Source organism: Rhinolophus sinicus, chromosome 1 (assembly GCF_057876585.1).
Source record: "Rhinolophus sinicus isolate RSI-liver-muscle chromosome 1, RSI-T2T, whole genome shotgun sequence".
Classification (NCBI taxonomy): Eukaryota; Metazoa; Chordata; class Mammalia; order Chiroptera; family Rhinolophidae; genus Rhinolophus; species Rhinolophus sinicus.
The window spans coordinates 206,207,290-206,317,684 of record NC_142501.1 but is presented as its reverse complement, the minus strand read 5'-3'; the positions used below and the strand labels follow the sequence as shown (position 1 = coordinate 206,317,684).

The 110,395-nt window shown below is 41.0% G+C and overlaps 1 protein-coding gene across 5 annotated transcripts; it reads left to right on the top strand.

Moving 5' to 3' along the window:
• The first annotated feature begins 428 nt into the window (after positions 1–428).
• C1QTNF7 (C1q and TNF related 7) lies at positions 429–93,209 on the top strand. Of its 5 annotated transcripts, none has more exons than XM_019740850.3 (3): positions 429–708; positions 86,277–86,522; positions 92,221–93,209. In XM_019740850.3, the coding sequence occupies exons 1-3, from the start codon at positions 696–698 to the stop codon at positions 92,850–92,852; spliced, it is 891 nt and encodes a 296-aa protein (XP_019596409.1). In that variant the 5' UTR covers positions 429–695; the 3' UTR covers positions 92,853–93,209. The 5 variants fall into 5 exon arrangements, with proteins under 5 accessions (XP_019596409.1, XP_074177621.1, XP_019596410.1 ...); XM_074321520.2 differs by lacking the exon at positions 429–708 and adding an exon at positions 32,871–33,243; XM_019740851.3 differs by lacking the exon at positions 429–708 and adding an exon at positions 32,873–33,323.
• The last annotated feature ends 17,186 nt before the right edge of the window (positions 93,210–110,395 follow it).

Sequence of the window (110,395 nt, the reverse complement as noted above, 5' to 3'; positions counted from 1 at the left end):
CCTTTTATGAAAACATAACGTACACTAAATTTAAATTTCCAGCTAAGTTAGGGTAGAATTGCATGGAAATAACGGTGTTAGCAAAAGTGATGTTTAAACACAATTGTCACTAATATCACTGTTCCATAAAATGGGACACAGACTTTCCTATGTGCTCTTTTAGCTTCCAGTGAAGCAATGACATTTGGTCTCAAGGCATCACTTGAAAAGGCAGAAGCAACTTGAAGTAACCCGGTGAGAAGGTCAATGGATAAAAGAGAGAAATAGAAGAGTTTAGATACCTGAAACCTTTGCTTCTCAATCGCCTCAGTCTGGGGTTTGCAGAAGAACGTCATCCATTCCTACTCACTCCTAACGAGAGTATATATTAAGCTCTTTGAAATGTGAGTATTATGGGAAGGATCGCAGTTGCTTTAAATTATAGGAGTTGGCAAGTGTCTGGGAGGAGCGGAAGGTTGTTTAAACTGAAAAAGACAGTTGCAAAACTTTGTACCACAGCATGAGCTCCAAGCTTCAAACGTGTTCTCATGTTCAGACGAGACTTTTATTTTTCATCAAGTTAATTTTTATATTGTTTTGAAGCAGCTTTGAATAACAAACAAGTATTCTGCTTTACATTTTTTAATGGTTTCTAAATTCATGGGACAACCAAAGCAAGCCAGCCTCATGTTTTGGGGGAAAGTCTGATACCAGCAATGCCTAGCAAAGGTAAGCTACCATTTTCACTGCAGTTTTTCTCTTTTTCCCTCTTCTTTGGCCTTCATCAAAAATATTTACTAATGGAACTTAAGGCAGTTACTTGTAAAGAAATAAGGAACTTGTAGAAAGTATATCAACAAATGATAAATCAGAGGTTGGAAAACCTCAGCAGTGGTGCTTTCTCTACTTTCTATTCCGCGCGTCGCACAAACCTCTGTAAAATATCTTTGACTGTATGAAAAATGCCATTTGTTTCAGAAAATGTGTGTGAGTCTTCAAAATCTCCATTCTGATGCGCCTGGCATCCACTCGTGTGGTGATGGGCTAATCCATTGCCAAAGTCAGAGTATCTATGTTTTCCTATCTGTTATATGCAACTCAACTTCCGGAGTTATGAGCCTCCTACTAAGTCAGAAATTTTTCCCATGGAAGATTTTAATAACATTCCAAAAATTCTCTTAAATATGGTTGCTATGACTTCTTGTAAACTTGTTTTGCAGAATATGTTTTCAAAAGTTAAGTAAATCATTTGACTTTTCCTTTGTAACCACAGAGAGAGGATGTTATAGTTATTATGCCTGGCGGGGGTGGGGGTTGGGGGGGAGTTCAACTTGAAGTTTGTTAATTCAAGTTGTAATTGACGGACAATGCTAGTAAATACATGGGATGGTTGTGCCTTCTTGATTGTGTCTCAGAAACAGGTAGGGAGCAGAGAGGCTAGAATATCCTTGTTTTTCTATGCATTGGTCTTTTGAGAAGCATCTTGTGGTTTTTAGGTGGAGGGGCATGTAGATGTGCATTGTGTTGTTCCAATTTCCCTGAAAATGTCTGTTATCAGTGTTCCCATCTTTCAAGGCAGACTTCCAGGTGCAAAAAAAGCTAGATATTTGCAGAGGTCTGCAAATTCTTCCAGCAGGCTGCGATTTAGCACAACCCCACATTCATTCCTCCACGCACACATCTGTGCTCACAGGCAGAAATTAAAAAGCCCTGCAGATTTGACCGAGTTTGAGGGGTTTGGGACATCTAAGCAACCTCAAGCTGCAAAACCCACTGGTACAGAAACACTAGCAAACATACGCGTTAGGCCTGAGAACGTGAGATGCTGACCGGGAGGCACCGCGCTTGGGTTGAGAAGGACTCTACCTCTTGCTTTGTGTCTAGGATATTTTTTTTCCTTCTGTGTCAAATTCTGATTCCATAGATGGATTACAGTGACTTTCCCTGTCTTTTGTGGTCTCAGTGAAAGGAAAGAGATTAAGGTCAGAGGAGGGATATTATTATAGAAAAGAGAGAAGGCAGTTCCATCAGCTCATTGCAAGGTGTTCAAGAGAAACTGTTAGTTCCTTTCTCCATCCGCAGTTGTAGTAGAAGAAGCGAGGGACTTGTGCCTGCCCATCCGTCGTCCTTTCCCCACCACGTACCTTCTCTTCATCCCTTTCTCTTTCCATTTCTATCCACTCCGGCCACATAACATCGAGAGTGGGTTGGACATACAGGATTATCATCATCTCCTCCGTCTCATCCCCTTGGCCATTCCCAGGCCCGTTAAGGAAGCACCCCCCATTTGGAGGGGGTCTCTAGGACCCCACCCCATGACCTCATTGCAGGCAGCTGGGAAGCTGGGATGGCCAGCGTTTACATGGCGCCTGAGTGCACCCTGGGGATGGGTGCGGCCGAGAAAAGCGAGAAAAGCGCCGTGTGGCATGACGTGACTGCTGGGGAGTGGAGCGTGGACTTCTCCACATGGACTTCTATGGTGGCTGGCAGCATCTCTGGAAGCCAGACCGCTCCCCCACCCCCACCCCAGGCACCACCTCTGGGCCGGAGAAGGCCCCAAAGAGGACAAAAACAAAACGGCGATTAGACTTGCTAATGAAGCCCCAAGCCAGCTGACTCATTTGAGGCGCAGCCCCTGGTTGGGGGGGAAGGCCTTTGCAATGAAACCTGGACAGTGCCCTGGAAAGGACAGGTCAGGGTTGTCCCAAAAAGGACGCTGATGAGTGGCCCAATGTGACCTATTCACGTCTGTTCACCTCAAAGAGGCTGGGGAGGAGGCAACATCTGTGGGGGACAGAGGCAGGAGAGTGTTAACTACTGAACTGCCAGGGAGTATGGGAGCCTCGCTGTCTCAACGTGAAAAGGACGTGAACCAGACTCAGCCCAGGTTGCCAGCTACTGTCGCACACCCCACGTCTGTGCACCAAGACCTGAAATGCCCCAGGCCCAGGAATCAAACCCCAGAGGGACTAGGAAAGGGACACCCTTCACTGAGCATCCAGTCTGTGTCAAAAACTTTACCACGGCTCTTTAAACATGATCTTTGACAGAGAGACCAAACATGAAAGTGTAGAAAGTATGTGGAGAACCACATGAGAGGGGCTTTGCAAAATCAGGCCGATGAAGTCAAAGAAAGCTCCTCACAGAATTGCACTTGAACTAGACCTTGGAGAAGGAGTAACATGTCATGACAGAAGCAAGAGGGGCAAGGCAGAGGCCAATGAGCAAAGGCACAGCGGTGGAAAGATACCGGCTGCTCCTGTGAACCAAGTAGATTGGGGGTGGTGAGGCTCTGTTCCCCAAAGTGCATCCGAAGCCACACCGTTTCATGAGCTACTGGTAAGAGAATAACCAAAAGTATTTCCTGGTCAGGCACATTTGGGAATGTGGAAAGCTGTGCAGCACGGTGGGACAGAACTCAGGTTCTAGGATCACAAAACATCTCACTTCAAATTTAGCTCCACCCGTTAGCAGCCCTGTGAAATTAGGCCCATGGAAGCCTCGGTTTCTTCACCTGTTAAATGAGGATATCTATCCTTACAGGGGCATTCTGAGGATTCAATTAGAGAATTCATGTGAAGTGTCTATAATCAGACTACACGGCATATAAAAGCTCAGTGAATGTGAGCTTTTCTGATTAGCTATTAAATTCTGGTTTCTTTGCTGCAGGACTTCTCACACACACAGTTTTGCTTTTTTTTAAATACTCCACTTACATTATTTCTACTAATAAAAACATATTAATTTATAACATTTTATTGACCATTATTTTGTGCCAAGCACTATTCTAGGTTTTTTCATTTGAATAGTCTCATTTAAAATTCACAATCTATTGGGGATATTATTAGTGGGATTCTACTATAAACTTTACAATTTGAGAAAACCATAGGCCAGAAAGGCTAAGTCACTTGCTCAAATTTATCTCAGTTAGTTACTTCATGGGCGCCACTAATCAAAACTTTTTGATCATGCCACATGCTAGAAAGTTATTTATTTTCACATGTTTTTGTTTCTTACTGTGTACTCTGTCTCTCCGTGAGTTGGTCATTCGAATCTAATGTTTTCCAAACTCTTTAGAACATGACACCACTTTTTCCCCCAAGGCCTATCACACAAACCATAAAATGTGGAATGCATGCTGGAAATGGTGAGGTTGAGTTGGCCCCGTAAGTTCAGGCCACAGGAACTTCATGAAGTTTCTCAAGATTTCATTGAAATTTATCAATCTCCACCAGCCATTTCATGAATCGTCTTTCATACTTCTGTGAAACAGAAGCCCAACAATTGGGATTGTCATACCTAAGGAAACTGACCTTTTAAAAAACTATTGTCAATTTTTAAACGGAAGAGAAAAGTGACAGAAAAGGGAAATTTCACAGTAGGAAGGTCAGCCTTTCCCTATGGTTTGAGGGCCTACTGTATAGGAGGTACTGCCAAGGACCCAAGATAGGATAACGCATGATTCCACCTTCAAAGAGTTATCAATTGAATGGGGAAAATAAAATGTGTATTTCAACACTTAAAATTACATTTACAGGGAAGAATATGAGAGACTCAAAGGGAATGGGGATTCAGAGAAAAGGAGACCTCAGGTCCCTCGAAAAATCAGTGTAATGTGTAACATTCTTTGACAATTACATGTACCAGGAACTGTGCTAAGTACTTTACAATATGACTAATCCATGTGTACTTTATAAGGCTACAAGGTGGGTGTTAACTTGCCCATTTCACAGATGAGAAAACTGAGCCCTAGAAAATTTAGAAACCTGTCTGAGGTCTTCCGGGAAGGGGCAGAATACGTCCTCAAACTCAGGTTCATCTGATGCTCAAGGAAGAGGAGGTAACATGTAACTTGGCCTTGAAAAATGGATAAGGATTGGTGGGAGGGGCATTCCAGGCAGCAAGAAGAGTATTTTTAAAAGCCTGAAGGAGAACAGCGTGGGGAGTAGCAGGAGAGCTGCCCTGGCAAAAACAAAGTGCAATCATACTGTGTTTTCCAGAAAATAAGACCTAGCCGGACCATCAACTCTAATGCATCTTTTGGAGCAAAAATTCATATAAGACCCAGTCTTATTTTACTATAAGACCAGATCTTATCTAACATAATATAAGACCGGGTCTTATATGAATTTTTGCTCCAAAAGACGCATTAGAACTGATTGTCCAGCTAGATGTTATTTTCCGGGGAAACAGGGTAGAAAGCAAGGGGAAATGAGCTTAAAAGACTTGGTAGGGGGGAGAAGACTTGACTGGAATCAGGTCACGGAAAGCCTTGAATGCCAAATGATAAAGTCTGGATTTTTCAAATGTAGCGATCGTTTAAAGTTTGTAAAGAAGAAAGTAACGCCCTGACAGTTTCTTAGAACAATAATTGAAGATGATTAATCAGTGTGCAGGAGGGGCAGAGACTAAACCTCCAGTTAGGAAGTGATATTTATCCAGGCAAGAGATAACAACAGCCATTGTTCACATAACAGTTGAGGGGTAGAGATGGACATGGGCCAGTTTCCTAAACCTGCTACACCAAGGCCTTTGCCATCATGGTAGTCTTTCAAACAACAACCTTGAGACCTCACTAAATCAAGATTAAACCCAGCGAAATTGGAGGGGGTAGGGAATGGAAAGGACAGGAGGAGCTAGTTGACCTCTGAGCTCAGCTCTCAAACTCCATGAAGAGAAACCTCTGAGCACTTCTATGGAAATCATTAACTATAAGTTCCTTACTCCATCACTTGTTTCTGGACTTGTCCTTCATATCAAGTAGGCGTATTTCCAAAAGAACATTATCGTCTAGAAAATTTTATGAGTTTACAGCTAGAGCAACTACATAATGTGATATTGACATGCAATGATTGGGAGGGTATATTTTAATATATCTTTTCAGGAAAAACTCGTATCCATAATCCTGGCTGTCTGTCTTTTGGAAAATTCTACCTTTTGAGACTGAGAAATCTTCATGCAGTTCATACCACATCAGGATCTTACAATGCTCTGAAAGAGGTATCATGTGGGTGTCCTAACCTCCTCCAGCTCCCAAATAGGTGGTAAGCCTCTAAAGATTAGGAATTACTTTGTTTTGGGATTTTCCAAAGCCTTATCACTACAGCAGCTCTCAATCAGTCGACAAACATGGGTCTGCAAGAAATGTCACCTTTACTTCCTTGAATTCAACTTGAATCTGATTCCAGGAACTTTGGTTTTAGAAATTAATAGGCTCCTACTCTCACCACCTTCAAATAACTTAGAGGTCTTCCTTCACACCAGTTATGCCAGTTCTTATACATTGCCTGTCCCTGCGATGTCTATGGATTCTGCTTTCAACCCCCTGCTTGGGACTCGAGAATCACTGTCCAGACCAGGAACCTGGTTTCAGAGCAGTTCTAGACAGCCCTTCCTGTGTGAGGCCTGGCCACAGAGGGAGTGTTTCCACTTCTCACAGATGCACTGATGCCCAACCCCCGGTATCCCCTGGTTTAGGGCAATCTCCCATCAAAGATCTCTTATTCTGCCACTGCTATCACATATTCTTGGACTTGGACTTTCAGAAAAAAAAGAAAGACAGGTTTTCAAGAAACTTCTGCTTCCTGTTCTGCACAACCTTGAAACAAGGGCACACAAAGGACCAAGAAACATTCTTACAATAGGTTGGGGGTGAAGAACACACAAAGTTACCCTGTCACACACACAATAGGTATTCAGTAATTGTCAGTGAAATGTGGGCCCCAATAACTGACAAAATGACTCCTCCAAAGTTGCTCAGTTTACCTACCACCAGAAGAGGTATTATTATGATCAGCTTAATAGAGTCTTTTGATTAAGCATCTACCAGGTGCCAATATTTTACATGTACTGTCTCCATATCAGATGAGCGGTGAGCAGCTTACCTAAGATCCTATAAGTGCTAAGAGACAGGGCATGTATTTAGACTCAAGGTGTGCCCGTCTCCATAACCTACACCCTTTCCATCCTGCCACATGGACTCTGGAAAGGATTCCTTATTTTCTATTTAGCAGTCCAGAGGTCTGATAGTTCTCCAGTTGCCACTTCTAATTAAAATTTGTTTTAAATGGAGATTTTATTTTCACCATGATCACAGTGTGACTCCGCTTGATATGGTAATAACGCCATAAGATGGTTTATTACCCCATCTCATCATTCATCTGGGAGGCAGTAGGGAAGGAGATTTACTTCTATTTGAAAGATGAGAGTGAAGTAAAGTGACTTGTCCAAGATCACAGAGCTAGACGAGAGCTCAAATACCGACACACGTCTGTCTTTGCTCCAAGTCAAGGGGAGGGAGTTAGTCCTCATGAATAAAAGGCTAATTATAGAATCATTAAATATTTGCACTTTCAGGGACTTCTCTACCAATAACAGAAAAGCATAGCTTAGGTGGTTGCCTTAAAACGCATCCTACCAGATGTACTCCAACAATATTTGAGAACTATCATAAATACATTAGTTGGTGACCTTGCCAATTGCTAACATCCCCAAAGCAGCTTACTCTTTTAAATTGGTACGTAATTTTTTTTTCTCAGTTTTTTTCTGGCATCATTAACTTTTTTTTTTTTTTTTTAGAAAATACTTTCTCTGAAGTAATTTTTATCCCATTCCACTCTAAAATTTAATTTGACAACAATGACATCTTATTTAAGCGAGTCTTTGAATTTATTGGAATTACCAATCCATTTTATCACAGGTGTATATATCAGTTTCTCAGATCATTAGCATCCATCTCTTCTTTTCCTTCACAATAAAGACCATTTTCCTTGGCATGGTCTTCAGGGGACTTTGAAAATCTATCTCTTAGTGGCCCTCTCTGCCCACCTTCACCCGTATGGTTCTCCTCCATATAACCATATACCATGTATGCCAAATATCACAGACTGGGTGGCTTAAATAACATAAACTAATTTTCTCACAGTTCTGGAAGCTAGAACTCCAAGACCAAGATGTCGGCAGGGCTGCTTCCTTCTGAGGCCTCTCTCCTTGGCTCACAGATGCCCACTTCTCCCTGTGTCCTCACACGGTCTTTTCTCTGTGCAGAGCACCCCTGGTTTCTCTCCGTGTGTCCAAATTTCCTCTTCTAAAAGGACACTGGTCCAATTGTATTAGGATTTACCTTTAGTGCCCCATTTTAACTTCATCACCATTTTAAAGGCCTTATCTTCAAATATAGTCACATTCTGAGGTATTCAAATTATGAATTTGGGGGACACAGTTCAACCCAGAACAACCCAATACCTGTGCACAGTGAACTCTTCACAGTTTCTTGGGCAACCCTTTTCTCTATGTGACATAGGTCTAAAGAATCAAGTCTATTTCTTTGCCTATGTACGAATTACTTTGAACATATAAAACTTCTGACCTTCAACTACTTTATTACCTACAAAAATGGCAATTTTTGTGATCCCAATATAGTGTAAAGATTTAAGAAAACTATCACTTCTTGAAGACAATTTATGTACCGGACCCTTAAAATACCACAGAAATTGTTTATTACCTTCCTGTTTGTCTCTAAGGTCAAGATGGAATTGTATCCAAGCAGACTTTTATCATTTATCTGCACAACAGATATGACCTTCAGCCTCAATGCCAACAGTACCGAAAAGCTCATGCTTATTAAGGCAGCCCCTCCCATTAAAACACCACTAGTAACCATAAAGTTCTTTATTATGCAGAATCTGGCCCTTTTTAATCTCTCAGTCGTCTTTGTTCTGCTTTTAGAAGTAGCAAGGAGAAGTGCACCTCTTCCCTCCTGCATTTTAAATACTTGAAGACTGTCACCATCTGCCTTCCCAAGGCTCTTCTGCACTTACAGGGAGGAATTTTCTCTGGATACCATGTGGTTCACCAAGGATATCCATACCCCTCCTTATTGGGCGTCCAGACTGGACACTAGATTCCAGATGCGTTCCTCCGCTAGTGTTTGTTCCATATGAACTTCCTGGTATGTATAGTGGCTCCTTGAAGCTGTATTGAGAAAGACTCTGAACCCAGTCTAGGGTTAGCAGGAAGGAACGAAGAGTTCAATTAGTGCTGTCTAAGGGAGAACCAGATACTTCCCAGAGCTCCTCTTCCTATTCATCTGGATATTGTCTGACACCCAGAGTACAGGGGAACTATTACCCTCTCTGATTTAAACACTCTGTTTTCCTGAATGCTAAATTTGCATCAGCTTTGCTAGTAAGCTCATTTCATAAAAAGACCAGCTAAGACACTCAGATTTTTTTTTTAACTTGTTGTAACAAAGCCTATTTCCCCCCATGTTATGGTACTGTTTTTCTTCATAGTTAACTAAAAAGAATGAAGAATCTGGAACTATGATCTCTTTGTGTGCTGCTTCTTTCAGCTCTAACCCTTCCTGGTTGTATGATTGTGGGCAAGTTATTTGAACTCTCTGAGCCTCTGTCTGTTCATCACTGGAAATGGGAATATATGTATCTACTCCAGAGAACCTTTTGGCAGTATTAAATGAGATACTATACAAGAAAAAGTACACAAGCTGGAAGGCGAAATACAAAGGCTACTTGTTAGGAGCCTGATATTACAGTTTTGGCCAGCCAGCTAATAGTTCCCTCAACCTGTTTGTTTTAGGGGATTTCTTCTCACTGGACAAACTGACATCTAGTAGAGGATTGAAAACAAAAGTACAAGCAAGAGAAATGAACGCCCACTAAATACTCACATGCAGAGCCAACTTGCATGTGAACACACACACATCAAGGTCAAAGACTTCAGCTGAGAGGAAAGTGTTTCCATGATGCCTCAAAGCAGAGTGACAAACAAAATCCAGAGTGGCTCTTCCAGAATGGTTATTTTGATTATTCATGGCCTCCCACGCTTGATTTGAGATATTTGTGCTGGCCATTTGCTCACATAAATCTGCATTGCTATCCTAAATGTTTTGCCTGCAAAAGAAAATACACCCTTTTCTCAGGTACGTTATCAGCCCCACGTCACCATAGCTCTAGCCAGTAGACTAATTGGGGGCAACAACCCTCAATCCACAGGACCAAGCAGGAACAGTGCATGAGTAAACGAGCACGTGACAAAGACCTGGGGGCGGAGGGGCAGCTGGGACATCATGCTCTACCTAACATGGGCAGTCACCACTCACTCCAATGGGTGATGTCCAGGGCAATGTGGCCCGATGGTGCCAGGTCTTCAGATTTTTCAAGGAAAATCCATGTATCTGGATTTTCATGTGAAATATTCCTATTTTAAACACACTTGCTGTGTTTTTGACCTAGAGAGATGGCAATTTCATATGGTTCAACCCAATATAATCTAAAGACATAAAGAGTTCAGATTTTCTTGCTGTGCAGGAAATCTCAAGAGGCCTTGCCCCTCCAATAAATTTCCTAAATAAACATGCGCATATATGCACACACACTACTAACAGCAATAGCTAACAGACCATCGTTCCTACACAGAAGGTATGCATGTAGATAAACCCTCATTTAATCCTCCCAACACCCTATAAGGTTGATACTCTGTTTATCCTTACTTTATAAATGAGACCCAATGCCTCACCTTCAGTTAGTAGTGACACATATGTACATGAATATATGATCCCCTTGCCAAGAGAGCCAGTGTCCTATGTCTCTTGGATTGGAGGAAGAAATGTAAAATGTATGTTACTGCCCAGTCCCCCACAGATGGCAAGTTGGGGTGAACAATGATCCTCCTAGCCTCTTTTGGTAATTTTAAATCTCCTTACCACTCGTGCTAGTTCACTCGGGCTGCCAGAACAGAATAATCCCACAGACTGGGCGACTTAAACAACAGAAATTAATTTTCTCATGGTTCTGAGGGTGGAAGTCCAAGATCAAGGTTCTGACAGGGTCGGTTCCTAATGAAAACCGTTTTCCTGGCTTGCAAATGGCCGCCTTCTTGCTATGTCTTGATATGGCGCTGAGGGGAGAGACAAATGGGGGGGGGGGGGCAGTGAGGGGAGTGACAGGGGGAGAGAGAGAGAGAACTTGTGTTGTCTCTCTTCTTATAAGGACTCCAGGATTAATGGATCAGGGTCCCACCCTCATGACCTCATTTAACCTTAAGTACCTCCTTCAAGGTCCTAGCTCCAAATATAGTCACATTGAGGGTGAGAGCTTCAGCATATTAACTGGGCAGGGAGGGAACACAATTAAGTCCAAAACACCCCAGCTCACTTATATGGAGAATCAGCCTCCCCAGTCTTTTTCTCCTTTTCCCACAGTCCTCTTCCCACCCGGCCACTTTATTCAACCACTTCTCTCTTTCTACCCCATTCTTTGTGCCATGCAGTTCTTTCATTCTACACAATCTCTCTTTTCTCACATGCTGTAAACCCCTCCCTTTCAGACATTCTCCTATTTCTCTCTTCTTCTGCTTTCTCTTCCCTTCTCTTTCATTCCCATCACCATCTTCGCCAAAGTCCTTTCCTCTCTCGTCCTTTTCTTCTTGCCCTCTTCTCCACAACAACCCCTCAAGTCTAAATTCTTTCTTTGCTTGTATTTACACTTTATACCTGCAGTGTATACGCCCCATAAGGGGAGTGCCTAGCACAGTGCCTGGTCCACAGTAGGAACCCTATAAATGTCAGTGTGCCCCGTCAACACAGGATTCCAGGCAAATTCAAAGAAATGTGCAAGATGAAGCAGTTGAAGTGGAAGTTAAAAATCAAAGCCAAGAGATGGAGGACGAACAAAATATGTGAACCATAAGGCCCAGTCTAGTTACGGGGATTGAGCGTGAAATTTCATTTCCTCGCAGCTGAACCTAGAGCCTTTTCGTACTTAAAGTGACCCGTGTATTCTCTGGTGTGCTCAGGGTGCTGGGCTGGAGGAGGTGAAATTAATTCCTTTTCTTTTGCTGTGACCTGCATCCTGTTTTGAACAATTGTTTTTTCCCCCATCTAACAGCTTTCTCTTCAGCATCCCATTGATCTCCCACTGGCAGCCAAGGCTGTATTGTGCTAAAATCTCACTCTGATCCTATTTAGAGTGTGGTTTTGTGTAGTAAAGAATGCAAATCTTATAATTAAGGCAATTTGCTAGGATGTTGCTAAAGGAAATCTGCAATTTCTTATTAATCAGAAAACTTACTGAATGCAAGTTCAAGTGACAGCTGGGTGAAAAGTATAAGACACGGGAGGGAAAGAAGGGAGGAAGGGAGGAAGGAAGGAAGGGAGGAAAGGGGGGAGGCAGGAAAGGTTTTCTGAATCCTTTTCTACTTTCCCCCAAAGTTGCTCATTTTCCTCATCTTCGCTTACACTGTGCTCTTTCCTCTTTTCTGTCACCCTCACCTTCCCTCTGAGGCCTAGAGGGAAATCCGTATCTTCATTCCTAGCCGCTCCTTTTCAGTGAAAACCGAATGCTTTAATTCCAACACTTTCTCCTGAACATAGAAATCTAACTATCATCACAAATTTTCTGTTTTGTTCTTGACCAGCCATTCTCCCAGAATGCACTTCATCAGTGCTCAGTGCCTAAGACTGCCGCTGTTATACTACTCGACACCACACAGCCTAGATGTGGCCGGGTAACCAAGGGATGAGAATTATTAAAACCAAAGCATAGTGGCTGCACCAATCTGCAATCCCACCAAAAGTGCACAAGGGTTCCCTTTTCTCCACATCCTCGCCAGCACTTGTTGTTTGTTGATTTATTGTTAATAGCCATTTTGACTGGGGTGAGGTGGTGTCTCATTGTGATTTCTATTTGCATTTCTCTAATGATTAGTGAGGTTGAGCATTTTTTCAAATGTCTGTTTGCCATCTGTATGTCCTCTTTAGAAAAATGTCTCTTCATGTCCTCTGCCCATAATGGCTGCATGAGATGTCAGAGGGGTAGTAGATGGGGTAAAGGGAGTTATCACTGTGTGAGGGATATAAATGATAAATGTCTATTACATTGTTTTGTACACCTGAAACTAATAAAAATTAAAAAAAAAAAAAAAAAAAAAAAAAACACATGGAAAAGGATTGCAGGATCCTGCCCCAGAGAGGGAAAAACTAATGGGAGATATGAGACTGAATTCAGGGTTTTGAAATTCTGCTTCATATAGGACTCCTGAAGCAATCTACAATATTTGGCATCAATTACTTAAGATTCTAATCCAGACAGGATTTGCCCTGAGTTAAAATCTCAGCTCTGTTATTTTATAGTCTTGTGTACATTGGGGAACTAACTCTCCCCATCTCCATTTCCTTGCTGTAGAAAATGAGGACAATAGTATCCATCTCGTCAAGGTTATAATATGGACATGTTATAGATGCAGGTGAGGATATAACATAGTGCTGAATCAATCATAGCTAAGGTTAATATTCCTGATACTTCTGCTGAAATTCAATACAGGAGAAAGCATTAGATATACCGGGTTATTAAGTTATTTGGATCATAAAACATAAAACCTTCCTTCCTGCCTGCCTTCCTTCCCCCCCTCCTTCCTCCCTCCCTCCCTCCCTCCCTCCTTCCTTCCTTCCTTCCTTCCCTCCCTCCCTCCCTCCCTCCCTCCCTCCCTCCCTCCCTCCTTCCTTCCTTCCTTCCTCCCTTCCTTCTCTCTTTCTCCATAGCCATCCAGCTGTACCTTGAACCTGCATTCAGTAAGCTTTCTGATTAACCAAAAATTTCAGGATTCTTTTAACGACACCATAGCTACAACTCCCACTATAAACTGCCTTAATTACAACCCTTGCACCCAAACCACACTTAAACAGGATTTGAGTGAGACCCCAAAAGAGATTCAGTAGAAGTGTCTGGAGGATGGGAGAAATGGAGCTTTGCAATATTATGTACATAAAGGGGAGAAGGAGTCTCAGCTGTGGGTCTCAACCTGAGCTGCACTTTAATTAGCAATGAGGGAACTTTGACAAATCAGAGCCCAGACTGAGCCCCAGACATCAGAATCTCTGGTTGGGGGATCCAGACAGAAATAATTTTTTAAAACCATGAGGAGATTCTAATATATAGCCAAGACTGAGAAGCTCTATTTTAGAGAACAGGGTGGAAAGCCACAGAGCTGACCCGGCTGTATGCTGCACGCACGGTGTGAGTGCATCGGTAAATTTCTAGACTCTAGAGGGATTCTGAGGAGACTTGTGGAAGCAGAAATGAGGCTGTGAAAGGAAGCAGTGAGTGGCTAGGAAGACTCTATAGCAGGTAAATCTCAATCCTTCAATAACTGCGGTAGAACCCACAAGGGAAGAGTGAGGAAGACAGCTTGAGAAGACAGCAAAAGCAAAATGATTTATTTTTAGAATATGAGAGACCTAAACAGCTTTGAACCAAAGATGAGTGTCCTACACCTTATATGCTTACAATTCAAATTTTGAAAAATAGGAAAACACTGTTTGCATTGCTCCAGTAGATGTCACCTTTATGATTTAAGATTCATCAAAGGATCTTGATCAGATATGCCCTCTGCTTTATACCCCAGTACTTGCTTTGATTTTAACTGCCATATGTTAAATTTTCTGCTGTGTGTCAAATATGTCACTTGACAACCTCTCTTAATCCCCACAAAATCCTGTAAAGTGGCTGCCTCCCATTGTACAGACGAGGACATTTTTCAGATGAGGAAATGAGATTCATAGAGTTTCAGTGGTTTGCCCAGAGTCAGTAAGTGGCAACACCAGGACTCAAACCTGGATCTGTATGACCCCAACGCCCACGGTCTTTTCGCCCTGCCCCTGTATGTCCAGATAAAGCACAAATTCAGACCTCGGAGAGCAGCATACTTCCATCCAACCTGCAAAATGACTAAAACAATGGCCTGAAAGGTCATGTCGCAGCGCGAGGGCCTCTGAATGAAAAGAATGAAAAGTGTACCAGGGGCTGCATCTCCTACTTTGGGTTGCAGAAGGGCTTAAGCAAGACACAAAGCATGTTAGAGAGGAGTAGGCAGGAGGCTTTGTTTGTCATCATTGACACCGAGGCCCAGGATGGTAGTGGAGCAGCAACGAGAATTGGGATTGCCCACAATCTGAAAACTAATCTGAAAACACAGCATCCTGAGCTGCATGCCCAGGTGCAGGGGTGTTTGGGCAGGAACCGTCACAGTTTGTCCCCGCCATCTTCCTGTTCCTTCCTCCTTTCTGCACATGTAACCCTTGCTGATTTCTGCCTGCCCAATCATGTGACATGCGCCAGTACAGCTAGCTGTCTTCTATTCCTGAAATTGATTCTCCACATCCTGTGATTATCCCTGAAAACTGAGTAGTATCCATTTGCAAGCAATATTTTCCTCCTAATACATCCAGGTATGTATAGTCCAGAGGACTGCTTTGATTTCTGGAATATTGGCTCTGAGGAGAATGAAATCTAATAATAAAATGTATTATTAGTTCCAAATAGCTCCATATTCTGTGCCAAAGTGATGATTTCCATTTGGGCTGCCATCTGTAAATATTATTACTAGTTATCCTTTGCACTCAGATAAAGGAGTGAGCAAAACAATGCCTTCCCTTCCAATGAAAAGACCTAGAAATTGCTGATGCAATGTCCGCATGAAAGAGCCAGTGACATTTTGTGTTGCCTTTTGAAAAAATATTTTAGTAATGTATTTTAAAAGAAACTTGCCAGCAAGTTCATTCCAGGACGTTTTAGATGCTTTGAGAATAAAGTTGGGTAAGACCATAACAGAGACTGTTTAGTTTGGACACACAAATTGCCAACATACCCAAAAAAAAGGGGATCAGCTGAGCATTTTTCTTCTGCCTCTTATTTTCAGATATTCTTTAAAAGTTAGTGTAACAAAAATGTGAGAGAAGCCATGTGATACACTCATCATACAGAAACACCTCAAATAAAGTTTGTGTCTCAGACCAAAATGGTCCTGGGAATGTGTGGTGACTCGGATGACATTCCTGTTCATGGTGGCCATAATTGATTACAAAGTCATCAGAAGAAAGGGAAGGTGAGGCTTTTCTTGAGTGCCTACTGGGTCTGGTGTGTACCATACGTCCTACCTAGGGGCTGGACCGACATGAGCTCATTCTGTCCTCCCAGCCACCCCGTGAGGTTGGTGTTATTCCTATTCACCAAGGAAAGAAAAGAAGTTGAGGACAATGAAAGAACCGGACAAACAACAATGGTAAAGGCGAGACACGAGTTGGAGAATAAGGCTGAAACTACTCAGTCCAAAATGCGTTTGAATCAATGAATCTTACAAAATAACAAAAGAAGAAATATATTATACAAGGAGTCTATTTGGCCCTGTATCCACTCTAACCCTTGGAAATTGGAAGGTGATGTTTCTTGTGAGTCTACAGCTTCAGGCAAGGTATACCCCAATATTTATGGATCTTCACGAAGAGACACTACCATCTCCTCCTCCTCCACAGCTGTTTTTGTGAAAGGCTCGTCCTTTCGGTGCTCTATCCTCATCAAAATCCCTTTTCCAACTAGGGAAAATGAGGTTCAGAAATCTCATACTTCACAGGAGAGAAGCTTGGCCAGAGTCTCGAAGGAAGGAGAGGACACCCATACCTAGCGGAGAGCAGGGGGAAAAATACTGGCCTATGGAGTCCTTGGTGAAAGCCAAGTAGCCCTGTTTGATCAGAGAAGAATATTTTGGAAGGAAAGCAGTGAGCTAAAAGTTAGATGAGGGTTGGATAAGGGTCCAAACTGCGAAGGACTCAGAATACAGGAGAGGTCATTTTGACTTTTTTTCTCCAGGAATGGGGAACCCACCAAAGGCTTTTGAGTAAGAGAGACATGTGGGAAGCAGAATTTTAGAAAGATTAAGCCTGCTTCAATGTGGGGGAGGGACTGGAAGTGAGGGGGCCAGATGGGGACTTTCCTCAGAGGAATTCCATGACATCTGAAGGTCATGGCTGTTTGGAGGCTCTGCGTGCCATTTGGGCTCTGCTCTGTCCTTTTGGATGAAACAGGCATCTTTAGGCTGCTTGTACTCTGCCTAATGGATTCACTTTGAATGGTCTAAATCCTGTGGCCTTGGATGTGGAAATGTCATCCTGACAGTGAGTGAATTCCAGGCACTCCTTCAGCAAAGAAACTTCCCCCAAAGAAGGAGGCCCTATCCTACAAACATGCTGTTGAATTTAGGAAGCAGGGAAACTGCTGTGAAAGGAAAGTCACCAGGGTGGGGGAAATTTGCTTGCCTCCTAAAGAACTGTTCCTAGTGGGACACAAATTTAAATTATGATTGCCAAGCAGAAGCGTCAGAATGTGAAGGGCTCCCCTGAACTCGATTTCCCATAGATGTGCTGTTGTGTTACACGGCCCCTGCTCGTGTACACACATGCTGCACCACTGGATTCTTGCTTTTCCTGGAGCAATCTCCAGAGATCAGTGCCTGAGGGATCTCCTAATCAGGACTTGCTTTGGCAGGGGAGAGGCGGGGGTATTGGGTCCGTGCTATTTCCAGGTTCTAAAAATTCAAGAAGACTCTGTGGGAAAAGGAGCTGGAGAACTAAGATTGACTCTCAGCTCACTTCGTCTTATGATCTTGGGTAAATTCACTCAGCTGCAGGATAGTAGCAAAAACTTCAGCATTAGATGAAATGATATAGATGACACAACATGATCAAAGTCAGGAGCTGCCACGGTGGTGAAGGAGGTCATAAATCAGTGCCAGTGCAGCCAAGCAAGAGATGCAAATGAATGCAGCAGGGGTGACGACCTGAGAAACTAGAGTGGACATGTTCCACCCAGAGAGGGCACCAGCTACTCAGTTGATCTCCCAGTTTTTAAATAATAGCAACTCATTTAGATCATTGGTCAAAGCCCCAAACAAAGCAATAGATCAAGTTTGACAACCAGTTTGCAAACAAACACTGGCCACACACAAATTTGTATGCTCACGCCCCACTTCTAGTGGTGTGTAGTTTAAACGAGGTCCACACCTCTAAATTTCATTTTCCTCATCAAAGAAATACGGAGAATGAGGGCAATGCCGAGAGCAGTGGTGAAGAGAAACTGAGATCAAGTGCACGGGGGCTCCTTGAAGGAGGATGGAGCAGGTGATGGCAGCGCCACCCCCCAACACACACACACACACACACACACACACACACACACACACACAATGCCAAACATTAACCCTTTAGTTTCTGGTCTGCAGGGAGGTCTGGTGGGTAGGAGGTTGGCACAACAGCTTTTACCAAAGCCCTTCATCCAGTTCCCAGTCCCCCATAATGTTAAATAAAATGACAAGTTATTTTTAGGGCTCAATTAAGGTTTCTCTCTTGTGCCTGCTCTTCACCATGCAAAATGGTTTTCATGTCACTTGAAACTATGCTCTGTGTTAAGGGGAATAAAATATAAGAGGCAGGCTCTGACTGTTAGAGGATATATGACATTGAAATGACGCATCACAGGACAGGGCAGTGTGGTTAGACATGCCTGGTTTCTGCAGCCCCTGGAACCCTGACATGCTTGGGTTTGGCCTTGTCTAGCAAGGGTCTGGCAGGTCATAGCAATGGTCTGGACCACTGAAAAGGCCAGCAGGGCCCCCACTCGGACAACCTGCCATCCTCTGAAGAGTCAGTGCTGGGATCAAGGCAGGTGATCAGACATTGAGAGCTGGGTTCCACGGGCAAAAGTAATCCATCCATCAGTTGTTTAAAAACACACATAGTCAATTCTTGCGATTCACAGTAGTTATGTTCTACTTAAAGTCATTCCAAAGACTGAGTTAGCAAATACTGAACGGTTGTTCCTAGGAAAATACAAGATGAGTGTCCTGCAAGACACTGGTGACAGCATTTTCAACGATTGATCAGTACATAACCTCGTTTTACATGTGTTTCTGTTTAAAGACACTTTATTTAATGCATACTGTTGACTCATTAACATTGAACTCATGGCCAATATCACTATAACTCATGCCTGAACACGCTTATCTAACACATATTTTCTCCATAAGGCACATCACAGCCTCCTTAAACTTAGGGACACCAGAGAGCACCTCGATGCTTAGGGGGCGTCTTAAAGAGCAAGATCACCAACAAAACCAAAGAATCTAAAACACATGGCACTAAGTAGACTATGAAAAGGATACTTGTCTGAACTCTGAGAGCTGAAAGAAGGCAAAATGTTGCCTTGTTTGACTTCAGCTTGGATTGTGCTCATTGCCAGCAACTCAAATTTTTTGCACTTCTGTGCATATCCGCAAATGGCTGGGAAAGTACCCTGAGGATTGATTTGGGGGTTGAAAACAAATTTCGGAAAGTGGGTGACTTTGCAAATACAGATTCTGCAAATAATCGGCATTGATTATATCTAAAAGTCATTCACACATTTATGTATCAGACATAACATTTGAATTTAAACTCAGGCTGGCAGGGCTGCAGTCATTTCATATCAGCTCTATTTACGTCTAGTTAATTAAGTATTAACTAGCCCAAAGGACACCATGGTTCTCAAAAGAAAAGAAAATATTCCATTGTAGAGTTGCAGTTTATTTTCTCAAAAGGACACAGACCCCAAACAGAGACATCTTTCTAAGATCAGTCACTTGCATATTTTAGCATGAAATTGATTTAAAAAAAGAAAATCTTCTTCCTATTAAGGCAGACTCTCTTTCTGGAACTTCTATTAATTGATCCTAGTTCTGTCTGAACTACACAGAACAAAGTCAGCCCTCCTTCCATATCGCGGTCTATGGCTATTTGAAGACACTACCCAGTCCCCGCTTCCAACATGGCAATTGCCCGTGTGGGACTTCCCTGTCCCATGTAATTTCACCATCTTTTGTCAGTTTCTTGGACCAATGTTCTAATCTGTCAGAAATTAACGGTTATCTCCTGCTTAGGCTCTAGAATAAAATGAGCAGCTTCAAACTCAGATGATAGGACAATTAATTTACACAACTTTACTGGGGAGTAATTTGACAATGTATATAAAATTCTTTACAATAAGCATATCCTTCCAGTTCTTAAAATTTATTCTAAGGAAATAACCATGAACATGTGCTAAAATTTAGTTACGAGGATGTCCATTACAGGGTTCTTTATTGTTCCCGCATGTGGAATCAATCAAAATTCTCAAGGATAAAACAATATTAAAGAAATTATGGCACATCCATACAGCCATTAAATACTATGTAGCCATTAAAATGACAATGTGTGTGTCATTTTACATTGACTTACATAGGTGTTTATACAATCATAATAGAGAAGATTATAAAAGAGTTGGTACAGTCGGATTCCATTTTTATTAAAACATCCATCTACAATAAAGAACATTCCCAAGAGGTTAGCAAAGCTCTTAAAGGATGATTCAATTTCAAGTGTTTCCCTTTCTTTATCTATTTTTTTCCTATAAAAAGCCATTACGTGAGTACTAAGGAAAAACAATTCTGTTTAGTGCTTTAAAAGATTAAAATTCAGACAACTCGGGTAGTTCCCTGTTGCTTTCCGGAGAGTCTAAACACCCTGGCTTGGGTCACAAGGCGTTTCATGATCTTACCTCTTAGGTTTCATCTCTAACAGTCCTCACAAGCGCATTCCCCTTTGGCCATAATGAACCATGGAAAATTCCCCAGATTTGGGTTACTGCTTTACACCCCTGCCGCATGAGATAATCCTCTCGGTTTAGAAACTGGTGTGAGGAGATTGTCCAAAATTACACAACTAATAAAACGGCAAACTCAGGCTGCCTGTCCCTGAAGTCCATGCTATCTCCCCAGGATCAGAATGACAAACGGCGACTGTCACCATAATATTTTTGCACCATATTTAATCTCAGGACAGGCAAGTTAATCACTTACACTATTTACAACCTTATCTGGGGGAGAACAAAACCCTGAAATACCGTCGTTTCCTTTGTCATACACACAGAGGGTCAAAATAATTCCAGAAATGTGTTTTCCCCTTTTGAGAGGAATGACCCAGGGTGTTTGGAGCAGTATTTTAACCAGACATTAAAACCCAGTTTGCAAACATATGCCCTGGGTAGTCAGATTTCACTAATACGATCTACTCTGACTTCTTTGTCTCTTTCATTATAAAAATTTAATATTGAATTTTAAAACCCAAATGGCATAAATAAATTCCAGATGTCTTCCCAAATCCTTAAATCTTCCATTACGATAAGGAGAGATATTGCTATGTGTGAGTAGATGGTTACGTTTTAACTCACTGAAAACCCAAAAGGATGTCCAGGCAGTGCTTCAGTCTTTCCTCCATGAAGAAAACACATACATGCTTTAGAATTTCTTAGGAAGCTGAGTCAAGATTCACAGACCAGCTGTCTGATATATGTGCTGATTTATTTATCCCCTCAAAGGGTATAATAGTAGCATTGTGAATGCAGGGCCCAAGGCCAGGCTGCCTTGATTCCAATCCAACCAACTGCATGACTTTAGACATGTCACGTAACCTCTCTAGTCCTCAGTTTTCTCATCTGTAAAATCGGGATAATCATAGCACCTGCTGAGTAGGGTTGTTGGGGGATGAATGAGTTAATAATTTGAAGTATTTAGGTGTGTGTCTGGAGAGTTGATGTAGGAGGTCTCAATGGCCAGAAATTTTTTTTCCCTTTTTTCCTTCCAGATAAACAGAGCTAAGTCTTCTTAACCTTGGAGTAAGAAGACTCTCATCCTTCTGAGAGTGACTAATAAGCTAACTTCAAACCCCAGATCCCTCCCCTAAGCCTGGCCCAGGCCTAGACTTTCCCTGCCTGCACCAGCATTTCTGATCCTTCTGCCTAAACCATGCCATCCCACAAGGGTTAACCCACTTAGAAAATGTAAAAGCTCTGTCCGCAGAGGATTTGTGGGTGGAGACTCACGTCTCCAATTAATTAGAGGAGATCAGATATGCAAAACACCAAAGTGTCATTGTAAGTACTCGAAATATGATAGTTTTCTTTCTTCTTTCCCTCACCACCATTAGGGATCGATACCTATGTTTGAAAGAAACACTGAATTATAACCTTGAAGAGCCCTCACTGCTAACCTTCAACAGATAATTTACAGTCCGTATATCCTTCAGCATCTCAGTTTCACACCTCTAGACCATGCATCCGCGCCAGATGGCAACTAGACAAACTTGGCACTATTTCACACTTGATGGGTCTTTTCATTTCTTGATAGCTTGTATAATATTTTAATATTAACAGATCTCATTTACATACCTCATCTTACTTACTCTTCATATCAACTCTGTAAGTAGTTATTGTCGTTATTATTGTTGTTATCAGCATAATTTTGCAGGGTAGAAAATTAAAGACTTACCCAAAATTAAGCAGCTGGTAAGTGACTCAGTGGGGATTTGAATGTGGATTCTCTGTCTTCAAATTCTGTGTTTTTTCTACTCAACTTCACAGCTAAAGCTATAGGATTAAATGGCAACTCTTAAAAGAAGCCTCATTATTTCTTAGCTTGCATCACTTCCACTGGATGCTTTTTTTTATTTTAAGCTGTGATTTTTCTGTTTTCTGTGATGTTGCCATGGTTGGTAAGATGGAGCCCAGCACAGTTGTGCAGCCAGCTTGGAGCTATTTCTGCAGGCTCTAATGATTGGGTATTGGATCGCTGGTTTTAAAATAAAAAGATATGTTTAATTGGTGTTGTCTTTCAAGCAGGATTTTGTTATATCATCGCCAAATAACCTCTCATCTAGTAAGTAAAACGTACTATTTTAGAAAGTTTGCTCAGAAAGAAGCAAATCTTTTGCAACAATTAAGTATTATATACAAATCTGAAAGTCTTCCATATTGAGAATAGGATGGAAATGTGGAGTAGAGCTGTGTTAGGGAATGTGTTTGACTTCATGTAACAGAAACACAACTTCAGAGACCTGGCCAAATCAGGGTTTATGTTTCTCATCTAAAAAGAAGTTAGTTTGGAGACAGGCATCAAGGGTTGGTTAGACAGCTTCACCAATGTCATCGAGACCCAGGTATCCTTCTACGTTTCTGCTCTTTCATCTTGGTAGGTGGCTGTCTTTATTGTGATCGCAAGATGTCTACTCTACATTAACGTCAGGACTGTATTCTAAGTGAATGGCAAAAGACAAAGAACAAAATCTGAACAGGTGATAACAGCTGTCTTTCCCACTTAGGAAGTTCTCCCAGCAACCTCTTCCATCAATCTCTGCTTATACATCATTGTCAGAACTGGTTGGGTCACATGGCCTTCCCTGGCCACAGGGGGTATAGGAAGGTGGGTATTTACCTGGTCACATTGCCTCCCAAAACAAATGGGTCTTCTGTTAGTAAGAAAGAAGGGCAAAATGGACATTGGAGAGCAACTAACAGAGTCTGCCAAGAGAACTACTATTCATTGAGGGCCTGAAACATATCAGGCACAAACTAAGACAAATCTGAGAAAGAAATAACACAATCCTTGAGAGATATAAAGTATGAAATGAGATGTAGTTTTCTCAGAAGATCGCTATGTGAAAGTTTCTCATGGGACAATGCCTGGCACAGAGTAGACACCCCAAAATGGTTTCAAATGTTCCCCCTCTCTTTCTCCTCTCTCTCAAATGAAATTAGAGATGCAACACCAGCTCCCACTTAAATTCTCTATTTACATTGTCTAGTTAATCTTGTTATGACCTAATTATGGCCACTGCTCTGGTCAGTGTATCCATACCCCCGACCCACGGCAAACTCAGTGCTGGCTGACTTTCTTAGATTCTGTCAAGTCTTTCCTGCTTGAACTGTTTTCTCTCCAGAGCTGTAATGATATTGCTTTCACTTTTAACTCCATCAGCTAAGACATAAATAGTCTTTGGTTTGGTGTTTTATCAGCCTCTTCATAATTCTTGGCACTTATTAGGAGCTCAATGATATCTGTTGAATGAATGAATCTTGGCTTTATCATTTTCCAGCTGTGTGACCTAGGGCAAGTTTCATAACCTGCCCTGAGTGGAAAAAAAAAAAAAAAAACTTTGTTTTTACAAGGCACTGAGATTTGGGAGTTGCTTATTATTACGGAGCAGTAATTATAGCTACAATAGCTAATGCTACAGCCTTGCAACCATGTAGCGGAGGAGAGAAATTCATGGAAAAAAGATGCCCAACAGATAATACCAAAAGCATTGACTATAGAAAAGTATCCATGCTGTAACAAGACACATTGCTTCTCTACCATCCTTCAAAATTAACAACCTTAAATTTTAATAACCTTACATATAATAGATACTAAAAAACTGACAAACTTTCCCAAATAATACTCAAAGGTTTTTAGAGCATGTGTAGAACACCACCATGGAAAAGAAATGTTTTCTGGGCAAGCGTCATTCTGTTGCATCTGTGGGCAGGCACGTGGGGTGGCGATGATAACAGAAAATACCCGAATGCTCATCTCACTGGCACAGCTGTGTTATAAATGTGTGAGGTTTGAGGTACAGGAAACAAATAATCTGTTTTGAGAGTAGAATGGGTAAAGAATCTCTTCTTTGTGAGGCAATAATCACATCTCTTGATTGTCAGTCAAAACCAAAGCTGGAGTAAATTTGGAAATCTGACATGATCACCTGGAGCTTTATTCCCACTAAAATGGAAATACTCAGCGGAGTAGAGTGAGGTTTTCTATCTTGCTTGACCTACTCACGTGTCTGACTTCTTTTCATGAAACATCCGGTGAGACAGGAGGTATAGAAGCAAAAAGCAGGTGTTTGGCACCATATATAAGTTCATACATAGGCTGTGAGTCACTGCCTAGTGTCTTTCCAAGGCATTTGTCAGACAGCAAAAGATTCTCAAGAGATTTCTGTTTTCAGGCAGCATAAATAATTGGAAATGTGTTTGTGTACCTTAGAATCAAACAGACCGGGATTTGAGTCCCAGGTCTGCTATATGATAAATGTACAACATTAGATATACTACTTATCACCACTGACTTCTCTCCTCATCTGTAAAACAATACTTAAGTAGAACCAAGTGAATTTGCTGTGTTTAAAGTCTAAAGAAGCCTAAGATTGGTGCTATCATACAGTTCAACCTATATTTGTTTCACAAGACTGAGTGCAGAATAGAAGGTTAAGTCCTGTATGTCTACCAGTCACAACTCTTTTGTTGTTTACAACAAACACCCAACTCAAGACAGCTTTAAAAAAGGGAATGCATTAGTTCATGTAACTGGTTAGTCCAGCAATGGCGTTAGCTTCACACACGGCAGAATCAGGGGTTCAAACGATGTTTTGGATTCTCTCTCTCTCTCTCTCTCTCTCTCTCTCTCTCTCTCTCTCTCTCTCTCTCTTTTTCTCTCTCTCCGCTTCCCTCCTTTCCTCCCTCCCTCCTTCCCGTACTTCTTTCTGTTTCTTTTGACTTTGTCATACATGATGGACAGGATAACCAATGATAGTTTTCACTAGAAGCAAAACAGACTTTTCTCTCCCAAAGGCTGTCTTTCTTGGGTTGCATGCTCATCCCTCAATTAATTACTGTTTCCAGATATGTCAGATGGCCCGCTATGCTTGGCCCAGCATGGCTGAGTTGCTCACCTCAGAGGAGATGGCATGAATGAAGATGTGATAGACCAATTAGAACCACATAAGACAGGGAAGGAGTTACGCAAAGAATATTAAGGAATTAGGCAGGCAGAAAAGAAAGATGTGCACCACAGGGGGTGTAACACTTAACACCAATGCTGACACACAGAGATGTGCTAAAATTAGCTAGTTTCATACACAATACTCAAAGGGCATAAGTCAGATTTACTGTTTCACCCAAAGATAAGATAACCACCTTTTCTCAGTTTGCCCAGGACTTTCCTGATATTAGCACTGTAAGTCCTATGTCCTGGAAAATGTGTAAGTCCCAAGCAAACCATCTTGGTTTGCCTGAAATATCCCAGTGTTAAAAGTGAAAGTCCCACATCTGGGGAATGCCCTCACTCCCAGACAAACCAGGACAGCTGGTCACCCTGCCCAGAGATGGTACTTATAAGTGTAAACCTTAGCTATAGCTGAGATCCTGTTAAGTCAGTTTATTAGTTGCCACACCAACAGAAGAATGATGTGGTACGGTACATCCAAAACCACAGAGAGGCCCATGGGAAAAGGCACAGACCGTGTCTTTTTTTATTTGGGGTTACAGGATTGTCCCTTTGCTTTGCCTTCCCCTCTGCTTTCATTGTTTTTAATTCACTGTGTCTTCTTTCTCCTTTTTTCTTTTTCCCTTCCTTCCTTCCCTCCTTCCTTCCTTCCTTCCTTCCTTCCTTCCTTCCTTCCTTCCTTCCTTCCTTCCTTCTTTCCCTCCCTCCCTCCCTCCCTCCCTCCCTCCTTCCTTCCTTCCTTCCTATCTTCCTTCTCTCTTTTATTTTCTTCTTTCTTTTCCACTTTCTTTTTTGGCAACATATTTGCCTTTCAAATAGCGTGTGACTTAGATTTTATGATCTTCAAAGGAATTGTTATGTTGTTTGACTAAAACAAGCCAGCTTCAGTAAATACATTTATCTTGGATAATTCACCAAGTAAGTGGAAACTTCACTGCTGATTAAGACAAGAAGTGTATATGTAATTATTGTGGTGTTACTAAGACAACATGGTCACGCTGCTGAGCATAAAGAATGAAAAAATGGGGGGAGGGAAGCAAAAATGATAGTGATTGCGAAATAAGGAGATTGGAGATTGGAAGGGCTTGAGATGGAATTCTTTCAAGGCACATTTTGGTTTAACTGTTTACACTGAGGTTGCATCTACTAACAATGGAAATCCTGAGATTTGGAAACTCTTTTTCCTTTTGAATCATCATCATCATTAACTAAGCAATGTAAACAAGGAAATCCTTTTTGGTTACAAACTATGCTTTGAAGCCAGGCCTGCATTTGAATGTTTTCAATCAAAATTTTAAAATAAAAGTTGAAAGAAAACAATTTCTAGTCTTCCAAGGAGTGCCACCATTGGAGAAAGCAGTCTTCTGCATTATATTTTGAGAGCAACATGAATTTTATTACCTTTATTAAGGTGCTAAAGTGCTAAAGAATTAACTCCACTTTGGAGGCAAATCAAGATCCTCCCTCATGACAAGGTTACCATCTACAAGTCAAGGTCACATACCTGTGACTTCCTCTACCCTTGTGTTTTCCAAATATCAACATTCACATCACCTTCACTTTTTTTTTTATCATTACACAGTACCACCTGTGCCATTTATTTACCTAATATTTTCCTACAGATTTACTTTTTTAATTAAATAGTCTAAGCTTATGCAGCCAATGAGGTTCACTAGGGATCATGCATAGCAATGGCCAGGGACCCAGGCTGACTCTCAGACTCTCATGCTTTTTAAACCATCGTAGAAAGAAAAGTTATTGTCACCAATAAGAAAAGCAGTATACTGTGGTGGCATTAAGGAAAGTCTTAGAGTTTTGTCACCTGTGTTTTACCTTGGTTCTACAGTTTGGTAGTCTTGAGATTTTTGGATAAGTGACTTCAATTTTCTACCCATATGGTTGTGAGGATTAAGATAATACTTAGAAAGAATCAATGAACAGTGCCAGTGCATAATAAATGTTAGTCAGGATTCTCTTTTTAGTTTATTAGGGAGTTTGGGGGGGGGGGGAGAGAGAGAGAGAGAGAGAGAGAGAGAGATTTTCATAGTCCTTTAAGGCAGACAGTTCATTTATTCTGGGAAAGTCAACTATGTGGGGATGCAACGCAAAATCACCTTCTGAAATATGTGGTTTCAAGTTGTTACAATGTCTTAAGGGAAAATAATATTAAAAAACAAAAAATTGAGTTGGAGCCAGAGGCATCTCTGCAGAGTAGGGCACTTTGGGAGGAATTATGTCTTAGAAAAGGACAAACTGGCTTTCCCCAGACCAGATTTTTATATCACTTGTGGTTAGTGAGTCAGAGGTAAGAATCTGAAAGGGGAAAGAAATATGTTTTACCATGATTTTGTGAGTCTCTCCACACAAATTGAGCTGATTAAGGGCCCAAATGAGAAAACACAGCCCAGAGTTAGGGAGAGGTTCGTCTCCCATTCCTCTCCAGAAAAGTCAACATCGTTTTGCTATCACAAGAATTTTAAATGATTTTTAAACATTCTATTCTCTAGCTGATTATTTTCGGTATATAAGAAAGCTATTTTAGTGTTTATTTTTTATCTGGAAACCATATTGAACAAATATTTCTAATAGCCTTTTAAAATGTGCATTGTTTAAGTGTGCAGTTGTGTTAATTGTCAATAATGATAACTGTGCCCTTCCAATCTAATTTCTGTATCTCTTATTTTTCATTTCCCATCCTATCACATGTAAATTATTTTATCATTATTTAGGAAAGATTAAAATAGTATTACATTTTTTACCCACTATGGTAAGGATGACTCTGAGACTGTAACAAGTAAAAGCCCAATAACAGTTAAAAATCTGTTGCAGTAATTAATATGTAATGTGACAATGCCCCAGATAAAGACAATGGGTAAAAAGAGCAGATTGAAAAAAATATATATATATCAATGAGCAATATTTTAATTGAATAAATTAATGGACGCAATGGAATATAAGAAACAAAACTCGACCACAAGCCTTCAAATGTGAGATAACACCAGAAAATTATCAATCATACCAGTCAGGATTTAGTTAGAAAAATATAAATCACTGTAGGTAGGGATTTAAGTCAAGGAATCAAAGCCTTAAACAACCATTGAAAGAACTGTAAAGAAACTGTATATACATAGGATCAAATTGCATTGAACTATACAACATGCAAATGAATCCATGCAAAAATTGGTGAAATCTGAATAAGTTCTGTAATCTAGTTAATACTATTGTACAGGTGCCAGTTTCTAGTTTTGATATCATATTACAGTGATATAACATGTTATCATTAAGGGAATCCAGTTTTTTGTTTTATTTGGTTTTTATGCCACTTTATTTTTGCAACTTCCTATGAGTATATACTTATTTCTAAATAAAAAGTTTATTTTTAAGGGGGGGTGGGGGGGGCTAAGGAACCAACAATTGGAGAAAAATGGAGAAAAACTGTGCTGTTTTCCTGGGAATCCAGAAGTGCAGGATTGCTCAGAACACACTCTAGAGTGTAGTGTGTGACTCCAGGATCCTTTGTCAATTGATTATCCTCCGCTGACTGCAATTGCCATTGCGGGGGAAGAACGTCCTCATTCTTTTCTCCCTTTCACATTCCTATAAGTACCCTCTTTAGCTGGTTCTAACTGGTGACTGTGACTGCAAGAGACTCTGGGAAATGTAATTCCAGGCTTCCAATCCTCAATCTATGAGTAGAAAGGTCTGGGGACAATGCTGAGTTGAAAACTTATGTCCGAGCTAATTATAAACAGATATTTAACAGATACTAAAAATCTAGTCTTTGAAAAGGATGTTAGAAGATGGAAATTAATAACAAAATTCAGTTTATAATTAACATAAATTTATAAGTAATTCCATTTCCCAGGATAGTTCCTTGGTTTAACTAGCTATCTTTACCCAAAGGAATTTATAATAAGCAACTTTTCATAGGATTTTTCCAGTTTATAAAACAATTCCACATGAACTCTCTCATTGGACAGCCAAACAAAGCTGAGAAATAGACAATAATGAAAACACCAAATACTTATCTAGCAGTTTCATTTATGTTATCACATTTCCTTGCACCACACCAATAAAACTGTTCCTTGTAGTTCTGTGAACACAACATGCTGTCTTTTCCTGTCTTTGTGCATGTGGTTCCTTTTGCTGAGAATGTCTTTCCCTGGTAGGAATTCCTCCCGGCAGGCCCTATGCCTCTTTACATCCTCTTCCATCACAGTCTTGCTTCGTCTCTTCCCTGAACAAGACTGAGGCTTACGAGATATGAACAGGCAGCCCCATCGTGCCGAGTGCAGGCTGCACAGCCCACGCAGGAGTCCATGAGTTTACCAGGAGGCCAGCAGGTGTGACCCAAGATCTGTGCCTCAGCTAACTCTGTCCCTCTCCTAACTCCAAGAACCTCACTTTGATTAGCTTAACTAGATTTTCATTCCTCCACAGAAAACAGAAAAGAGACTCCATTTGGTGGTACACAGAGGACTTAGTAAAGGGGCTCCAGTAAGTGTGTGCTCTAGGGCATACGTTTGCCAGTAATAATACTGCAAATGAGTCTTGTAGCTTCTTTCCATTACTGTTTATTTTCCCTGATTCACCTGGCCCTACTTCTCCCTTTCTTTCCCCCAATAGGATCTCCTGTTTTGTGGTCTGATGGCTGTTGATACCTCAGAGAGCAAAAAGTCCCTACCCTCAGAGAGCTTACAAATCAGTGAGGAAGACAAACATTGTGCAAATTAGCTTAGAAATATTACTGTAATAACTACTACAGCGATGAAACAAGTTCTAGGAAAGGAAATAAATTATGAAAGGCAAGCATGGAATAGTATACAAAAGAACAAGGGAGAGCTGGGGCAGGGGAGGGCAGGTAAAGAAAGCTTTCCTGACGAAAGAACACCTGAGTTCAAACTGGCGAGGAGGATTTATCAACATAAAGGCGGCTGGGAGCAGAATGGGGCGAGAACATTCTGGGCAGACTCCCCACAGCTGTCAGCCTAAACTCAGTGGGGACTAAGAGAAACCACACAGCTTCCCTCTCCTCCCTCTCCCTGGGTGAGCATGTGCTGACTCCAGGCAACTGAACAGGCAGGAAGACAAAATAGAGTTTCATGGCTCAGAATCTGGGAGAGAAGACGGGGTGGAGGCAGCCTGTGTCATGGAAAGAGCGTAGCTCTAGCCATCATAGTTCACACTGGGACACTGCCACTTAGTAGTTCTGTGACCTTGGGAAAGTCGCTACCAACCTCTCAAAGGTGTTATGAGGATTCAATGAGAAAAGAAATGAGTAGGGCCTTGTACTAATAAGTGCTCAACAAATGTTAGTTCCCTTTTCTTACTTTCTCGAGGCTCACTATGACCTAATTGTGTCCCCCCAAAATTCATATATGGAAGCCTAATCCCCAGTGTGACCATATCTGGAAATAGGGTCAGGTAATTAAGGTTAATGAGGTCATAAGATTGAGGCCCTAATGTGAAAACAAACACTGTGACCCTATAAGGAGAGTGAAAGCTCTCCTTTTCTCTGTCACGTGTTGGGGGTGGGCGGGAGGACACAGCCAGAGGCAGCCGTCTGTAAGCCAGGGAAACGGCTCTCACCAGAATATTACCTCGATCTCAGACTTCTAGTCCCCAGAACTGTGGAAAAATAAATTTCTGTTGTTTAAGCCACCCATCTATGATACTGAGTGTAAGACGAGGCTCAATTAGAAAATTCCTCTTATAGATGATAGAGTGCCAGTCTTAACTGCAGCGACATTTAAAGAATGAATTTATAAAAGGGCAAAGGAAGTGAAGGGAATAATTAAATGTGAGCTGGGTTGGGGATTTGAGCATTTTCAAAAGCAAGGAGGCTGATCTCAATTCATTTGGTGTTGGATTGCGGCTACTTCCAGGATAAAAACAGCCCATCTGTGTCAAAGCTTTCTGGATGCTTGTGTACATGGTTGAGCAAATGTTTTCTCCCTGCTTTCACTCTTACTATTGCATGGGAAATTGGAGGACACTTAAACTCTAAGAAAGAAACCAATGGTGGCCAATATGGGAGACAAGTGCCAAGAGAGATGGGAGGAAGGGAAGAAAGTGAAGTATACTCCTTAAAAGGAGAAAATAAAGGCCCAGAACCGAGGCGCTCTGGCACTAAGGGGTGTGATGTCATGAATGAAATGGGAAGTGGCAGTGGCACATCCCATCAACAATGTTTTCCATGTGAAATGCTGTGCCGAGTTCTGGGAAATACTACCTTGCAGTTTGAATATTTGCCAGTATTGATAATCACTACCTCAGTGAAGACCCCACTGGAATCTCACCCCAGTGAACTGAGGTAAGCACAGCAAGCAAGGGATTATGTCCCCAGGGAGGAAAGTGGTTTGGAAGGTTTACATGGGGCTCCCTGAGCTGGTGTTAGAGGCGGTGGTAAGTCTTGCTTTTCTGACTCCAAATCCAGGGTCTTTTCCATGGCAAATGTCAAAACATGTCTTTTCATCTGATCCTGACCTAGTTTTCCAAGGTCAAAGTTTTGTCCATGTCCTACCCCATTCCTTGATCAATATTCTCCTTGTCCCCCAAAAGTCACTTGATGGCTTCTTGCAGCAGAGGAAATAACATTAAATGGAATATGAGAATCAAAAGGAGAAGAGAAGCATGTAAAATGGAATGTGTTGGAAAAATTCCTTTACATGACATGATTCCGTCGTTGAGGAAGATCTTTCAACATGGTCACCACACTGTATGACCAAGCAAGGGTAACTACTATTCTGATCCCCATTTGGCTGCTGTGAGAACTGACATATTAAGGACCTCATCTAGTGACATATATCCTATAGGTCAAGAGCCAGATCTCAAGTCTTTGCGACTATGTCCACCTCCCTGTCGGGGACAGAATCCGGGTTTGACAGCCAGGAGGCTCTTTGGTTGTCATCCTTCCACTCACTTCTCGAATGATGCTGCTCAAGGCTTGTGACCCTGGGCTTCATCTCCCTCCACTGTAAACTGAAGGGGCGGAACTGCTCTGAGAACATCCTCTAACCCTTTTGCCGCAACGGTCTGATATATCCGAATGAATATTTCTATCCGCTCATAGTGGCTGAAAACTTCCAGAAAGGATGTTTAGGAAAGCAGATGTACATTTTCCTACATTTTTGTTTTTTTCAAGAATGAATAACGATAGGAAATTTTTATATACAAAAATAATATTCTTTATATACAAAGCAGCTCAAATTGTTATTATTAAATGCGTAAAACAGTCAAAATATCAACTTTTTGGTTTTTGTGGATTTCTGATACATTTAAAAAAAAAAAAAAAAAAAAACACTTGAAATCAATTAACAAAGTGAAAGTGCTAAAGTGGCTGGTATGAAAGCCATCTTGACATGCCCTGAAGACCAACGGTGTTCTGACTTTCCCCAGCAAGAAACAGGAGAAGGTGTTCAACTTGAATTTTACACTTTTACGACAAATATTGTCCAGATTCTTTGTGCTCTTTCCCAAATATGAGTCAGGAGCGAGCCAACAGACAGAGGAAGGTATTTGTTTTTGTTCGTGAGGTCGAAAACACGTCTCTGGGACTCCATCAAACCAGTGGGATGTCTGTGTAGGCCCCAGCATCGTTGCACGGCCTGGGGACCTGCGTGCTCCATTATCCCCACTACTGCTTGAAGCCTGGGAGAACGCTTCTGACACAAATCAGGAAATTACTTATTAATCTGAAGCCCCAAAGAGTTACGAGCACGCCTCACTGCCAAAGAGAAGGGGATTTCAAGAGAAAGCTCCACAGCTGTTCAAAGACTCCAGCTGTTGGAAGGTCTTGAGAGCAATGTAAGTAAACAGCCTGCTGTCCCGATTGAAGTGAATTTCTTCAGGCGTTTTTCCTCCCAGAGATGAGTCTTTTGGCTCAGGTTAGTGTTACTCTTTCTCTGTTCTTCTCTGAGGTTTGGGGGTGTTTACTGACTGGGGCTGACTCAATGAAACATCTCCTCTGGGGAAGTGTCCGCTGAACAGAAGAGAGAAAGCGAAAGTCGGCAGAATCGGCTTTCCTGGGGAAAGAAGGGCTCATTTTGAAAACAACACTTGACTTGGCAATTAGGCTCCTTAATGGTTATAAATCCATATTCAAGAGAGTGTGAGGCTGACAGGGACACTTGTGGGAGCAAACAGAAGTGGCTCCGTAGGCTCACCCAGAAAAACACAATTGGCATCAAGTCTGCGCCTACACAATTCAAGTTTAGGTGTCTTCTTCATTTTGATATACTGTAGGATTTTCATAGAGAAAAGAAAACATTAAAGGTAATAGTGTTCTGTGGAGATTTCCTTGTAGTAGTGTAGATCTTGCGCTCAATTTATTTTTGGTGAAGGGTGCTGATTTATTTCCTGCTTGTTGTTATTAAACAAATGTGCTCACCACTCCACATGGCTGCTGGGGTGATAATACATGCACTGCGATGTAGAAACGCAAACATCTAGACTGTGTTAGCGCAACTGTGGGTTTGTATTAACAGTGGGTATATGAATGGATTGCATAATTTCATAAATAATGCATTGTACTAGAGTACATTTCTGTCACAGATATTTTAAATCAGACTGTAGTTAAGAACTGGGAAGTAATTCTGGGACTATAGCTAATTCAAAGGAAATTATTTTGTTTCAAGCAACCTTTGTTCCCTGAGACCCTAAAGCTTCCCTGGGAACTTGAGTGTCCTTTTCCAGGGTTGTTCATCAAGAACTCGTGGTTGCGGGCAACTCGTGTCTCCAGAGCTCACACTCTGCCCATCGTCAGACTGTGACTCGCCTGTGTCCGGTTCCTGGTTTGAATAAGGAGGCCTCGTCTCCTCAGCCTGGGTGGTATTCTTCTGACTCCCAAGAAAACCCCCACAATGATGAGAATATTCGCTTTTAACTCTAGTCAAAATTTGACTTCTTTTCTTCTCTTCGAATAATTTTGGTTCACACTTTGATGTCCTGTGAGGATTAGATTGGTCTTTTTCCTGAGATGGTAGTGAGGGTCGGCCCATGTGTAAGGCGCTTCTGCGGGCCAGGAGGCTCCAGGCAGAAAGGGATGTAAGTGACTAGGAGTTCCTCACAGCCTGCTTTCTATGGAGGCCTCCAGTAAGCAACTCATCTCAACTTCTGGTCTCAGGAGATGTCTAACTTTTTGCCTTTACTTACCAAATATATGTCATATGCCTAACGTGCTGAAAGCAATAAAAAACAAACGTGAGACGATGCTCCCCTTCCAGTATAAATATGTTTGTAGTTTGTAGCGAGCTTTCCCTTTCATGGGCAATAATTAAACAAGCGTGGGCACTGGCCATTGGACATGTGTGGTACAATGGATCATAAAATGGAGGGATGCATGTTTGGAATGTGAAAGGAAGTTATGCAAATATTAGGAAACATCGCCGAGCATTGGCCATGTGTGTGGCCCTCTACTCACCGTGTCTCACAGGGTCTTCAGAGCAGGCGATGTGCTTGTTAGGAGTAGTGGCTCTGCACCAGGAGCCCCTGGGAACATGTCCCAGATGGGCCCCCATGTGGTCGAGGGTTGGTGACTTAGCTCCTCTGTGCCTTGGTTTCCTTACGATGTTATAAAGGCAGTGACTTCAGGATTCATGTGAAACTTGAGTGCTAACATAGGTAAAGGGTTGTTTTTGTCTCTCTCATATAGGAGAAACTGAGGCTGGCGATAACTGGGTAACTCCCCCCATGGCCACACGGAGGGTGATGGCAGGCAGGGTGGGATTTGGAAGTAAAAGTTCTGGCTTCATCATAATGGAGGAAGTCCCTGTTTTTAACCGTGGCCTCTTTCCTTTGTGCTCCCACCATGGCCATCTGGGAAATGCAATTGACCAGTGACCACGAAGATTTCAGACAAGGAAACTGAAGCTCAAAGTCATGAAGTAACTCACCCCAAGTCACACTCCTAGGAATTAGCAGTGCTGGGAGCTAAGCACAGGTTTTCAAGACCCAAGTCCTGTGTTCTTTCCCCAGGCTCTTAAAGGGTCAGGCCCTCACAGGCCCCTGCAGGACAAGCGAGCTAGCAAAGTCTGGTGTGTGTTCACCATCAGTTAGGCCCTCGCTCTGAGCCTGGCACCGTTGATTAAAGCAGGTACATGGGCCCTGTGTTACTTACTCTCCAGAGGATTTGGATGTGCATCAAAGTTTAACAATCATTCTCCTTGGCCTGTTGTACAATCTGAGAAAAAGTGGATTGCTGTATCCCATACGACCTTTACCTGACAAGAGATGGGGCCTTTCCCCCAATTCAAATTCTTGAAATTCCCTGTGGTCAGAATCAACACTATTTCAGAGTTATTTGCGATCTTGTTTATATCCCAGTGCTTTCCTCATCTTTTGGCACATGTCACTTTCTAAGCTCTGTGACCATCTGAACTTTTTGTCATCAACCACTTTGATTGCATCAGGCTTCAATGATCAGCAGATGGGTAGATTTCTTTCCCTTTGTAGGCTTTTTATTATAAATCAGTACAACTCCATGGAATTCATCACCATATTAGTGTAACATGAGCGATATCTATAAATGAGAAATTTACTCAAAAAACCATTCACAGGGAAACCAGCAACACAGAGTATTTACTGTGCTGCATAAAGTATAATCAGATTGATTTCTCTGAAGACTAGTACAACACAGATAGATACGAGCATTGGGGGATGCCAAAACATGTACTGGGAACTTTAGATGCCCTTGGAAAGAGGTCATGGAGGGCGTGGTGGAATAGGAACCATAGAACATTAGAAATATTTTTCTTGGTGTCAAATGTCAGGATTTGAAGTGAACTATCCCTGGCTTGGAATTCTGGCTTCACCACTTCCCAACTGCAAGACTCCAAGTATGTGGCTTAGGTCTCAAGAGTATACAACAGACATAAACAGCTCAGCATTCAATCCACAAATGTCTATTGAGCACCTACTGTGTGCCAAGCATTATTCTAAATATAGCAGTGAACAAGAGCCAAAGTCTGTGCCTTCAGGCCTTTACGGGGTCGGGGTAGATAACAGAATCACAACCCAGAATGTAACTTTGGAGACTGACAAGTGCCTGAAGAAAATAAAACACAGTAATGAGACAGAGTGACTGGTAGGTGTGGGGGAGGGGACACTTCTGTAGCTAAGGTGGTCAGGGACCACCTCATTGAGAAAGTAGTATATAGCACACATTTGACATAAGAAAACCACAAAAGCCATGGTTACGCCACTAACTAATCATGTGATGCTAGACAAGCCGTTGAAACCCTTTAGGCCTCGGTTTCATCACCTCAAAACTACAGAGCTGGACTAACTCTACAGAGATTCTTTTATACCTGAAACTGTCATCTTCTTTCCTTGGCTGAGCATCACATGCCATGAGTAATTGTATGAAAAGAAAAAAAAAATCTCTGAACCAATCTATACTAAAATTATTTCCATTTTCAAATGGGAACATTTTCAAAATGCTCTTCCTCATCAAAGATAAATTAGTAGGTCCTAAGTAAATGAAGATTAATTAAGAATTATTTCCTTCACGCTCCAATCATCACGATTCCTGGGGATTACACTGTTGGACAGGAAAAGAACCACCTCATGACAGATGTTTAAGGATGAAATGTACAGCTTCACAATGACTTCATGTGTGGCTTTGAGTCTGAAATTGTACATACGTTAGTGGAGCCAACAGGGGAAGCTGCCAGAAGTCAGCCGGTCCAACATTCTATTAGCCAAGAGTCATGTGTATGGCCTTAAAAAACAATCCTTGGTCTGAAGTGGTCCCTTTCTTAAGGCAGACCTCACTTGGATGTCAGACAGCACACATCCAATGCGAAGGTCGGAAGGCAGATAACTTGTGCGAGAGGAGTCTTTGTCTTTCAAACAGCCAAATATTTGTGGTCAGTATATTACTGGCTGTATAGCAATCCAAATAATTGTCTTGTTCCTCCATTTTACCTTTCTCACCATAGTGCAAACCTCAGTTATGGATGCACAACCTAGAATGAGAATTCTGTGTGCCCTGCAACATAAAAGGTATAGGTCAATGCTTTTGCTTTCCAAATACTGCTACGTTTTGCTCAGTTTTTCAAAATGTGATCTCTTCAAATTGCTAACACGTTTTTAAAAATTGTTTTGAAAATGAGGTCCAAAGCTGAGATCCAAGGACTGAAAAATCAGAGCAAAGAGAATGAGATTAGAACTTTGGCGTTAACTAATCCACAGTAGAGAATGTTGTGGGGCGATTCAATGATGCTGCTTGGGGCTCTAAAGCAATTTCACCCAGAGAATGGTGGTGGGCTGCTGTCCAGTGGGGAATGTAGGGGGAAGGGAACTACTATTGTGCACTTACTTTTATGGCAAATAACATTCCCAGCATTTTACAGACATCAGCTCCTCACCACAGCAGTAGTGGAGTGTGGCTATTACTCTGCTTGTGTTACAGATGAGCCGCTGAAGCTCAATGCAGCTAAGTGACAATGAAGCTCTCCAGCTAGGAAGTAGCACAACTAGAACTTGAATCCAGGATTGCCCTACTGCACTATCCACTAACGTTCCTCTCGGCCTTAGAAAGACGATGGCTATTTTTCTTTTTTCACATGCAATAAACATTCTATTGAACTTGTAAAAAAGAGTCTACTGCAAGTTTTAGATGTTGAAATAGCCTCCTGAGGGAAGAGGCTCCTTCTTTGGAGGTCTATTAGAACCAGATTGGTTACTACATACATCGAGTATGATTTCACTGTGGTCCTTCCCCAAAGCGAAAAAATAGACAGAATGATTCCTTAAGTCCCTTTCTAGTTTTTCCAACCAAAGGCCAAGTCTACATCTAGGCAAACAGGTGGTGATGTGTTGAGCCTGGCCGTCCTACTCTCCCTCCCCAACTCCATGCTGGTCACTTTTGCTAATGTGATGTCCAGACTTTCTGGAAGAACCACAGTCACTCACATCACAAGTTTGCTGGCCTATTTTTCCACAACCAGGAAGATCTAACTCTGTTCCAGTTTGTACCCAACCAAATGAACACCATTCCAATGAACATATTATCTAATTTGATGGCTGTACTTCCAATGTTTCAGAACTAAAATTGGGACCAAAATAGCATAAAAAATGGAGGACTGTTAGAAAATAGAAATGTCTTTTAAAATTCTGGCTATTGTGTGTATCAGTTAGAGTTGCATTTGTGTGTATCAGAACGGCTAGTTCCTTTCAAAGGTAGGGAGTGTTTTTTTCACACATAACAAGAAGCCGAGAGGTAGGTGATCCAAAAACAGTGTAGCTAGTCAAAGATGTCACCTGGAAACCAGGTTCCTTCTATCTTCCTGCTTCACCAGCTTTGGCATGTGGCTTTCACCCTAATGATGAGGAGACAGCTGCTGCACTTCCTTGAGTTCCTATTTCAGGCAGGAAGGCAAAGGCCTTCTACTTGTCAAACTTTGCCCTTTTTATTTGAAAAGGGAAGCCCTTTCCTTGGATTTTCCATGTGCATCTTATTGGCCAAACTGTGTCATATGCTCACCCCGAGCTGCAAGGGAATCTGGAAGTCTGCATATTCTGCTTTCCAGACTTTAACATAGAAAGTGGATTAGGATGGGTTTTGAGTGAGTCAGCCTATAGTGCTTGTCAAAATATGCCATAAATTCCAATCTGAAAGCAATAAATTGGGAATTTGATACATACATAAGACTATTTCATACGAACATTTGCTAGCTGCATCTATTTTCATACTTAATTGTCAGCATAAAAATGTTTTTAAAACAAGTAACAAGGGGTAGATGTGAACAGCATTCTACCTGAAGTACCATAGAGTTATGGAAAGAAATAGATCTGATCAAGGTCTGAATCCCAGGTCTTCACCTAATTAGGTGTGGGATGTCTCTGGACCTCAGTTTATTTATACTTAAAATAGGGGTGATAAGAGCGACCCATAGAATTGCTTTAGAATTAAACACCATATAAAGAGTCAGACACATAATAGGTATTCAAGAACTAGTAGTTCTTTTCTCTCTTGCTTTGCACCTTTTATTTAGCAAGTGCAGAAGCCTTTGTGAAATCCATCTCAGCCAGAGCTGACAGATGAAGAATCAACTTTTTGATTGCAAAAAAAAAATTAGAACAAATCCTCTGAATGGTGTAGAGCCTTTCTTTATCAGGGAATGCCAAGAACCTTTCATTTTGGGCTTCAGCACATTATCTTAGCAAACCAGACAAAAATGTCTGAGCGATTTTGTTTTCCAAACTGCATTGTGTGCTTCAAAGTGCCATCTGCTTGTGACTTGTTACAAAACAGAGTCAACAGAGCCATTTGATGACATTTTATCAAGTGACTTCAGTGTTCGTTACCAAGGGATGTAATTCCCAGAATTTGTGCAATTTGTTCTGTGTTGTTGAGCTGTGAAATAAAGCCTACACAGAGACTTTCGGCTGTTTCAATGCATTATCCTCATCTTAACCCGTGAAGCCAGGTTTTAAATTGGGTTTCTTTCCATTTTAATTATCTCCCCATGTCACTCTGACCTTTCCAGTCAAAGATGGATGTTTAAAGCTTATCACCTCATAGCCACCATTGCAAAACTTAAAAGAAACAAAACAAACCAAAAAGAGTCACAGATTTGCAGAGTCCAAATCTATCCATCAGCCAAAATCTCATTTCTGCACAATGGTAAGGTGGAAAAAAATGATAGAATGCAATGCAAAGCGCTGAGTGTTTGTTTACATATGAGTTCTGTGACCTTTAGCAAGCTATTGAACCTCATTCTCTCTATCCTTACCTGAAAAAGGGAACGAACGCCTACCCCTCCCCTCTCATCTGATTGATATGAAGACCGTTAAGACAATGTACTAAATGCACCATCCAAAATACTGCACAATGTACTCAAGCCTATTTTGGTATTTCCCATTGACTGTAGTATAGCCTGTGCCACGTCACAGCATATAATGAGTCCCATAACCCTGTCAGACTTCCATCTGAATTCTCACCCTATTTTTATAGCCAAACTTTCTTGACAAGAAGCAATTTCTCTTCCTTCACTCTCTCTTCCATACCCTTCGTCTGAATGTAGCCAATTCTTCCTGGGCTCTATCCAATTCTAGCTGTTGAGACTAAATATTCAGCTCTCTGCCGGCTGACCACCTTTTCCAAATGCAGCCAAATTCATCTCATCCTCATTGAATATATATTTCTTTATTGTCTCAAGAGTGATCCAAACAGACAAAAATTCCTGCCCTCCTGGAGATTACATTTCAGCCCCCTGGCCTCACCAGCCTGGGCATACTGATAAGGATACCCAAAAGTCCATAATCCAATGTCATGTTCTCTCCTCTCACTGAGATCCCCCAAGTGTTTCTACATTGTGCCCACATGTGTTCATGAATTTCTATGCCATAGTCACTACGCAAATAATGGACCTTAATGATGTCCATCTCGAAAAATGGTAACATTTATATGAAGGATATAATCGCCTTTCTCCTCCAAAGTTGATCAACATTTAGCAGCCAGAGTGTTGCTACGTTCTGGGCAGAGGGAGAGAGAAAGCCACCTCCCCAAATTGAGTGACCTGGCCTCAAAGTAGTTGTGCTGTTCCCAGAGACTCAAGTCTTTCCTGGAAATGTCTTCCCGAAAAGTGTTCTTGGAAAAATTCCTTATAGCATCTGACATTAACAACTCCCTTTAAAAAGCCTTAAAACCAGTCACAGGCCAGAGAACAGAAATAATCTATGCCCTCCACCATCTTAATATAGCTCCAGCCCCATTCAGATACTTATGCACACACATCCCCCACACCTCACACCTTTAATGGTCAATCTCCAACTTCTAGTTGGCTTTAGATGGCACACTGTAGAAACCAAAGAAATTTAGTCAATCTATCTAAAGTTTCGTCCCTTCAAATTCATCTACTGTGGAAATAGTCATGACCCCCTCCTCCCAAGCATAGAATGGCCAGGCACACCTGAACGCTTTCAGGTAATGGCTTCTGAAGCATCCTTGCAAAGAGCTGATTTGCTTTCTTCACCCCTTATTGATTACGCAAGATGCGTTTAACCTATCAGTTGCACTTTCTTTGGAAGGACAGAGATGCATGGTGGTTAGAGGCAGGTCAAAGGAGCCAAGTCAAGGTTATTCCAGGATGGAAAAGACATGAATATTTGTACAGGGTGAGAGTCAGGTCATCTAGGAGAGGCAAGGGGCAGGTCGAAATGATCACCCACGGGTAGGGCTGGGTTTTGAACAAGCATGTGCTCTGACGGCACATGTGTTCATTGAGACAGGAAGGAAGCAAATGAGGATGGATGGGAATGCGAGTAAATTAGGGATGATAGGGAAGTCGAGGGGGTCATGATGATGTTCTCTGTTCTTCTCTAGGAAGTTGCAACTGGGATCATTGCTTAACATCAGAACAGTAAGCTGATTAAATGTGTGTGCAAGCACCCAGCCCAGTTTTGTCATAGAGTAAGCATTAGAAAAAAATTATATTCACTTGTTTCCCCTTGACAGATTGAAATTTATAGCAAATGTTTCTCTCCAAAAGACCTCATATAAAATTAGCCACCATGATACCACCCATATATTTTGTTTTAAGTGAAACACATGAGACTTCCTAAAAGTTTTATTTTAAACCTTGAACTATAATGACCTCTCTAAACTCATCTCATATTTGAAAATAACTTGACCCAAGTGCAGACTTTCAGAAAAGCCCTCTGACCACACATATTCTCTTTCCGTGACCCACGAGCCTGGAGAATGTTTCAGAACCTTGCCAGTAAAGAGGTGTGTACAGGAAGAACACTGAACTCTCTGAGCTTTTGATTTCAATGTTATAAAAATGGTTCCAGACATGACAAATTTTTGGGAGATAATCTAAAACATGGACCGTTTGCATGTTTGGCCTTTGAAGATTTTAATAACCATCAGCTTTCCTGGGCTAAATCAGGATCTTAGCTTCCAAATGTTTCATATTTACACTATCTTCCTTCGATTATTTGAAATCATAAGGGTCTGTTTGGGGAAGTTTTATGCGCAAACTTTAGGGCCACAGGTAGTGGCCTCTGGGGAAGCTCAGGCGCTCCTTCCCCTTGCCCCTCCCCCGTGCCATGATGGGGAGGACAAACTGATGGGCCAGGCCCAGGTACAGCCAGTGCTTTGGGCTCCCAAGAGAGTTCTCTTGCAAGAGTAAAGGTCAGGAGTTTGAAATTTCATGAACATTGGTTCTCTCTCTATCTCTCTCTCTCTCTCTCTCTCTCTCTCTCTCTCTCTCTCTCTCTCTATATATATATATATATATATATATATATATATATATATATATATATCACACACACACACACACACACTCCCCTCATGTAAGTAAGTACTGGTCTCTTTAGCTTGTCTCTTAGGCATTCCAGTCACCCACAAGACCAGTACAAGTACAGGCATAAGGAACCAGGACTAAGTACCCACAAAATACCCACTATTCTAGGCACTTGGGACAGATTTGTGATCACAACAGGCAAACTCTCTCCTCCAGGGCCTTACCGTCCAACTGAGAAGTAGACAGACAAACAAAGACCACATAAAGATGTGCATGTCAGGTGGTGATGAGAACCATGGAAAAGGAAGTGGGGTAAGCGAGAGGCAGGTGCTGCTTTGGACAGGTAGCCAGAGAAGGCTGGGGACACAGAAAGCCAAGAGGAAAGCCGGCATTTGAAGGTGGAGAGGAATGAGCCACACCAGCATCTGGGAGAAGAGTGTTCTGGGCTGAGGAATCATAAGCAGGAGAGAAGGTAGGGTTGGTGGTGCTCGGCTGGTTGCAGGAACAGGAGGCCACCAGGTGGCTGGAGTGAACGCACGAGGCAGACACGTGGTGTCAGAAGGGAGTAGAGATCGAGCCCAGCTCAGGCCTTGCAAGGACTCTGAGTTTTATCCCGACGGATGCGGGAAGTTAAGTAGGGTTTTGAGCAAGAGAGTGACTGACAGGTTCTGACTTTAATTCTGAAAGACCACTCTGACCTCGGTTTGGTAAACGGGCTGTGGAAGGCTGTGTAGGTGGATTATGTCATCCCTGCTTGGGTCTCAGTAGCCTCGCCAGGCCTGTTACTTTTTCAGCAACAATAGCAGGCTCACATAATAAAGAATCCACAAGCCAGAGTAAAATGGACTTACCTGAAATGTATGACAAAACCCACCTACAACTTATATTTTACCTGACACCGCTCAGCTGGAGGACAAACTCCATCACAGCACAGTAATAAAATGTAATCAATTTGACTAACATTTCTATTTGTGGCATTTTATTTCACCAACCAGAAAGCTCAAATACCAGACTACTGTGCTCCAAACCAGACCTGGAAGCCAAGGAAAAATGCTGTCTGTTTGTCCTTTTTTTCTCTGGACCTGCCTTTCCTGGCAACCAGAGTGCTACAGCCCAGAAAGTGAGAAGAACCACCCCTTGCGAGGGTTGCACAGACAGGAAGGTCCTCAGGGAAGAGCTGGGCTGTAGTCAGAGCAAGAAAGTAAAAAACATCGGAAAAGAGGATGAGGATACGAAATCATTGAGATAATGTACTAAGTGCTGATGAGTGACCTTGAGTTCTAAGAGACACCAGGGAAGGACTTCTGGAATCGTGAAGGGGTGGTAGACGGGTCAGGAAAAGGGCCCATGGAGATGAGAGTCCACAAGTGAGCGATGACCTGGGAGCTTGAAGGACAGGAACAGAGAGCGGTGGTGAGGTTGTAGTGGGCAGGAGGAGCGAGGTGGGGCTATGAGAACCATCATAGGTGCTTGGAGGCCGGGAGGTGGAGGAGTGAGCAAGCGTATCTGGAGCACCCAGAAAACTCTGGGGTGTCTTCCTTGTTCCCCATAAAGATTTCCATGAACTTCCCTTGAGAGCCAGGTACACTGGTAGTCCTGGATTATACAATGTGAGAAGGACGAGGAGGCAGGAAAGGCGGCTGAGCGGTCAGTAGGGGCAGTTTATGGAGAGCTGTGCATCGTGTGAAGGACTTCGGCCTTTGTCCAACAGACCAGGCTTCCTAGCCTTTGTGCTGTGACAGGGGCCGTTGGGAACTCTGAAGATATGGTCTTACTTCCACTGCCACATTATATGGAACCCTATATCCATTCTGCCTATAATTTCAGGGAGTTGGGGAGCTGTCAGTTGCACATATCAGTGTTCAATCAGACAAACAGTAGCAGTAGGTGATAATACATATTAAGAGATGTATTGTAAGGAACTGGATTATGCAATTGTGAAGATTGTCTAGAGTCCAAAATCTGTAGGGGAGACCTCCGGGAAGGGCTAATTAGAACTCTTAGGCACAGGCTAAAGCTGACGTACACAGGTGGAATTTCTTCTTCGCTAGGAAAGCCTCAACTCTGCTAAGACATTTAAACTGATTTAAATCATATCCACCCAGATTATCTAGGAAAAACCTCCCTTACTTAAAAGTCAAGTAGTAATAGATTGTAATCACATCTACAAAATATCTTAGCAAAACCTAGGTGAGTGTTTGGTGGAAAACTGGGGACTGAATTCTGGCAAATTTGATACATAAAACTGACTGCGACATCAGGCTATTTCCTAACACCTACAGACCCGTGGCTCGGAGCTCTTCCTATGAACAGGGAGGAATCCCTGAAGCGTTACAGGGAGAGGAAGAAGATAGTCCACCTTGCACTTCAGAAAGATCAGACGTTCATGCATAAGTAGTCACAATTCTTCATAGAGAATTTCAGCAAACAGTATAAAAATAAAATATGACTTTCCCCAGTGCAAATCCATGTGAATTATAGTTGGTCTCAGTGGGAAATAAACTAAGTTGGAAAAAAACCCAAAGAAAAGCTATTCCAAATTTCCCTGAATGTTTTAAGAAAGGAAATACTTGTCCAATGTGCAAGGATTTTTAAGCAACAGTTCAAAATTCCCAGTAACTATCCCATCTTCCAGTGAATTCATGATTAATAAATTGGCCAATATTTATGGGCACCTAATTAGTACCCAGAATTCCAATGAAAATAAGAAAAAAAATAAATAACCACATGTCGTGCGCGGAGGCCTTCTCGCCGCGCCATCTTTCAGGCGGGGCGGCCTGCGGGGTCTCTGCTCCCGCTCCCCACACAAGAACGCAGGATATGGTGAGGCCGAAAAGGAACACCCATGGAGCCATAGGTAGGGGAGTCATACCACTATGGTCTCACTGGAGGCTGGGCCCACCGGACGCGTGACCTGCCGTCCGCCTTTCCGCCAACCGACCGACCGACGACTCTCCTCCCCTCTCTCCTCTGTTCCTCTCTCTCGGCTCTCCTCTTCCGCTCTCCTCGGCTCTCCTCTTCCGCTCTCCTCGGGCCCTCCGTAGTTGCAGCAGTTATACCAGCGGCCAATCAACTAACCGGCCACAGCCGACAGCCAATCAGCCACAGCCGACGGCCATTCACCACCCGAGCCAGTACCCCTTCACGTGAGGCCGAGAGCCTGTAAACTACTCTCTGGGGCTCTGTCCCCACACCACAGTTTCTGCCTCCTCCCCCAGGAGGCAGTCCATTTGGGGAGTCCACCAGTTAGCATTCTTTCAAGTGAAAGTGGTGTAACACCCAACCCAAGGTGCTTCAAAGCAAAACCAGGGTGGCTTTGGTTTTCCAAAAAACAAAACAAAAAATTGGTTTTAAAGGGAATTCATTAAAGCATAGACCTAAGGTCTGGGTAGACCTCTCACTTCAGGTGCTGTTGGCTCCACATACTCTAAGAATATAGTCTGAAATCTGTCTTTTCACATCTCTTGGTTCTGCTTTTCTCTAAGGTGGCTTCACTGTGCGTCCCGTACCACCTTGCATTGGCAGAGAGGGTCACCAATAGCTTCAGGCCTACATCCTGGAGCAGGATCACAGCAGAAAGGTCCCAGGGTTAAGTTTCACTGGACCCATGTAAGTCACTAGCCCTCCCATGAATGACCTGTTGTGACCAGAGCAATGTAATAACCTGGAGACACTGGAGCATGGGTGGGAAACCCTCCCCCCCAACCACAAGTTCTAAGGGGAGGAGAGGAAAGGTCCCCAAGGGAAAATCAAGAGGCTGTTCCAGAAGCAGGAACAGCTATTAGGTAGACAACAAAAGTCAGGGGCCTCTCCAGGAACATAACACCTCAAGGTCCAAAACCCAGCACAGGTCAGAACCGAGCTGAGGCTTTCATCCAATATCCTGTCCTAACTTCAAGGCTCATTTCCTCATCTCTAAAGAGGGGCTCATAACAACACTATGTCTCCCAGCTACAACGAGTCTTATTAAAAATCGACTGAGGTATATGCAAATGTGCCTTATAAATAAACATTATATGTAAATAAGACATGGTGATAGTTTTATTATTGGGGGGCAGCTTGCATTTGTGCTGCAGAGGGGAAGCAAGGAGAAAGAACATGGACAGGGAGAAGTACCACTATTTCGGCCAAGTTACGCACACTGAAAGAGAGATTGGTTCTGTTCTGTCAACATAGTTGGTGCAAGCGATCGTTTGTATATTCCAAATTCCCATCTTTTAAGAATGAATTGAAATAATAGTAGTAAGAGTTATAGGTTTGTTCCTTACTCACTGTGTGATTTGGGGAAAGTTACTTAATCTCTCATGGTCTCATTTCCCTCATCTGTAAAATGGGAAAATAGTAGTACCTATCTCATAGAATAATTGTGAGAATTAAATGAGTTAATATCGGTAAAGCACTGGGCATATACTAAGTGTTCTATAAATATTAACTATTGTGATTGGGCCTCAAAATCATCTGGATTTGTAGGTATACTTATCCCCATTTTTTTCTGGATTAAAATTGATGCCTGAAGGAATTAAGTAGATAAGGTAAAATTTGATCCCAGGTCTGACTCCAAATGTCATGTTCTTTCTCTTGCAACAAGGACCTCATAAATATAGGCAAGCAGGGAGGGAGCTGTCTCTTTAGACAGAGAAGGAAGGAGGGAGGGAAGAAGCATTCATGAGTATCCAGGTGCTTAACCTGGATTTACTTTAAACAGGAGTTAACCAGGTCTTCTAGAATATTTCTTTAGCGTTAGATCCAGTGATAGTAATGTAAATGGCTTTGTTAGAGGTTTTAGCCAGCACAGAAAGAACGGAAAATTTTAGGAATGTTCCGCAGACACCAGGCTGAATTTAAGCACTCTTCTCTTGAAATCCTTAAACTTTCCACTCCTCCTGACATCAAGAAACTTGATTCCTTTTTTTTTTTGCTAGGAGATAGATATGGCACATTCCTTTCGTGCGTGGTCCATACCTGTGTGCATCTAGAGGGGCTTACCTCATATCACCTCGTTTGCTCCTCGCCCCAGCCCCAGAGTGGGTGCAGCCTTTCTCGCAGCCACACGGAACAAGCAAGGACAGAGTAGCAGAGCCCGTGTGTGAACCACCTGTCCTCAGCCCAAGCCCCGTGCCCCTTTAGCTCCATCTCAGGCATCTGTGCAGCAGAGACGTGGTCCAAGGGCGTTAGCCCTGCCTTCCACACGCCATAGAACCTGAGGAACAGCCGTGTGCATCGGCCCCCAGCTCAGCCTCTCTGGGGACGCCCAGGGGTAGCCCTCCTTCTCAAGCGTGGGGTAATGCCACGAGGCGCCCAGGCACCCACAGGGAGAGGAGGTGTAATAAAAGAGGCGATTGAGCCACGACTTCCTAGTGAAATTGCTTTGCCTTTCTGTGGGCCTATTTCCTTTCTCTATCTCCAGGCAATGAACAGCAATAATTACCTTGTAAAAAAAAAAAAAAAGAAAAGAAAAAAGAAAAAAAGAAAGAAAAACACCAAGGAAGTTTTCAAGAGGGATTTGAGTGAAACGAAAGTGTAGGCATGAGAGTAATCAGGAAAACAGGTGAGTGCCAAAGCCTGGGAGTTTGCTGTCCTCCAACAAGGACGTAATCATAACAATTGCAATAAAAGCCCAGAAATAGACTGTGAGCTTGCGTGGGAGACAGCCCCCTAACTGCATCCAACACTCCTCCCCTGGGGGCCATTCTTCAGGACTCTCCCACTGCATCTGGGCTGTTAAAGCTTAGAGGGAGGGAGGGAGCAGACCCCCCTGGAGATGTGAGAGGTAAAATACATCTGAGGCCAAGGGTTCCCAGCCCTGGCCTTTCTCAGAATCACCTGGGAGCTCGTTAAAATGCAGACTCCCAAGCCGTACACCTAAAGATCCTGATTCTGAACATATGGGGTAAGACCTGGGCATCTGTGGTTTTAAGCGAGTTCCCTGGAAATTCTGAGGACTAGATGGGCTCAAAAACCACCACTCCAGGTAACTTTCTTGCTGTGTGACCTGATGCAAGGGAGACCACCTCTCTGAACCTGATTCCTCAACTTTAACATGAGGACTACCTACCTATGTCACAGGGTGGTTGTGATGACCAGACGATGTGAGAGCACTAGTAACAAGGAAGGGTTTCACAGTCCACCCAGGCTTATTGAAGGCCTACTATGTGCCAGGCCCTGTTCTAGATGTAGGGGACACAGCACTGAATAAGACAGAAACTCTGTACCCACTTGGACCTTCCAAACAATAATACAGTAACCATTTCCTAACTCAGGTGATGGCAGCACCTAGGGAAAATACAGGGTAGGGTGAGCAGGGCCAAGTTGGGAAGGGCTCTATTTCACACAGGGAGAGCGGGGAAAAGGCCTCAGAGATATGTAACTTGAGCAGAGCCCTGAAGGAGGTGAGGTAACGGAGCGAGCCTGGGAACATCTAGAATATAAGCATTCCAGGAGGAGGAAAAGTCCTGTGCAAAGGCCCTGAGGTTAGAATGTGTTTGGAACATTTGAGGAAAGTAAGTAAAATAGCATGACTGGGGCAAAGGAAGACAAGAGATAATGACAGGAGCTGAAGTCAGAGAGAAACCCAAGGATGGATTGTGGAGAGCGTCGCCAGCCACTGTAGTCACAGAGAAATAGCAGCTGAATCAACACGAAACTAACAGCAGCCTAAATGCACCTCAGTAGGGGACACCTAAGGAAGCCATATCCACTCACACCACAGAAAGAACCCTGGGCAGAGGCAGAAACTCACCAAATATTATTGACTGAAAGAAGTAGGCTGCAGAAAGTAGACATACTTGGGTCCCATTTTTTTTTAAAGCAATTTATCTCAATATGTGTACATCTTTGTGCAGAGCCAAAAAAAAGGAAAAAAATATGGCAGGAGGGTGAGTGGGAATCTTTAAGGATTAGGATTCAAAGAAGGACATTTGTGGAGAGGGACTCCCCTTTTACTTTATGGACTTCTATATTGTTTTACTTTTTTACAACAAATATGTTTATTTTATAATTTTCAAAAATTACGAAATATGTGTTGGATCCAAAATGACTTGGAATCTGCTCTTCAAATTTTAGGGATGATGGGTTAGATTATGAGGAGTCTCATGAATCATGAACCATAAAACCTGACTCGGGTACTTTCTTACCCAAGGTACTTCCAAAGTGCCCTAGGTAAGAAAGCCGCACCCAATCGTATCAGAAACATGCTTAGCATCTCTCACTGGTTTCTCATCACTGTCCAAGCCCCTTTATTTGACATCTGAGCATCTTGATCCGATTCAAGCCTTGTTCTCCAACACTGACCCGCACAGACTCTGGGCTGCCGGTATTTTTCTTCTGTGACGACCTTTGCTCATCCTCGGGTCTCTTCTGAGTGAGCAGCCCCTACTCAGACTTCAGGGCTGAGCTCAGGCATGCTTTTCTCCCAGAGGCCTTTTGCGAGCATCTGTCCTGAGGTAGCAGCCTGCTTCCGGCTTCTATGAGTAGCTCTCGAGTGTCTACACAGTGGTTAGTCACATGACTCAGAGTCACGCTGCCTGCGGTGCTTGTTCCAACGTGGCTGCTCTATTCCTTCATCTCTCTAAGCCTCGGTTTCCTTTTCTCTGGAATGAGGATAATTCTAGTGATACACATGGAGTTGCTGCATGGAGTGAATGAGATGGCCTGAGTGAACACTTCACCCAGGGCTTGGGCACCTAGTAAGCGCTCAAATGTTAGCTACTATACTCTCAGACTATGTCTGACACTTGATGACAAGTGTTACCTTCATTTGACTGTCACCTCCGTATGTGTGTCTTGCATAACTCTCAGCAACTCTATGTGCATTAAGTACAGGAATGAATGTACTGATACGTCCCTAGCAAAACTCACAAGGTGCTTTCATGTAATATGTTCCGAGTGCTCATTTAGGAGCAGGCACCACTCCAGAGACATTCCCACGTATTAGCTCATCTGCTCGTCCCAATATTCCTGTGGGATTGAAACGTCTACTGCTATTATCACATGTTTGTCAGATGACAAAGTGAGCTCAGAACACTGATGCAATTTTTCCAGGGCCATTGCCATTACAGAATGGCAAGGCTGGGATTTCAGCCTGGACTGTCAGGTTCTGGGGAAGTGATGTCATCGTGCTGCTAATATGCGTGCTGGGTTTGAGGGAAACGAGGCTGGAGCTAAGACATCTCCAGCTGTCTCTAGGCCCAGGGGTAGTTCAAAGATGCAAGGTTTTATTCTTAGAAAACATCCAGGGTGGTACACACATTTTTTTTTTTTTTTTTAATTATAGAAAGGAGGAGTAACTTGATTGAAGTAAAAAAAAGAGAGAGAGGGAAAACATTTACGGACTGTAAATTGTTAGAAGACCTGAAGGCAGCAGCTCTCCTGGCTCTTTGAGGGGTAGACGATCAGTGAATCCCCCCCCCCCAGAAATCAGCCGAGCTGATCACAGGTAGTATATGACGCTGTCAACAGCACTGAATTTGGTGCAAAAGAGGATATATGAAAGGAAGCAGAAAGAAACAGAAAAGGACTGAGTTCCGTTGTTTTGTTTCCTGGTGAACACAGGAAATCAGAAACCCTTTCCAGCCAGAGACCTTACATTTGCAGATTCTACAAAATTTCCCCTCCATCATTCAAGGAAGCCATTGAAGCCAGCCAGTCTTCCAGATGGGCATTGAATGGTCTGTTCTGCTGTACACCTTCCAGCCAGCCCTCCGAGCCTCCCTGATAGCCAGGCTTCCTCCTGTTTGAGACAGAAATAGTTGGCTCTTCCTGCCCTCTACTAGCCAAAGAGGCAAGGCTATGCAGGCGTAACCAACAAATCACAAATCTCCATGGCTTAAAACAGCAAAGGTTTATGCACTGTTGATTGCTACTATTATTGCTACATATTGTTGTTGCTGCAATATTGTCATTGCTACACATTCAATGTGGGGCAACAGAACAGGCACTCAGGGACCTGGCCAACGTTACCACCTTCCTATACCACCGTGTAGCATGAGGCTTCATCATTCACTGCGGAAAAAGAAGAAAGCATGTAAGTGATTCATGATGCTTCCACTCACATGTTGCTGCCCAAGCAATTCACAATTCATCTGGCCATGCCTAGCTTTGAGGGGGTGGGAGGGGGTGTTTCAAAAGAGGATAGAACCGGAAATACTGGTAGGTACCCGTGCTGTGTACCTCCCATAGGATAAGTCAGAATATCCCTATTTTCACATTGCGGAAAGCCGAGTCAGGGGTGGAGGGGACAGAATGGGAGCGGCCAATAGATGAGGAGGAAACAGGAAGACTCACGTTTGTTTAGGAAGAGTCTCTAGTTAGGAGAGCCCATCTGGAGTGAAAAGGGTTAAGTAGTGCTGGGGAGGGACAGACAACCCATAACTTTATGGGTCTGAGCCACACTGACCTTGGAGACCAAAGTGTGAGGCAGACATTCCATGGCTGAGTAGGAGGGCAGAGTCATAACCTAATTTGGAGCTCATTAACCGTACCCCTCAGGCCCCCTCTGCAGTACTGTTCAAACAGCTGGATGCACCCATTTATATTTGAATAAAATATACCAAAGAAACCAGGCTATGAGGGCCCCAGCAGGGTTATTGCCAAGAGGGGGAAAAGAGGGAGAAAAACAAATGCCTAAGGCAGATTTTTAAAAATATTGATCATAAATGATCTATTCATGAGAACAAAGAGACTAGTCTCCAATCTTAAATGAATCAACAACGTAGTTTTTCAGAAAAGTTCAAAGGAGAAATATGTGATCAAAAAAGAAATAAGAGGAAAACTCATTGAAAAGTAAACTGGCAGAGCTCAGCAAACAAATGAAAGATAAAAATAAAGCAATTGTACAGATGAAAGTCAACTCAGAAGCAACAGAAAGTAGATAAATACTGTTGAAAGTGCAGCCCAAGCTTAAGAAATCACATGAAATGAAATAGAAAGGAACAATGAGATAAAAGTGATTACAGACAAGACACTACAAACTGAAGAAACGGAGGCCGACATACACAAATTGGTATCCTGAACAGAAGAACAAAAGGGCACAGGAAAAATCTTAAAGAAAATCAAAAAAACTCTCTCAAAGTAAAGAAAGCTAGGTATCTCTAGATTTAAAGGACACGCGGTATCCCAGGAAAAATAAGCAATATTAACAACATCAGGATACTATTGTGAAGATACTGAAATTCAAGGGGAAATGTCCTGTCCATATAAACAGCACAAATCACTACAACATTAGAAAACAACAGAATAACATCAATCAAGTTCTAAGGGAGAAAAGGGTGGCCCAAGAATTTTTCAGTCCGCCAAATTGTGCTGCAACTATAAAAGAAACAGCCAAATGTTCTTAAACATACAAGAATTCAAGGACTATAGTAACAAAGCCCTTCTTGAAAAATATTTGATGATGAAATCTCGGCATAACAAGATATGAATCAAAACTAAACACCTAGCAATGGAGAAGTCACCAATAAGCTTTCAATCCATTTAAACATAGGACTGAGGCTAAGTAAGAACCGTTGAATGAGTTGACAGAACAGATATAAATGTTATTATTCCAGGCGACCCAACAATAATAATGTAATAGCAAAAATTGGAAGACTGGGGGGTGGAAGGGAAAAGCAAGTGCATAAAATCCTTCTCTTTCACAACAGAAAGTAAATTCATATTGTATCGAGTGGAAGCATACAGTTTTTAAAAAGTGAAATATTTCCAAACTCTGAGTATTTTTTTCATAATTGTCTTTTAACCTTAGGAACTATTAGGAACTATTAGTTCTCTTAGGAACTATTATCTCTTGTTATGAACAAATACTTATCTGAAATTCAACAATTCCTTCAGTTTGATTCTAGTTTCTCTTACGTCTAGTAAATTCAAGTAGATTTATGTTTAAGAATTTTTATAAAATTAGCATGCATAGTATAAATCTATTTTTGAAAAATTATATCTACCAAGGCTTCTGGCTAAATTTGTACCTAGAGAGACGTCTGGGACGATTATCAATCTTGGCGAAATGGTTTCTGAGAAATGGAGGTTTTGTTTTGCTTTGCTTTTTTCCATTGCTCTTTTCTGAAATTCTTTGAATTTTTTTGTATAAGCAGCCACGTTGCCATAATGTCACCACAATCTCATCCAAGTAAGCATGTCTCTCTAGATAATGTCATCTGCCTAGCCAATCCCTGAGCTCCACATGTCCCCAAAACCCTATACAAGACTAGCTCAGGGACAGTATGCCACGGCAGCATATTGCTTCCTCACTGAGGTAAGCAATAAGTTTAGCTCTGTGTTTCTCATTTCCAACATTGAGTGTTGGCCTCATCCTTTCTCATCCTCCTATATGAGTCATGTTGTATTCGTTTTCTGGGGTTGCCATAACAATTAGCACAAACTTGGTGCTTAAAACAACAGAAATTTAATCTCACACTTCTGGAGACTGGAAGTCCAACATTAAGGGTTTGGCTTGATTTGGTTCCTCCTAGAGGCTTTGAGGGAGAATCCATTCTATGTCTCTCTCCTCGCTTCTGGTGGCCGTCAGTAATCCTCGGCTTGTAGACGCACCCCTCCAACCTCTGCCTCCGTCTTCAAGTCGTCTTCTCTGTGTTTGTGTCTTCACGTTCTCATCTCTGTAATTATACTTCTCCCTTTCTCTTCTAAGGACACACTGGATTTGGGAACCACCTTAATCCAGGACAACCTCATCTAAAGATCCTGACCTTAATCACGTCTGCAAAATCCCTCTTTCCAAATATAAGTTCACAGTCACAGGTGTTGGGTAGACATGTCTTTGGGGAACCCCCATTCAACCCACCATAAAAGCTTTCTGAATGGTGCAAAAACCAAAACTATGTGCCACTGCTTCTAGGTGGTTCATGGAAGCAACGAGCAACCCTCTAGATGAGGGTTTCACACAACACACAGGGCCCGAGGCTGCCTAGAGAGCACAGGTGTGGGAACCGGGCATATCCGAGTACAAGTTCTTTTGCTCCACTTACTTAGCCGCATGAGTTTGGGCAAATGACTTAACTTTTCTGAGGCTTGATTTTTACCAGGAAAATCAACTCTAGTGGGCAAATCACAGTGAAAATTAAATAAGGATTAGAGATAATGTTTATAAAGTGCTTCAGAAAGTGCCTGGACTAGTTTCTTATTATGCTCATGTTCTAAGCGATACTTCAGAGGGATTGTGCTAGGGAGACCCACCTCGGATATTTCACGATGGAAGCGGGAATGGCTCAAACTCAAAGGTATTTGCATGAATCAGTGACCAGGATCTCTTAAACAGTGTGTTCTCTGATCTCAGATATGCACTTGGGGCTTTATAATGGCATTGTCAGAGCAGGCCTGCCTGGAGTAGGGCTGTCATTTCATCCTTAATGGGAACCAAGATAATGGGAACCAATCAGTCTGAGAGAGAAAGAAAGTCCAATCATCTTTGCACCAAAGCCATTGGAAGGACTCACCTCTCTGGTAAATGATATCTGCAGAGCACTATAGAAATCCTTACCTTGGGTGGCAATTTAATAGCACACCCCCGTGAGCCCTAATCCACAGCACACAGGCTCCCCAAGTTGCGTTCAGTAATCGCTTCAATTTAAATACACACTGAGATTTTCATAGCTTTTATGATTTTCATACTATTCTGTGGAATTACTGATGGAGTCAGTTCCCACTTTTCCTCAGTGATAATCATATCCATCAGGAACGCTTTGGCTGCACTCAACAGAATGCTTGAGTAACAGCAGCTTAAACTAGTAGGGGTTTTATTTCTTCACATGACAGAAACTCAGGGGTTCAGACACACATTAAAAGCCAGCAGAGACCCAGGCTGCTTCTCTCTTCCCACTATTTCATCCCTAACGTGTTATCTTCCATCCTCACACTTGTCATCAAAGGACAGCAAAACGGCTCCGTGCTTTGAGACGTCACCTTTGTGTAGTCACAGGCAGAGGAGGAGTTAGTGTTGTACCAATTGTATCTGTGTCCTTTTGTCGGGAAAGCAAAACTGTCCAGAATTCTCCATACGATGTTTTCTTATACCTGATTGGCTAGAATTGTGTCACATGCCTTCCAAGGCCGCCTGCAAAGGAGGCTGGGAAGTGGGCATATATTGCCACCTGACACAATTGGAATTCTGGTAGCAAAGGAAAGGGAGAATGGATATCGATTTGATAATAGTATCTGCCACCAAAAGAAACCTGGAAAGCTCAGCAAACTAAAATTCAGAAAACCCTGTTCCTTCCTCCTAGCCAATATCTGTTGATAAGTTCTCACTCCCTGCTGAGTGTTTATCATCTGCATAATCTGGGTTTAGGATAAAATTTGAGCAGAGTGATTTTTTAAAAATGAAAACCAAAAATCATGTTCCTTTCCTGCTTCCTTCAAGAGCTACCCATTGAACGTCAAATAAAATTTAAATTCCTCCCCATGGCTTCTGAGACCCTGGCATGACAGCCCCACCACCACCACCCTTTCATGCCAAACCTCCCCCCCAGGCCTTTGGGGCTCATTTCTAACACCCTCCCCCTCCCTCTCTCCTGGCCATCACGTCTCCTTCCTGCTGCCCATGAGCAGCCCAGGTTGTTCCTGCTGCAGTGTCCTTACAGAGACTACTTCTCTGCAGGGACCACACATACACACACACACACGCCATATTCCTGGCCACACTTTGCGTCATGTAGATCTCCACCCAAAGGTTGCCTTCTCAGAGAAACCTCCTTTGGTTTCCTCCAAGATTTGCCATCGTCCTAACTGCTTTCCAGTCGTCCTAGCACTTATTGCCATTTGAAATTGTCACTGCATGTGTTGTGTTGATTGACGTCTGCCTCCCACTCTACAATGCCACGCCCTGAGGGCAGGGCTGCTTTCTGTGTTATTTGCCTTCTGTGCCCCAGTGCCCGGATCCGTGCTTTGCACCACAGAGGCGCTCTGTAGATCTCTGTTGGATAACTGAGGGTATGCACTAGAGTTAAGAACCCAGATGTCAAATATCCAAGCAGAACCAGCAACAGAGGTGCAAGTCCAGGGTAACAGGCTGACACCATAAGAACACAGACGGCCCCCTACAGTACTACATATTAGAGAGGAGAAGATGAAGACGAACAAGGTGCTCACTGCCTGCAAAGGAGCACACAGGCCACCTGGGAACACACGCATACACACACAGTGCAGAGTTTCTATTGGGGAAGTAAGAGCAAAGGAGGGGTGGGTGGGCCATGACAGCTGCCAGCTTCAGACTTCCAAATTGGAGAATGGTGCATGAAGATTTCACTAGAGGGATGTGTACTACAATGTTATTGGCAAAAGCGAAAATTCAAAACAACCAAACCATCCAACAATAGGGAATTGTGCTAAGATAAAGTCAATATATCCATACAATTTAAAAAGTACATTGCTGAATTATATTTTATTATATGGAAATATGATCATATACAGTGATGACAATGAGATTCAAAAAATAATGCATACAATAGTGCAATATAAAAAAGAAAAGAGGGAGAGAATATGTACATTTCCAGATGTAGGTCCCAAAATGATAACAAGGTTATTTCTGGGTGGTCTAATCACAGCTGATTTTTATTTTCTTCCTTTTGTTATCCATATAGTCTAACTTTTCTCTGACTAGCATGTATGAATAGTGTAATCTTTTTCCGGTTTGGAACAACTGAATTATGATGCATGTCTTAAATCCTCTCTCAAGAGTATGATCAAAACACTAGATACCAGAGGGCCTTTCCTTGGAACAGAAGAGCAGGCTGCTATTAAATATTATTCCAGGCACATGGAAATGTTTAAAAGGCTCAACTGGGCATGGGACAAGTGTATCACAAGGACAACACTAAAGGTACAGCCATGGGGTGGCCCTTCATTTCAGGTTCAGTAGTGCCATAGGGACCTGGAAAACAGCCACCAGAACCAAATGCAAAATTTTTCTTCTGCCAAACACACTATATTTTCAGAATGTGCAAATTAGGTATTAATCTCCCATTTTACAGATGAGAATCCTGAAGTCCAGGGAGGCTCTGTGACTTGTCTAATAAAAGTTAGACCAGCCCTGTCTAAATCTAAAGACCTTGCTTGTTGCCCTACATCACAGTTTATCCTCATACGTAAGGTCAACCTCAACGTCAAACAAGTAGAAGACACCTGGCAAGCAGTTAATGCAGGGGATGTCAAATGTTTCTTGTTGGTGTTATTCTGGAACCACTGGTTTGAACAAAATTTTAATCAGAGGCAAAATCAAATAAGACACTAAATGCAATGTGCTATCCTGGAAATGGCAAAGGGAGTCAGTGGGGAAGCTGGTGAGATTTGAACAGTCTAGGGTTAAATACTAAGAAGATGATGATGATAGATAGATAGATAGATAGATAGATAGATAGATAGATAGATAGATAGATAGATAGACAGAGCTGCTGTTGTGGGATGATGGTGATGAGGAGGGGACTGGCCTATTGAGGTAGAAACCTGCTTGCTCCATCGCCAACACTTCACTCCATCTCTGACCCAAAGAGTTCTCCTGGGGAACTTGAGATAGCTTTGAGCTGGCCCAATCAGCTTACCTGATAGATGAGGAGATTAAAGCCCAACCATTGAAGTAACTTACCCAAGAGCACTCAGCTGGACATTGGCAGAGTGGATGAGAAGCCCAGTGTTATGGACTGAATGTGTTCCCCTCAAATTCATATGCTAAGCCTTAATCCCCAACGTGATGGTATTTGAAGGTGGGGCCTTTAGGAGGTAATGAGGCTTCGATGAAGCCATGAGGGTGGAGCCTCCATGATGAGGTTAGCGGCTTATGTTTAAAAAGAGCAACAGAGTCCAGAGCTCTCTCTCTCTCCACCATATAACAAGAAGGATATATAGAACAAGAAGGATAGAACAAGAAGGCGGCCATCTGTAAGCCAAGACGAGCACTCTCACCAGGATCCGAATTGTCTGGCGCCTTGATCTTAGACTGTGAGAAATAAATGAGTGCTGTTTCCACCACCCAGTCTATGGCATCTTGTTACAGCTAAGACACCCCGTCTCCCCAGGCTTGTGTGTCTCCCAGTCCACCGGTTGGCGCCCAACGACACATGGAATTTTCAGATCAATTTTCAATTCCACATCTGTTCAGAAACATTTCTAACTGAAATGTATCACTCTCCAAAATTGTTGGATTTTGCAAAACCAAGAAAGGTGAACTCATTTCATTAAACAACTATGAGTATATTCCAGAAAGGCTGCATGCAACTGAAATACTGTTGACATAAACAGCACGAATTTGCATTTTTAAAATTCGGTCGAGCATCACTGTATTCACTTGCGCAATGGTCCTCGGCCCCAGGCCCTGCCTCCAAATAATCTGGGAAGCTTGTTAAAGGTCCAGGTTTCCTGGGCAAACCGAGGAGATTCTAAGACATTAAATCTTGAAAATGGATCCCCATTTACAATGGATTTCTCGAGGAACGCAAATGGGGAATGCGGGATGGATGTAAAAGGATTTATTTTCACTCTATATGCTTTTTGTTATATGAATTTTTCAAACACCACTGTGTGCTGCCTATGTAAAACTAAACTGGACTTAAAAATTCCCCATGTACCGCCATGGTAGGGAGCTACAAATCTGGTGAGACACTGTTGGATCTCTTAAAAATAGAGCATTTTACAGAATCGACTGAGACAGCCTAGTGAGCTAGAGACATTGAGCTGTTAGGTTGAGGCACTGAGCTGTGGAGTCCGACAGCCCAGGGTCTGAAGCTGCCTCTGCCCCAATTAGTGTTCACTTCTCTGAGCATCTCTGGTCTGTAAGATTCACGCAATAGGACCTACCTAACAGAACTGAGAGGATGAATAAAGACAATAAATGTAAAGCAGTCAGCACAGAGCTTGGCATATAGCAAGGCCTCAATAAATAATAAATATTCTTCTTTTTTTTCCCTCCATAGCCACCTCCCCACCCCCACCAGATACATACACATACACACACACACACACACACACACACACACACACACACGTTGGAATGGAGGTTACTGATACCATCAGAACTGAATTATTTTGGAAAGCAAAACTGTTCTTTGTTTCATGAAACCAAATCAGTTAATTTAAAGCAAGAAAGTTTATGTGCTAAAAGTCTACACATTCCCTGCTGTGTGCTAATGGCCAAGATTTCTCATCCAGGTTTTTCTGTCTTTAGCACTGATCTAGGAAATTAAAACCCCTTGGGCATTTGTATTTGGTTGTAAATGTGTGCATTCATAATTTTCTTGGACCTCTTCCACACTATTTAGAAACTTTGGCTTATTGCTTTATGTTTTTTTAAACTAATTTTTCCTTAGCTATATAAATATCTATAGCATATTACTAAATATTTGGAAAATAGAGAGGGAAAAAATTCATAACTCCACCACGTTAATACTGGATGTCAGTATTTTGGTATGTTTTCTGCTGGGCTGTTAACATGTGAATTATAATCATTATAAATATTATATTTACACTAAACACAATTTTGTCTCTCAAGTTTTCTCTTAAAAGTATATTACAAATATTTTCCCTATTTTCCTACAATCTATTTAACAATTCCCCAATTCTCTAACATTTCAGTTTATCCCAATTTTTCTTTTTTTGCTGTTCTTAAAAATACTGCAATGAACATCTTTGTATGTAGATATTTTTATTGAACTTCCAGTCCAGCTGAGGAAATAAAAATTATTTCCTTAGGCCAAATTCACACAAATGGCAGGTCTTCTAGTTTTCAAATATAAAATTACATTAGAGGACAATATTTCCCTAACTAGATGAACTTAGAAAAGTCACAATGCTTTCACGTGAATGTGCTTTTCCCTGGTTTTCAGAAATATTAGGGGAATAACTTTTAGCAAAGCAGAAACAAGGCAGCTTGTGATCTACCAGAGGCAAACAGAATTGTAAAAATTTCAAAGGATACCATTTTATTTGGCTGCTACAGCTCCAACAGCAATTTTGAGTTATAACTAAGAGACAAAACAGAGTTTTGAGAAGCATCAGTGCCTGTTATCCAATTTGCGTCTCTTTTTCCACATGTGACCAGGAAGAGAAAGAAACTGCCATTGGCCCCCACTGAAAGAAATGCCCTATGGAAAAGAACATGTATACTAAGTAAAACAATCCTTCGATACCATTCAACAACTATCTAGCAAATTTCTACTAGCACCTTGATGGCAACAATTCATTCATCTTCCATCATTCCAGGGAGACAGTGATTCATTTCAGTAAGAACTCATTTATATTAATAACAATTTATATTTATTTCTTGAGCACTTGCCACATGCCAATATCCTAAGATAGAGAGAGACATAGATCTATAAGATATATACAGAGGGTGCCAAAAACATGTATACATATTTTAAGAAAGGCAAAAACTGTATTAAAATTGCAATACTCAATATATACCGATAACAAAAGATGAATACAAGTCACATTCGACTTCTGCAATTACAAGACGTGCTAAAAAGTGGTTACCATCAGCGTAATTTTAATACAGTTTTTTCCTTTCTTAAAATGAGTATACATTTTTTTGGCACCCTCTTTATATATCCTAAACATATGCAAACTTTCATACTATTTTATAGCAGACACCTTGAGGTACAGACCAACTGTCATTTTCTGAAGTTCAACAGTTAGTGGGTGGTAGAGTTGGGCTTCAAACCCAGGCATGCTGGCTTCAGAAATCATTGTTAACCAGCCCCAGAGACACCCCCACACACACATTCTCATTATTGCCTGGGGCTCAGGCAGGGTCTCCTGGTTCACTTGTATTGGTTTCTACGGCTGCTGTAACAAATTACCACAAACTTAGCGACTTAAGACGACACAGTTCCTATCCCACAGTTCTGGAAGTCAGAAGTCTAAAATGCGGTCACAGGGAGAACATTCAAACGGAGATTATTCAGCCAGCCATGCCTGGATAGTAAAAAAAAACGAAAAGACAACTTCAAAAGATACAGTGTACCTGCATAGATACTTCTATGCACATAATACAGAAGGGGAAAGCTGTTCCATTTAGAATGCCAGCAATTCCACAGAGCCAGCAAGAGGACCCAGAGATAGCATTTAAAAATACATGTACCAAGACCTCTCTGTTTTGAGCATCTAATATATTCTTCATACTTCACCCACCTTAACTTATTGCATGATCGCAACACACCTGGCAAGGGCATGCTTGCCCCAAAACAGAGACTTGAAAACTGAGGCTCAGATGAGTTATGTAACTCTCCTGACATCATACGGCAACACTGGTGGGCAGGAGCCCTGTGATTAGAGCCCAAGTGGCTGTGACCCCAAAGCCCAGGTGGCACCCTCACCGGGACAATGGACACCGGAATTGGTCCTGAAGAAAAGCACCAGCAATGGCGGTTTACAGTAATAGGAGGCAGCCCTCCGCATGCAACCTGCCATCACCATTCCCAGCACAGCTCCACGGCATTTCACCACCCGTCTCCTTACTTATTTGTTTGTCTACATATTTGTTACCTATCCCTCCACGATGGTAAGGATCTTCTCTGCTGCTGACTGCTGTCCCTTCAGCTGTAAGAATGGGCCAGGCACATAGTAGGAACTAAATACTTGTTTTTGTAATAAATAACATTCCTTTGACCAGAGATAACCAATATGAGCAAACTCAACCACTTACAACATGGATGGAACACTGAAAATTAACAAACACCCCAAAAAGATTGCTCAACAGTCGAAATAAACAACTCCGGGTCCAAGTGAAAGCACTATTTAGAAAAACCCCTGGAGCCCTAATCCAGGGCCTGCCTTCTCTTTTCTAATCAATGTGTGCAGCTCTTGATCACTCTACTTCCTGCTCAAAGGAATATGCTTCAGTTATATTTGCAATTTAAAAGGAAGATTATGTAAAACACACGTTCCACAGGAGGAGGTACATCAATATTATAGAATTCAAGGGATGCATCAGTAAAGGTACATCCTCTGTAGTGGAGACAAGAATTCAGAGAGACTGATTACATTTCTCAAACTGACAAGCTGCAAAGCCCTAACACTCACTCATGTGCTCCTCTCCCAGCGCCTACAAATGGGTGGTCTCAGTCTTAGGCCCCATGCTCTGAAGCACACATCACTAGACAGGACAGCCTAGACTCCAAGAGACAACATTCTTTAATGCATGCAGGACTTTGTCATTATGGTTGTGTGCACGTAATTATTTTTAAATTTTGACGTAAGTATAATGACCACTGCTTTTTTGACTCACACTTTGACCTCAAATATACCTCCCACAGGGCAACCATTCACTTTTTAACTATTTCTCTCTCTCCCCTTGAGTGCTAAAAGCTTCTTGATGGCAGATAAGTGGCTTAATCACCTTTGATCTTTAATCTTAGTGATTGGCACCTGTGTGTTGGATGAATGAATAAGTCTTATTATAAAAATAATGCAGGCTCATTAAGAATTTTGGAAAATAAAGAAAAGTAGAGAGCAACACACATTGATCTATGATCATTAAAAAAAAATGCACTATATTTCTCTCCAGTCTTTTTTTTTTTTTTTAATGTAGAGTGTTTTTCTTTCTTTTTATTTTTCTCCTTGTAAAATCCTAGGCACACATTTGTGTGTTGGGACTTTTTCACTAAATCATTATAAGTATTGCCCCATGTCACCTCCTAGTTCTGAAAATTGATTGAAGATAAAGAATGTTCTAACATGGCTCTTGAAGGTGCAAACAAATTTTAGGCCCTTAGACACATTATAACCTCAACTCTGGTGTGATCCAAAGAGAATTCCGGCTGCATCCCAGCTATTATAAATCAGGCTCCAGTTCCCTGACTCTACTAGAAAATTCCTTCATTTTCCTTCGTTTCCTTTTAGAATCTGTGGCCTCCACGGAGATGCCTCCATCTCTTCTCAGTACGCAACAACAGGCATCTAAATTTATCCTTAAAACCCTCCTGCAGAAGTCTTCTGGCAAAATATGGTCTCAAGGATTCTGGTTCTAGTGCTGTTCTGTTGTGGGTTTTTTTTGTTTTGTTTTGTTTTGTCAAAATAAATGTTTTCATGAACTCACAAAATGTGTTAGTCATAATCATCAGTTGATTAAAAGACAAACTAGGTTTGGGAAAAAAATTCAAAGGCCTTCCATCCTCCAAATTTGTTCCCCATCCACAGAGAACGGGGGGCCAATGCCTTGAAACCAAACATATTTTCATGAAACCAAACATCATAAAACATGAGTGAGCCTACGCTTACATCACTCAGGTCACTAAGATTAATAGACACGCTGAAAGCATTTGCTTCACACTTGCTCAACTGAACAAATACATCTTTTCACAAAACAAATCCAAAATCTTGGCCATTGCCAGATGTCTGAAATCCAAGACTGTTTGCTTTCAAATTCCTCAATGGGAAAGTGGGGAAGAAGAGAATTTGGGACTCTAACCAAATGTTTAAATCTGGCACCAGGAAGAGAAGGAGATAAAATTATACATTAAAGAACCAAAAAAAAGAAAAAAGAAAAAAAAATGAGGAGGAGGAAGAGAAAATACACAGATAAATATTGACAAATCTTTTGTATTATTAATGTTTTATTTCTGTGAGAAAAAGGACATTCTTTTCATTTACACAGGATATTGTATGTGTAGAGTGAATTTGTTCTGTTTTTATGTAGCATTTATGAACTTTTTGAAACCAAAAGGAATGTGCTTATTGATGCTTGCAGAAAATTGGAATACACAATAGAAACGAAAGTAGAAAACACAAATGACCCGTAACATGGCAATATGGCCACATTAATATTTTGGTATTGAGGCTTCTCATCTTTTTGATACACACATTATTTTGTAAGCCAAAATGAATGTTCCAATACTACAGACACTATTTGGTAGCCCACTTTTTTTCCTAATATACACAATTGCCTTTGTCATTAAATGTTCTTACAGAACATAGATTTTAATGGTTGCAAGGGTCCTTTTGTTGATGTGCCTTTGACTTAACCAATCTATAACTGTACAACAAATAACTTATAATGGCCCCAAAAAAGGTATATTATGCCGTGATCATCACCACTGCACATATAGCTTTGCCTACATCTTTTTTCTTTAAATTAAATCCCAAGAGTGGAAGCGTTAAGACAAAGGGTTGCACAATTTTCAGACTCTTTATATATACTTGTAAATGTAAATTTTGCATTCTTGAAAGAGTAAACCATTTTATATTTGCACAACCTATAAACACGGCTGCCCTCTAGCTGGTTTGAATTCTGTGCATCGTTACCCAACTACTAAGCCATTAAAACACTAATTTAATTCTGCTACCATTCGTTTATTCATTGGACAAGTGCTTCTCTAGCCCGTTTTGTGTGCCAGCGTCTATTCTCAGGCTGGAGGCTCTGAACACAGGCGCTGGCACCAGGCACACAAGGTTGGAATCCCAGCTCTGTGTTGGTCCCTGTGTGACCTTCAGTAGGTTCCTCACCTGAGACTCCATTTTCTCAGCTATGGAACACCCACCCCAGAGGCGATTCTGAAAGTCATCCACGTTGACATGTGCACTGTGGTGGGGCCCAGGGAGGGCCCAGGAGGCATTGGTGCCTGAGCTCCACTTTCCTGTAGGCCTGGGCAACTACTCAGTCAATGTACCAGCTCTTTCCATGACAGTTTTCTATCGGAGGGAACAGAGACGAATCATGGAGAGCTGATTTCTGCAGTTTGTTAGGTCTCACATGGACATGGCATTCATTACAAGATAAGAATGGTGGCCATAACACAACGCATCTGGTCTCATAACTTTGAAATCCCTCCTTTTAAAGTCAGAGGCTTGAGTGGAGAAAAAAAAGAGGCTGAAATCTGACCAATGCGGGCTTCACACTCAGCTGTTGTGTTCTGTTCTGTCTTAGCTCCATTTCTCTATATGAAAAACTTTCCAGCGATAACTTAAGTAATGGTAGGTTTGTTTGTTGTTTGTTTGTTTGGTGTTTGCTTCAGATCTTTTATAAAGAAATAAAAAATTATAGGTTTAGCTAAAGCTCCATTTTGATCTTTTCCTTGCTCCTCAATTAACCACTAGTCTGAAGCTAGTGCATTTCATTCCCGCGCATTATTTTTTATTGAGGTGAAACTTACGTGACATAAAATTCACCATCTTAAAGTAAACAATTCAGTGGGACTTAGTACATTAACAAAGTTGAATAGCCACCACCTCTATCAATTTCCAAAACATTTTCTTCACCCTAAAAGGAAATCCCTGACCCACTAAGCAGTCACTCCCATGCCTCATTCCTACCTCCAAGCTTTGACAACCACCCATCTGCTTCTTGTCTCTATGAATTCACCTGTTCTGGAGATTTCATAGAACTGGACTCACACTATGTAGCCTTCTGTTTCGGGCTTCTTTCACATAGAATAATATTTTTGAGGTCCTTCCATGTTGTAGCATGTGTCAGTACCCTGTTCCTTTTCGTGGCTGTCTAATATTCCACTGTGTGTCTATACTGCCTGATTCAGTTTGGTTGAGTTCCATGCACACCGACTTGCTGCCTTCTGCATCGTGCCTCAATGTTTAATTCAGTGATGATCTGATCAAAGACCCCACTCACCTAATGTGCAAGCCGGGTGAGAAGTGTAGGCAGGTCGTAGCTGGGTGTTCTCACACACGGTCTTTGTCACCAACAGGCCTGGATTCAAGCCACAGCTCTAACATTTCATAGTTACATGAGTGTACTAAAGGCAACTGGCCCTCTACGTCTTTGTTTCCTTGTCTATAATGGGGATGAAAGAGTAACCACCTCATGTGGGGTTGCTGAGCGTAGAACACAAACCAGTGCACATAAAACTTTGTGCAGTGATTAGCACACAGTAAGTGACCAATTCAACAAATTGTAAAAACATTTTTCAAGCACCTACCAGAGGCAGACACTGTCCTAGTGGCAGAGGTACAGCAGTGAGCAAAACAATAACCATTGGACAGCTCGCAGTCGGAGAGGAAGCAGACAAGATACAGTGGAGATTGTCCCCCATGTGATACTAGGGTGAGGTGCCAGAGGGACAGAAAGAAGGCGCTTCAGAGCTGGCTGGTGTTGACCAGTGCAGGAGGGGAATCCCATCAGGACTTAAGCAAAAATGTTCCAAATGTCTCCATTTCTCTTTTTATCTCCTGCCGCGACGATAACCAGTCATGATCGTGTCAAGCCTACTTGCCTGCATCAACCTCCCAACGGGTCATCCATGTCCTGTCCCCAGCCCTCTGTAACCCATTCTCCACACAGCAGCCGGAGTCCTACTTTAAGCATGACAAAGATGACCGTTTCCTTTGTTTGGGGGCTCCCATTGCTCTTAAGGTAAAATACAAACTCTTCAAAGCCCTGCAATGATTTGACCTCGCCTATTTCTCTGACCACTTCTACTGTAGGTCCCCTTGTGCTATAAACACAAACCCACTGTTCTTTCATTTTCTAGAATTCCCAAAGCCCTCTCCTGCCCCAGCACCTTCACACACGCTGTTGTCCCTTCCCGGAGAGCATCTCTCCTGTCTTTACCTGGCTAAGTCATCCTCAGGAATCCTTAAATGTGCCTTCCCTACAGGGGCCTTCCTTGATCCCTCAGATTAACCTACGTCCCCCTTTTTAGTCTCTTCTTTTTATTTGTAGCACTTGCTGTCTTTCATGTGTATAAAATTACTTACTCAAAAGACATAGTAGAATATAGTGGTTAAGAGTCGAAGACCGTGTGGTCTCAGGCAAGGTACTCTTTGTGCTTCAGGTTTTCCATGTATAAAATGAGAATAATAATAGTGACAGTCCCGACAGCTTTCTAACTCCATGACCCACTGCAGACTCAGAGGTCTCGTCCAGGCTGCTCAACAGTGTTGACCAACACCTGGGCACAGAGTCGAAGACTAATGAGTTTTTGAATGAGTGTGGGGTCAAACCAGGTGAAGAAAGAGAAAGAGCAGGCAGGTTGAAAGAGAGCAGCAACACGCAAAGTCACAGAGCTACTAGAAAACAAAGTGTATATAAAAACTAGAATGGTCTTGTCTAACTGAGGACCTCAGCCGATGGTCAGCAGCTGGTCCAGTGGGAGGCTGGATAAATTTGTGTGGAATGAATAAACTTTCTGGAGTTAGCAGAGCCGGCTTTCAACTGGACCTGGAAAAGTGGTAGGTTCTGGATAGCCCAAGGGGCAAAGGAAGGCCGGAGGATAACTAATGACCAGGGCAAAGGTCACCCGTAGGTCTGGGTCAGTGCAGAGCCTTGAGGGGAGAGCCAGGAGGGCTACACCTTGGGTGCGGAAGAGACGGAAATGGGTTCTACTGCCTTCCTAGTCATGTGACTCTTTGCTCTTTGAGCAAGGGCTCCCGGAAGTCTTTCTAAGAGTTCAAAGACCCCATAGAAGCTGAGCCCTGGGGACTGAGAGCCTCTGGTGCCCTGGAGCCCCAGCGACACCAGGGGCTGCATTCTCTGTCCCACCACAAAGCTGTCTCTGGTATCCTGCCTGAGCTATCTACCCAGGCACACAACTGTTCCAGGGAGAAAATGAGATCCTTTCGACTCAGGCAGTGTATCTCATCACCTGTATTCAATCTGCCAGGTAGCTTGGGCACCTACTATGCCCAGCACGGTACTAGTTCTGTGGAATTACTAATGAGTAACTCTTAACCCCTGGCTGAGGGTATGTGGGAAATTTGGAGCTACCTGACCCAGAGATGGTACAATTGTCAAAACCACTGTGGAACAAGTTTTGATGTACTCTCCACAACACACACCTCTGTGGGCAACCATCAGCTTTGCTGACCTCTAAAGTCACTTCCAAATCGGGCACCCGCGGCTCTGCCTGTGTTCCAGGGACTAATGGTACCTGACTGGTGAGGAGCAGACATTCTCCTGAATTTTGTTTTTATTCGGGGATGGGGCAGTGTAAATGCAGCCTTTTGGAAAGCAGTTTGGCAGCACGTACCAAGAGACATAAAACACCCAAATCTCTTGACCCAGTAATTCCATTTCTGGGAATTTATCCGAAGCAAATAATCCTTAATAGGGATAAAGGCTTATGCACATAAATTTTCAATGTAATCTCATTTATAATAGGAAAAATGAAACCAACTTAATTGCCTAGTAATGGGGGGAGGAGATTAAATAAATTATGGTACAACTACTTGATGGATATTGTTTGGCCATTAATGATTCCAAAAACTAACAGAGGAAAAATGATTATGATATAATATTAAGTTAAAGAAAAAGCAAGCAGATGATCCAACAACAATCCTACTTCAGTGTATATCCAAAGGAAATGAAAATGGGATATTCAAAAGCTATCTGCACCCTCATGTTTACTGCAGCATTTTTTTTCAATTGCAGTTGACATACAATATTATACTAGTTTCAGTTATACAACATAGTGATTAGATATTTATATAACTTATGAAGTAATCACCCTGATAAATCTTGTACCCATCTGACACCATACATCGGTATTACCATATTATTGACTATATTCCCTATGCTATACTTTGCATCCTCATGACTATTTTGTAACTACCCACTTATATTTGTTAAGCCCTTCACCAGTTGCAGCATTATTTACAATAACCAAGATATGGAAACAACATAAGTGCCCATCAACAGTTGAATGGACAAAGAAGGTGTGAATAATGGAATAGTATACAGCCATGAGACAGAAGGACATCTTGCCATTTGTGATGACATGAAATTACCTTGAGGACATTATGCTAAGTGAGATAAGTCAGAGAAAGACAAACACTGGATGATCTCACTTATATGTGGAATCTAAAAAAGCCAAACAAATAAAAAGAGAGAGTAGAATGCTGGTTACCAGGGACTGGGGTAGGGGAAAAGGAGAGCTGTTTAAGGATACAGACTTGCAACTAGTAGACAAGTAAGTCGGGGAAATCTAATGCACAGTCTACTGAAGATAGACATCAGCGCTATTATAAACACCACACTTGCTAAGAGACTAGATCTTAATTATTCCCACTACAAAAAGAAGTGATAATTATGTGACATGATAGAGTGCTATCACTGCAATGCAATATATTATAACACATAAATGTAGCAAATCAACATGGTATACACCTTAAATTATACAGTTATATGTCAAATATATTTCAATTTTATAAAAGAAAGAAAGAAAAAGCAAGCGGCAACAGTATATGGGAAATATTACAAATCTTTGAACAAACTATCTATGTATGTATATATACACAGAAACAAACAAAAAAAATAATAACAGAAGAAAATAAAATAAACTGGTAACGGTGGTTATCTGAGAGAACTATAAAATGTTTCACTTTTACTTTTCTATCTTTTTATCCTCTACAAATTTTCTTTAATGGTCACATATTTAAGATAAAGTATGAATAAGTCTATGTGACAATTATGCATATATTCCGCATATAGAGCATAGAAAATAAATTTTGAGGTAAACAAGAACAGATGTATTTTGATGAAAAAAATTGCAAACTATAAATAGAAAAAATATTAGAAAGAAATCACACACAAGAATGAACACACACACACACACACACACACACACACACACACACACACACACAGAGCCAAATAAAAAACAAACAAAATCTGTTACTCATTTCTATTAGAATCACTGTCAGTGGTTGGGTGTTTTTCTTACCTCTCCTTGCTCACGGGTGCCATCTACCATAGCCCTTCATTCTTGCCTCCCTCCAGTGCTTCTCATCGTGTCCGTCTAAGAGAACTTTTCAGAATGGATGCATGCTCTTATCACTCCCACACTTCCCCTTCACTTGCCTCTTACTGCCTTTCAGATCAAGTCCAAGATTCACAACGGACTTTCACCTTCGCTATAGGCAGCTTCCGCCTCAGCCTTCTTCCTCCTCTCTTACTATTCCTCCCACATTCTTCTCCTCCAGCCTCCTCACCAGCTTTCTCTCACTTTCTCCTGCTCTGTCTTAATGCCAGGCTTTTACTCAAGCCATCATCTCTGCCCCTGGAAAGCCTATGCTACCCCACTCTCACACCTGTTTTCCAAGATAGTACTTCAAGTCTTAAAAAATTGCTCAGAAGTTACTTCCTCAGGGAGAGATTCTCTAATCATGTAGATAAGATTATTCTGAGAATGCAGATCAAGAACCCAGTAAGAGTGTCACCAAAGACAGGCATTTCCCAGGCCCAGCAAGAAAGAACTCTAAACTCTATTTAAAAAATAAAGAAATGAATGCTGTCTCTTACTCTGACTTACAGTTGTTTCTCCCTCCACCAACAGAAACCACATTTCTTCAGTGGCCATATATGCAAAGAAAAACAAATCTCACTTCTTACCTCACCCCATATACAAAAATTGAAAGGGGTCATAGACTTTACTGTAATGCCTAAAGCTATAAAACTTCTAGGAGAAAATATCTGTGACCTTGGGTTTGGCTAAGATTTCTTAGATAAAACACAAAACTGCTAACTATAAAAGAAAACAGTTGATAAATTAAACTTAAATACTTCTCTTCAAAAGACCGTTAATAAAAAAACAAGTCAACTCATAGACTGGAGAAAATATTTGTAAAATGTACATCTCATATGTATGTAGAATATATAAAGAATTCTTACAACCAATAACAAGCAAGTAAATAACCCCAAATGAGAAGATTTGCACTAATTCTTCACCAGAGAAGATATATGGACGGCAAATAAGCACATGAAGAGATGCTCAACAGCATTAGGGAAAAGCAAATTGAAACCACAATGTAATACCAACACACACCTTAAAATGGCTAAAATTTGAAAGCAAAACCAATAATAGAATGTGCCAGCAAGAATATGGAGCATACATTGCTGCTGAAAATACAAAATGGCACAGCCTCTTTGGAAAACAGTTTGGCAGTTTCCTGTGAAATTCAATGCACTCTTAACACATTACGTAGCAGTCCCTCTCCTAGGTATTTACCTACAAGAACTAGAAACATATGTCTACACAAAGACCTGTGCATGAATGTTTATTGCAACGTTAATTCAGAATAGCCAATCATGAGAAACCAACCGAATACCCACAGCTGGTACATGTAGAAACGAATAATAGTGCACCCACACAATGGAAGAAACATGAATTACTCTCAAAAGCATTATGCTCGGTGGAAGAAGACACACTCTAAACTCACATACTGTACAATTCCATCCATATGACATTCTGGAATAGACAAAATTATTGGGACGGAAATAAGATCAGTGGTTGCCAGTGGCTGGGGTGGGAGCAAGTTCTGACTACCAAGGGGCGGGAGGCAACATTTTGGAGGGAATGGAAAAGGCCTATGTCTCTAGTCTGTGATGGTTGCACGGCTGTATACATTGGTCAAAATTCATCAGATTGTACTCATACAAAGGTGAATATTACTCTTTATAAATTACAGCTTTAACAAAATAAGAATGGTTCTTAGGTGTGATGGTAAAGGGTCTTCCTAATCCAGGTTCTGTGAAATTGGGCAGATTTTTGTCCCCAGTCAACTGAGCTGAAAACACCTAGTTTTCTTCCTAAATGTCTCAAATTCATCCATCCCACCTTCCCTGGGGTAAAATAAACAGAGGTGGTGTATTTCTCCTGCAGACCAAAGGAGCAGGGACAAGGCACTCTCCTCTAATGTTATTCCTTGTCCATTTAACGTTAAACTTCCAAATTAAGTTTTTCATTCCCATTGCTATTGAATGTCATGAAGAGAGACTCGTAAGCCAAACTTGGAAATAATCCTTGGATTCTAGGCAACCCTCACGTGACAACATGATCACTTGTAAAGAGGAGTGTTTTGGACTCTAGCTCTGCCCTTACCAGTGATGTCAGTCTGTCCCCTCAATTGTCAGGGAGAAGTCATAGCAGCGACCTCATGGGCTTATGGTAAAGAATAGACAAGAAATGCATATAAAGCACTTAGGACAGTGTTTTGAGATAATAAACTCTTGATAAATTTTATTTTATTTTCATCTTTCAAAGATACAGCATTTCAGAAATAACTTAAAGTGTCCATCAATGGATATATGGATAAAGAAAACATGAGATTATATAATATATATACATATATATTGTATATATGAATATTACTCAGCCATAAAAAGAATAAAATTTTGCCATTTGTGACAACATGGATGGACCTTGAGGACATTATGCTAAATGAAATGTCAAAGGCAAGTACCATGTGATCTCACTTATATGAGGAATCTTTAAAAAAATATATCAAAAACAGAACTCAAAGAGATGAGACTGGTGGTCACCAGAGGCAGGGTTGGGGAGTGGGATGAAATTGGCAAAGGGAGTCAAAAGGAACAAACTTACAGTTATAAAATAACTAAGTACTTGGGATGCAACGTACAGCACGGTGATGACAGCTAACAACGCTGTATTGTATCTTTGAAAGTTGCTATGAGAGTAAATCTTAAAAGTCTTCATCACAAGAAAACAACAATTGGTAACCATCTGTGTTGCTGGACGTAAATTAAATATTGTGGTGATCATTTCGCAATACATGCTTTATATTGACACAATAGGTTGTACACCTGCAACTAATAAGTTATATATGAATTCTATCTCAATTTTTTACAAAAAGAACACACACACACACACACACACGCACACACACACACACACACACACACCCCAAAGATATGGCATCTCTGATACGCCAAACATTTCTCAGGAAAGTGTCACTGTTAGCTTTCCCATTCCAAAACTCTATCTAGGGTTACCTAACATTTTAAAGACAGCTCAGGTTCTCTAGTGTTTCCTAAAGAGTCTTAGGACAGTCTGACAGGTTTTGTTAGTGAAAGCCAAAGATTGGAACACCTCACACCAGCACCACCCGTCCTCTACGTGTGGCGAACTGCAGACCAGCTCTGCACCGTCTGCTTTCCCACCACACAGGCCTACAGACAGGCTTTAATGAACCTAAGTCCTGGAATTTCTGTACCAAATCATCAGAGAGCTCCCCCGGCCCTCTGAAAACATCACTGAAAAACGCTGAGGCCATATAAAATTACATTTTGGAGGTTTTAGTACCTAATGTAGCAGTTTGCGTTAAAGTGCTTGTAAGACATTTTGTGCTGATCTAAAGTATGCTCATTTTCGGTTCAAAGGCCTCAAGGGCCAATGAAGATGCTTGGTGTCACTCTGTTATGATCCAAGATGATAAAAATTCCTAGGTTTTCCTAGAATAATTATGGAATAAATGATGTGATGGGCGGAATTTGCTTCAAAACATACAAAATGCAGGGGTGGGGGAAAAGAGAAAACAAGTGAATAGGGGTATCCATGGAACAATATTCCCCGTGGGTACCTGTTAAGCTAGGTGGTAGATGCATCAGAACTTGTTTCATCTCTACTTGAATGTGTTTGAAATTTTCCATAATTTTTACATTTTTTTCTTATGATTAAAATATGAGAAGTGATGTCTGGGGCATAAAGGCAAGTGTCAAGTATTATGATGTGGGATAACACTACATTGTTCATTTTCACTTGTCCACAGTAATAGATATTTATGTCTCTAAAAAATACTGCAGTGTCTTCTCCATGAATCAGGTCTTGGTGAGAGGCTCTGCTATGCAGACGAGAGAATCTTGGAAATGATACAGGGATCCCGAGATCAAATATGGTGTTGTATATAAAAGTCAACTTTAGGGAAGTCACTTCTCACTGAATGTGTTTTCTCATCTATAAAGTGGGGAAATCAGGCTGACGATCCCCGAGGCTTTTTTATCCTTAATGACATGAAATTCCCACCAGAAGGTGAGCTCAGTGGCAAGTGTTTCTGTCTTCCTCTTTAAACTCCTTATCTTCAGGGCCTGGGGCAGCGACTGGAACATGGTAGGGACCAATGACATTTGTTCATTCAATGAATGGGTGAATTGCCTCTTTTTAAATATGCTAACTTCTTTTCTCACAAGGATGCTCATCTTCCCCTACAACGAAAGCAGATTCCGTTCAGAAACCAAACTGAGTCTTCATAGCTTGTTGAACTACATTGAAAAGCCAAGAAACTGTCAATAGACATCATTTCTACTTATTGTAACTGCTCTCGGCTTGAGGGAGAGTTGACAGCCTGATCCATAAAACCCTGCTCACAGCCCTTTGGGGGCTCCTGCCACCCTCTGGATCCAGAACAGAACTCCCCATGGCCAGCAGAACCCTGCCTGGTCCAGGCACATTCTCCCTCCAGGCACATGCTCTCTTTTACTCCTTTCAATGGCCTTTCAAAATCACCCTTTTCTACCTCAGGGCCTTTGCACATGGCATTCCGTCAGCCTGGAAGTGTTTTCCCACCCCTCTTCCTGGTTACTGCCTACTGCTGTTTCTTATTTCAGGGCAGATGTCATTTCTTTAGGCAAGTCATGACTAGGTCGTCCTGCTAAATGCTCTCACAACATCTTTACTTTTCCTTCAGAACTCTCTCCAGAGTGCACTGAATTTATCAAATGGTCTTATCCGTCCTGAATATGATGTAAATAAGAAACAATATAAATTTTTTCCTATCATTTTTTCTAGTCAAATTCTGTTGGATCTTTCTTCCCTGTCCTTTCATACGTACCATCTCGGGGAAATTCCTTATCTTTATGGTCACTTTCAGTTACATGAACAATCTCATTAGTCAATTGTGACTCATTTTCAGACATTAAAGAAGATAAAACTAAATCAAAACTTCATGATAGTTGCAAGGCTTTCAGTTTCACAGCTCAGTTTACACCCCACCAGAGAACAACACTGTTTGTTTCTTGCAGGCATCTCTAATACAATCAGAGAACTGTTGGGGTCTTGGGCACTTGGCTAAGGGGAGGGTGTCATTCCCCTCTTCTGTCCCTCATAGGGAGACAGGGGAGAGATACTCAGCACTCCATCACCAGCTAATAGCCTTCTACCTCAATGGGTCTCTTTAACCATTAATGTTTTTGAACTTCTAGTCTCTCTTATGTGGATTGAAAGTGAATGGTGGTCAGTGTCAGATGCAGCTGATTTTTGGCAAGTCTTAAATGAATGGGCACTGATTGCCTACTATTCTCTGCATTGGGTCCTCAACTTAAACTCCAAGGTGGTGGGAAGTCCCAGTTAACTTCCTGTTAAACAGAGTTTTGTGATGATTTGATGAAAGTCATCTTCTCCACTAGACTTTTCCTCTCTAAGGGCTCTGTGTTTTGCTCTCCATTGAATACAAAGACCAAGCATTCAGAATCTGGCATATAGCAGCAACTCAGTAAGTATGTGATCAGGCAATGAATAAAAGAACAAGATGAAAGAGGGAGAAACCGTTTGTTTCTGAAACTCCCTGGTGTAGACGGTTTACCATAGGAGGTATGACTTGAGCCAGAGTAGATAAGGCAAAGATCCCCATCCGAATTCCCCATAGAGCTTTTGGAAACTGTAAACGCTTAGACCTGCACACTGGGATGCTGATTCAATAGATCTAGCTGAGAATCAGTGAGCTAAAGTGCATGAGAATGTCCAAATAATGTGCCAGGAAGGCTAAGGGAAGGCAAGACTGTACATGGTTGACAGTAACAGGGAGACTTTCTGGGAAAAGCAATGCATAAGGACAAACATGAACAGGTGAAGAAAAGGGCATGGGACGGCCATGGTGAGCAGAGACTTGCAAGCCAGAGGAGGTGACATAATTACCAGGGAACGAGGAGGGGAGAATGAGAGTGGTGGTGTTTAGGGTACAAACTTGTAAGGAGTGGTAAATAAGCCATAGATATCTAATGCACACTATAATGAATATAGACAATATTATTGTACTATAAGTAATATGATAAATATAGCTAATGGCAATCATATTATAATATATAAATGTATCAAAGTGAGACACCATACATCTTAAACTTGTACAATGTTAAATACAAATTTATTTAATAAAAATATCCTACTCTAATTTAGCAAAAACTGTGCCTCACTTCTGTGTTCAAGGCAGTGTTTTTACCACCCTCTGATGGCACTCAGATCTTGGCCAGCCAACAAATTCAAAAGATTATTCTCTCTAGATGGGAGGGAGACAGCTAAGGCAAAATGAAACTTAGTAGAATGGGCAGCCCACCAATCCTCTTGGCAAATTTGTGGTCAGCGTCCACTTCCTGCATTTTGGAAATCTGTCTTCCAATTAGCATCTCAATTGCTTGGGAAGAATAGTGGGGAAAACAAGAAAAAAAATTATTTCAGTCACTTAATTTCCACAAATGACATCATGAATTATATACGGCTGTTGCTAAGGAGATATAAGAAGTAGGTATCAGAAGGAAACAAAGAAATTGATTGCATTGAAGATGAGTTGTCATAGGCTTTGGAGAACTATTCTGCCTTTTGAGTTGTTATGATCAGTTCTCTATAGCAACAAAGACATATTAGTCTTCTAAGAATACCCAATCATTTATCCATTCAGCGGAGAACAAAGAAAACATCAGTACAGTACTCATAACCTTCTTTCATTTTGCAGCACATAGAGTGAGAGGCCCTTTTCCTGCCATATTTATCAGAACAGGGACATCCCTCCTTGTTTTTCCATGAGATACCACCCATTGTCCAGAACCTGAAGACTCTACCATGAAAATTCTCAAGTAAGGAATGACTGTTTTCTCTTAATAACTCATTTCCAGTCAGTGAGTAATTTTTCTCCTGAAACATCCACTCAGTGAAAAATAAAGAGGAGAAAAAAAAAATAAGTAAACAATCTGGAAAAGAGGTCACAACACACAGAGATGGAGGAGTCTCTAAACTTAACAGTCGACAAAGGCAGGCGATTAGGGTTTATCCCAAACAAAATCGTAATTTTAACGTCCCCTAATTGCATCTCACCCAATGAATGACTTCCAGGGCCTCTGGCTCTTGGGACTAAAGGAGAAAATTATTTTTAGTACAAGTATTTGGAAACCCCTGAGAACTTGGATTTGTTTTTCTGTCTGGTACCAAAGCAAGTTTCACGCTGAGCTCTCATGAAAGATCCTCGGTTTCTTGTGGATTTAGAATGCTGGAGCAACCCACCATCTCAGAGCAAGGTATGGTGTTTACTCTTTTTGTAGAATTTTTGGCAAATGTAGACACAATGCCCATATCATTATGGTAGCTTTGGAGGGCATTAAATAGACAGCTGTATAGGAAGAATCCATGAAAATGAAGACCTGGGTTGAAATCTCTGGTCTGACACTAGACTGTGACCATAAACAAGTTACCTGACTTCTGTGGACACTGGCTCCCTGTCCTATCTAGCACACTAAAGGGTCTTTGGGAAGATGATATGCACTTGACATTGCTCTGTTGACTACAAAATGTTCGATAAATGACAATATTTATTGCTCTTGTGACATCATAACATTTTACATAAAGCAGCCAAAGCTTTGTATATCATGAACTGTTGATAAAAATAAATATTGATATATAAATAGTTTTCTTCCTTCAACCTTCGTTGAGTCTCTACTGTAGACCCATCTTTGTCCTAAATATTGATGATACAGTGTTTATATTTTAGTGAAAAAAACTAAATAACTAGTCCTAACACAGTGTAGTGTGTGGATTTGTAGGTTGAGTAGCGACAGGAGAAAGGAATTCATGGCCAACGGGAGGAGCAGTTCTGAGAAGGGAAATTGGAGCCCCAAAGGCAGAGCTGAGGAACCACAAAGCAGAAGGACCTGGGGTGTGAACACCAAGGTCTGTCCCCATTCTGTCTCGCTCACAGTGCCACACCTAGTGCAGCCAGAGAGGGAAAAGCCTGCTATTGTGAAATCTCTTCTTCCGCACGCCAAGGATATGTCTCATTTTGGCCGCCCCTGGTTACCTATCCTCTTCCTAATGATTTCCAGGCAAAAACACATTTTCAACTTGAATTAATAATCAAGTCCAGCCCTTTGTCATGAAGTAATGTTAGTTTCCCTCAAATGATATAGAGGAAAATTCAAAAGTTTGGAGACCCAAAAAAAAGTTCAGTTCAAATCCTTCTTGAGCCACTTTTATGGCTGTGAGGACTTGAGCCCTGAGTCTCAGTTTTCTTATTTAAAATCAAAGTGGTGCGGAGAGCAGTTGTCGTTAAAACACCGAGCACAGTAGTAAGAATACTAATATGCTTCCTCCATCTCAATATTTTCTATTTTGTATTTTTTTACTGTGGTTAAATATACATAATATAAAATTTACCATTTTTAAGTGTACAGTTCAGTGAGATTAAGTACATTCACATTGTTGTATGACCATCACACCATCATCCATCTTCAGAACTTTTGTATCTTCCCTAACCGAAACACTGACTCCTCTTTCCCTCTGTCCCCTAGCTCCTGGCAATTATTATTCTATCTCTATAATTTTGACTGTTCTCATTACATGAGGTCTGCCAATTAAGTTTGCGAACTTGTTTACAACAATCCCTTTTTTGATATCAGAGGGATTATTCATTATGAATTTGTACCATCTGGACAAACAGTGAACCAAGTTTACTATTTGAAAGTGCTGAAAAGGCTGTGTGAAAAAGTTAGATGACCTGAACTTTTTGCCAACAATTCATGGCTCTTGCATCACAACAATGCACCAGCTCCCACAGCACTGTCTGTGAGGGAGTTTTTAGCCAGTAAACAAATAACTGCATTGGAACACCCTCCCTACTCACCTGATCTGCCCCCAATGACTTCTTTCTCTACCTGAAGATAAAGGAAATATTGAAAGAAAGGCATTTTGATGACATTTAGGATATCAAGGGTAATGTGACAGCTCTGATGGCCATTCCAGGAGAAGTTCCAAAATTGCTTTGAAGAGTGGACTAGGTGCTGGTGTCGGTGCATAGCTTCCCGAGGGGAGTACTTCTAAGGTGACCATAGTGATATTCAGCAATGAGGTATGTAGCACTTTTTCTAGGATGAGTTCATGAACTTAATTGTCCGACCTTGTATTATGTAGATAGAATCATACAATATTTGTCTTAGCGCAAAGTCTTCAAGATTCCTGCATATCAAAATTTTCTTCCTTTTAAAGGTTGAAAAATATTCCATTGTATGCCTGTGCCACATTTTGTTTATTAATCTGTCGATGGACACTTTGGGTTGCTTCCACCTTTTGGCTACTGTGAACAATGCTGCTATGAACACGGCTGTACAAATATCTTTTTGAGCCCATTTTCACTTCTTTGGGGTATATATCCACAAGTGGAATTGCTGGATGACATGGTAATTCTGTATTAAATTTTTGGAGGAATCACGAGATTGTCTTGCCTAGCAGCTATACCATTTTACATTGCCACCAACTACAGTTTTTATGTTTTTCAGCTTTACTGAGATATAATTGACATATAACATGGTGTAAGTTTAAAGGGGGTGATGTGAAGATTTGACACACATGTATTATGAAATATTTACTACAATTAGGTTAAAACATTCATCACCTCACATAATTGTTTTATGTTTAGTGAGAACATTTGAGATTTACTCTTAGCAACTTTCAAGTATATGATACAGCACTATTAATTATAGACACTATGCTGTATATTAGATCCCCAAAATGTACTCATCTTATAGCTGGAAGTTTGATTATTTAACCAACATCTTCCCAGTTCTCTCACCCTCCAGCCCCTGACAACCACTATTTTACTCTGTTCCTATGAATTCAGCCTTTTAGATTCCTGATATAAGTGAGATCATACAGTATAGTGTTTGCATTTGTATTTGTATTTATATTTGTATTTCTGCCGGACTTATTTCACTTAGTATAATGCCTTCAAGTTTCATCTATTTTGTGGCAAATGGCAAGATTTCCTTCTTTTGGTGGCTGAATATATATATACATATATACATATATGTATATATATAATATATGAGATTATGTATTATATATTATACATATATAATATATAATTATATAATATATATGTGTATATATTTTATATAAAAATATTTTTTATATAAAACATTTTCTGTATCCATTCATCTGTCAATAGACACTTAGGTTGTTTCCATATCTTGGCTACTATAAATCAACTTGCTATGAATATGGCAGATACCTGTTTTTCGTCTGGTACCAAAGCAAGTTTCTCACTGAGCTCTCATGAAAGATCAGATATCTATATCTTTGATATTCTGTTTTCACTTCCTTTGGCTATATACCCAGTAGTAGGATTACTAGTAGTTCTATTTTTAATTTTTTGAGGAACCTCCATACTGTTTTCCATAGTGATTGTACCAATTTACATTCTTAAGAACAGGGCACAGGGATTTCCTCTTCTTCACATCCTGGGCAATGATTTGTTATCTCTTCTTTTTCTGATAATAGCCATTCTGACAGGTGAGAGGTGGTAACTCATTGAGGTTTTAATTTGCGTTTCCTTGATGATTACTGATATCGAGCTTCATATACTAGTTGGCCATTTGCATGTCTTCTTTGGAAAAATGTCTATTCAGATTCTTTGCCCATTTTCAATCAGATTATTTGGTTTTTGCTATTGAGTTTTATGAGTTCTTTATGTATTTTGGGTATTAACCCCCATCTGATATATGGTTTGCATTTATTCTCTCCCATTCTGTAGACTGCTTTTTCATTTTGTTGATCATTTCTTTTGCTGTGCAGAAGCTTTTTAACTTGATGTAGTTCCACTTGTTTATTTTTGCTTTTGGTGTTTATGCTTTTAATGTCATATCCAAAAAATTGTTGCCAAAAACAATGTCGAGATTTTTTTCCTATGTTTTCTTCTAGAGGTTTTACAATTTCAGGTCTTACATTTAAGTCTTTAATCCACTTCAAGTTAAAATTTTGAGTGGTGTAAATTAGGGGTCCAATTTCATTCTTTTGCACGTGAATATCCAGTTTTCCCAACACTATTCACTGAAGAGACTATTCTTTTCCCATTGAGTATTCTTTTCTCCCTTGTCAAATGTTAGTTCTGTCTATGTATGGGTTTATTTTATTTTAAAAATAAAGGAAAGATGCTATTTACAAAGGGGTCTTAATCTGTGGACACATTTTCTAGAAGTTCAATTTTTGCACTGATTTGTTCAGTATTACTTTAAGTGTTTTCCATAGCTAGTTTAGCAAGAACATAGGGTATTATCCCTGAAAAAAAAAACACTTACAAAATGCTGTACAGTACATTCCTGTCTACAGATTCAAAACACTCACTAACAGGAAGGCTCTGAAATCTACAATACCACAAAGTGAATTTTTTAAGTATGTGTTTCAACAACTAAGAACTTATTACTTTGTAATCCCTACAGAAAAATAGGATGAAAGTTCATTTACAATTAACATAGAGGACAGATCTGTTTAAGATTAACAATATTTCCAGAACTCTGATTTTTCTAACTCCAATGAAGCATAATGGTGGAAATATACATTTTACCATATATTCTATATAAATTTACATAACTCAATGCACTCCTTCAGAGCATTTTATATGAGAAGTGACTGCTAAGGTTCATAAGGTTTCTTTCTGAAGTTTTGAAAATGTTCTAAAATTAGATTATAGTATACTTTGAGTTGTAAACTTTAATTGGTCGATTTTATGCTGTGTAAATTAAATCTCAATAAAGCTGCTTTAAAAACATTATAAATTTTTATGAACCCATGACAAACATAGGTCAGTCCCAGCCAAAATAACCAAACTCATTGCCAACCAATGGGGCAGTGTGTGAAAGATGAATCATTCAATATAAGGTGTTGAAATATAAAGTTGGATTCCTATCTCACACTTTTTATCAGAAAAATTCTAATGGGTCAAATTTTAAATGTGAACAAACGAAACAACAAAGGAACTGAAAGAAACGTGGGAGGATTCTCTTTTTTATCTTGAAGTAACGAAGACCTTTTCAACACAATAAATTGAACCTCAAATATGTTTTCATGATAAAAATATTTTTAAAAATACATGAACAAAGTGAAAAGGCAAACTAGGAAAACGTTTTCGCTGATCATGTCATAAATCACATGCATAGAATATGTGTATGGAGATATTCATTACACTAGATGGAGATGTTCATTGCACTATTGTTTATAGTAACACAAGAATGAAAATATCGCCAATATGCATCAGTAGGAGACTGGTTAAATACAGCACATACATATGATGGCTATTCTATAGCCACTAAAAAAGGAATGAGGCAACTCTACGTATACTGATAATAAAAGGATCTCCAAGCTATGTGAAAAAGCAAGGTACAGAAAGTTGCATACCATGTTCCAACATGGAGAAGGAGGACACACAAAAACCTAGCAACAGTGATTGCCTCTCAAAAAGGAAATTGCATGTGTGGAAGGCTGGGAAGGAGAAGAAATTTACCTTTCATTGAAAATTCTTTTCAAAAAAAATAATTTATAAATGTGCATGTTTCCTCTTTACAAAAAAAAATAAATGTTTAAAATATTTTTTTTAAGTATACTACATCATGTAAAATTAAAACAACTCAAGTCTTTTATTTGTATTTCTCAAACACTGAGAAAGGGACCCACAGACTCCAGAAATATTTCCTTGAATTCTCTATTTTATCTGTGTTTGGTAATACTGTCATATTCCATTCTCCCCATGTTTTTGACAAAACTCACAACTTCCCTCCACCCCAAATCTTCTCTGCCCCCAGCCTGAGTTCTTGCAGGTGGTTGGAGACATCAATCCATGACTCAAAGAATGTAGAGCTTACATTCTATTGGATGGAGATACATCAAATTAAAAAAGAATACTAAAGATTAGAATAATCTAGTGAGTTAGAGGGTGATGACTACAATGGAAAATAGAAAAAATCGAGCAGAATGAGGGAGGGTCCGGAGGGAGGAGAGGTGGCTTGCAGTATTAAATAAGGTGGTAAGAGTTGGCTTTATGACATTTAAGCAAAGACTTGAAGAAGGAGATGAGAGAGTGAGATGTGTAACCATCTTGGGGAACAGAATTTTGGACAGAGGGAAAAGACAGTGTGAAGACCCTGAGGCCAAGCATCCCTAGTGTTTTTGTGGTACACCAAGAAAGTCAGTGTGACTAGAGCTGAGGAAGTAGAAAGGAGGGTAGTAGATGAAGGCAGGGAAGGCGCGTAGGTGCTCAGTGAAGTAGGACCTTATTGACCATCGACTATGAGACTTTTGACTTTTAAGGAAAATAAACCACCATTACAGAGTGATGCCACCATCGTTTTACCTTATAATCCACACCCCGTTATCTTCCTGATAAACTGAGTGCCAAGATTCGACTAGCCACTCACCACCACACCATCACCAAGCATCAGGCACCACAGCGCCCCCCAACCCCTCAGTTCTGATGAGAATTGTTAGTGCATAATCATTTTGTGTACCTTTCAAAAGATTTTTAACTGGAGACGCTTCCAGCATTTAGATTACTGTGCAGACAATAGTCTACAGTACTTGTCAATGCAAGGCAAACCATTTGCTCAATCAATGTATTTGTTTCAGTTTGAATTTATTCCTTCTTTGAGCACCTTGTGGCCTGGCTATTGGAAACGTTAATGTCCTTCCTTCCAAGTATATCTTTTAAATTCAGCCTCCACCATCCAAAATAACCTGGACCCTTACCACACCTTCTTCATAGACTGACTCCTAATTATTAGTCTGCTCATGTCTTCAGAATCTCCATCACAGAGTCTGCGATGCCACTGCCCAAGGTGACTTTTTTCCAGATAATTTCAAGTCCCTCTTAGAACCAACTCCTGGCCTCAGATACAGCATCCCATCCTATGTCTGGTAAAAAGCCTTTTGATGAGTATCTTCTATGCTCATCTTTTCCTCTTTCTAGTCCCTTCTGAAAGCCTCCTCTCATCAGTTTTTTACAAGAACTAACAATGTAATCATTGCATCTTGTTTTAACTGTGGCAGGGGGTATGGATATAAGGTTCTTTCCGTTTCCTTCATCTGAGGCACGTTTGGAAGGGCTGGCATCTTTATCAGATCTACCAGGCTTTTCAGAAAGTGCCTGAATCCCAGCTCAGCAATAGGACCAGTAATTTTGTGTTTGTGCTGTATGACAAATCAATCAGACAGCATATGGCAAAGCTGTTCTCCTTGATTTGAGGGAGGGAGGGCCCACTGCTAACACGAAGATTTGGGCGAGGATACAGAGACTATATTTGGATACATTGCTTCAGTTTTTCACTAATGAGATTTCTAGGAATCAGACCTGTTTCAAACCACATGCGCACACTATTTTTCTCGGTTTGTCATTCCTATGCTCTGGCAAATTTCTGGGTCTAATTCCAAGATGTTGCAATTTCCCCATGGGTATCATAAAAGTGATACAGTGCGCCTGGTTAATTTCCTGTTGTGGCTGTCAAAAAGACAAAGAAACTTCATCCAATTGCTTTTCCCACATTTTATAATTATTTCATTTGAGTAAGTATATGCCAGGCATATATATCAAGCATTGTACAGATTTCCTATTAAAGCACAGGTCCAACTATCCAAAAACTGCCAATTTACACCACCCCAGGATCACATGTATACATTCTCCCATCCAAGACTCTGCTAATCTTAAGGATCATTTAGCACAGAAACCAGGTGTCCCTAGCCTACACTGCCCACCCTCAGACTATATGCCAAGGGTCATGCTAATAAGTGATCCATCACGCTCAGCTGCCAGGCTTTATGGAGGAAAAAACCAAGTCCTATTAGATCATAGAGAAGATACCTGTTGCCTGCTTCACTCAGTTCTTTGAGCCCCAGTGCTATTGGCTTAATGGGATACCATGGCATTATAGCCCACAGATTTTAAATTAAAGTTTGAGACACACACACACCCCGATCAGGACGTGCACAGTATTCCGACTAACACTAATTGGCACTACATGTGATTAATAAGTAAAACACATGTTTTCCTGAAAATGCCACTTCCTTTCTCCTCCTTTAAGAAAGCCCAGAAATCCTAAGAAAATGACCCTGGATGCTTGCAAGGATTACATATAAGGATGTCTAGCATGTTTATATTGGCAGAAAACTGGAAACAACATCTATAGTGGGGAATTGTGTATGTAATGGAGAGTAGAAACAAATGCAACAATTTCTTTCACGTTATGAATAATTTTTTTTAATTTGTTGGGGTGGCAATTGTTAGTAAAATTACATAGATTTCAGGTGTACAGTTCTGTATTACATCATCTATAAATCCCATTGTGTGTTCACCACCCAGAGTCAGTTCTCCTTCCATCACCACATATTTGATATGAATAATTTTTGACACGGGGAGATGCTCATGATATTTTGTTACATGAAAATAGTTGAAGAATTGCAGCAATGACATGATATCACTTTTCTCTATAGCATAGAAAAAAACATCATCACTTTCAGTGGTGTGAATAATGTTGATGTTTATCTTACTCATTTGCATCACTAATTTTAAAAAAATGCATTACTTTTGCAAAAAACAAAACATTATTTGTCAAAATCCATCACTGATTTCTGCAGAAAATGTGCAACAAAGGGATTTATTTTGAATTTTTTAAAATAAATCCTACATCTCCACCAACCCTTGTGTGGAGTACCGAGAACTCCATCAGTAATGCCTTAAGTTTCCAATGGAATTATAAGGTGACCAGGGGTTTTCTTACATGCATGAAGAGACCAGCACGGAAGTGATTTTTGCAAATGTCCATTCTTATGTTCAATCACAGCAAAACCTCCACCTGAAAGAGTACATTATGTCTGTGTGCTTTTCTTACAGAGCCAAAGATGTTTGTCTTGCTCTATGTTACAAGTTTCGCCATTTGTGCAAGTGGACAACCTCGGGGCAATCAGTTCAAAGGAGAGAGCAACTCCCCGAGATATATCTGTAGCATTCCTGGCTTACCTGGACCTCCAGGCCCCCCGGGAGCAAACGGTTCCCCTGGGCCCCACGGTCGGATCGGCCTTCCAGGACGAGATGGGAGAGACGGCAGGAAAGGAGAGAAAGGTGAAAAGGGGGCTGCAGGTAATGAATGATGAAGTTCTTAAAGCACCTGAAAACTACTCCCTTTCTTTGCTGCTTTTTTAATGGGAATTGCCTCTTAAATCCTTTCTCTACTTCCCCTTCATTAATCACAACAATTTATTGCACCTTGACTATGCTTCAGGTGCTACTCTAAACTCTTTATGTGCATTCTTATTTTATTGTAATGACAACGCTTTCAGGTGGGAGCTCTCACATTTTATAGATGAGAACATTGGGCAATGCCACGATTAAATGAACTACTGAAGACGAAGTGCTAGTGAATGGCAGAGCTGGATTCAAACATCTGATGGCCATGACCACTGGGCAGTTACAGCCAGCAGGCAGTGGCGGGCTACGACAGGGTGCAGCTGGATGGACAGACAGCTGGACAGGAGGGAAGATGAAGCAGAGGCAGAATTAGAAGCCAAAAGCACAGATGCCATCTTGCTGTGCACTAATATCCTGAACAAAGACACACAAAGGGCTTCTAGATTTTACTTTTTACAGATGAAATGACAATAGTACCTGTATAGCCTACTTTTCCTAGTTCACTACGGTCCCACCAGTCCTGCAGCAGCTAAAAAAAAATTTAATTTTATTTTAAAAAAGGATTTCTTATAGCTCTTTACAGCAACACAACTGTCCTCTTATCTTTCAGTAATTTTCACTTTTTTTCTCACAAATAAATTGACCCAGGAAGCTTGCCAGATTCTGCAATCCTTCAGTGTGAAACAAATTAAAATTCTAGAAAGGCCACGTGTTAACTCTAAAAGAGGGAGTGATTTGGAATCAATCTTTGAAAGCAAGTTTCTGAGTGTAAAAGTTGGGACAAAAGATAGGAAGAAAATATCAATAGATTTAAGAAATGTGTCTCTATCTAGTCATTGCACCTGATTTAGTGGTGCAATGCATCCAGGGTTATGTGAAACAATATCATAATATATATTCAAATTACTGGCTAATAATTCACTTCTGAATTTGTCAAGCAGAAAATAGTTGGCCAATCAGTAGCTACCCAATTTATGAATATTGTTCAATAGTAGATAAAGAATCTTAAGGTAAAATTTCAACATCAGATAAAACAATCCTTTAATGTGGAGCTTAAATCTTATCTTTCAAACTCTTCGATATGGCAACACCTATGAACACCACCTCCGTGTGTCATGATCATGAACATCCTTGAGGTCCTGTAACAACACCAGAAGCGGAGCTAAGTCTACCAATCTTTTTAGTTTACTGTGTCTGGAAACAATATACCTAGTGATTACAAAAACATGCATTGGAGTTAGAAAGACTTAGGCTGAAATCTTGACTCCCTCCATTACTACTAAGTATCCTTGGGCAAATAGCGTCTTTGGACCTCAATTTTCTCATTTGTAAATAGGGTGTAGTAAGGGTGATTATCAAGATTAAGGACAATAATACATGTAAAACATGCAATGGAGTAAGTGCCAGGTAGTAAGCACTCAGTAAATGTTAGCCGTTATCACTTATCACATTGTGATCTGTAAATGAGTCTGGCTAAGTTCATGAATATCCAAAGCTGTGTCGTACACTAGAAATCAGTGATCTATTTTATAAGGTAGCTCTAGTATTATTTAAAGATATGTTTATGGATTTGCATTCAGATTAAATCACATGTTCATAATTGCTACAATTCCAAACATGTATAAGGCCAGCTACACCCCCATATTCATCAATCCATTTCATAATCCATCCACTCACACATTACTCATTTAACAAATTTTTTTATGCACCTATTGCTATCCAGGATTGTTCTAGACCAGTGTTTCTCAACCTCCATACAAATGACATTTGGGGCCGAGTAATTATTACTGGGGGATGACTATACTGTGGATTGAAGGACGTTTAGCAGCACCCCGCTAGATGCCAGTAGCACCTCCCTCCGATTGTATTAATAATAAACAAAAATATCTCGAGACATTGCCAACTATCCCTTGATGAGCGGTGCAAAATTGCCTCTGGTTGAGAACATGATTCTAGAAGCTGAGAACACAAACATGACTAAAACATTGTCCTCTCCTTGATACGCAAACATTTGGGTGTGGGAGGCCAACATGGAGAAACATCATCAGAGTAATAATAACAACCATTTATTTAGAACTTACTGTGTCAGGAATTTTAGGTTTCATACTTATTGTCCACCATAACCCTGCTAGCAATTATTACAAACCGTAATAATAATAATGTTGCAAATGAATAACTGAGATTCAAAAATAAACTTACTTTCCCCACCTGAGATTGTTTAAATCCAATATGCACATATACACATAAGGATATATAACAGCTAAGAAAGAAAAAGTCAAAACGCCCGCGTAATGGATCAAGAGAGGCACACCTCACTTACAAACAATAGAAACAGAGCCCGGGGTTTGGGGGACATGCTTTTAATGTGGCTGGAACAGAACACGACATGGCTGGGAGCTTCTGTTTCTTCTTTCCACGTTAGTGACACCACAAAGGTCATTATTCATGTACCCTTGGTGACCATACCCACCAATCTACACCACCCAAGTGCAGGCAGAATCAAGCATATTTTTTGTCCAGCTTCCCTATTCTAAATACGAGTACAGAGCTTACTATACTGAATTATAATTTTTTTGTTAAAATATCTATCTCCCTCACTGGCCTATAGCAATTATTGTTGTGTCATATTATTAAGATTTAATTTAATCTGAATGCACATCCATATATATATCGTCAAATAACACTAGAACCACTTAATGAACTAGGTAATTCTGGTTTATTATATGGCTTTTAATATTTATGAACTTAGCTAAGACCCATATTTGCAGATCACAACGTAATACATAATAACAGCTCACTGAAGGGTGGCACAGATGTCATTCATGTCAATGTCCCACTCAGACTCTGGCATGTAGTGGATGGCATGTAGTGGATGGTCGATCAATATTAGATGGCTTAGATGGCTGCATGCATGCACACATAAATCCATGGATGGATGGGTCAGTGGGTGGATGGATGGATGGATGGATGGATGGATGGATGGATGGATGGATAACACAAATGGCACTGAAGAAAAAAATCTTTGTAAGCCCGTATCATGGAGAGTTTAAGAAGAAATCCTTTCTCTCCAAGCTTCAGTACCTAAGCGTAAACACTTTCTCTATAATTCTCCTCTCTACACAAACATATCTAACTAAGTAGGGAGAGGGAGAATGATCTACCCCTTCTTTCTACTCTTCAGTAAAGAATAATTGGTCCTTAACACGTGGCAAATCTGTCATGCAAACAGGAAAAATTACTATAAATTATACAGCTAGTCCCTGATTATCTAACTCTCAGTAGTTCAGAGTACTCAATAAGTGTAGAAAATCCAAACATTGTAAAGACCTTTTAATTGTAAAATTGCATCTTAGTATGTATGTCTTGGTCTCAAAGAATGTTCGATAGGAGGAGACCTCAAGCAATCTAGTTCAACACTTTGATTTCAAGGACTAGGAAAATAATGTCAGAAAAATGAAACCTCTTCATCAAATTCACGTGATTAATATATGGCTGAACAAAGGTTTTATCCCCAGTTTGCTGAGTCACTGTTTACTGCTTTTCCACCAAGTTTGGAGTGAATTTGGATCCAATTTCTTCATATTACAAATGGAGCATTTGGAACTCAGACAAAAATTGAGTTGTCCAAAGTCATAGAGGCAAGAAGATTTGAGGACATAATGAAATTTAGTGGTCAAAATTGTTCTGGTGCCAAAATGCTTTTTTAAATTAATGCATCAAAAGTCCCTAATGAAGAGAACAAAAGTCAAGCTCTTATTGAAGATAAAATAACAATTTAGAAGTTGTGGTTTTTTATTCAAAAGTTAATTTATTAGCAAAATAATATTCATGTTATATGTCTGCCGTCCTCCAACCCTCCCCCCCCCCCCAAAAAAAAAGCAAACATTGAGAGGTCAGACTATTATGGCATTATTTCAAGAAGTAAATACCAGAGTGTGTTTTAGATGGAACAAGTGGAGTTTCGACTCCATAACAAAAGTTATATACAGCTAGAGAACAGTCCTGTGCTCAGTAATAATGCTGACCCTAGTCATCAAAAAAAAAAATTGCATTCATTATAGCATCTTTGTGTATCATAAATTGTTAAATCACATCTTTCCAAAATTATTAAAACAAAGTACTTGTTTTAAATCAAACTTCACTTCTCAAATTTACATTATCTAGAACACTTCATTGCTAAATTTACCAAATAATTGAAAAATGACCAAACTCATACACTGATGCATATGTATTATTCAAATAAATGATATGAAAGCACTATCAAGATAAACAGTCTTAGCTTAATAAAAGTTCCTGAGAATAAATATATAGTGAAGGGTGAAACCACATTATATATCAACAATATATTTTCCCTCACTACAAAAATGCCTTACAAATTACCAGTAATTTGGATACTTTTTGAGAAAGTATCATTATACAGACATTGTTTATGGAATGGATTTAGCCATAAAATTGAATGACTTTTTTAATGCTATTAAGTCATTACCATTCCATATATGACTTAAAAGTTAAATAGATGCTGGTTACCACATTCAAATAATAGTCATGATTTATCTGCCTTTAACCTATGGCTGATCTATAGATGTAAAGATTTGGACAAACAGAAAACCTTTCATTGTGGTAATTTTGAATTTGCTGAAATCTTTTCACAGCTACCTACTAAGTATTTTCTATATATAAGGAGACACAGAGAAATTAAGAGATTTGCCTAAAATGGTACAACCTTTAGCTGCAGAGCCAAACAGAATTTAGGATTCTTGATTCCACCCCCAAAGGTCAGAGGCATTTTGGGGAAGCATCCATTGTTGGGCAAAGACATGGATTCCGGTCCTCGCCTTGTTTCACCTCTCCAGGACTCAGTTTTCTTCTTCAAAAAAAACTGACTGTACAGTGGGGGCAGTCACCGTTGTCAGGTTATTGAAGCATATTGAGCCCTCACTGTGTGCCAGGCATACTTCACAATTTATATTCCAGCCACTGCCCCAGGAAATGCTCGGGCTCCTGAGTTCAGATCACAGCTCCATCACTCACTAGCCCTGTTTCCTTGAGCAAACTGACTTCTTCATGGCTCAGTGTTCTCATCTATAGTTCCTAGTTTATATAATTGTTACAGACCTTAAAAAAGAGAATGCATGTAAATAAAGTACTGACCTGGTACATAGTAAATGTTCAATAAATATGAGCTAATCTCATTTTGATTGATTCTTTTATTATTAATACCAATAGTTAGCATGGGGCATGGGACTGAATAGCCTCTAAGGAGCCACCTTGTTCTGTCTGCTCTCATGACCCCACTCTGGGGAATAATATCATCATTCTCATTCAATTCCTCCTGTAGTCATAAGTACCTGTACATGATTAATTTAGTGGCAGGTGATCCAGCATCAAAATGATAGTTAAGTATTTTAAATTAATCAGGATTTAAATGATTTCTCACATTCTCAGGAAAACTTACTTGGAATTCTGATGAAAACTTTCCATTTTAGTGTATGAGTGATTTTTTTTAAAAGATTCATTGGTTAGTAGTATATAGTTGAAAGTTGTTTGAAGAGACAGACAAATTTAGGGTACGCTGGGATCTATGTGGGCATGCTGTTTGTGACTCTTTATTTAGAGGAGCTATTAATTAAACTGTAAACTCTTTTTAAAGGTTTGAGAGGTAAAACTGGACCACTGGGCCTTGCTGGAGAGAAAGGAGATCAAGGAGAAACTGGGAAGAAAGGACCCATTGGACCAGAGGGAGAAAAAGGAGAAATTGGTCCAGCTGGGCCTCCTGGACCAAAGGGAGACAGAGGAGAGCAAGGGGACCCAGGGCTGCCTGGAGTTTGTAGATGTGGAAGCATCGTGCTCAAATCTGCCTTTTCTGTTGGCATCACAACAAGCTATCCAGAAGAAAGGCTACCAATTATATTTAACAAGGTCCTCTTCAATGAGGGCCAGCACTACAACCCTGCAACAGGGAAGTTCATCTGTGCTTTCCCAGGAATCTATTACTTTTCTTATGATATCACATTGGCAAATAAGCATCTGGCAATTGGGCTGGTACACAATGGGCAGTACCGGATAAAGACCTTCGATGCCAACACAGGAAACCATGATGTGGCTTCGGGGTCCACAGTCATCTATCTGCAGCCAGAAGATGAAGTCTGGCTGGAGATCTTCTTCACTGACCAGAACGGCCTGTTCTCGGACCCAGGTTGGGCAGACAGCTTGTTCTCCGGCTTTCTTCTATATGTTGACACAGATTATCTAGATTCCATATCAGAAGATGATGAACTGTGATCAGGACAGCTGACTGAAATGCTCCAAGATCCTTGTGGGAGTCACTTTGATTTAATCTGGGGCCCTGGAAGGTGGAACAAGCAGAAACGAGATCCAAAGAGACTCCCACTCAGATTCCAGAGCATTTACAGACAGTTCCAGCAGAATCTATTATAACTAGATGAACCACCAAATTGTTGAAACCACACCAAAATGAATTATATAAAACAATAACCCCAGATATGAATTCTCCTGAATGCAATGTTCATAAATATTTAAACAAATGCAAGGCAATGTTAACAAATTTTCTGTTAAATTCCCTGAGTGACAAAACCAGCTGGCAATGATATTGCCTCATTAAATCTTTATAAAATTACATTTTTGCCTGTTATTTAAGAGAATCATAACATCTCAAAGTCTTTGACAATTCTCAAAAGGCTATAGTTAGTCAAAAACCAAAGGTAAGAGATGCTGAATAATTGCAAGCAAGCTAAAGTGAAGTGATAATTTTCCTTGTTTTATCATTTATTCCTTCATGCTTGTATATATTTACTCAACAACTCTTTAATAAGCCTGTATGAACCAGACACTGATACTGGGTCAGATTTAATCAGTTAAGATAAAAATTCCTACCTCATGCAGGCTAGTGCGTATTGAGCAAACTGTCACAATTCAGTGTGAAGAGCACCCTGACAAACAAATGAACTTGATGGGAACCAGAGAAGCCATGGAAAACGATTAGGTGTGTCTAAGGAGGTGGGAGGGATGCAAAGGAAACAAGAAATTCAGCAGCGGCATTCTCCCCATCCCATCCTCCAAACACCACTGGTATTTGCAATCAGGAAGGGGTGAAAAACCTGGAGAGAGAGGCACCCTGGAGACCTGGGAAGGGTAATGGAAATGAAGAGAAACTTACTGAGACCAGCCAGTAGGTCATTCTCCTAAATCCCTCAGCATAATAGTTTCCCAAGACAAATATTTGTAATCTTAGCTTTCTCACAAATAAGGGAATTATTTTACATTGTGGTAACACGTAGTGTCTCACGGACTCTCTAGGTAATGAATTCAAATAAAGCAAAGCATATGTCCACTGATTTGTGAGTGAGCAGATGGGAGGAGTGAACAAGAGAATGAGGGAGAGAGACCAGACGTCTGAGCAAATAGCTGTGCCTTCCAAGTCTCACACCTCCTTTGGTCTAGCACTCTCTTAGTGTCAGTCTCTTGTTCCCCACTGAACTGCAAATCGTCCATTCATCTCACCCATAATTCTGTGACCTGCCACTTCCTTGGCTGATACTAGTAGTATCCCCTTACTCTCTCCTTCTTGATATCTTCTGATCCATGCATTCCTCTCTCTGCTCATTCATTTAATAAATAGTTCAAATGCCTCTTATGTGGGAGTCAATACAGTGGATTCTGTGAAGGTGGTGGAACACCAAGGAATACCACACAGCACCTGCTGTCAACTTTCAAAGGATACAAGAAAGGAAATGACATGCACACACAGACAAAATACATAGAATTCTGGAAACAAACATGCTAAACTATGCTAAGTGCTAAACAAGATACAGACAAAATGCTGAGGAAGAGATGTTGGGGGGGGAATTGTTTACTCCGAAAACAGGGGGTGAGAGAAGACAGCTAGGGAAATCTCTGTTCCCTGGGCCTCAATTGATGGATAGGACTTGGAGTAGCCAAAGTGGGGGAAGGCACTTGAAACAGAGGTAATAATGGTTCCAAGCATAAAAGTGAGAACAGAGACCCAGAAAAGGAATCCATGGGCCACATTTGCAAGAGCCTTGAATGCCGAGCTGAGGGTTGGCGACTTGATTCATGAGAAAATGTGGCACCCCTGTGTGTTCCAAAGCTGGGTACTGCCATTATGGGAGGTGAAATCCATAATTATCAAGCACTTGCATGTAAGGGCAATTCTTGCTTCTTCCATCTTCCAGACCTAGCTTGCTTCCATCATCTTCCTCTGACCCCTATCCTTTGTCCACTGGTTCCTCTCATTCTGAGTCAAGACATGGATCTGGACAACCAATGGCAATGAACATTAGACAAAAAAGACAGAGCAATGGTGGTTTGAGATAGTCAACTGCCTCTAGATAACGGCTGAACCTGGCATTCCAGGCTATAAAATGTGAAGAACAGCCAACAGAAGAAGGAAACATGAAAATATGGGCCCTTTGAAGATTATGGGATTTGCTGGAGAAACTGGAATGGAGAAATTATTATAGATATCCATGACTCACAAGATTACTATGTAATTTAAATTTTCTTCTGATCCTGATCCATCAGTGCATTCATTTTTTGGACATTGTGTACTTGTTTGTCTTTTAAATGTTTCTTTCATTAAAAAACCTATGTTAAGTAGCTTTTTAAACCAAAATTTGTTAAGCTGGTTCTAGGCCCACAGATGAATTTTATTTTTGAATATCTGGTAAGATGGTGATGGGAATCAGAGAGCTAAAGTGGAAAACAAAAGGTGATTTTTGTATTAAAAAGATAAATGTTTAAGCAAATGCAGTTGTCTTTTATTCCAAAAAAAAAACAAAAACAAAAACAAAAAATAGATATAATTTATCCACATTTACAGATATTTGTGTAAAGAAAGTAGAAGAGTAAATTTGGTCTAAAAAAATTTCAAGTCTTATTCCAATCATTCTTTGTAAGGGCTGACTTGGAATGAACAGATATTAAGAAATATTTATTGTCTAGGTACCATCTCATTCCAGAAGGATCTAAAGCCACTTACAAAGATAGATAAAATGCAGAAAGAACACACTAGTTAGAAGCAAGTGAAAATCAAAAAGCAAAACAAACAAGAAAGAAAAGAGTGAGGCTAATACAAAACTGTGTATATGAACACAGGTGTTCCTATGTTACACATTTACAGGACACGTTTCCTTGTACCTGTGCATGCAAAGGGCATCCCCAGGTCATTTATCATTGTGAATGATGTTGTTTATGGAGGAAAAAAGAGTCTGTAAATTCTGAATATAATTTTTCTCTGCCACTTTGTGAAAAAGATCATGGACATAAGTACATTTTAGATGCTAGCCATTTATTATTTTTATACCTTCTTCTCTCTCACCTTCTGTAGCTCTACTTTCAGTAAACGGCATCCCTACACCTAAGGTACATTCTAGATGTCTTCCTTCCCTTCCCCACTGAATTTTGTTCAGCATAAAATTCTTATGGTTCCAGGCCCTACCCGTACATTTCTGAGTCATTGTACCTTTCTATTCTCTATGCCAAGGTTTTGTTCACATACTCATCATCCATTCCCCGGACTAGTAGAAAACTTTTTAATTGACCCTTTGCCTTCAGCCACATCCCTCCCAGCCATCCTCCATATCTGGTCATGTCACTCCACAGCTTAAAAGCCAGCAGTAGCCCCCTGCAATATAAAAGGTGTCTTGAACCTCTTTGGGCTTTGCCTTCCATATCCTTTGTCTGGTATTCATACCCAGTTTCCTTCTGAAGGGCCACCCTCCTTCATATGCTAAGTCTTTGAGTTTCTAAGTGGAGCTGACTCCTGCAGTATGTAAATCTCAGGGCTGATTGATCAGAGTATAGCATTCCATTCACCAAAATAATTGGTTCTGGGGACTCAGAGCCAATGAGACTTTGCTGGGACTTTTATACAAGAGCATCTCATTCTTTCCCATTGGACTTCAGTCTGTGAGCCTCTATTAGCCATGTTCCCATCACAAAGCATAATATCATTTGAGAATGGAGCCATGCACAGGGGAAGTAAAGAAATACAGATAAAGGGGGAAAAATAGGTCTAGGAGTCATCATTTGAACACTGACCTCGATATGTCCAATCCCAGCTCTCTCTGGATGTTCCTGTTATGACAGCTATTAGATGCCATTTTTACTTAAGCTCTTTGGAGGTGGGCATTCGGTCACTTGCGAAAGATGTTATCCTACCTAATATTAATACAAGCACCCTTTAGCAAAGCACATTAGCTCTTTGGGATCTATCATCTGCTTACTTTTATAGTCCTATCTCCCATGCAACCTACAATCCAAGCAAATGCAGATAACTGCAGTTCTAGAAAGCCTAGTTCTCACATGCCTCAGACCTCCACACGTGCCGTTTCATTGCTCATCATGCCATTGCTGCCCTGGTCTGCCTGACTAGCTCACCTCCTAAGGCTCGGCTCAAAGGCTACTTCCTTTTCTCTAATCTTCCTCTTCCCCTGTGCCCAATGGGAATCACAGGTGACCTCACATGTCTTCCATACCATCTGGAAACCAGTGCGTAGCTACGTTAGCAATGGTGAACACTTACTGTGTGCTAGTTCAAGTGCTTTACATGTATTAGCTCACTTTGGTCTTCACAATAATTATTCTCCCCATTTCACAGATGAGGAAACTGAGAGACGGAGAGATTAAGAAATATGTTAAGTAAATAGTAAGTGGCACAGGAGACCCAGGGAGTCGGGCTCCAGAGTCCTCGCTTCTAATCATCATGCTGGGTCCTTATCCTATGTCACATTTATCTCACAATAGTCCCATCATTGTATCACTCATATATTTCTACATTTGTTCATCTGATGGACACTTGGTCCTATTTATCTTTAGATTCCAGTGCTGTACACAATGCTTGCCATAATATATGCTCAACAAAAATGTGACAAATTAATCTTTTCAGTCACAATTTTTACATGTGAAGAGAGAGAGAGAGAGAGAGAGAGAGAGAGAGAGAACTCACAACTGAAAAGTCCTATGATCGTCCTGTGCATTGATCAAGACTTTAGATTACAACTGCCAGACTCTAACTCAAATAGGCTAAAGAAAAAAGGAATTCACTGAAATAACAGAAAATTCTAGAGCCAGATCAGGGTATTCATTCATTGTCACATTGTCACCAGGATTGTATTTCTCCCATCTCAGAGATTACTACTCCTCATTGCAGACTTCACTTTCAGGCAGGCTCTTGCTTTTGTGGCAAACATAGCCACCAGGAAAATGATACATATGTTTCTCTTTTGGATAGTCCCAGCAAAAGACCTGGGGATGACAGCTTTTTGGTTCTGACTGGTCCTGCTTGAGTTATGGGCCTATCCCTCAATCAGTGATTGGCCAAAGGGATGTGGTTTTCCCACTGGCCATGCCTACGTCACATGTTCAACCCTTAGAAGTAGAAACAGAATGAGTCCCACCTAAATCACTGGATTGAGGCTGGGGAAAAGATTGTTCCCCAAAGGAAACTAAAGGTGCTGGAACTAGAAAAAGAGAGGTTGGTTGACTGGCTGGTCAAAAGCAACAGGTGACCTCTGTAGGCTGTTTCCAAATAAAATCAAAATCACATTTATTTTGTCTGCATGATGCAAAATAAATGCATTGCTAGGATTATTTTTCTCTGACATAATCTAATTTTTATAATATTTGCTCAGAATTGACTAAGTATTTTGTACTCTATGAACCTGGCATTTGTGACAATCTCATGTATAGGCTGTCATAATGCCAGCTCCCAATCGATAGTTTTCATGAAAGAATGTATTATTCTCAACTAAAATGCCCTCCCCCTCCAACCTTCTGATTTTTGACATCAGCCCCCTAGAATATGCAAGAACCTATGCATTTGTGTTTGATAAAAAGAGGGGGACAGCATCCTTGGAGATTAGTCTCTTTGTGAAATCAAAAAAGGGCTACTAAATCCAATTCATTCCTCAGCCAACATAGTCACAGGACTGAAAGGGGAGAAGGAGCAACTAAAAAGCCATCCTAGGTCATCAACCACCCTGCTGTCCTCATGTTTTACTTCCTGTTTCTTGAGAGACCATCACTCAGCGCCTAGTGATACCAGCAGCTACCACGTGCCCTGTGCATTCTTAGTAACTGGAACCATCCTTGAGCATGGGACCTTATTTTATCCTCAGGAAAAGCAGTGCCTCTTCTACTACCCTCCTCCCTGGAAGGAGGACCATGGCTATGGATGTGTCAGGAGCCCCAGTGCTGGGATATGGATTAAGCATGACAAGGAGGTCAAAGTCAAGGCCACACACCAACGTCTCTGTGTTCTTCTTTCTTGGGAACATCCCACTCTGGGTCCAGCAGCAGGGAGCACTCAAAAGGATTTCACTATGGAGAACTGAATAGAAGAACTGTATTCAGAGGCTCTGGCAGGGTTTAAAGAACCAAGTCGGGGGGTTGGAGTTGAGGTATCCAAGGACTAGAAACAGCAGGAACACATTAGCACCCCAAGTCTGGAAGGGGAGGGAGGCAATAGTGGTTACTGACTGCAGCAAAGAGCTAGAGACTTTGCAGAGGGATTGTCCTCAGGAATCCATGACTGGAGAAGAGCCCAGCCACTGCCAGAACCGTGCAGAAGCAGAGAGGAGGCCTGGGCAATCAGTCCCCTGGCCACACTCTCCTTCTACCCTCCAGTCTCCTATCTGTACCTCCCACTGGTCAAACCAAAAGACTACAGGGGCAAAGGAGCTGGGTGATGTCATGCAGAGATGGGCTTCCTGGGCAAAGAGCAGTGCAGAGAAGGACAGAAAATGGGGGTCTAGAGGCGCGGGAGCAAGTGGAAATTAAATAGCATAGGGCTCCACTCTTCGATCCCTTCCCGCTCTACATTCTCTCTAAAACTCCATGCAGCAGGTGCAATAAAACTGATGCTCCATCTTGAGAAGGGCAAAAGGGGCACCTTCCAGAGCCCCTCAGGGCTGCCTGTAATGTGTGCGCAAGGAGCCCTCACGTCTCAGAGTGGTCCAGCTCCACTTACAAGAAAATTCCAGTGAAGTTCGGGGTCAAGGTCTTGCAGTGATGGACAGAAGGTTTTGCTAGTATCCTCTCTGTAAATCCCCCTCCTAAACTTGCAACAGCCACAGGCAGCTGGTAGAGCGTTCAGGGCTTCAAGGTTCTAGCCAAGTAGCTTTCCAGCTCATCACGAGTTAAATGCTCCTGTTACCCAGTTAGAGATGAGAATACTGAGTCTCTGAACCATTGAACAGTTTGCCCACAGTCAAGCCTTAATAAACGTGAGTGGGTTCCTGCCACCTACACGCCTCTGACACATATACTCTGTTGGGAACATACACAGCTGCGCTCCCCTGCCTTCAATGCCACATCCTTAAGACAGGGTTTCACAACTAGACCACTGCATGTGGGGGTAAAGCCTCATTCTTCAGTCCTCTTCCTTTATGCTGGTAAATACTGCTTTCCTCCCACTTCAGCTGGGAGCTAAGCCCATCACAACCAGGACCAGCTCATGCGTGATCCAAATATTCAGTGTGGCTAGACCAGGCAGCTCTGCACACTCTGAGGGAGCCAGCACTGCAGAGACCTCCCTCACTCTGCCCTAGAAGCAAAGACTGACCCTAAGAGACCGAGGCTGGGTCTGTGGGTCTGGTTTAGTTATGCCAAGGAGAACCCAGGTGACCTTTTAGCATCACCACTGATATCATTATGCTTAAAAATGTCAGGCAGGATTGGTGCAGCCACTATGGAAAACAGTTTGGAGGTCTCTCAAAAACCTGAAAATGGAACTACCTTATGATCCAGCAATCCCACTCCTAGGTATCTATCCGGAGAAATCCAAAACTCCAATTCAAAAATCTTTATGCACTCCTATGTTTATTGCAGCACTATACACAATAGCCAAGACCTGGAAACAACCGAAATGCCCATCAGTAGATGACTGGATTAAGACACTGTGGTACATTTATACAATGGAGTATTACGCAGCCATAAAGAAGAAAGAAATCTTACCATTTGCAACAATATGGATGGACCTAGAGAACATTATGTTAAGTGAAATAAGTCAGACAGAGAAAGACAAATACCATATGATCTCACTTATATGCGGAATCTAAAGAAAAGAATACGTGAATGAACTAATCAGAGACAGTTTTGGAAACATGGAGGAAAAACAGAGGGTTGCTAGAGGGGCGCGGGGGTGGGGATAAGGGGAAGGTGAGAGGTTTTGAAAAATAGTCGGTAACCACAAGATGGTCATGGGGGTTTGAAAATTAATTTGGGGAATATACAGAGGGATAGTGGATGGGGGGAGGGGAGTTCACACAGTGTGAGGGATATAAATGATAAACGTCTAAGTTTTGCTTTGTCTTGTGCACCTGAAACTAATAAAAAAAAAATCTTTTAGGGAAAAAAAATTGCCCCCCACTGTGCAGTCTTCCTTCCATTTTCTTATTCCCCTTCCCACGCCCCACTCAGTTCAAGAAAATTTCTTTTAAATCAGCTTGATATTTGTAAGGCAAGCATAAGCTGTTGATAGTTTTATGTAACTAATAAAGAAAATTAAAAAAAAAAATGGCAGGCAGCCTGAGTTCCTCTCAGTTTTCTTCACAAGATACTCCCTATAGTAAACACACACACACACACATACACACACACACACACACACACACACTTTCTTGTCAGGATTAATCCACACTTTCCACAGGCTTCATGTGTCTCTTGACGTGGTTTGTAGATTGAGTCTAAAACATACCAAAATATTAATACATCAGGCAACTGAAGTGTCCTTTGGAGAAGAAAATGATAAAAAAAAAAAAAAAAAAAAAAAAAAAACCATAAAACTTGCAATAAGGATTATTTCAATGCTATCGCAGGGTTTCCAAGAGATGCGGTGACATTCCTTTTCTTTTTGTTCTACATCAGGGTTTCTCAACCTCAGCATTCTTGACATTTGGGCCACATCATTCTTTGCTATTCAGGTCTCTCCTGTGCACTGTACGACATGGCAGCAGGATCCCTGGCCTCCACCCAATAGGGCCAGTAGCACCTCCCCTTTCAGACATGGCCATCAATACCTCCAGACAAGGCCCAATGTCCTCTGGGAGCAAAATTGTCCCAGCTGAGAATTTCTGCACAGTCTGGTCATGTTGACAGGGTCTACTCAGTCATTACAATCTACCTGTTTGCCAACAACCATCTTCCAGCTGATTATTTATTTATTTATTTATTTATTTATTTATTTTTACAGACATGAGCACATTGGCTGGTCACTAATTCAGGTAAGATAACTGGTTTCCTTCTGAGAAGACTTAGCTGAACAGCACCCGGTCCTGGAAGAAGCAGCCAGGAACCATGTTCTCATCCCAATTCCCTCTTCCTGGACCCAAATATTTCCATTTTGTTTTGTCTAAGATACAAAAAACACATCTCCTATTTCTAAGAATATAGTCCAAGAAAATAATTAATAATGTGTGCAAAGGTTTAATTACAGAAAGAGCCTTGCAGCAAAGTTTGTAAGATGGAAAATTGGGAAATAGAATATTGGTTAAATGAGCTGTGAGACACTCATCCAACAGTCATTAAAAGTGATGAGAATGAAAATGCATTGGCACCATAAGATGTTCATGAAATATTAACAGAACAAGATAGATTCCTAAAAGATACTTTCAGTAAGTATCCCATATTTAAAGTGTGTTTGCATATGTGCATAAAAAACATCTGTGTAAAAATAAGCTATTAATAGGAATTTTTAATCTCCACCCGTTTGATCTTTGTTTTCATTTTTTATAATGGACGTATTTTACATAAAAGTTTTTAATATAAGTTCTTGGATAGTCAGGGTTGTTGTACATTTCTATGTTCCCAAAGAATTTCAGGTAAAAAAGTCTAAGGAGAGAGAAAAAAAAACAAAAAAAAACAACAACAAAAAAAACAACAACAAAGAACAAAAAAACTGTAGGTTGAAGTGAGAAACGACACCATTTTTAAAGTTTCCTGGTTGCATGCCTGGATGTCTATTTCAGAGGATTCTTTAAAGCAAGAATGAAACCCAACAATCCTAGTTTATGTATCTTTAAACCTATCCCACCCTCACTTGAACAGGGAAGGAAATGAGTCTTGAATTGACATCACCTTACTGAGTTTTTATTAGTCCAGAGCTATAAACCCAGTGGGTTAGCCACAGGATGAGGTCATTCAGAACCAATGCACTTGTGTTATAGCAAAGATATTTATGAGCTAAAAGACAGAGAAGACTGGACCCAGGTCTTTGCCCCAGTGCCACCCTGGAGGTGGCAGAATTTGCTGAAGTAAAGACGTGCCCAGTCTAGTCAGAATTCCAAGAAATGATCTTAAAGCACTGGAAGTAGAAAAATTCATAAACTTTAAGGTATTACATAGCTGCTTTTACATCACAAAAGTGCTGTCTTTTCCAACATGGCTTGTAAGTTGCTGCCTTGCCTGAAATAAACAACACGGGAAAGCAGTCTCTGTAAACTATCCCTCCCCCAGCCTCAGCGGCATCCCTATTGTTATTGAAATTACTCTGGAACGATGATAGGGTTGCAGGTTTTCTACAGAAAAACCCAGGCCTTACTATATTCAGAGCTAATAATAAAGCACAGCTGCCTGAGTGTTCCAGATGGTCAGACTATTGGCAAAAAATACTGCAACTCTTGGTAGGTGAGATGGTCAGGATGCAGGATATACCCGCACTGATAGATTAAGATATGCACATACAAGAAGTTCTGACCCACTTGACTCCCCCAAGGCGTAAAATACAGATTAAATTCAAGACATCCAATCAAATTGAATTTCAGATAACACAAGAAATAATTGTTTAGTATAAGGATGTCCCAAATATTTAACTGGGTGCCGAAGTTATTTGCTAAGTGTGGCAACTCTACTCCCCCAGAATTCACCTGCAAAGGCATAACTGGAATTCAAGTGACCTCCAGAAGGGCCATGCCTATAAGGTCTCATATAAGAAGCAGCAGCTTTTCTTATGAGAAGGGATTCTTAGCTTCCCAAAACAACTTCCAAGCGGCAAATTTCACTGAATCAGAAAGACAAGAAAAGCTGGGTGGAAAATCAGAAGACTTAAGATCTAGTCCCAGCAATTCCAGTAACCAGTCTGGGTTATTTTTGGACAAGTCACCTGAATCCTGTAAGTCTGTTTCCACATAAGATTTGTGGTGGAAAATATATGACAGTCTTTCTTACTCTGAACTCATGGCAGACATTGCTAATCCATCCCGGCATTCCTTCCCACTGTATTCCCACTGTGCCCAGGGCGGCGGGCCGCGGGATTCTTCTCAACTAAGTCTCCAGGCAGCTGACAAGGATCGACCCTGGAGATGAAATCTACTTGTCTTCCTTGAAGTAAATGAGCCTTCAATTTCCCTTTCAACTCTAATGAAAACTTGGAAACCTTTGTATTCCGATTCAGTTCTAAAATGCAAGATCTCACCTAGTTTCACACCCTCAATTAAAAGCAAAATATGACAACTGTGTTTTTCTTTTTCTTTCTTCCTTTTTTTTTTTAAATGTATATAGTATGGTCCCATTTTGTTAAAAAAAAAAAAAAAAGTTCACAGAACCCCATTGGCCACACCTGCAAGTGCCCTTTACACACCACCCACTCCCAAAAGTGATAAAGGCCAGTGGGTTCTAGACTCTTGCCATTTCACCAGTCGGAGGGATTACTCCATCCCACTCCCCCCATTAGAAAAAGTCACTGAAAGGTAGAGATAAGTCATTGGCAATTTCAAGCCAATAAGAGAACAGAAGACCCTATATTTCAAGGTAGCAGGAACTCAGGGAAATGAAACAATGATGTCTTCCCCATCCCACATTTAAGAGAGCAGAGCTGATCTGAAAGCCCATTTCCCCTTCAATTCTCAGCGACTGCATAGGAGCAATCCACCACTATACAGTGGGTCTGCTGAGGGACCTGCTGTACAGAATCTCTTTCAACTCCTCCTTCATCCTGGCAGACAGATATCAGTGCATTTAGGCCTGTGCGGAAACCATGGATGCTTCACCAACGGCGGCTGTCCTCTCTGCACATTCCATCTCTCACGCTAAGACTGTTAATAAACTCTGAAGTGAGTGTTCAGCAAAGGGATTTTAAGGATATCAATCCCGACGCTCTAATATGTCAAAAGGAAAACTGTTTCCTGGGAATGTTCCTTCCTTCCCAAACAAGATAAGAAAACGTTAATTTTGTTTTTGCTCCAAGGCTCACTTTGATGGCTGAATGGAAGGTGGCCAGCTTACTTTTTAAAGTACTGACCTCTAGTGGCTAGCAACAATAATTACTCTACCAAAGAACAAATTTTCTAACAAAGTCCAAGCGTGAGCTCACTTTACGTTCCAGAAGAGGAAACAGAGATCCATACAAGATGAGGAACTTGTCAGTGGTCACTAAGACAGGACTGGAGCCCAAGACTAGTTTGTTCCTTCAATCACTCAACACATATTTATTGAGTGTTTACTATGGGCCAGGAGTTCCCCTGGGTTATGAGAACCCAGCGGGAAAGACAAAACAATGTGTCAACCTGGGAGGATTAAAAAAGAAGGAAGCCTTGTTAATGATGATTGATCCTTCTCCGGTGTTAGTGGGGACATGAATTAGGAAACAGCCCTGAAGATTCTAGTATATTTCAGTATCTCGAAGAAGGAATGAGTAAACCTCAGGACCCCTTCGTAAAAGAACCCAGGTTGGTAGCAAAAGGGAAGTCTTCATGCAGTAAGTGGCAAAATATGTGTCCCCTCCCCCCAGCTATTGTTCTTAAGATTCACTTGCCTTTTGAAGATTTTAGTAATCTCCACTGATACCATCATTCTAGCCCCTGAAATTATTCTTCTAATCCGTACCTTTCTGTCCCAAGCATGGGTGTAAATCCTTTCTATAATCCCCCACAGCAAAAATGAGACTATGTGGGAACAATTATAAGATTTTATTGAAGTCTCAGAGAAAAGAGAGAGGAATGATAGCAGAGTTAGTAAAAGCGGACAACTAGATATGACAACACAATGGGACCCACGGGCTCTGGTGCCCTGTCAGAGGTTGGCCCGGCTCCTGTAGGATTGTGTCCCTGTCTAGTCCTGGTTACACAGCACATTGCAGTGTCCATCGTCCCTTACTACCCCGAGAAACTTCTCAAACATGGCAAAGCCTCCCTCAGACCACAGCCAAGAGAGCAGAATGGTGCGTAGTAGAAAGTGTCCCTTCACCCTCTGGTCCAAATTCCATCTCTCAAATAGTGAGAACACAAGCAGCTACCAATTTACAGATGGCTTTTACTCCAGAAATCTATCTGCTAGACAGTTCTTTGGATTCTGTCCTGCATTTCCAAAAAAGAAGCATCAACAGTGATTGAAATCAGAAGCAAGTCCAAGAAAGTTCTATTTATACCCTGGTCCATCTAAGGATGTTAGAAACAAAACTTCTCAATTTGGCAGAAATCAGGAAGCGAGTATAGATATTCCTGGGTTCTCTTTATACCAATGTATTATCTGTACTGACATAAAGACCCAAATTCTCCATCCCCATCCAGGTCCCTAAGAATTCTGCATCAGGAGACAAAGCACAGTTGCCTCTACGAGGACCTGTGGCTGCAGACAGCCAAGACATGAAAATTCTTGACCTGGAATCAGTAGAGAGGTCATTCCTCAATTGAGTCTGTTGGGAAAAGTACCTGTTTCCCAAATATCTTTAGCATTTGGTGCATTTGAAGGAAATGCAGTATAATTTGTGGCATCGCAGGACATAAGAAAATAATAGATGGATCAGAGTGCCTGGTGAAGGAGAATATAATATTTTTTCATCAAGAGATGTCATCTGCAGCTCTCTGTCTAGTGAGCCCAGCAAGGCTCCTTGGATAAGATCTTGTTTCAGTGAAGGGTCAGTTGAGCAACTCTTCTTGATTATGCAATTGTAAGATGAGGGGACACCCACTGCCCTGGGAAATGGGGAGTAACAGGATTTCGTGTGACATGACTGATGCCCTTTCCGATGCCCCTGGTAGTCTCTGATGTCAGGGAATAAATTTGCAAAATGGCTAAGGAATCTCCTTGGGAAAAAAGGATTTAGACACTGGCCTCTTTTCTGCTGAATTTCAACAGCATTAAGACCTCTCTGGTAAACTTGGGTGATCTTAATTGAGTTGATCAGCGAGGAGGGATGTGGGACACCGTGGAGGGGAATGCAAGGTGAGGACAGGGGGTCTGTGGACTGGTGACCATGGTTCAACTCGGAAGTCAGATGGCAGCGTGGAGGTGGGGAAGGGCGGAGAGTGTGGTTACTGGTTTAGGCAGAGCCTGTGATTGAAGTCTAAAACTTCTCAAAATGCTGGCAACAGTGGCAGATCATATTGGAATAAACCATGTTGGAGAAATGAGGGTTTCTCACCACCATCATTACTGACAATTGGAGCCAGACGTTTTTTTGGACGGGGGTGAGGTGGGAAAGGCCCTGCCCTGTGCATTGCAGGATGTTTAGCAGCATCCCTGGTCTCTGACCACTAGATGCCAGTAGCAAGTCCCTCCAAGTTGTCACAGCAAAAATGTCCCCGACTTTGCTAAGTGTCCCCTGGGAGAACAAAATGTGCATGGGTTGAGAAACACCAGTATAAACGAAAGAGTGTAACCCTCGAATCTCAAATGTGATGGACCTGGTATGAGTATAGAGACTGCCCAACCCATCAATACAGCCAACGCAAATATGCTCAGCCTTCTTGGGAGCCATTTCCTGCAGTAACCAACTCATCTCCTGTTCTCTCACCATTGGCATTCGTCCGCAGGACCACTGTTTGAATCAAGTGAGCCTCTCAAGATTTATGAACAACTCTAAGTGAAAATGAGGCTTCAAGGGGGAGGCACTGGATGTCCTGCTAATAAAAGCAAGCACGTTTTCAATCACGTAATTAGCAAGTGAAAGCATTGTGATAGTATTTGTAAAAGATGACTATATTTCATTCATTCATTCATTCAAGCTGGTGAAGTAGGTCATACCAATGAGATGCACGTACAGGAAGTACTGGAAAGAAGAGATTGTAAAGCTTGTAGAAGAATAACCTTGCCAACAAGAAAAATATAAGAATTCACTACTCACATTAGAGTACCAGTTTTCTCTGATATGTGAGAGCGTCACCGGTTATTTCAAGTTATGACATGAGTCTCTAAAATAAAATGAATCTGATAGCATTCCATTCTCGATAGCTCAGACAGCTCTCTTAGGAAGTGAAAATGTTGTTAAATGAAGCAAATGAGGAAAAAAGTTGCTGCAATTCAAAACACGTTGAAAATCATAGCCCTGGAGGGAGAAAATTAAATGCTTTAATATCTATAAAATAAAAATAGGCTACACAACCAATACATCTGAGCCAATAAGTGTTTCTCTCCATTTACTATAGAAACAAGAGGTTCAAATTTGCTGGAATTCAAGTTCCATTTCAGGAAGAGATGTATATAATTCAGTAAATTAAAAAACATAAATCAAATATTGAAGGGCATGATTTTATAAAGTTTATGAGTCAGAGGTGATCCTTCACTTTAGTGGTGTGTTTTTTCTTGTGCTACGCCTTTCTTTCACGGAGAATGGATCAGCTGCAATAAAAAATATGATAAAAATCCAAAGAACTGAGTAAGAATGACACAGTCATCTAAAACTGAAATTGTGTTCTACCCGTTCAGGTGTGAGAAGCATTTTTTTTTTTTTTTTACCATTTATTGACCTAAATAATGTACCATTGCAGCTTTCCTCTAAAGAGAATATAGCATAGTGGTCTCATTCAGGTTCTACGATTTTTCCATGTTTATCACATTGTCTTAATTTCCCAAAGAGATTTCAAATGCATCGTGCTGTAGTGGCATTACCCTTGAAGACATTAAATGCATTTGCTTATTTTTTGATATACATGCAAAAACTATATGTCTCAGAGTGCTCTGTAAAAGATGACTATATTTCATTCATTCATTCATATTTTTATTAATTTATTTAAAGACGTGACTGCTACAGTTACTATCACTGTGTAACAAATGACCCCAAAATGAAGTGGCTAACAGCAATCATTTTATTATGCACATGGATTCTGTAAGTCAGGAATTGGAACAGAGCACAGCTGGTTGACTGATCTCTACTCCACAATATCTGGGGCCTGATCTGTGAAAACTTGAACCCTGTGAGGTGACTTGATGTCTAAGGGCTGGAATCACCCAAAGGCTTATTCACGTACATGTCTGGAGCTTTGGCTACAGTGACTCAAAGCCAAGGACTGCTGAACAAAGCGTGCACACATGGCCTTTCCATGGGGTCTGGTCCCTCACCCTACGGTGGCCTCAGGGTAGTTGAATTTACACGGCCACTTAAGACTCTAAGCACAAAAGTTCCAACAAAGAACATAGAAATGACATTGTCTTTTGTGACTCAGCCTCAGAAATCAGCCAGCAAATCAGCACCGCTTCCACCACCTGAAACTAGTCACTGTAGATGTAAGTCCTGTCAGATATGAGGGGAAGGAAAATAGACCCCACGTCTTGAGGGGAGGAGAGTCAGAGATTTGGGAGGTTATGTTTTAAAACCACCATGGGGCATGCCAAGATAGAGCACAGGATTTTTATTATTAGGAATATTTAAAAAGATATAACTACAGGCATGTCAGAGTTTAAAAATAGTAAGGAATACGAGTCTTTTGAAAAACCTTTGCCAATCAATTTAAAAATAAAGAAAAGACGCAAATTTCTAAAAATATACAATATACTAAAATTGAAAGAAGAAATTTAAAACCTGAATAGGCGTATAAGCATGAAAGTAATTAAATCATTGGTCAAAAATTAAGGCACACACACCCCCAGCCCATTCTCCAAAGAAGATATACAAGTAGCCAATAAGCTCAATGACTGATGGTGCTCACGACGCATAGGGAAATGCAAACAGAAACCACAGTGCCATGCCATTTCATGCCTACTAGGATGGCTAGCATCAAAAAGTGGAAAATAACAAGTGTTGGCGAGGATGTGCAGAAATTAGAACACTTGTACCTGACAGGTGGAATGTAAAATGGTTCAGCCGCGGTGGAAAACAGTTTGATAGTCCCTCAAAAACGTAAATATTGAATTACCATATGACCGCCAAATTCCACTCCTAGGTGTATACCTAAAGGAATTGAACACAGGGACTCAGACAGATACTTGTATGTGACTGTATACTGAAGCATTATTCACTCTACCCAAAAGGTAGAAACAACCTAAATATCCATCAGCACATAAGTGGATAAGGAAAATGTGGTCTACACACACAATGAATTATGATTCAGCATTAAAAAATAATGATGTACTGACACAGGCTATAACATGGATGAACCTTGAAAACATCATGTTAAAGGAACTAAACCAAACATAAACGGACAATTATCATACGGTTCCAAGTAAATGAAATAACTAGAATAGGCAAATTTATAGAGACAGAAAGTGGATTGGAGGTTAGCAGGGGCTGGGCTGGGTTACCAGAGGGAGGAATGTAGAGTTATTGTTTAATGGGTACAGAGTTACTATTTGGGGTGATGAAAACATTTCAGAAATAGATAGTGGTGATGGTTGCACAACGTTGTAAATGTAACTAATGCCACTGAATTGTACACTTAAAAATGGTTAAAATATATATTTGAAAGTTGCTAAAAGAGTACATCTTAAAAATTCTCAAGTTCTTACCACAAGAAAAAAAGATTGTAACTATGTGAGGTGATGGATGTTAATTAAACTAATTGTGGTGATCACTTTGCTATATATATAAATTCTTATGTGAGCAACAGAAATGAATCTAACAGATTTGTTTGAAA

What these genes read in the sequence shown, in the direction of transcription:
- C1QTNF7 (XM_019740848.3), top strand. Translation starts at nt 77,622, where the DNA reads ATGCTGGAGCAACCCACCATCTCAGAGCAAG. An exon ending in ACCCACCATCTCAGAGCAAG is followed by an intron (nt 77,653 to 86,276) that starts GTATGGTGTTTA and finishes CTTTTCTTACAG; the next exon opens with AGCCAAAGATGTTTGTCTTG. An exon ending in AGGTGAAAAGGGGGCTGCAG is followed by an intron (nt 86,523 to 92,220) that starts GTAATGAATGAT and finishes CTCTTTTTAAAG; the next exon opens with GTTTGAGAGGTAAAACTGGA.